Raw genomic sequence first — 119,032 nt, 5'->3', positions numbered from 1 at the left:
GGACCACACTATGGCACCCACTGGTGCCAGGCCAGCCAAGGTGGGTGCGATGCGATTAGTTGGGGGCCCAGCCATTGCCCCATGATCACCCCACAGAGGGAGGCCCAGACTACTGGCTGGCAGGGTGATCAATTGGGGGACTCCATGATGGTCCCAAAGAGGGAGGCCCAGGCCATCAACCCGCGGGCTGCGGTGGGTGGGTGGGGCCTCCCCCTGTGAGAGAAGCCTGGGTCCCGGGTGCCAGAGGGAAGCTGGTGCCAGCAGTAGGGGTTAGAGGGCGGGTGGCGGGGAAGGAAGGCCTACTTTTGCATGATTTTCGTGCATCAGGCCTCTAGTCAAATAATAATACTCTTACTTTATTGTAGATCTGGTTTCTGAGGTAGGGAGAGGCTGGTTGAATTAATTAAGAAAGTGTGGTTTTGAGAGGCTAGACTTTGCAAACTTAAATATGTTCTTATCTTAGAATAGTTTAGCTTTCAGAGGAACAGTTTCTTATATAAAGTTGGACATAGTTAAGTTAAAGTGTCCTATTAAAGAATGTATAGAAAATAATCTTCACTTTCAGTTATAGACGATTAGACTTGGCCAATAGTTTTTACAGGTAAAATTATATTATAATATATTCACAAATAACTAAATAAAGATTCTGGAGCAAAAAAAAAAAAAATAGAAGAAACTGGGAAATGTTGGGGAGCTAGAATACATTTTCTATAAGTATAGTTAAGAGAAAGCCTTTCCTCCCCACTAGTGTACAAAATTGACTACAATATTTGAAGCAAGGAAGAGTTATACTCCCAATTTCAAACATGCCATTTGAGAATGAGTCAGGACAATATGTATAACCTCAATTTTAAAATAATGATGAAGTTCAAAGTAAAAACCTTTCCTAAGTTTTACTAATTTCTCAGGCAAATTGACAGTTTGTCTCTTCGCACTCATGTAATAAAGTCTAAAAAAACTTATTAGATGATCTTTTGCCTGGGTGTTTAAAAAAATGTTTCTTCTTTTCATCTTGTGGCTAATGTTTTCCTATTATCAAGACTTTGCATGTTTTTAACACCCACCCAGCTCCATCACATTATTTTTTGGGGGTTTGAGGTCTGAGTGACAAGTACATTGATACAACTGAATCATCCTTCTGCAGGCCCGTCTTTGTTATCAGATTGGTTTTCAAGTAGATTTACATTTTAAAAGTGCATCCGTTGAACAAGATTAGTCTTTGCAAAATGTGACATTTATCCTAGCAATGGATGATAGAATTTTACACTTTAGACATGTGAACCAAACCAGATAGTAAGCTGACATGTTTTTAAGTAGTTCCTTTCTTTCTGGTTATCAGATTAAACCACCAAAATGAAGCTGAAAGGGTGTTATCATGAAAGTTAATTGGATTAGGGCCAAGTTTCTACCCTCCTAAGATGCCAGGATTTTCCTCCAACCAAGCCAAGTTAAGTCTTGCCTTAATATAATGGAGAATTCAGAAAAACTGACAACTGAGAGGTGAAGTAAAGAAGCAAACAGAAGTTGACGTTTTCTTGAATTTCTATGCTGAGCCTAAGAAGCATTCCAAAGAGGACCAAGTAAAATACAAGAAAAGTATAAAGTTGCTTTCTGTTGTTTTAGGAAAGATGGCATTAAATATACTGTTAAAGTATATTTCCTAATCATGATGCTCCATAACCATATGTTACTAACAAAACAAAGATCTGAAGTGTTATTACTGGGAAAAATGCTAACAACTTAAAAATTAAGAGTATTTTTTGAGGGATAGTTTGTGGACTTTCAAAAATCTAACAATTACATGATATAGCGTAGTGTGAACAACTCCAGACAGGTTTTATTAGCTTTTAAGGAAGTTGAGTCCTAGCTGGTTTTGCTCAGTGGATAGAGCATCAGCCTGCAGACCAGAGGGTTCTGGGTTCAATGCTGGTCAAGGATACATACCTCGGTTGCAGGCTCCTTTTGGCCCAGGCCCTGGTCAGGGCGTGTGCAGGCGGCAACCAATCGATGTGTTTCTCTCAGATCTATGTTTCTCTCTGTCTTTCCCTCTCCCTTCCACTTTCTCTAAAAATCAATGGGAAAACATCCTTGTGTGAGGATTTAAAAAAAGGAAGCTGAGTGAAGTATGGCTTCCCTTAAACAGCAGAGGATTTAGGCAGGGAGAGTAAAATTATTCAAGTTGAAATTTGACCAGAATGTGAGGATATTAGCACACCTTGCTCTTGACATACTGAGTAATCTTTAATTAATACAAATGTCTGAAGAGTTCAGATTTTATTTATTTTCCAGAAAAGTACTTCCTTTTGTTTGATGGAGAAATAACATTATAAAACAACAACAACAAAACATGTGTAGAGTCTGCAGGCCTTTTGGAAAGTTCTCTCCCTTAACTTCACACAAAATTCTCACATATGCACTGCTGGTGGGAATGCAGACTGGTGCAGCCACTATGGAAGGCAGTATGGAGGTTCCTCAAAAAATTGGAAATGGAACTCCCATTTGACCCTGTGATCCCACTTCTAGGAATATATCCCAAGAAACCAGAAACACCAATCAGAAAGGATATATGCACCCCGATGTTCATAGCAGCACAATTCACCATAGCTAAGATCTGGAAACAGCCTAAGTGCCCATCAGTAGATGAATGGATTAGAAAACTGTGGTACATCTACACGATGGAATACTATGCTGCTGTTAAAAAGAAGGAACTCCTACCATTTGCAACAGCATGGATGGAACTGGAGAGCATTATGCTAAGTGAAACAAGCCAGTCAATGAAGGAAAAATACCACATGATCTCACTCATTCATGGATAATTAAGACCATTACAAACTTTTGAACAATAATAAATACAGTGGCAGAGCTGCCTCAAACTGATTGTCGGACTGCAGTGGGAAGGCCAGGGAGGGTTGGGGGACAGGAGGGAGGGGAGTAAGAGATCAACCGAAGGACTTGTATGCACCCATATAACCATAACTAATGGACATAAGACACTGGGGGGTAAGGGAGGGCAGGGGCTTGTCAAGGGCAGGGGGGAAAAAAGGACACTTATGTAATACCCTTTGTAATACTTTAAGCGAAAAAAAAAAAAAAACCATAGAAAATCATGATGAAGAAAATGAAAAAAAAAAAAATTCTCACATATCTGTTTCCTTTCCTTCTCCCAAATTCTCACCTTCCTCCTCCTCCTCCCACACCACATATCTCATTGGCATATATTATGCAAAAATATATGGTCAAGGATTTAGCCCACATTCTGGTTTTCCCCACCTAAATTGCTGTCATATCAAAGTCACTGGTTGCCCAACCTACCTTCAGCACTGGGCATGTCTTAACAGTCATTAATACGGCATCATATGGACTTTCCGATTTTCCTTCTTTCCCTCTGGTATTTTAGAGCAAGCAAAAAGTGAGACAATGTTGTTCCCACATTCAGAACATATTAGAATACATATATCTGTTTTAATGTATGTACAGCTAAGTGTAAGTAAGTGATAACCTGTTGACAGTTAATTTAAAAGAAGAGAAAACAATAAAAATTTAAGAGGCAAATAATATTGGAAATTATCAATTTTTAGAAGTCACAATTTGGCCAACAAGGTCAATAGGAAGAGCCAAATATAGACTGATATCTATCTATCTATCTATCTATCTATCTATCTTGCTGGCCTTTATATTGGCCCCTCTTCTTTTTCTCTGCTCTGAACTCTTTATATAGAGATGTTGCCTTTTGTCTGGCTCTTTCTGAAAAAAGAACCTTTAGGGAGTGTACTGATGCTTAGGGAGGGAATATCCCAGTAGGTGATAAATGGGGAATTTACAAAGAATCTAGATCATTCTGAGCCATGGTAGACTGAATTCTGGAGTCCTTAATGTCAAAGAAAATTTCCAGTATTTAGGGAAACTAAATACAGTATTTCATTTAGCAGTATAAGCAATGACTAGAGAAAGCTTTGTCAAGAAGAAATGCATGTCTTTTTCTCAAGAAGATTCTTTTTAAAAATTTATCTTTATTGTTGGAAGTATTATAGATGTCCCCCTTTTGCTTCCTTTTAAGGAGAAACTTGGTTCAAGGGACTGTAATGTTATGAGTTCTGGTCTTGTCCAGGTTACTAATAGTGACTGTATGTTAGGGTTACTCATTTTACCCAAATTTGAAAGGACACATGAAAATATAAAGTAAACAAAGGAGGAGGAGATGTGCTAGAGGATATTCCCATTATAATGTTTTTTATATGATAGAATTATTGTTTTAATGATCAGTAAAATAAAGATAGCTAACATTTATTTAGCACCTGCCATATTTTAGGCATTGCAACATTTGCTTTAAAAGCATTGTTTTGTTTTGTTTTCAACACTCTATGAGGTAGTTTGGCATCTATTTAGTAAGTCAAATAGTTTACTCTAAAATGACTGACAAGTCTATAGATGAGACTTAATCGAAATCATTCATCTCAAACGTACTTTTATTGGTCTTTTCTTTTATTTTGTATTTTTTCTACCTTTAATATATTTAGCACTTTGGTACAAAAATTTTAACACTAAGGAAATGGCTGAAACTTAACTACATTATAAGAATTTTTGTGTCCTCAATTAGGAGGAGTCTCTAAAAAAATAAAAAATATTGCCTGGCTGTTGTGGCTCAGTGGTTGAGCATCTACCTATGAACCAGGAGGTCATAGTTAGATTCCCGGTCAGGACACATGGAGGGAATTATCCCAGGCTGAGGATTGATCTCTAGGCAGGGGTGTGCAGGAGGCAGCTAATCAATAATTATTTCTCATCATTGATGTTTCTCTCTCTCTCTCTCTCTCTCTCCCTCTCCCTTCCTCTCTGAAATCAATACAAATATATTTAAAAAATAAAATATATTTCAGAACTCATATTCTAATCTTAAGCATTTTTATTAAAAAGTATTGTTTGGCTCATAATAATTATTACTAAGGTCTTCATTAAGCACAACAGTATACTGGTAATACTATAGGCTCCTGTAGCTGCCTTTCATATACTGGTATTTCATACAATTAATGTCACTGGTTTTGCTAGTGTTCAGTTTTTAACAAGCTACATTGTAGACACTTAAAAATGCATGGTAAATGAACGATTTATCTTTGCTGCAGTTTGAGTGTTGTTCATTCTCTAGTAGTTATGGATGCTTGAGCAAGTAACTTGATTTCCAAGGACCTCAATTTCCTCAAATGTATATAGTAAGGATCTTAGACAAGATTATCTTTGTAGTACAGTGGGGCCTTGACTTAAGAGTTTAATTCGTTCCGTGACGGAGCTCGTCACTCAAATTACTCGTATGTCAAATCATAAAGTGAACGAGTGAGACACGTGATGCTGGGCTGATGTGGCGTTCACTGTGATGTTCGCTGCGCCAACTAGCGGTGGGGTATCTGAAGCTGGCTCGTAACCCGAATTTTAGCTTGCAACTCAAAGCAAAAACTTGGCCAAAAGACGGCTCATATCTCGAAAAACTCGTTAGTCGGGACACTCGTAAGTCAAGGCCCCACTGTATTTATTTACATATATATTTATTTATTTGTCCATCATTTCAAATCCTTTACTTCATTGTGTGATGATCACTACTTTTAAGACAATTCCAAGACTTTTTTCCTATATAAGTTCATTTTACAACATTCATTCCCTTAGTATTCTAACATATTTATTTTAAAAAACTATTTTGTACTTATAGAGTTAATACATGTGTTTCCTTGCCTTAAGACAAGGGTGGTGCTTTTAATTTTACCATGAAGCTTAAATCCACGTGAAAGGTGCATGTTGAAATAGTGTTGAAGATGCCAACAAATAAAAATTTAAAGGAGGTTTTCAAGAAATCTGAACTCACCCAAATGATAAATTTACCTGTTATTCCATGATATTAGGTACATAATAGATTTAAAAATGTTTCTTGAAAAAACTATACAAATGTGAGGGGAAACAGGCAAACTTACCATGAAATTAATCAGAGTAAGCATTAGGGTTCCTGACGTCCATGGGCTCCGTTCTGGGCTTTGGGAGAGGCCCTATTAGTTCATTCACATATTTATAAGTTCTTGTAAAATTTCAAAACTGAAATATTTAACCTAATTGGTTAAGACTGTTGTCTCTCTTCACTTTGACTTTCCCTACAACAGAGACTCTTAAAAAATCACCCAGCTTTCCCCCCCTCTTAATTCCTTTGCCTTTTCCATCTAGCCCCCCACCCTCCTTCACCTCTGACAGCTGTCAGTCTATTCTTTGTATCTATGAGTTTGTTTCTATTTTGTTTGTTAGTTTATTTTGTTAAGTAGATTCCACATGTAAGTGAAATCATATAGTACTTGTCTTTGGCGGGCTTATTTCAGGTGGCATAATACTCTCCAGGTCTATCCAGGCTGTTGCAAAGGGTAAGATTTCCTTCTTTTTTATTGCTGAGTAGTATTCAATTCTGTAAATCTACCACTGCTTTTTTATCCACTCATCTACTGATGGGTACTTGGGCTGCTTCCAAAGCTTGGCTATTATAAATAACGCTGTAATGAACATAGGGGTGCACATATTCTTTCAAATTAATCTTGTGGGTTTCTCCAGATATATTTCCAGAAGTGGGATCACTGGGTCATTAGGCAGTTCTATTTTTAATTTTTTGGAGAAGTAAAGGGCAGGAAGAGCATGGCTGGACTTGAAACCCTAAAAGTAGGAGTTATGCCATAGAGTAACTCAGGTAGGGTGGTGGAGTGGTGGAAGGTAAGATGGGAAATCAGGCAGGAGTGAGGTCACGATGGCCTCCTATGCCTTTCTAGGGGTTTGGACTTACTTCATTAGTAATGTGGTTCCATTGAAAGATTTTAAACTGCAACAACACGAACCTTTGAAAAGTGGTTCTTACAAAGAACTCCTGAACCATATTTATTTTATTATTATATTTCATAATAAAGTGCTTGACAGCCAAATAGCCCTGGATTGGTGGTTAAAAGGCTCTCCTGTGGAGGAAGATGGTTTTGCCCAGGCATTATTGCTTTGCTGGTATTTCCCAAGTAGTAGTCATATCTAAATATAAAACTCTTGACTTCTATTTTTTTTCTTCTCAAGAATCTTTCTGTTTTATGAAGTTCATGACCTTACCAGTGCCTTTCCAAGTTTTTGATATGTTCTGCATTCAGCTCTATAATGCTACACAGAAATTAAAAATCACCCACTGAATCTTCTTTGAAGATCCGGTTTCAGCTTCCTGAATACCTCCTTGTTTGTTCAGTTATGCTGTCATTGCTTCTGCCAAGCCTGGAGTCCTGGACAGCCCCAAGCCCCTTGGGAGCAAAGCTTTGTCTTGATAAAGGACCTGTTCACTGGCTCTTGCCAATTTTCACTCAGCTAAATTTCTGCCTTAAATAAAATAAAAATAAAGAAAGAAGAGGGGAAAATGAATAATATGTGAAGAAAGTCAAGGGAAATTCCATAGAGGAGGGTAAGAATATCATTAGGCCAAGACAGAGAGTTATAGAACTAATTTAAGTTATAGATCTTAATTTACATATGAGTTCTTGCGAGATATATGTGCTGCATGTATCTTCTTCTGGGCTGAAACTTGCCTTCATAATTTCTTAATGTTGTCTTTTGATGAATAGAAGTTCCTAATATTTTATTGAGATATAATTGACATATGACACTGTATTAGTTTTAGGTGTACAACATAAGGATTTGATATTTGTATGTATTGCAAAATGACCACCACAAAGTTACTGAAATATCCCTTATCTTCTAGCAGTTTTGCCACCACCATCCACACCATATATATTCTACTCACTTTCCCATAATTTATTACCTATGCCCAAGCCCCACTATCTCATCAATTCTTCATAAATTGACTGTTTCTTTGAAAGAGAGGTATAAGAGCTTTCGGCTCTGGTCACTTCTTCAGGTCTTCATTATATTGTGAAGGCTCCCATATACCAGTAAAACTTTAAACATGTATTCTTTTTTCCTGTTAACTTGTCTTATATCAGTTTATTTCTTAGACCCAGTCGGAGGCCTAAAGCAGGCAGAGAATTTTCCTTCCCTTATAGACCTGTTATGTACCAGCTACTGTTTTTACATCCATCATTTCATTTACTATTCACAAAATAGAAGACATATCTTCTTATATCCATTTTACAGATGAAAAAATTGAGCCCAAAGACATTAGCATACAGAAAGTGGCAGAAGAGGTACTGAAATCCAGGTTTGTGTGACTCCATAGCCATGGTACTATCCATCAAACCACAATACAAAACTTATAAGCACATCTCAAGAGCTCTAGGGGCACACAGTCAGCTTTTTCACTAGATTATCAGAAACCAAATTTGGAAATCAGTGAAGGCCTTGCTTCTGAAGCCTTATTTTGCTTGAGATGTAATCAAGGCTCTCAAATACTTAGAATTTTAAGGGAGTGCACTATTGATGAATCAGAGGCAAACTGTATAGTACCCCTAAGGCAGAAGTATTGTGTTTTCTTTTTCTTTATTGCTCCTGTAGTTTTGTTTGTGTAGTCAATTTATATAACTCATCTAGTTCATACCTTAGTGAGTTACACTAAAGTTTGTAATTAACAATTAGAATGGGCTGGAAGTTGCCATTTGTGTTTTATTTCATTAAATCCTCACCCAAGGAAATATTTTCTGATTGATTTTTAGAGAGTGGAAGGGAGGGAGGAGGGGGAGAGAGAGAGAGAGAGAGAGAGAGAGAGAGAGAGAGAGAGAGAAAGAAAGAGAGAAACATCGACCTGAGAGAGACACATTGATTAATTGCCTCCCACATGTGCCCCAACCTGGGCCTGTGATCTAACCTGAAACTGAGGTAAGTACCCTTGATTGGGAATCAAACCCTCAACCCTTCTGTCCATGGCCAATGCTCTAACCACATAGGTAAACCAGCCTGGGTGCTATTTGTATTTTAATACCATCTGAAAATTTAAAGCACCTCCTAAAGATTTGTGTGAACTCACATAGATAAATTTATTATTCACAATTTTATGAGTTATGTACTATTACTACCCCATCTATATATATAAAACCCTAATATGCAAATAGACCGAACGGCAGAACAACCAAACAACCAGTCACTATGACGTGCACTGACCACCAGGGGGCATGCATGGAACATGGCAGGCATTGGCAGCAGGCAGCAGAGCGTGGAACATGGCAGGCATTGGCTGCGGCAGGATGGTGGAGCAGGTGAGTGGGGGCACCAGACCAAGGTGGGGTGCTGGTCACTGTCATCAGGGCAAGCTTCTGGTGGTTACTAAAAATTCTTTGCTCCTGCACACCACGGTCCCGCCAGGCACTCGCACCTGCTGCTAGCACCTAGCACCTGCCCCTCAGTGCTGTCGGTGGATGCCAGCGGCGGCTGCTGGCCCTGATCAACCCTCAGAGCTTGTCCACCTACCCCTGCTCCTGAGGGGCGATTGGGGCTGGCAGCCGCCGCTCGCACCTGCTGCCAGTGCCAGGCCCACTTGCACCGCAGTCTGTGCCAGAGCTGCCGCTCGCACCCACTGCCAGTGCCAGAAGCCAGTCCCGATCGCTTGGTGCTGTCAGCGGGTGCAAGCGGCGGCTACCAGCCCTAATCGCCCCTCAGGGCTTCCCCACCTCCCCTGCTCCTGGGGAGTGATTGGGGCAGCAGCCGCCACTCCCACCTGCTGCTGACACAGGCCCCATCGCTCTGCACCATCAGCGGGTGTGAGCAGGGCCTGCGCCCTCAGCACGTGGGAGCAGTGGTGGGAGTGGGGCTGCTGGCAGGGGGCCAGGGGCCATGGTGGGAGAGGCCAGGGAGGGGCACGGAGGATGGGCCTGTGCCCACTGCAGCCTCGCAGCCCACAGTTCCTGTCAAGGTGCACGAATTCGTGCACTGGGCCCCTAGTTTTACTTATAAAGAAACAGACTGTAAGATAAAAATTATCTAAAAGTGTAAAATAACAAAGAAAACACTTAAACCATATAAAATTAGCAACTATTTTTGTGTAAAATTTTGTCTTAGAGCTACATTAAACCACAATGATAGTTCAGAACAAACATTTGGTAGTCAGACACATTCAAATGCATGTATAAATTACATTTCAAGTCACTTATGAATATGAATTGAATTTTTATTCTTATTTCTTTCTATTATGGATGATAAAAAGCTAAGCTTTTATTTCAAAAATTGGAGACTTATCTTTTATGTCTTTAAAGTATCACCATTTCAAAGACTCAAGCTAAAACTGAAGTGTAGTTTGTTCAGTAAGATAATGAGATTGTCTTTTACATAGCATCATTCACTTTGCATTCTAAGAAATGAGCACATTTAATTATAGGTTGTAGATTTATTCATCAACAACATGCAGCATTACCACAAGTGGCCCTAGATGTGTTATGTCTAAAAAGCTATACTTAATACTCTTAGCATGTTACACAGGGTTGTTTGTTAATGAGTGCTCAGAGAATCATGGAGATAATCCTTTATATGGCCAGATAATTGTTTACTAGAGGTATTCATGCAAGACTCATACACACGAAACCACATATTACAGGAAAGCCTGGTGACTTATTGTAGTCAGATTATCAATTTACAAAGAGCATTTCCACTCCCTCTAAAGCTTGGGTTAATTCTTAAAAGTATATACACAAGTTTGTTAGTGCTTATTATGGGCCTAACTAGTCCTCAAAGATGAGAGCTGTATAAGACAGAGTGCTGGCACTCAGTCAGCTTTTTCACTAGTTTATCAGAAACCAAATCTGGAAAACAATCTGGAACACGGGTGTAGGTCTCGGATACTTTCTAGTTACTGTTGGTCCAAATCAACAAATTGTGAGCAGTGGAATCCCGCCTCTTTGGAACTCCTGTCAGTCAACCTGCCTGTAGGCGGGGCCACGCCAAAAAGGACCCTCCCATCTGCGCGAATGCGCATGCGTTCCCTGTGAGGCCGTGACCCTGAGAGGTTGCCGGCGCGCGCTGTGCGCAGACAGGACGTCCGGCGTGCGCAGGCGCTCGGCGCAGAGGCCTGCCGGAAGCCAAAATGGCTTCTAGGTGTTCTCCGGGCCGCAGATGGCGTCTGATCAGTGTCTGAGCGGGTGTTTTGTAAGACGCTGTGGCGAACGCCCTCTTCGCCGCCATGGCCCGGCATCGGAATGTTCGAGGCTATAACTACGATGAAGGTAGGTGGCAAGCTTATGCCGCGATGTCACAGTCCCCGTGTCCGCCGGCATCCCCGCTGACTGGCATCCACTCGGATCTGTTTATTCCTCGACAGTGGTGCCAGCCTGGAATTCCGAGGAGGCTTCGTTGGAGAAGATCATAGGCCGTCTGCGTGCCAGAGAATGGCCTGGTTTTATGTCGTGATTCCTGCCCGTGGGGTTGAGCTTCTTCAGGGCAGGGGAGGTGCAGTGCCGCGTCGGACGGGAAGGACTTCGGTCAGGTCTGGCCGGCGGTGTTGACACGCGCGAGCGCCGCCGCCTCTCCCTCGCCCGGCGTCCTCCCAGCTCCGGCGCGCGCTGCCTGCTTCCAGCTCCTTTCCCGACTCCCCAGCCCCTTTCACAAATGCCCAGGAGTCAGAGAAAGATAAATATCACATGCTCTCACTCATTTGTGGATTATAATGAACAACATAAACCGATGAACAAAAACAGATGTAGAGACAGAGAAGCATCCATCAGATGCTCAAAACTCGGAGGGAAGGCAGGGGAGGGTGGGGGTGAGCGGGAGAGACCAACCAAAGGACTTGAATGCCTGCAGATAAGCATAAGCGATGGATGTGGACAGCAGGGGGTGAGGGTGAGGGCAGGATTGGGGGGATTAGGGGACATTATGGGGATAAGGACACATTTGTAATATCTTAATCAATAAAGGGAAAATAAATTTTAAAAAAAGGCAGAAAAAAAAAAATGCCCAGGAAACCTTGTTTATTTGTAACACACGGATTGACTGACTTAATGCTTACATTCAACTGTTTTGTTTTAACGGTGTTAACTTTTACATGGTAAATCTTTTTGTGTTTTCATACATATTTAGTGCAGAATCTGGCTTGAGCTAACTGATTATTTTCTACGAGTTTCAAATTAAATTGGAAACTTAGGGGACGGTAGAAAAGATAACCTATTAAAAAGACCCAAAGAATAAGTCGATTAGATGATGTTAGGTGTATACTTAATTCTTGGTTGAAATTCCCCATGTAAATGCATTTGGGAATGGGGAAAAAAACACCAGTAATAGAAGAAAGAAGGCTTCTAAAAGGACTTAGGGACTTAAAAAAATGAAATAAAATGTATATGAATGTTCTCTAGGAGTTTAAAAAAAGTTGGAATTCGTTTAGGATGAGCACAGCATCTCTGGGCAGTGGATAATTATGGGCCACGCCAAGCATAATACAAACAAATTAGAGACAAGTTGGACCGAGTGCAGAAGAGGCACGGAGACCCATTGCTGTGTAGAGTGCAGAGCATGTATGTGCTTGATATGTTGGTGGCTGTTTATGGTCAACACTCCCGGTTGGTTATTGTAGAGCCTCAGTCTGCCCCCCCCCCTCCCGTACCGGGGGCTGTGGAATGCTCCCAGCCGCATTGGGGGGCTGCAGCTCAGCCAGCCTGGCATATGCCAGTGTGTGCGAGGTTCCTGGAGTTCACCTCGGCATGGAGGCCGCCTTAAGCATTGCAGTGGAAATAAGTAATGGCCCCTTGACCACAGTTACCTAGACAGGACTTGAGCCTGGGAGGGATTTTTGCAGATATGCTATAAAAGACATGAATAGCCCTCATTACTTTGATAAAGTAATTTCTTTAATAATTTTTTTCTTTAATAAGTTTTACTTCCTCGGGCAGCATTCACTGTTTATTCTTCTCCAAGTGAATGCTTAGTGGACTGTTGTAAGCTTTGGGGGACCGATAGTAAAATGTTTGAGGGAGTCTAAAGGGGGAGATACGCAAGTCACAGAGGATTAAAGTGAGTATGAGATGCTGCAAAAAGTAATTTCCAAGGAAGCTGTGTAAATAAGAGCGCCTTGTTCAGAGTGTGTTGGAGGAGTGGAGTGTGATTTCCATGTGAAGGAAAGCTTCCGGGGGAAGTGCTGGGCCTGAGGGAGGGAGTGCCAAACTCCTGGCTTGGTTGTCAGGTTTCTTTGGAATAATTGATGACATCATAACCAAGCTATTCCTGTAGAATAGGAGGTTCACCCCCTTTTCCTTACAAAGTTCTACTCATTTTAAGGGTCCAGTATATTTCTCTTCTTCCCAGTTAAGCTTTCCTTTGTACTCTCAGAATAATAATTCTCAAAACGAATATAACTTCATTAAAGAGAGTTTATGCTCCAAAACCTATTGGTTCCCCTATTTAACTCTCACTTTGTTCTTCTCTGTAATTTGGATAGCACGTTACATGGCTGCCTTAGCTATTAATTTAAAAGTGCCAGGAAGACAAAGTCCATATTTGATATTTACTCCAGTATCCGCCACATTGCTTACATGAAGTAAATACTCCCAAAATTTTGTTGAGGAAAAGAACTGCCTTACAAAAATACCAGGAATGAATTCTCTTTGTCTTTCTATATTGTGGTACTTTTAGGGTCAATTTCAGTATTGAAAAACAATGAAAAAGATTCTTATTGTTTTTATATCTAAAAATATTTTTTGTGAATGGCTCTTCATTTATTTGCTAATAAGTTATTAACTCAGAATTGTGATCTAATTTATTGAATTACACATGTTAATCCAATAGTAGATTTATTTACTTTTTCTTTGCCATAAACAGTTGGCCTTAGTCTTAGAATAAGAGTTCCTGCTTCATGAATACCCTCAGAAACTAGCTAACTATCCTTTGGAACTGGCTTAAGTATTATATTCCTGGGATCTTTCTCTAGCCACCCCACTCCCAATTCAAGTCAAACACTTGCCATATGTGTTTTGTAATTGCCCATTTTTTGTCTTCTCTGTTTGATTTCAGGTTTGTGAAGATTTTGGGAATGTGCCTATTACTCACTCTTGTACCCCAAATGTCTCTAATAGTCCCTGACATCGTGTTAGTATTTGTTGAATGAATAAAATACATATTTATATTCTTTGTGGGTTTTTAGTTTTAAATTGCTTGGTTCATTTATAATAAAACACGTTTAAATTTAGTACCAAACATGTGCCAGGTAGTTGGCTAGACAGAGTCTTGCCCTGAAGAAGCTTATAATCTCGTGGAGTGAAACGGGTAAAGTGCTTTGAAGACTTTCAATTGGAGGAGTGTGCTAGGGAGTAAAAATGACGGGGGCGGGGGGGTGGTGGGGGGCTTGCTGCTTTTTACCCAGAGTGGTCAGGGAGGACATATGCAATTAGGTGACATTTGAATGGGAACCTTAACCAAGAGGAGGAAACAGCCTTAGGAAAATTTGGTTAAAAACATACTCTAGTCAGTAGAATGGCTTGGTTGAATGAATAAAATGCATATTTATATTCTTCAATAAGCCCGAGCAGAGTGATTTTGAGGGAGTTTAGGATAAGCTGGTTTTCATAGATTACCTCGTTCTACATGAAGAAAAATTGCTTTCTTGGTCTGATTGTATACCCTGTGCTTTGGGGACCGATAGTAAAATTAAAATTAGTTTAGGACGAGCACAACATCTCTATGCAGTGGACAATTATGAGCCATGCATAAACTTGTATGAAAAATAAATGCTTTGTTTTTAGAGAGCATTTGGTAAAAAAATGGGTGGTTTTCATTTTGGATATTTGGATATTTGTCAACTCTGGAAAGAATTTAAGTATGTGGTCTGTGGGATTATTACTTTTTGATCACATGAGGTGAAAAATTGGACCGAATTATCTTAAAAACTGAAGAACCATGTTTCTATCTAAAATAATAAAAGCATAATGTGCTAATTAGACCGGGCGTCATTTAGGGCGTCCTTCCGGACGAAGCTGGTGCCAGAGGGAAGTCCTGGTCCCGGGTGCCTGAGGGAAGCCAGTGCCAGCAGCCGGGAGAAGGAAGGCCTACTCTTGCATGAATTTTGTGCAGTGGGCCTCTAGTAAGTGTATAAATACAGAAAGTCAGTAAATACCTATTTTGTAGGTAAAATTTTTAGGAAAAGTGGACAATCCAAGTTCCTTTAATTTTGATGAACAATTTAATTTCTTTTGCAAAGAATCCAGATGCTTTCTTGTTAATAACTAAGAATATATAAAGAACTTGTAATGAATTTATCTCTTGTGTTTTTATTTTAGATTTTGAAGATGATGATCTCTATGGCCAGTCTGTAGAAGATGATTATTGTATTTCTCCATCAACAGGTGAATTTTAAAAATAATTTCATTTCATTATTTAAAAATGTTAAGTCAGTATTAGTGTTATTCTATGACTAGAGTGACTCCATAAGACTAATATTAAGTAATATTTAAAAAAGTAATTATATGTTAACTTTTAACGGTGAAAAAATAATTTCTTTACCTGTAAATAGAATTTAAAATTTTGATTCCATCACTTGGCTTTAATCAATTGGAAGAAAACTCTGAAAACTGGCTTTTCCAATGTTCTTTGCAACATGCAATTAAACTAAATTGTATTAAAATGGTAATCTTATCTAAAACTAAAACTTGTGAAGGTAGACAGCAGTTTGTTATATATTCTCAGGAATCTTTTGAATATTAGAAACAGTGATGTGTTATGCAACGAATTCCTCTGTACAGTATTTTAGTTTATCTACTGTTAATTTGGTAAGTAAATCAGATAAATGTAGTTCCAACTTCTGATGGAACCATAGATTGATTTAGAGTTCACATTCTACATCAGAGCTTCATCTTCTCTCTCATCTGCCAAAAGTTTTCTTTTTTGCCACTGTACAAAGAAAACATTCATGTGTTCCTTTCAGCAAAGACTGAACCTTTAATCCAGATTCTCCTCTCTCTAATTTCTCAAATAATACATCTGTCTTTAAATTTCTTTTTTTTAAATATATTTTTATTGATTTAAGAGAAGAAGGGAGGAGAGAGAGATAGAAACATCAGTGATGAGAAAGAATCATTGATCAGCTGCCTCCTGCAAACTACCTACTGGGGATGGAGCCTGCAATCTGGGCATGTGCCCTTGACCAGAATCAAACCCGGGACTCTTCAGTCCTCAGGCTGATGCTCTATCCACTGAGCCAAACGAGGTAGGGCTGTCTTCAAATTTCATTCTACTCTGCAAATAGTTAAAATGTCCTGCTAATTTTATTATTCCATAAAGGGGGTGTAATTAAATATAGTTAGGTACAGCATAAGTATAATTCATAAAATTCATTTTCCACAATTTTAAAGATTTAATGTGATTAACATTTTTATCAGTCTGCCTTTTCTTTAATACTATGGTCTGCTGAGCTGTCCTATAAACCCTTTACTTTCCTGAAAACCTGACCTGTCCTGTAAACCTGTACCACTTCATTCATTTATTCATAAATTGAATTTATTGGGTTACATTGATAAAATTATGTAGGTTTAAGGTGTACAATTCTATAATAAATCATCTGTAGTGTGTTCACCACTCAAAGACATGTCTCTTTTTTTTTAACGTGTGCAACGAACTCTGACACTCTAGCCACTGAGCCAAACCAGCTAGGGCGAAAAGTATCCTTCTAATACTAATCACTTTCCATGAAAAAATCCCTTGGAAAATATACCACTAAAAAATAAAAGTTTCTGATATGATATTGCTATTTTATACAGTCAGGTACTGCTTAACAACAGGGATACATTCTAAGAAATGCTCCTTAGGAGATTTCATCATATGAGAACATCAGAATGTACTTATACAAAAGTAAATGATATTGCCTGCTACACACCTAAGCTATATGGTATACCAATGACGTATTCGTGGTCTGTCATTGACTGAAACCTTGTTATGTGGTGCGTGACTGTGTTTTGAAAGTTAAAAAAACCTAAATCCACATGCTTTAGTTAAAAATACCAGTTTACTGGTAGTTAAAAATACAGAAGAAACTCAAAACCAATTATCTCTTACTTTGATAAAGTCAGTTGACTTCTTGGTGTGTACAAAAGTAACTCTCAAAGAGTCAGATTGTCCTGGATGTGAACCACAAACACGACACACTTCACGAGCTGTGAGAGACAAGGTAAATTCTGACCTCAAGAAAACTAGGCCAGCCCAGCCGGTGTGGCTCAGTGGTTGAGCGTCGACCCATGAACCAGGAAGTCGGTTCGATTCATGGTCAGGGCACATGCCTAGGTTGCAGGTTCAATCTCTAGCAGGGAGTGTGCAGGAGGCAACCGACCAATGATTCTCTCTCATCATTGATGTTTCTATCTCTCTCTTCTTCTCCCTTCCTCTCTGAAATCAATATATATAAAGAGCCCTAGCCAGTTTGGCTCAGTGGATAGAGCGTGGGCCGGTGGATTGAAGGGTCCCGGTTTTGATTCTGGTCAAGGGCATGTACCTCGGTTGCAGGCTCGATCCCCATGGGGGAGGCAACCAATCAATGTGTCTCTCTCACAACGATGTTTCTCTCTCTCTGTCTCTCCCACTCCCGCTTTCTCTAAAAAATCAATGGAAAAATATCCTTGGGTGAGGATTAAAAATAAATAAAACTAGGCCAATCTCAGAAAAACACTCTCAGAATGTCTAAAAACACTCTGAGAATGCCTAACCTTATGTGTTCATTACTCAAGATTAAGCATAATTTATCCAAATAAAACTAGATAAATAAATGTGTTAATCTGCAATATTAAAATGTTTTTCATTAGTCCCTCTAATGAAGCTTTTCACCCATGCAAGCCATACCCAACCAACTTACAAGTCCTGTATAAACCTTATGGCCTGTTATTGTCTCTGGAGCCTATTGGTCCTAAACAAATGGTTCTCAAAGAAAGTCTCAGAATACCCTGGAGGGTTTGTTAAAACAGTAGCTATTCCATCTGCAGAGTTTTTGACTCTGGGGTGGGGCCAACAATTACTTTTCTAACAAATTTTCAAGTCAAGTGGTACATGGACCACATCTTGAGAACACTGTCGAAAATATCCTCACCTCTTCCAGATCAGTATAATTATCTCCTAACTAATCTACCTGCATTTACTCATGTACTGTCTTCAATCCAGTCTCTACTATGTAGAAGAGATTTTTTTTAAATCTCCTATCTAATTATCATGCTACATCATCTTTCCAGCTTCATGAACATTCCATGCTCCTACTGCACTTACAATACAAATGATCAAGTCAGTGCTACCAGACATCACTGTCACCTAGACAATAGTGATAATGAATTGTAGGAGCCCAAAAGTATTATTCTTAATCTCTACAACATGTGGTCTTTTGAACCTCTGAATGAGCTTTAAAGAAATGCTGATTAAACCATCCCTCAGCTTCCAACCAGCCTTCTATACTCTATTTTGTGATGCTAAGTTTAAGTCTATGCAAAGTACATTTCTTCTTGGACAGCTGGCTCTCTTTTAGGAAGACTGGAAAGCTGTAGGAGGAAAACACGTGCTCCTTTCCTTTTTGCTTCTTATCCAGTCACTCCAGCAACAGTTCACCTTAAAGAAGCAGTCTGTTCCAGTAACATCAATTAATATCAGTTTGCAGTTTTCCAGAACTCCCAGAAACAACATTAACACGCCCCCCCCCCCCCCCCCCCCTACATCTTCAGACACTATGATCAGCCAGTTGGCTAGAATTGCCTCTTCAAAGGCTGATCCCAGCTTCACAGGCATTCTTCTGAGATACCAGTGCCAGCCATGCAGTGTTCCCCTCCTCAGAGGTCTGAGACGCAGCTCCACAGTACCTTCTCTGAACTTCAAAGGAAAAGTAATAAAGCAAACCCTGGGTTGCAGGTTCCATCCCCAGCCCCAGTTGGTTGGGGCATGTTTGGGAGGCATGCAATGGAAGTATCTCTCTCACATTGATCTTTTTTTTTTTCTCTTCTCTCATTCCCCCCCTAAAATAAATTTTTTAAAAAAGAGCTAGATGTATTTCAGAGTAACAAGAAAAAACAATGGCAGGAAGAATAGAAGTGCTAAGACAACTTTTAGAGGACTTATGGCTTTATAAATAAATGAGAATTCTGAAAAGTCACAAGAGACATATTTGGTCTAAAAGTGGCACAGGTTTAAATATGGGTGGGGGGAGGCAGGAAAGGGTAAAGGGAGAATAAATGGTGATGGAAAGAGACATGACCTCCTAGCTGGTTTGGCTCAGTGGATAGAGCATCTGCCACCGAAGGGTTCCGGGTTCGATTCCAGTCAAGGGCACATGCCTGGTTGCAGGCTCGATCTCCAGTGTGAAGTGTGCAGGAGGCATCAATGATTCACTCTATCATTGATGTTTCTATCTCTCTCTCCCTCTCCCTTCTATCTGAAGTCAATAAAAATATCTATAATAATAAAAGCGTAATATGCTAATTAGACTGGACAACCTTCCAGATGAAGCCGAGGCAGAGGCGGCCGCCACAGCAGGCAGGGGCTGAGGCAGAGGCAGCCGCTTGAGGGGATGGGGGCTGAGCCCCCTGCACGAATTTCGTGCATCGGGCCTCTAGTATCTATATAATAATCTATATAATAAAGAGCCAGGGTCCTAACGACCGAAGGCTCGAGCAGACTGGAAGTCAGTGCTGGGTTGCCATGGCTGCTGTTAGCGACCCGTCCCAGCACTGACTGCCTAGGGGGCTGCAGATCAGGCCCAGAGAGAGGCCTGCAGAGAGAGAGGCAGAGTCTGATCCATAGCCTCTGTGGCAGCTGTTGATCAGAACTTGCCTCTTTTTCTCTCCCAGCCTGGCCAACAGCCGCACCTCCATTTCTCTCCAGGCCTCCCCCTGGGCTACTGATCAGCCCCGCCTTTCTGATCAGGCCCCGTTGATAGGCCCAGAGACGCTGACTGGCATAGAAACTGACCAATCAGAACCAAATTGGCCAGCAGAGGAGGGCAGTTGGGGGTGAGATCAGGCCTGCAAGGGAGGGCAGTTAGGGGTGATCAGGCAGGCAGAGGCAGTTAGGGGTGATCAGGCAGGCAGGCAGGCAGAGGCAGTTAGGGGTGATCAGGCAGGCAGGCAGAGAGGTTAGGGACAATCAGGCAGGCAGGCAGGTGAGTGGTTAGGAGCCAGGGGTCCCCGATTGGAGTGGGTGCAGGCTGGGCTGAGGGAACTCCCCCCTCCGTGCACTAATTTCGTGCACCGGGCCTCTAGTGTGTGTGTGTGTGTGTGTGTGTGTGTGTGTGTATATATATATATATATATGTATTATACTTTTCTTAAAGAAGAGTTGTCACTGAAGAGATGATAATATTCTGGGTCTAATGAATTCTGGTAATTGAATAACTTTATCAATTAATAGGAATTTGTACAATTTATCAGCAAATGTATTTTTTTTTTTTTTAACTCTGCTAAGCACAATTTTCCTGATGAAAAGGTGATTTCTAAATGTTAAAGCTTTTTTTCCTTTTAGGCAGATTGGCTTTTTTTTTTTTTTATCCTCACCCTAGGATATGTGCATTGATTTTAGAGAAAGGGGAAGGTGGAGAGAGAGAGGGAGAGAGGGAAAGAGAGAGAAACATCCTGTGAGAGAAAACATTGATCGGTTGCCCTCCTTACATGCCTCTACCTGGGGATTATATACCCACAAACTTTCGGTATACAGTACGATGCTCCAACCAATTGAGCCACACCAGCCTGGGCAGGAGGTTTGACTATGATACTGAATATTGAGCACATATCAAAGAGCTGGAGATAGCTGAAAAAGCCTATATATAAAACTTTATTTTAACAGTTGTGAATTTTGTTTCAATTAATATAATTAGAAGTGTTAAAAGATAAACTGAGGCCCTGGCTATGTGGCACAGTGGTTGGAGCATTGGCCCGTACACCAAAAGATGTGGGTTTGATTCCCAGTCAGGGGCATATGGGAAGTAACCGATTGATGTTTCTCTCTCTCTCTCTTCCCCCCCTTCCTCTTCTTTCTAAAAATCAATACAAACATCCTTGGGTGAGGATTAAAAAAAAAAAAAGAAAAAATAAACTGAGACATATTAAGATTCTTAAGAGTTTATTTGAGCAAACAATTTAATTCAGGCAGCTCCAAACTGCAAGTGGTGAAGAGCTCTCCACTACAGAAGATAAGGGCAGTGTTTTTAGAGAAGACACAAAGTAAAGCAAGGAAGTTGTTTGCTTGTCTGTAGCTTAGGTGGTTACATTATCTGGGAAAGCCTAGTTTGGCTTTTGTGATTCGTTGTTCTTAATCCAGAGGCATTTACAGGAATTAACCCTGCCTTAGTTTTCTGTTTGCCACCAAGGCATTTGAGCCACCTCTGTCTAATGGCCTCCTTCTATGGTTACCTTAACAGTAGTGGTCCTTATTCAGTCCATTCCAACTCAAAACCTTTATTGAGCATCAATTAACATGTAAGAAAAAGCCTATTCCAATAAATTTACAAATTAGTGGTGTATAAGGCAGCCAGTTAAAAATCCTATTCAAACAACGTGCTACACAACAGTATGGTGGGTAGAGAAATAGTCCTGCCTGAAGAAGGAGTCTGGGAAGGCCTCTGGAAGAGGTGGGATTGGGACTGGTAAATACAGGAGTAAGAATGGCATACTAGATAGAAGAAACAACATGCTTAAGTAGTGGCTTCTAAGTGAGCTGTGTTTGGGAAGACTCACACGATAAATGCAATTGCGGTAGGAAAGAGGGCTAGAAAATAGGAGCCAAATTGTGGAAGGCAGTTTTTAATTTTAGGTGTGTGGTGTCATCTTATTAAAGGTTTTGATTTTAGGGGAGTAATGATGATGTAATACAAAGTCACTGACTACCGGTGAGGCAGATGCAAGGGGAGGCTGTGGAGGCTTGTAGGCTAGTGTTTCCTACCTTCCCTGATGATACCCATCAGCTGGGAGTGTTTTTAAAAATACAGATTCTCTGCCCCATTCCAGCACCACTGAATACAACTATTTCCAGGGGAAGAGACCTAGAAAGTCAAATCTTAAATGAATGCCTCACATGATTTTTATTTTAAGGTGACGGGAAACAATGTTAGGCGATTTTAAGAGTCAGGTTTTGAATTCTTTGAACTTTTATGTTTGTAAAAATACCTTATTTTAAAAAGTCACGGGTGTCCAATTTTTCAGAAAGCATTTAAATTTTTAGAAAGAAATAGCATTTTGTATTTGTCCCCTTTTTTGTCATTGCCTTTCTGTTTTTTTTTTTTTTTTTTTATTGTATTTGTTACCTTTTGGGTTCTCATTTCAACTTCAAATATTTGGACATTTTTTTCTCCCTCTAACTTCCCTCCTCCTTGCCTGTCTCCCCTGGAAACCCAGCCATTAATATTTCCACAACAATGGCCACAATGTAAGTTTCTGAGTTGATTTGTGTGTGGGTTTGGGGTAGAAAAAATAGCTTCTAGGAGGTAGAGTAGAAGCCCGGACATAGATAACTTCCTTTTCTTTGTCAATATTTCCTAAGTGAAAATTGTTGAGAGAAGTATATGACTTCTTGCCTCACTTAATTTTCAATTTCTCTTAGGTTTTTCTTCACAGTTCAGAGCTACGAGAGGAAGTTGAGCAAAGTTCATTTGTTACTTCTAGGCTAAACTGAATGGTTTATTGCAGCCAGGAGAGTAATTTATAAGTTACCAACCACAAAATGGCCCGTTTACTTTTTTTTAATACTAACACTTTTTATTAAATCTAAGAGGCCCTGGATTGTACCATTAAAAAAAAATGTACTACTTAAAAAAAAATCAGCCATCAGTCTTAACTCTTACATAATGCTAAGATGCCATGTGATTGAGACATTCCCTCATTCTGAGATTTTAATGTGAAAAAAAGTGGTCATCTTAGAGTATCAGTGAAGTAGGATGTTTCTTCTGCTGTTTTAGCCAGGCTGACTTTATAAAATAATGTTATATTCTCTTTGTACGAGAGGGGGGGAAATAGGGATATATATGCATTCTTGAAGAATGACCAACTTGTGGCCTTGAAAATTGTATGCTAAAAACAGCAGAACTTCTGGGAAAAAATAAGATCCTGAGAGACCACTCATCCATAAAGTACTAACAAAAACAGTAATCATCTTAATAAAAATTCTTGCACATTTTGAAGAGATACATTAACTTTCTCCCCCCCCCCCTTTTTTTTATTGATTTCAGAGAGGGAGGGAGGAAGGGAGAGGGAGTGAGATAGAAATGTTGTGAGAGAGATACATCAATCAGTTGCTTCCTATATGTGCCCCGACTAGGGATCGAACCTGCAACCTAGTTATGTGCCCTGATGGTATGAATTGAACCTGAGACCTTCCTGTTCACAGGACAACACTTCAACTAACTGAGCCATACCAGCCAGGGCTACATGAACTTTCTAATAAATATTCCAATAAACATAGGTCATTACATTAAAAAAAAATGGTGAGCCCTAGCTGGTTTGGCTCAATAGATAGAGCGTCGGCCTGTGGACTGAAGGGTCCCAGGTTTAATTCTGGTCAAGGGCACATGCCCAGGTTGCAGAGTGGATCACCAGTAGGGGGCGTGCTGGAGGCAGCCGGCCAATGATTCTCTCTCATCATTGATGTTTCTATCTCTCTCTCCCTCTTTGAAATCAATAAAAATATATTTTTTTAAAAAAGGTGAAAGCCTGATGGAAAAACGATGTTAAGAAAGAGTTAAAACTGATGAGTAATATTGCAGAGGCAAAATGCTTACAGATCTTAGCCAAGCAATAAGCACACACAAAGACAGGACACATGGCCAAATTGAGCCTAGAGGAAGCATGTGGGGCTATCTGGTATCACAAAAAAGTATAATTATAGTATAACTACAGGCCCGGTGGGATCCCTCAGCCTGGCCTGCAGGGATCGGGCCGAAACCGGCCTGGTGCTCACGGATTCGTCCAGGGTGTGTCTGGCCTATCTTGCACAGTCCCTATCAGCGGGACCCCAGCAGCAAGCTAACCTACTGGTCAGAGCGTCTGCCCCCTGGTGGTCAGTGCGTGTCATAGCGACTTGTGGGATGGTCGGACACTTAGCATATTAGGCTTTTATTATATAGGATAATCTATGGTTGGAATCGTGGACTTTGTACCTGTTGCCATTATGCAGTGATGCAAAACATTGGGGTACTGGGGGGAATCTCTCATAAACCAAAGCAACTTGAATAGTATACTTTAATTATTACCCAAATTATCATTTGGTATGAGCTAGTTTGGTTAAGGAAATGTGCATTATAGCAGAATAGATTGAATTCTCTCAAGTGCTCTGTATTTCTTTTATTCTCTTCTTCAGTTTTTCTGATGTTCTTATCTCCTTGTTATAACTGCCCCAGTCTTCAGTGATTACTTAATCCTCTCTGCTTCTGCAGCACATGTTATATGTACTACTCATTTAGCTTTTAAAATACGTCAATTCATTTTTCTTTTTTGCCTTCCTGCTAATCTATAAGGCCATCATTGATTTATACTACAAATAGGTAGCATTATGCCATGGCATTGTCATTATAGGTTTTACACATAAGCCATAGTATTATCTATTGTATTATCTATTGTATTACCTACCTTTCATAGGTAATGACTTTTTGAAAACATGCACAAAAGTCAAATGTGGGAATGCTAAGTAATAGACTTCCATGTCACATGCTCTTCCGGAAAGCTAAAGAATATAAAATCTTTAATAACCCCTTGCCTTTAGAATATTGTATTGATATTTCTATCCTTCTTCCCTTATTCTTTAATTTTATGAACAAAGTCTCCAAGAATTGAGCTCAGTGGGCATCTAGTCAAGGCAGAAGAGTCAACACTTTGGGCATGCATGATATTTTCTTTGCTCACTTGTATTTTGTATGTGATATTCAGGTATATATTGGCACTTTGATGTTTTGTCTTTCCTCCTTTTAATGAAATATATAATACCCATTTACATATTGAGTGATGACACTGTGCCAGTACTGCAGAGTAGCAGAGACTGAGGTCTGAAAGTCAAAGTTAGGAATATGATACTAGTATACAGTTATCAGTGTATGATTGAAAGTATGAGTTGTTCAAAAGTTAAGATCTATTATTTTGGTCAACTTTTGGGTTTAGGCAAATTAGCAATTCTTGGAAATTGAAGACCTAGTCTGTTTCTAATATTTTCATAATTATACAAATAAGCAAGTTTGATATGAGGCTTGGAATATTTATACCAAAGAAGAGAAAATTTTTTTTTTTTTTGAGAAAATTTTAAGGAAGATAGAGTAGTAGGCAAGGATGAGATATTAGGAAAGATAGTTTTTGAAAACTATAGAGAAAGTAAGCTCAGGGTAATGGTTTTGAAAATAGGAGGAAATAAAGAAGATGATTATAAGAGGCTAATGAGTAGCTAGTAAGGACATTTGAGAAGGATTTGGGGTATGATGTGTTTTGTCTTTGTTTTTATCCATTATTATAGAATGTAGATAAATGGCTATAGGTAGTAGATCAGAATCCTTAATTTTTGCTTTAACTTTTGTAAAAAAAGTTAATGAGAAATGACTTTACAAAAGCATTCTTCAATCATTTTATATTTTAGCTGCTCAGTTTATTTACTCACGACGTGACAAACCTGTTGAGCCTGTAGAAGAATATGATTATGAAGATCTGAAAGAATCCTCCAATTCTCTTTTGAACCATCAGCTAAGTGAATTTGATCAAGGTATAGTAAAAGTAGTCTGTGTTTTTTATCCGAAAGTGATTAATAACCAGTATACCAGAACGTGTTTTATTGTGATTGTTCATGATAGCGATTGTGGGTAGTAATGGTATAAATGTATCTTATATTTTGAAAGAATATACATTTTATTAAGTATATTTTGTTAGTGTATGGTTAACTGTATATTTGAAAATTGATTGTGTGGCTGTTACTTAGTAACTGGAATTTTTATTGAAATCTTCACCTGATCTTCTTAAGAGAGAAACTTCAGTGATTTGTTCTCTTTTAGTAATATTTATTATTTCATATGCTCTATGTAGAACTTATGATTAGATATTAGAAGTTCATTTCTTTACAAAACATTAGGTTCCAGAGGCTGTTTTTGTTGGGTTGTTTTTTAACACTACGGTGTCGGGTGAATTTCCCGCCAAAATATAAGATGGCGCGGGCAATTATTTAGGTTTCCCGCGCAAAATCAGAGTTAGTTTAAAATGCCTATATCTTTTGAAGTATGGGTTCGATTGAAATGAAATTTTCGGTTTCTTGTGTAAAAAATGAAAATTTATTCAATCACAGACATTTTTTTATCTATTCAGTACATAAATAATTCGATATATATAAACTAAATACGAAAAACCCAAAAAATACTTATTACCTAAAAATATACACATATTTTTAAAGTTTAAAATAAAATTTTCATAATAAATCAAAACAAATAGAAATTAATAGTTTTTTAGCGTATGATATTTTTCAAAACACGCCCCTTTATGTAGAGGTATATTGCAAAATTTGCACATGTAGCGTGTCTCACTGCGCAATTTATGAACGGAACATACGCGACACCTTCTCAAAATGTTTTTCTTTTTTCCACTTCCGACAATTGCCTGTAACGTATGCTTTCTCATGTCCATCGATAGCCTGCATGGTGGATCAGATGTAGGTGGTTTAGCCCGCATTCCAGAAGTAGACGGTACTGGTTGAAGGTCTGGAACAATGTCCATGTCCTCTGGAATATCATCCGTCAACCAGTGGATAGCTGTTTGTTTCAAAAACATTTTAAAACCCATTTTTCTTTGCCTCACTGATTTGTAAACTGCATAAGAATTAAATAATGCGCAATTTATCATATACATTGCCAACCTTTTTGTCCATTTGACCGTCCTCCGCAATATCGAATAATATGAAAGGTATTGGTCGGCCCGGTCAACACCTTTCATATGTCTATTGTAGTCAATGAGTGCATTCGGTTTGACAATTTTCTTTTTTGATGTTCTGTCAGTATTCTGACTTTCTTCCATCTCCGCAGAATGAATCGAAGAAATCAGGTATACAGGCTTTTTTGATTGCCACACTTGTAACAATATATCATTTTTCCTTATAAATTTTGTTTCACCTTTTTTCAAAGAAATTGTTTGAAAATCTTTAGGTATACCTCGATTTTTCCGGATTGTTCCACATATTCTGAATTTGTTTTTCATAAGTGCTTCACAATTTGCGACGCTATTATAATAATTGTCCATATATATATGGTACCACGAATCAGTGTATGGAGACACTACTGTTTGTATCGTTTCCAATAATCGCTTTCCTTCGCCGCAATAAATTTCCATGTTACAGATATATCCTGTATCACTTTCGCACAACAAACGAACCAATATTCCATATTTAACGATCTTGCCAGCATTATATACCCTAAAGAATAATCTTCCCCTCCAAGGTACGATCCCTTCATCTAGTGATAATTGCTGATGAGGTTTGTAAATATTTATAAATTTAGGCACAAAATAATCTAGTACTGGTCTCACTTTGCAAAGTCTATCTGATTCATTTACGATATCCGCATTATTATTGAAGTGCCAAGCTTTCCATATCTGTCGGAACCTGTCTCTCGTCATCGTTTTACCAAAATATGGCGTCTCCGTCCATGGCTCCGTGGTCCAATAGTCATCTCTTCTATCTTTGCGCACCTGTCCCATGAGAACAATTAACCCTAAAAACTTCTTCATCTCTTGAGGGGTTATATCTTTCCACTTTAGGCTTTTTTTTGAAAGTTTGAAATTATTCCTATTTTGATTATAATACCGGTTTGACTCCTCTACAAGAAATTCAAAAAAATCATCTCCGATAAATAATTTCACGGCATCTTCTATATTATTTATAACAGCATCTGTGTTTAATCCTTGATGCCCTAAAAAATCTTCTAAGACCGGTGGATTATCAACATGCGACCATTCTTCTCTCCCGCCTTCTATATCTGACTCTGAGTCAGAGCTGGAGCTCGAAATTCTTTGTCGCCTCAATGTCCTGGGACGCACCATTACTTCATCATCACTAGAATCTTCATCACTTGTACTCGCATTTTCAAGATCGCTATCACAAGAATAATTGGACAACTTGTCTGCACAAAACTCATCATCACTATAGTCTGAATGCTGCGACATTCTAGGTTAAAGCAAATAAAAATAATACTAACTGAAAATAGCGGTACTCCGATAGATATCTGATATAAAAAAATAATTATTATGCGAACACTTTGCGGAACGATTTTATTTTATTTGGTTAAAAAATTCTATATGAATGTCTTTATCACAATATATTTAAATATTTAAACACGTAATAATATTCACAAAACTCAAAACTAAAGACGTCCGGACACAAGAAGTATTTCTCAATAACTATTCTCTTTGCATGGTGAGATATCCAGGGATATCGGTTATAAAATGAGAAAACAATACATTGGTACCCTAACGGTATTGTACTCGACCAGCGCCATAAAGTGTTCTCTACTTACAAGGGATTTTTATGATACCTATTACCCCAACGGGTATGAAACAGTTCGCATACGCAGGTAGGTATCTTTGTGAACGGCAAACAAACAAATATTTGGTAATACGCAGTTACAATCGGCCCGAGTTTACACGTTTCCCGCACTCCACCGCAAATCTATATGAACCGAGTTAAGACGGCTCCCGCGGAGTACGCGCAATTCACGCGAGCCGACTTAACTCGTTTCCCGCAATCCAAGTGTTAAATTTTAAGTTCAAAGTAACACTATACAAGTGTCCTGATGGGTCATATCCATGTAAATCAAGTGTCAAGATAGAACTCATAAATGATAATGACATTGGTTCTGAATTTGCATCTTTAGAATTCTCTTAAACATTTTAACAAAGATATTTGTATTTAGGCTTTCCTCTATTATAAGTAAATTTTAAACATGACATTATTTCAAAGATATTACTCAAGCTCTCGATTGATGAACAGTGTAGCAGAACTAAGATGGCCAGGTTTAATAGTAAAACCGTCTGTTGGTAGTAAGCAAGGCTGAGCTGATTTGTTCTTTCTCTATGAATGTGAATTTGTTCTACAAATGTTTATAAATTGAAAATTGATAACAATTACTTTGAAAACAGAAAGGGGAAATGAAAGAATCTCAGAGCTGATCAGAAAAATGGACAGAAAGAACAAATATACAAATTTAGAAAGCAGAAAGGAAAACAGCAGATATAAAATAAAAATAAATTTATCAACTGCAAATACATTTAATAATCTGTATAAAAGTTTGTAGAAGAGCTGCTATACAAACTCTTTAATAGTATTTGTGTATGTATATATTTTTAGGTAAAGATACTTTTAAAAATATATTTTTCAATTGATTTTTTAGAGAGAGAAGAAGGGAGAGGGAGAGAAATATTGATGTGAGAGAAAAACATTGAATGGTTGCCTCCTGTAGCATCCCAACCAAGGATTGAATCTGAAACCTGGGTATTTGCCCTGACTAGGAATTGAACCGGCAACGTTTCAGTGCTCGGGACGATGCTCAACCAACTGAGCCACTTCAGCTAGGGCTGATTGTATATTTGAAGAAAGTGTTATAGTTGTCTTTGTGGGGTGAGAGGGTAGGAACAGAGTAGAAGTCTTATACTTTTTCTCCTGTGCTTCAGAATGATTAAGACGGTACGAAATTCAAAGTTTATTTGAGAATGGAAGTTAATCATTCCCATCTGACATATGTAATGGCATGATAATGATAATAATGATTGTGGCTATGCTTTACTAAATGTTTTCCAAGTACTATTCTAAATGTTGTTCAGGTATTATTGCATTCAATCTTCACAGCAACCTATGACATTTTAACATTAGGTTGTCTTGCCCATTTTTAAAGATTTTACTTGGTGAGAGAAAACTAAAGTTAGCCTAAAAGAAAACTTAAAGTAGTGGTAATTTAAGAAATTTTAAGAAATATACTTAGTGATTAACTGGGTTCATTAACAAGTTAGAAATATTTTCATACCTGCCTCTCCCTTGTACACATGTAAAACATCATCATCATTTAAAGTAGATATTAATGTATACAATTTACAGTTTTTTCAAGCATTAGTTATTGTTATTTAGGAGACATTTATTACAGTGATTTCTTAATGAAATTGTTCCTTTGATAGAGAAGATAGGTATGTTTGGATAAAAATATAATCATTATAAATAAGTTGTAGAGGAAAAAGGAGAATTGAACCATCCTACTATAATTTCAAATTCTTTCAGGTTTGAAGATTGAGGGTTCTTTCATGATACCATTTAGCCTAGCTTTTAATTATTGCTGTCTGTTCTAGCTCGTCTTTATTCATGCCTTGATCATATGAGAGAGGTATTTGGAGATGCTGTGCCAGATGACATATTGATTGAAGCAGTTCTGAAGAACAAGTTTGATGTGCAGAAGGCTTTGTCAGTGGTTCTGGAACAAGATAAAATGCAGAAATTGAAGGTCAAGAATGAAGGAGCAATATCTACAGGAAAGATAGCAAAAGGTATGCTTTTACTTGTTCTCTTTTAGTTGTTTTACAGTTAATGTTTTAAAAGAGGCTTTGATTTGTTTGAGCTGTTAAGGAAAATGGGCAGAAAAGTTTGCATGTTACGATAACTCATTTGTTTTTCTAGTTTGTGAAATTTTAAGCTGAGTGCTGTGTTCCCTCTGTCAAAGCCTTTTTTTTGCCTCTCTGCTCGCTTTCGTAACTAACAGGATATAGGGGAAATAAAGTCCTCTTAAAAACAAGACACTTGCCTTTTGGTAGTAACTTAGAGAGCTTTTAAATTACTCTTGTTTTTTAACTCTAATGGTTCAGGAGATGGAAATTAATAGCTCGACAATGTAAAAAAATCCCTTTATGCTTACAGTATTTATAAAAGCAATTTAGTTTTATTTAACCACTTAACTGCCATGATATTTTTAATTTAATTTAAAAAGGTCCGCTGCTTGCGTCTATAGATGCTTATCGTGTACAGATGGTTAAATATCATACATATCATAATTATACTACTCTTGCATTTATAGCCAGATGTTTAATTTTAAGTTTGTAGAGTTTGTGATTAAATTTGGAATTTAGTCAACATAAGAAGGGAACTGAGATACTTTTATAGTAACTGGTATGAGATCTGTCAGTAGGAACATGATGATTTGTTAATGGGTTGAATATTTACTAGTACTGTAAGCTGAGGACTAGATTTTTGCCACAACAAAGTTATATGTAGTCTGCTACCATTCAGTAAGGGTGGTTTTTGTTTTCTTTAAATTTTTTAAAAATTTTGTACTAAGTCTTTTAACTAACCAAATATGAAAATGAATACAAACTGTAATATGTCATCTATATCAATAGTTTATCCCAGATCGTTGTAGAATTTAAATTATAGGATGATGTTTGCTTGTTTTTAATACATTAAAAATACAGAAGATGAGCCTACTACTTTCCATTGGTTTTTAAGACATTTTGAGTTTGAGACATTCCTGACTATAATTTAAGTGTTAAAACCCTCACATTATAAAATCTATGGAAATTAGAACATTAATTAACTTGGTTCTTACTTGTATATGTCAATGAACAAAGTAGGAAGGTCACTTTAGATAGTTAAATGAAGGAAAAATTCTCTTATTGATTTTTAGAGTGTTCACTTTTTATTAAATAATGATCAATTATCACTTTATTCATGTCATAATCTAAGAAACATTTAGTAATTAATGCCTCATTTCATGTTTCCTTTTGGTTGCTGTGACTGTCTTCTGCATATGTGAACCTATTCATCTGAAAATTAATGGCTCTTGTAAGGTAAGGAGTCTTATTATCTAACTCTGAAGTTTCAGCTGATAATGTTCAAAGCTCTTGTCCTCAGTCTGCAAATCATTTGGATTGCAGTAGCAAACCATTTGATTTTTCTGATCCAGTAGCAAAATGTGGATTATATAATAATTCCTCAGTTGTACCAAGTCACTTTTTACTCCATAAAAAAAAGAAACTTGACAGGCCTAGAAGTGAAAAGAAACTAGAATCATGTAAGTTAACAAAAGAGCTGTCACTGGCAGAACTAATGGATGATATGCCAAGAGATTCTTTTAAAAGTCAGCCATCTGTCCGATTATCATCCACAGATAGTCTGGAAAGTCTACTTCCAAAGAATCTAGATGCCAATTTGTTAGGACCTCATGCATCTGAATCTGTTCCCAAAGATGATTCTGCTTTCAAAGGAATTCCAGATTTAAAATCCTTAATGATTAAGAACACGACACCGAATAACTATTTATTTATTCAAAATAATTCACTACCTGATTTGCAAAACATTCCAGTACTAAGCAGTTTAGAAAGTTTAAATAATCCTTTGCTCCCGACAAGCTCATTGGAAAATACGGCTCTTGATAATTCAGATGCTCATAAAATGACTGAAGTTGGAAACATTTCTTCAGTTGAACAAAGTGCGAAGAATTGTATTTTAAAAAATGACAATTTGCAGTTTTTCCAATGTGGAAGTCCATCCCTAGCTGAACTGTTTCAGGACCACAAAGAAAACAATCCAACCCAATGCTGTACTTTATCTGATCTTTGTAACCAGTCATCTGCCAGTTTGAGATCCTTTCCCCTATCACAACTAGCAAATCGGTGTATGTCTTCAACTGGAGTATCAGAATTAACAGGATCTCTGTCATCTTTGGCATTTCATAAAACTACTCCTACAAGAGACTTTGAGAATTTATCACTTTCTGATTTGATTGCAGAAACGATTGATATAGACAGTGCTCAGAATAAGAAAGATTCCTTTAAGCTCAGTTTATCTGAAATGAGGTCACCTGAAATAGATTCAAATATTGACCTTAGTATTCTTATAAAAACTTCAGATTTTGTTCCAAAACCTGTAGTAGACCAATCAATAGCTCCAACACCAGGAACTAAAGTTCTGAGTTCGAAGCTAGGGAAACATTCCATTTCCGCTAAGGATAGTAAGAAAAATAGTAAAGGCTCTGTGAGTAAGAAACCACCTTTTTCTCTGTCATGGACCAAGGCCCTTGCTGCTAGACCTTCAGCTTTTGCTTCAACACTATGTCTTCGTTACCCATTGAAAAGCTGCAAGCGACGCACCCTTGACCTTTATAAGACTTTTCTTTATAGTAGACAAGTTCAAGACATAAAGGACAAAGAAATAAGTCCTCTTATAGCAATAACACCATTTGACTTCAAATCAGCATCTCCTGATGACATTGTAAAAGCTAATCAGAAGAAAGTGTTCACTAGAGAATAGTCACGAAAGGAAAGCTTGATCACTGCTGGAGAGCGTTTCATTTTAAAGAGATTGAAAGTCTTTATAGGATGACTTTATAGTATGAATATAAGTTGTGATTTTTATATTAAAATTGTCTTACGTTGATAAGTTTAGTTGGTATGAATTTTTGCACTGAAATTTCATTTTTACTTTATCTTTTTAAAATGATAATTGGCTTATTTAAGTTGATAGCTTATACGGGGTGTATGTTTACAAATTGCATATGAAAACTTGATATTGTGAAATCAAACCTCAGATACAATATTTTTGTTTGAAGCATTGAACTTTTTTACAAGGAGACATTTTCTTTTATAAAATACTTTTGTGCTTTGTTCTTAAATAAAATGCTACCAATTAGGATTATTATAGTTTAGTGATGAAGGTTTTTCTTAATGTGGCATAGCATAGCTGAGTCAGAATTACATTTTAAAATATCAGTGGTATCATTCCAAGTTTCATTATTTTTCTGTAGGTGAAACTAAATTTTTTTATTAGAAAAATATTTAAATTCCTGACTTTTCAGAATACTGTGGAGGTTGTTGAAATACATTTTTGATGAAAATAAAATGAAAATTCTTTAAGGGACCATGTAAATATTGAAGTTGAATTAATACATAAAGTATTTTTATATATTTTCAAAACTATTTGTCCTAAATACATATTTCAAAATAAATATATAGAAAATTTTTAAGTATGTTTGTATGTTCTTTGAATAGATAATTTTATCAGATCTCTTTAACTTTTTTACCATAACTAATGAAATGTGGAGTTTTCCTCTTTGCTACTGATAGCTTTGCATGCTATCTAAGTTTCAGCAATGGCAGACCAAATAAGAGCTCTTCTGGACAGTAGAACAAGTATGTAATTCTTTCCTCAAAGCAGTTTTTTCACCTAGCAATCAGAATCACTGGGGGAATTTTTTCAGAACTTGGCTTCACTTGAGACGTGGTCAGCGCCTCTCTGAGGGATGGCATTTGGGAATGTATATTTTCAAAATAGTCCCTATGTGATTCTGATATGTTACTTCTGCTGAGGAACTACTGCCTTAGAGAAATAAATAAGTAGAATGAAAGGAATTACTAATGCTTAGAATAACATCTGACCAACTTGAATTCATAATTCATATTTACTAGTAATCAGGGATACCAAGGAAAATTGCTAAGTAGAAATTATTGTCTTTTACATAAGAGGATGCTGGTATTATAGTATTAATATTTCTTGAAGAAAAAAATAGTATTTAAAAATATCATGTCTTAATGAAAATGAAGTAAGTAGCTGACCTTTTACCAGGAAAAATATATTTTTCTCTGGCAGCTGCTTTTAATAATTTTTTTTTTGTATTTCTAGTTTCTATTTATTTGCATAATGGCATTCCAGTCTTTTTAACTATGTATGATGTTCTTATATTCACTGTTTTGGTGGGAACACGTAAGCCAACATTGTCTTTATAGTTCTTGACCAAACACTTTCTTGTGATGTCTTAAGGTTTTATTTTTAATTACATATTTCAGTGCACATCATGCTTTTTAGGAGATCATATAAATCATATTTTATGATTGATTTTAAAGTTTGAATTACTCCAGATGCTGATTTTGTAGTCTTGGACCTTGATCAAACATTTTTACAATTTTGAACTTTTAGTATATGACTCATCAACTGGATTTATGTATAGGCAGTCTTCAATTTTTTTTTTTTAATATATTCTATTGATTTTTTACAGAGAGGAAGGGAGAGAGACAGAGAGTCAGAAACATCGATGAGAGAGAAACATCGATCAGCTGCCTCCTGCACATCTCCCACTGGGGATGTGCCCGCAACCCAGGTACATGCCCTTGACCGGAATCGAACCCGGGACCCCTCTGTCTGCAGGCCGGCGCTCTATCCACTGAGCCAAACCGGTTTTGGCGGCAGTCTTCAATTTAGAAGTGAATTGTGTTCTAAGAGTTTGTTTGGAACTGACAATAATTCCTGATAGAGTTAGTTAGTGCTACATATGTGGTCCACTTTGCACATGAATCCACAAATACTTTTTTAACTCATATTGAGTTGAACTGTGTAGTAACCTTCTTTTAAATGAACCAATTTTCAAGTAGGAAATACAATAATTTTTTAAGTCACATAGATCTTACAATGTGAACGAAATGTCCCTTTGTTGGCTGATTAGGATTATAATTACCATTTATAAGATTATTTTAGGGGGAAAATTCTATATTACAGGGTGATAGGGAAGGTAAGGAATTTTTAATGTCTCCCTATTTTTTTTACTTGTCATGGCTACTAGTCTGTCAGGTGTGTCCATGGTATGCATTTGCCCTGTTGACTAGGTAAATGTCACTGTCTTGAGATTTAGAGAGTGGAACCAAGAAGACCCTCTGCCCTTCCCCTCTTGGCCGTTAGCCCTTGGAAAAGAGACAAGGGCCTGCTTGTTCATGGAGACACTGCTGGTGATAATGATTGCTCCCACTAAAGGCATGTTCTGCACCGACTGCTGTCTTGGTAGCTCAGGTGCAGGTATGCTAACTGTTTTTGTTTACTTTCCAGATCAAATATCAATTTTGAGGTGCAAAGTCATTTTTATTTGCATTATGATCAAGTACATTAATATTTTACTTTAGAAATAGAAATAATACTGTAATTACATTCTAAATGATATAAAATACAAAATACATTTAAAATGACCATTTTACTCTTAATTTCTTGTGTCTTTTAAAAGATCATAGATGTCCTGTACTATTGCATTCTAAAGTCTTTAGTTGGCTTTTTTTGTTATGGTTCTCACCATTGATTGCTAAGAACTAGTGTTTCATTTCCGCACAGAACATTTCGCTGAACTTCCTATTTTGTTTTATCTTTTTCTTTATTTCCTAGTAACGAAACTGGTATCTTAACCTCTTTTTCTCCGTTTGGCTTTAAATCCTCCTTTCTTGACCTTTCCTTCACCTTTTTTTTTTTAATCATATAAGTAGTAATAATGATTCTTAGTATTTAATTTTTAGTACTCAGTGGGAGGTCATGCAACTAATTGTCATGCCAAAGATAAAATTAATACAGTGCATTTCTGATTATTTACCTTTTAAATTGACCCTGAATCTCTGTGTGGTCCATTGCAAATAAACAAGTACACAATGTATATTCAGGAGGGTCTATGTATCAGTTTTCTGTTTCTTTTTTTTTTTTTTTTAATATATTTTATTGATTTTTTTTTACAGAGAAGAAGGGAGAGGGATAGAGAGTTAGAAACATCGATGAGAGAGAAACATCGACCAGCTGCCTCCTGCACGCCCCCCAATGGGGATTGTGCCCGCAACCAAGGTACATGCCCTTGACCGGAATCGAACCTGGGACCCTTGAGTCCGCAGGCCGATGCTCTATCCGCTGAGCCAAACCGGTTCGGCAGTTTTCTGTTTCTTGCTCACACAAGTATATATTTGGTTATAAAATCAGTTTTGTGGTACTTAGAAATTTTCTGTTACATAGATAAAGAAAGATAATGTTGACTAGATAGACATAGATATGAATATCTTTATTAGGTTTATTTTATAATTATATAAGGCTCAGTGTATATAGTTGTATATTGTAATTTTTAGTTTTTAGGGTATCAAAAGACTTGTCACTTTTTGAGTGTATGTGTACATTTTTGTAAAAGTTACATAGAAATAATGAAAATTCTGAGGTTTTCTTAAGTGTGAAAACATACCATAATTTATTGATTAGAATTTTTTATATAAGCTTAATATTTTAGAATGGTATTTTAATAATTTATGTTTCTGTAAACATATTAGAAAACAAACGGCCTTATTGTGCAGAATTTCTTGTAAGATATTCGTCATTTAGACTTCTTGCTTTCAAAAAGATAAAATTATATACATTTTTACTTTTTAAGACTTACATAGAAACACTATTATAGGTTATGGTGAATATGAGCAATGCACTTGTAAAGATGGCAGTAGAAGGTAAAAGAATTGATATAGTATACATTTCTGGTGTTGACATGCCTGGTTTATATTATATGACTTAAAGGAAAACATCATTTAGTTGTAGGAGATATACCAAGTTGAACAAAGATATGATTCTTAACTCTCAAAGGGTGGGGGATTTGAGTACTAAACACACAATTATATTTATTACAGTGTGGCATACATACATTACACTGTTCAAAGCTGACGTCTTTGCCTTCCTGGTCCAAGATGCTACCAGTTCCTCTGTTTCCTATCTTTATTGGTAGTCTTACCATCTTCCAGTTGTTTAGGCCAGAGATCTAGCTAAGATAATCCTTGATTTCTCTCCTTCATTTACTTCTTATAACTGATTACCAGTCCTATTCTTTCTGCTTTACAAATAAGTAAGTATATGTATGTACATATACAGTTGATTGTCATTTGTGTAGTTATATTTTGTAAAGTCATAAATTAGTGAACACTGAATGAAATGTGTGAATACTGAACCATTGCTCCTACAGGGTTAGGTTCCTGTGATTGTTCACAACATTTTTGTCAAACAATTTAATACATAATCTTATTTTATATATCTGTTTCAAGATACTTTATTTAATATATATTGTTTATATGTTATTGGTTCATTAACGTTGAACTCATAGCCAGTAACACTGTAACTCTTGCCTGACCAAAGCATATCTAACACACCTTGTATTCATCAGGCCCATCATAGCTGCCTTGATCTTGGGGACACTAAATAGTGCTTTAGCACTACTCTTGGAGGCCATTTTAAACAGCAAAATTACAAACTAAAATCACAATGCAAAAACGTAGCACTATCCAGTCATGAAAAGAATACTTATGTACAGTGTGAGAGCTGAAACAGGCACAGTGTTACCCTGTGCGACCTCAGCTGGGAAGGTCAAATATTCTGTTCCTTTGCACTTGTCTCTGAGTGACTGTGAAAGTGCCCCAGGTGACTGTAGGGTTACAAATAAATTTTAGGGAGTAGGTGAATTAGCAAATTTGGAATCTGTGAATAATGAAGATTTACTGTATGTTTTTCAACTCACTACTCTCTGTCCTTATTGCTGTATCTTCTCATAAAGCCCCTTAGCTTTGGACAAAGTTACTGAGACATTTAACTGGTTTCTTCTCAGTTTATTTCCGCCAAAACACTTATTGTACTTCCCAAAATATAGCTTTAATTTTCTATTCCCTTGTATAAATTTTTTAAATTATTTTATATGACCTTTAATGAACTGGTTTCTGTTTGTGTACACTCTACCCAAACCCACCTAAGAACACCTGAGTTTTCTCTGCTTTTCACCCTCTCTCTCCCACCATTATTTCTCTCCTCCTGACCAATTGCTCTTTAGGTTGTAATTTACATATCACTTTGCTCCCAATCTTGTGGTAGGGAAACCTTCATATGTGCCTGTGTTTCACTGTATTCCTTTTATACTTCCCCCATATAAGTAGTCCCTTTCCTTTGTAACCCTGCTTTATTGTTCATCATATCACTTATATCATCTGCCATTTTGTGTGTGTGTGTACAGTTGCTTTGTTTATTATGTCTCCCCACTGCAAGGATTTCATATTTTCTCTGCTGTATTCCCAGCTTAGAATATGTCCACATAAATGTAGGAAAGGATTTAAAGAAACGAGTCTCACCCCTATACAGTTTCACAGTCTTGTTCCCCATAGGAAGCTATAAACAAATCTGTAAGCAAATTATTTCTTTATTCTTCTAGAAACTTGACTTGCATATTATATATATACTAGCGGCCTGGTGCATGAAATTTGTTCACTATGGGGGGGGGGGGTGTTCCTCAGCCTGCCTGCCCCCTCTCATAGTCCAGGAGCCCTTAGGGGCAGAAGGCGACCCGGCAATCAGGGGAAGGTGACGCCCCCATCACAGCTCTACTACTGCCACTGCCAGCAGCGCAAGCATTGGCCGGCCCTGGTTACCTGAGCTTTGGGGGGCCCTGGGTGGCTGGGGGGCCTGAGGGGACTGGGGGACTCCGGAGGCAGGTGCACAGAGCGGCTGTGCCCGCCTTGCCGTGCGCCTGCTGCCCCAGAGGGCTGAGGGGCCTGGGCGCCGCCATCTTGTGGCTGTGGGTGCCGCCATCTTGGAGGGTGTGACAGTCAATTAGCATAGTCCCTCCTTATTGACTGTGGGCGATGCCATCTTTGTGATGGCGTGAGGGTCTATTAGCATATTCCCTCTTTATTATATAGGATGTGAACATATGTATATTTTTACATAAATGGGAGGATACCAGACACTTCTGTATCTGCATCATTTATAATTTTTTGCCAACCTGATAATTAGAAAAAAAATTTTCATTTATATATATTTCTTTAATGAGTGAGGCTGACTGCTTTATCATATACTTAACACTACGGTGTCGGGTGAATTTCCCGCCAAAATATAAGATGGCGGTTCGCATACGCAGGTAGGTATCTTTGTGAACGGCAAACAAACAAATATTTGGTAATACGCAGTTACAATCGGCCCGAGTTTACACGTTTCCCGCACTCCACCGCAAATCTATATGAACCGAGTTAAGACGGCTCCCGCGGAGTACGCGCAATTCACGCGAGCCGACTTAACTCGTTTCCCGCAATCCAAGTGTTAAATTATTTGTATTTCTTTTACTTGGAGCTATCTGTTCCTAATCTTTGCCCATTTTTCTGCTAGTTATATTTCATGACTTTTAGGAATGTGTGTATGTATTTTCTATATTTATATTTAATTTACGTATTTAAATAATAATTCATCTTTTGTGATATACATGGAAAATAACATTTTCTGATTGCCATTTTTCAAGGTCATTAGAAGACAAATTGTTAATTTTAATGTATTTGAATTTATCAATCTTTCATAGGTTTTTGTTTCAAAGTTCCACTCTACTTTAATTTTTAAAAAATTATTTGTGTCTTCTAATGTGTTTGACAAGTTCATTTTTTTGTTTTTAAAATATTTGAGCCTTTGATCCAGCTGTTTTTTCTCTCTTTATTTTTTTTTGTTAATCCTCACCCGAGGACATTTTTTCCTTGATTTTTTTTATAGTTTAAAGCACAGCTAAACATCTGTATGTATTTAGATTTTTCAAGCATACTATTTTTACAATAATGGATTAGAAGATTTACCTTAAACTAGACAATTACAGAATCAGATAACTTTTATTGACCACTTATTTTATAGTCATTTTACTAAATTAAAATTAGGAGGTCAATAACATTAAAAGGCACATACTCATATCAGAAAATACCTTTGAAAAAGCCATTTATTTACTCTTATGACATGCCATACATACAAAGGCATATTTATAGTGTCAAAAATAATTGCACAATGGGAGCAGGTAGAAGAGTTTCCCTTGATTTTTTAGGGAGAGAGGAAGGGATGGGGAGAGACCAAAAGAGAGAGACATTGATGTGAGAGAGACACATCATGATTGCCTGCTGTACTGGCCGTTCACGGCTGGCCGGGGTCGAGCCTGCAACCTAGGTATGTGTCTGTGACCTGAATTGAACCTAGGATCCTTTCAGTCTGCAGGCCGAAGCTCTATCTACTGAGGCAAACCTGCTAGAGCTCTCTTTATTTTTTTTTTTTTATAGATTTCCCGAGTTATTGTACATGGCTCTTCTTCCCATATGAGCTTTAGAAACAGCTTGTTGAGTTACTGAAAAAATCCAATTGTAATTTTTCTTGAGATGTTTAATGTTATCAAAATATTTTTGGAGAAAAAATATACTGTCTTCATAGATGCAAAAGGTTTTAGACATTACCCTGTTAAACAGGTTTTCTAGTATTGATTTAGTCTTGTAATATTGGAACAATCCTAATTGGTCATAATGGGTTATTCTTTCTATTTGATGAATCTTATTTGTTGATAAACTTTTTTTTTAACTTCCATGGCTAAAAGTCTTTTTTTAAAAAGGGTTTAGGCCATTGCTAGCAAATACAGACCTGTCTTGGGACACGGAGTGTACACCACCAGCAGTGTGGCTAGGTAGGAAAGACAAAACAATCATCCCCGAGTTTTGCAGCATTTTTAAACATCAAGTGGGGCAGGGGACAATATAAGTAGTTCTGAGAGGATTTACATTACGAGGGAGAGGGTAAAGCAGTGCTAATTCTGGGAAAGGCCCAGCAAAGTCCACAAGGAAGAAGTGTCCCCTCGCTCTGCTGTAATTTTAATTTAGAACATCTCAGAATTTTTTGTTATTGCTAATATTTTATTTAAGATTATTTTATCTACTTGTAAAATTAATTTATAGCTATGTGGGTTATTTGTGATTTTTTAAGTAGAACATGTAGAAAGTTTTTCTATATCCTTACATAACTTAAAGGGCATTGAATTTATTTCATTATAGGATTTATCCTCAATATTCTATGGTCAGTTTTGAAAATTTTAATTTTCTTAGAAAACCATACTCTTACACTTTGCTTTTCCTTTATTTCTCATAATTTTTATTAATATTTTCAGTTCTTAGATAAGGTATTTACCTTTATACCTTTTATACTATATTTAAACTTCTACTAACTGAATTATTAACTTTAAACAGCTATTTAATGAGTCCTGGCTTTAAAAGTTGAGCTCATCAGAGTTATACATTCTCATACTTGATCTCTTTTCTCCCTTTTTCTCCTGATATTTTGTCATTTATTTATTTATTGCCAAGATTATAGCATTTCCATTTTATTCTATACTCAAAATTTCTTTAGTTTTAAACCAACCATAGTTAACTTTAAAATTGATTGATTCTCATGATTAGGCTTCTATTTGTCTCTTGTTTGACATCTGGTTCAACCTCTCACCTTCTCCTCCCTTAAAATATACATGTTTGAAATATTCAAGTTGTTAAATATATGAAAATGATTCTGTGACCTATATTTTCAGGTCATAAACAGATCATAGTCTTTGGTCCATCTTCTGGAAGGATTTGCAGAAATTGCTGTACCATTTTCTATTATTGTATTGCTCCTACTCCTATTCTGCTGTTTCTAGGGTGGCTTTTATTTCTGTAGAAGTTCCCTCCTCTCCATATTTCTCATGAGCTCACTGGCTTACTTTTGAACTTTCCCTTTCTATTGTTTTGTTTTTATCTTTTATCATCTTTTCTTTTATCTCTTTCTCTCTCTTTGGGAGAAAAATAAGATAGAAACATAAAATAGGATAGAAGAATCGTTGCTTTGTCTCTTTAACTGGATATTTTTCCCCCTAGGATACTTGATTAGATTAAATCCTCCCTTCACCTTTGAAACTAGATTGATTTGAGAGCCTTGCTATTTCTCTCTACATATGTGATATGACAGACCTTTTCCCAAAGGTTTAGATGCTTAGATATAATGATTCCATTATCCATATCAACCAGATTTTTATCATGACAATCTACTGAAGATTATGGAAGGAAATTTCTTTTATTACTCATTTAAAGAAATTTTCAATATTTTTATATTTTAGAATAGAACTTAATACTTATATAAAAATTAACTTTTTATCATGATAGTAAATTGGAACTCTAATTTCTAAAATAATATATTAAATGTTGGTATGTCTTTTTTTTATATGTTTTTATTGGTTTCAGAGAGAGAAAGGGAGAGGGAGAGAGAGATAGAAACATCAATGATGAGAATCATTGATCGGCTGCCTCCTGCACACTCCCTACTGGGGATTGAGCCAGCAACCTGGGCATGTGCCCTGATCGGCAGTTGAACCGTGACCTCCTGGTTCATGGGTCACCCTTAACCACTGAACCACACCGGCCAGGCTGTTGGTATGTCTTCTTAACTTTGATAATATTTTGGTTCATTTTGTTAACATATATAATATTGAAAGTCACCAGTAGCAAATACAAGTAAGCTTAGAATGGCTTGTCGTATACTTTTGTGATACATTTATATGAATGGACTGCTAAACAATTGAATATTTAGGGAGTAAAATCATGGGACAATCTTGCAGTTTTCTGATGGTGTTTTCTTTGCCACCTTAAACCAACCAAGGGGTAAAATACTCCCCAAACTATAAAACTAGGTAACAGAGTCTTGTTATCCCACACAAAAAAACAGAGCTTGAAATACATGTATAGTATTGTTTGAAAGAAACATTCTTTGTGGAAAAATACTATACTATTCATGGTTTAAAATTTTAGAATTGGTCAATATAAGTTGAAAGAGAAATAGATTAGACAAAATGAACATTATTGTGAGAAGTGAGGTTTAACTCTTGATTGCTATTGAACCTTTTTCTAGTATTGGGTTTATTTGATTCTTTTAGAAAAGTAGTTTAAAATAAGTGAGCATTAAGAAAAAATAGTTACAGATATGGCAAAGGAAATCGTGTAATTTAAATTTAACATTTTATACAGTTTTTAAAATTGATATTTCCATGCCTCACAATAAATGTAGCCAATAAATTTCTATATTAATCAGACCATTAAGAGAATTGGTTATTTATTTTAGTGTTGGAGGTTTTGGAGAAATATACTTTAAGACTACTGCACAATTGATCTATTTTTGAAAAAGTTTGCCTTTACAATACTGGTATGCTCATACTGTTTAGAAAACTATTGTGCCTCATTTTCCTTTTCCTTTGAATTTCATCTGGTTTTCCCTTTAAGTAAGCTTCCATTCAGAAAATAAAGTTTAATTTTACATAATGAGGATATAGTTATTTGGTAGCATTATTTTGCTAGTTTTACAGTGTCAGCAGTCTTTTTAACTGATGTATTATATCTGTTTACTGCTATTTGAATATCTGTAAGATATTATTTATATCTAATACTCAAATGTTGATTCTCAAATTTTTGAGTCTTGATGGCAGGTTGTTCCCTGGAGAAGGAGCAAGAAATTAAAAATATGCAGCAGAGCTGTAAACACTTCCAACAAGATTATTTTTTTCTACTTGTTTATTGTTCTGTGTCTCTTTCTTTGATGTTACCTAAGTAACTAAATGGAAAGAGTAAGATTAGATTTTTAAGAGGAGATGTAACTTCTTTCTCCTTATCCTTATTCTGGAAATAAGTCCTTTTATTGTTAGTTTGAAAAGTCTATAATACAAAGAAGTTACATGAGATATTATGAATACTTCAAAATCTGTATGAACTTTTTAGTAATGTACTTACACATTTCATTTTACTAATGAACCCTCTTTTGTAGGCATATTTAACTACAATTTCTTATGTCTTTTAAATATATATTTTTTAGCTAAATTGGTGAAAAAATTTTAATCACTAATTTTGTGCAGGCAATTAAAATACTTTTATATGTACAGAAAACGAGAATCATTTGACTTGCTGCTTTAAAATTACGTGGGCTTTTGAAAGGAAGTGGTTTATTTGAGTAAAAAAAACTAGTTCAGAATGTTCTCAGATAAGTCTTAAGATTCTCTTTGTATATACACCTACACTGGAAAAACTGAAACACTAATTGCTTAATTTAAAAATAATTTGCTACAAACTCAAAACACCTTATCTTCATAATAGCCAGTACCATATATGAATTGCATGAATGTTAAGTGCAGAGTTTTCTTTTAATCTTAATTACGGTTTTTTTTGACATATAAATTATAATCAGATTACATCTGTTTGTATGTACTTTCTTTCTTTTTAAATGTATTTTTATTGATTGCAGGGAGGAAGGGAGAGGAGGAGAGCGATAGAAACATCAATGATGAGAGAGAATCATTGGTTGGCTGCCTCCTGCATGCCCCCCACTGGGGATAAGCCCAGGATCTCCTGGTTCATAGGTTGACACTCAGCCACTGAGCCACACTGGCTGAGTGTCAACCTATGAACCTTTCATATTTCATTCCAAGGCAATTAGCAATTATAAATCTTTTAAATATTTTTTTGAGTGCTTGGTATTTTAGTAAGGGATAGAAAGGAAGGAAGACAAAATTCAGTTTAGTCAGCATTTATTACATGTTCACTTTTTATCAGAAAATTTGTGGTAGCCATTGAGAACATAGATTTAAGTCACAGACTTTTCCCCTAGAGCAGTGGTTCTCAACCTGTGGGTCGTGACTCCTTTGGGGGTCGAACGACCCTTTCACAGGGGTCGCCTAAGACCATCGGAAAACACATATATAATTACATATTGTTTTTATGATTAATCACTATGCTTTAATTATGTTCAATTTGTAACAATGAAATTGGGGTCACCACAACATGAGGAACTGTATTAAAGGGTCTCGGCATTAGGAAGGTTGAGAACCACTGCCCTAGAGCTTCATAGTAGTCCTTCAGGGGCTAAGTCTGCTTCAAGAGCAGCACCTGATGTAGCCAGGGGTTTTCTCACTGAACATGTTACCTGTTTCTTTTTCTTGGCTACGTTTATAATATTCTGTGCCGGGAGCTGCTATCTCTCAAGGGAAGTGAATTAATAATGTTGAATGTAAACTGTGTATTAGGCTTTGTATATGTTTTATTTGGTCATTATGAGACTCTAAGGAAGATTGAAGAATTTGAGGCTCATATAAATAACTTGCCTTAATTCCACATGACATGAGGCAAATTGTAACTCAAACTGAGTTCTTTTGCACTCCAATGTCCTTTTCATTATATATTTCTTGCAACAAAATTTTATGTTATAATGATTTGACCTTGTTTGTTTTTTGTTAAGTATCTTAAACATAAATGCTGGTTTGTAAGGGAAACCAGCTTTATTATTAGTGAGATATTTAAAATCTACTTTGAAGTATTTTTTCAGCTAGTATTATTTAAGAGACTTTGACATTCTTAGAGAATGGGTATCATTTTCTAAATACTTGCACATTAATAGTCCTAAGAATTGCAGTCCTTTTCTAGGTTATTTACTTTTATTCAGTTTGTAGTCTTGATTCCTTACTTAAACAACAATTCTGTTCAATTTAAAATCCTGAGTAATTTATTTTTTATAGTTGCTAGCACAGTGCCATTTTAAGCAAGATTCAATAATTAATATATTTACATTTATTGAGTTTATGTTTGTTGAGTAAAAGTAGAAAATTCAAATAAGCCAGTGGAAGGAAAATATATAATTTCATTAGGCAGAATTAACTATTAGCACTTGATGCTTTTAAGAAATAATAGTTGGCCCTATTAATGAACACTTAACTACACACCAAATATTGTACTAAACTTTTATATCTGTTACCTCATTTAATATTCAAAATAATAATTTAGAATAAGGATTATTTTTATCCTAGTTTTACAATTGGAGACTGAAGCTCAAAAATGGCTAAACATCTTGCCAAAGGCTGCAAAATTAGCCAATGGGACCAACATTCAGAATAAGATGCTTCTGATATCAAAGCCCTCCTCTCTAATACTTTGTGTTTTTACACATAGAGAATATTATTATTTAAAAAAAAAAATGTGACCACACTTCACTTTTTAAATCTCTTTTAACGTAATCATGAGCTATAGACCTACTTACAATTTTTTTAAAAACTTGGTTAAATTTTATTTTTACTTGTGGTAAGATACACATATATTGTACTATGTTAACTCTTTTTAAGCATACAGTTTAGCAATCTTGTGTATATTCATATTGTGTAAGATGAAAAAGTTCTGAAGGGTAACTTCACAATACATACTTAAACACTTAAAAATGCCCATACCTTTTCATCTTAGACTTTTTCATCTTGCAAAACTGAAACTGTATACTCATTCAGCAACTCTCCATTTTCCCCTTTGCCAGCTCCTAGCAACCACCCATAGACCTTTTTTTTTGTATTACCAACTAGAGGCCCGGTGCACAGAATTCGTGCACTCTCGGGGGGGCTGTCCCTCAGCTTGGCCTGCGCCCTCTCACAGTCTGGGAGTCCTTGGGAGATGTCTGACTGACAGCTTAGGCCCGCTCCCTGCCCAATCCTGCCCAAATATTCTGAGCAGAGAGTGGGCCTAAGCTGGCAGTCGGATATCCTTAGCACTGTGGGGGAGGCAGGAGAGGTTCCCGCCACTGCCACTGCTCTTGCCAGGTGTGAGCCCTGCTTCTGGAAGTGCACTGACCACCAGGGGGCAGCTCCTACATTGAGCGTCTGCCCCCTGGTGGTCAGTGTGTGTCATAGTGACCGGTTGTTCCGCCATTTGGTTGATAGGCATATTACCCTTTAATATATAGGATAATTTTAGGTTTCATAGTACTGTATTCTGTTATCTCATTGAACCCAACACCTATTATAGGATCTTAAGTTTTTCAATTTATTATTTTAAAAAATACTTCAGTTGACATTTTGTACATTTGTGCATTTTTAAAATTATTTTATGAAAGATATTTCTACAATAGTATTGTTAGAAAAAAGGAATGGGCATTTTTAAGGGTTTTAGAATGCATTGTGAAGTTACCCTTCAGAAAGACTAGTAATTTACTTACAATTAATTGTTAATCATAATAATATTGATAGTCTTATGAAGGGTATTATATTCCACTGCAGGACTTTATAGTCCTACTGAAATTTTTTATTCATTAATAGAATAGATAGCAGTCAAAGATGGATTATGCAGTTTTGGGGAGCGGGAGGACTTGTGATGACGGTCATCAGTGTGTCCCTGGAAATTGTATCCATGCTGTTATAGGTTGGTAATGTCTAGAATACCATTTATGAGCAAATGGTACCTAACTTAGAATATTCTGGGAGCAGCAGAATAACCCATGTGATGCAGTTAGCACAGTGTGTGGCACATAGAAAATGATCAACAAATGATAACTGAACTTAATTCAAGAAGTATCCTTTTATTACCACCCAAGGAACAAGTGCTATTAAAAAGTGATTATATTAAAATCTAATGAACTGAGGTGCTTAAATGACTTCTACTGACTGTTTTGGGCTTTCAAAAAATCATCTATGATTTTATAAAAAATACCTTTGGGGATTACCTATCCTCATTCTTTGCTCTTAGCCATTTAAAAAATAAATTTTATTCTTATTGTTGATGTTTTATTTGCATATGTTTTATTTGGTCATTATGAGACTCTGAGGAAGATTGAAGAAACTGAGGCTCATATAAATAATTTGCTGAAAGTATTACAGATGTACCCTCCCCCACTTTAATCCTCTCCACCCTGCTCCCACCCCCTCTCCATGCCTTCCCCACACTATTGTCTATCCATGGGCTATGCATATATGCATATAAATTTATTGGCTAATCTCTTCTACCCCCCTTCCCTCTGAAATATGTCAGTCTGTTTCTCTTCTACCCCCCTTCCCTCTGAAATATGTCAGTCTGTTTCTCTTCTACCCCCCTTCCCTCTGAAATATGTCAGTCTGTTGCATGCTTCATTGTCTCTCAGTCTTTTAATATATCATGTGATAGTTGTCTTTCTCTGACTGGCTTATTTCATTTAGCATAATATTCTTCAAGTCCCTCCATGCTGTCTCAAAGAGTAAGAAATCCTTCTTTTTTACCGCTTCATAGTATTCCATTGTGTAAATAAATGTACCACCATTTTGAATCCATTATTAGCTGTTGAGCACTTGGGCTGTTTCCAGATCTTAGCTATTGTAAATAATACTGCTATGAACATAGGGGTGCATATATCCCATTTTTAACAGCCTGATGCGGATTCTTCTATGTTACAGATGTTAACCTTTTTTTAGTTATACTACAGGCCTGGTGCATGAAATTCATGCACAGGTAGGGTCCCTAAGCCTGGCCAGCGATCAAGGCCAATCGGGGCCTTCGGGCTGCCAGCCAGGGCCTTCCTTCGTTCTGTGCCACCCCCTGGTGGTTAGCGCACGTCATAGCTAGCAGTTGAACTCCCAGTCAGTCGAACTCCCGAGGGGATAGTTTGCATATTAGTTTTTTATTATGTAGGATGCATTGTAAATAACTTTTCCAAGTCTTTTTGTTTTCTTTGCTTAGACCTTTTTATATAGAAAAATTTAAAAACTTTATATCACTCTCATTTATAACTTACCAGATGAAATAAATAATAACAAATGCCAACCTCTAGGTTATAACTATCTTTGGGAAAAAATATATTCATTTTTACACTTAATACTTAATTCCTCAAAATTTATTTTTGTGTAGAGAACTGTTAAACTTTTTCAGATTTTCATTAGAATTTTAAAGATGCATCAGTTTGTATGCTGTGACAGGTAGTGTGTTATATAGTGGAAGAGGATGGTAGCTTTCAAATAAATCAATTGCATCTAACTCTATCATTTACTATCTGCATGATCTCGGTAAAATTGCTGAGACTTGGTTTCTTCAAAATGGCGGTAATGTCTACTTCAAAGTTATTTTTTTTATTTCAAAGTTTTATGATGACTAATCCCTTAACCAAGCATCTACCATATAGTAGTCCCTTAATAAAATGTTAGTTTCCCTTTCCTTCCTTTTACTAATTGCTTTAAAAATCATTTTAAATTATTAAATAATTAAATCAATTATTTCTGGATATTAAATAATATTGGGTATTATCAAGTCTTAAACCATTTAAGAATGACTCTTGGTCCCATATATGAATTCAACATGATGTCTAGAGATAGTGTGTGACTTATTCAAGTATGTTTAGGATTATTCAGGTACAGTAGTCTTTCCCTGTCTTTAAGCCCATGTTCTTTGAGAAATCCTGAAGGCAGAATTTAGAAAAGAAATTCAGAACTAGGTTGAGATAGGATTAGGTTGAATCTGTGTAGGCCTTTGTATGTATGCATGTGTGTGTATTTTATAGTCACTAAAATAACAGTGCAAATGACACCTAAATAATGAAACTATTAATGTAATTGAATACCCTTTTAGATTTGATTAATACAGTTTAGTTTTTGTTTATCATTTGTTGCTAGTTGGACTCCATCTTAAAATTTTCAACTTTCTTGTAAATTTTTTTTCTTATTTTAGCTCATGTGCATACTATGAGACTTTTATTTCTCTCCTGTACTTTTCCTCTGTTCAGTTCATTGTTTTTCTGAATTTTATGACTAGAATATGCTGATTCTCACTGTTAGTTTCCACTGGAATTTGGAAGAGCACAGGTACTTGTGTAGACTGCTAGGATTTATATTCCAGCTGAACCACTTAGCAATTTACTTAACACCCTGTATCACATTTTCCTCATTCGCAAAATTAGGATAATAATATTTTATTTTCTAGGGTAGTTGTGATATTAAATGAAGTATATATTAAGCCACTTTAGCATTTCTTGACACATAGTAGCTCATTAAATTTAGGTTATTTTGTATTGTTGAGATATTTCTCAAATATACATTCTTAGTTTTGCCCATAATAACATCATGCCTAATTTAAGACATGAAAGATTAACATCATTTGTGAGGGAGATGCTCAAGGGTAGATAATTGCAGGGATAGGGCTATAGATGAGATCTCTTAGGAAGAGTGTATAGTAAGTGAAACCGGAGGCCTAAGGAAGAATGGTAAGCAACATTGATATATTTGTGTAGTATTTTTTTTTTTTTTTAAGAAATTATCTAAGAGGGTTTATTAAAGCTTTCAGCATCCTCATAAAACAGTCCTGGTGTGGCAGGAAGAGGATATTGATGGATTGTCCATTATCAGCTGTGCGTGGGATCTCAAAAAAGAGCAGGGCGCTTGTTGCATCTTCAGGAGGGAAGAGCAGAGGTGCTTAATTACCTCAAAGCGCTATTATCCCAGCAGCATTTCTGTTATCACTATAAACACTTGAAATCTTTAGGATGAACTGCTCTGACTGCATAGTGGCAATTGGGCTGTAAAGGAACATTTAAAGCTGGCTCTGCTGCTGCGTTTGCACTTGACCCAAGGCCTCAGTGTTCCTGCCTAAAACCTTCCCATGGCATTCCTCCACACTAGAAATAACTTCCAACCCCCGCCTGCCACCCCTGCCTCACCCCACCTTCTTCTCTCTCACCACATCCCGCCAGACTGTGCTTTTTTGTTTCCCAAACAAAGCCAAGGATACTCTGCCCCATGAAGGTCACACCTTCTTTTTTCCAGAAAACCCTCTCTCTTTTTTTTATGTCCCCATCTCAACATTAGGCTGCTCATTTATGTCAAGTGACTATTTACTCTGGGCTCCCACAAACATCATGCTCCCACTTTCTGCCATCGTCATCCCATTGTTCTCTGAACTGGAAATGTACTCAGGCACTAGTCTGGCTCTGAACTTGATTCCCAGTCCTTCCTCCTTATTGCAAACCCAGATTTCCTTTTCAACATCTACCCTCTTTATTCCTTCTGCACTTTATCCTCCTCCCTCTTCCAAACTCTTACCTACCTACTGTGGATAGACTTTCTTGCTTTGTTGGGACTGCACCCTGCTTTGACTCTTTCAATAATGTTCAGACCACACTGTTTAGTCTCTTCGACAATGAAACCTCTTCACTCCACCTCTCACTTCCATCTTAGAAATTTTTCTAGACCCTGGGTAACTCCAAGGGTCAAATTGCCGTCGTCCCTGGTCTTCTTTTACCACCAAAAGTAAAATTTTCTTGTAAGAAAAATAAGTGGAAGTCAGCATTCTTCCCCACTAAATTCCTTTAGTTCTTGAGGTTCAATGGTTCTCCATCACATGTTACACAGCAAGTGGGCGTCTTTCACTCCTCAAAGACTTCTTACTCAGAGGTCCTCTCTTTCACAGCCGAGTTGAAGCAGAACTGAATTAAAGAATCTCTATTTGTGTAGTATTTTTTAAAGGGTTTGGATATATACAGTTTCTTTCAGTAAAATAAAAAGGCTTTGTTTTGTAGGCTGCTCTCTTTCTGGTCTAATAAAAATTTTATCTCAGTACTAAATATCTACAAATAAGATATAAATGGTTTCTCTTTTTCTTTAAGAAAAATTAATAGTAGCACAGTATTGCCTTTATTCCTAAACTCTTGAAGTAGCAAGAATTCCTATTGATATAAAATGGTCATAATATCATAATTAAAATATATTTCCTACATTATATTATAAATTGTGTATATACTACCTCAAGGTATATAATCCAGTCTAATATACAGGTTGAGGTTTGTTCATCCAAAGTTTATTAGTTTTAAAAAATTGCTGGCTCAGTTATAGTTATAGAACATTGAACCCTGATCCCAGTGAATCTTTCGGGGTACAAAGTTTTTTTCTTCTGTAGGAGATGGATGCCGCATGATGGATTTGATGAGGCAAATTATGCAATAAAGGATGTTTTAAGGTGAAAAGATAATTCATACTGAATAAATCACAGTGCAGCTGTAATTTCAAAGGAAGTGGTTTATTCACTATAGCCTGTTGATGTACTTTCTGAATGTACATGTGGTAACTAGAATTTAAATGTGTAGTCAGATTCAGTGAAATGATTTCATATTTGAAGTCATTTTTCACTGAAAATTTATCAATGATTTCTTGGAATTTTTGAGAATCTTTTCTTTGCATGTACCAGTATGTACTAGCATATTGAAATTTTTATAGGAATAATATGACTGATAGCAAAGAGTGAACTTAGTTAGAAAACTTGTTTTTTTCTTTTTCTAAATAACCTGAAATGTTTTTTTAGCCCAAGGTGTTTTGATCTGAATGACTTTAAATTGTGAATCTGTTTTACATTGAGTCTATTGTGAATTTATTTTGAATATTTCTCTTAATCGTATAAATATAAAAAAATTACTTCCTCCTTTTGAAATATTTCAAGTCACCTGTTAACTTAATATTTTTCTCAATATCAAGGTAATACATTCTTAATGTGGATAAAGGGGAAAATGTTACTCATAATTTTCTTATTCACAGACAACAGTCAGGTTTTGTCATTTCCTTCCAATGCATTTTTATTCTTTGTGTTATTAAGGTTTTTGCATGCAATTATATATACCATTTTGTAGCCTACGTTTTTCCTCTTTTTAGCTTACATCTATGTCTATTCATCTATCTGCCAATCTGCACACACATTTTAAAATGTGGAATCATTTTTTAGATCCCAGTTTGATTCACAGTTTACTTTTAAAACATTGATTAAGAAATTATAGAAGGCATTTTTTATTTAAAACAAAAAATAGTGTTCTGTACCAGTATTTTTACATCTTTATTTGTACTGTTTAAATCTGAAATTGCTTAATGCCACCAGGTAAAAAAGCTTACTTTTAAAAAATGTCCCTAGTAATATTTCTCATGTTTAGTTATGGATTTTATATTTAAAAACCCAAAACCTTGGTTGTTTTTTATTGGATTTAATATTATTTCTTCAAGAACAGTTTTCGTTAACTAATACCCTATTTGACAGGGGTGATAGTATTAAGTAGTCAAAAAAATATCTCTTGATGTCATTAGTGATTACTGATATATACTGGTATATGTATGGGGGAGAGATTCTCACTGAATAGGCTAAGTAGTTATCTTTAGAATAGGATTGTGAGGCCAGGAACCTTAACAGGTCATTTGAACTAGGTTCCTCATTTGTGGCAGATTTTCAAACATCTTTTTAGTTGTTAACTTAAAACCAGTCAATAAGTGGCAGATAGTTATAATTTGCAAAGAATGTTAAACTGGATTGGACAAGTTGTTTAACTTACAAGAACCTCACTTCATCTATAATAATTAGTTTTAGACAAGATAAGTCATTCTCAATCACTTTCTTTCTGTCCCAGGACCTCTGAGAAATTTGACACTTTCTTGACATCATCATTATCTGCCAGTGACAATGGTTTTCAAAGGGAAGAGGCAAAGATGTCTTTGTTATTTTTTTATTGTTATTTTTTGTCTTCGTTATTGATCCAACATCTGCCAAGCTGAGAATCACTGGCTTAGAGAATATATTACTTTTTATCATATATAATGTTATCAAATATTTGAGTGACTAATATGTACCAGGCATTGGATTGGATATTCTGGAAAATACCAAAAGTTTCCTTCTGGTGCTCATAGGTAGTGGAAGAGGTAAGGCACATTCTTTATATGGATGTTTTATAATATAGACGGAAATAACTTGCTATATGAGGATATACAATAAAGGTTTTTTAATCTCAAGTCATAACATTTTTGACTGGAGCTTTCATTTTCAAGAATTTGAGATTATGTGTGACCTAAAATTGATATAATTATGCTAGATGCATGCCTTATAACCTAAGTATCCCTTTCCCCACCTAAAATCAGCATAAGCAAAAAGTAAAAAGATAGTATCCAGGTTTTACCAGGAAAACTAGCCTAGCTGTCTGGTTTCCCATCAGAAATTAAAGTGTAGCAGCAATTTTTTCTTTGTTAAGCAGAGAATGATTTAACTGCTAGGCTCTCTAACTATGTATATTCTTAGGAGATTTTTGAAATGCAAATATTAAACCAAGTCATAATTAGTGATTTTATTAACTATTATCAGAAGTATCTGAAATCATGACTAGCCTCATCAAAATCACAAAATCATGATGCAGACAAAGCATTGACTTTTTAAAAATAGGACATTTATTTTTACTTTATTATTATTTTTTTTAATCCTCACCTGAGGATATTTTTCCATTGATTTTTAGAAAGTGGAAGGAAGGGGGAGAGACAGAGAGAAGGAAACATTGATGTGAGAGAGACACATCGATTGGTTGCAGAGTTTGGTCAGGGTCTGGGGATCGAGCCGGCAACCAGGGTTTGTGCCCTTGACTGAATCAAACTTGGGCCACTTCAGTCCACAGGCTGATGCTCTATCCACTGAGCCAAACTGACTAGGGCAAGCATTGACATTTTATAGAGATATTTGATTAAGTGGTTTTTATATACATTAGCTTCAAAATAAACCTGGTTCAGTTATATTGGGAAAATCCCTTCCATGAAGCTCTGAGGAGGTATAACCAGACACAGTGGAAAGGGGAGGGTGGGTGACTTGGAAGCAGCCTGAAGAAAACAAGAGCAAAATTTCCTGATTAGACATATGACCTTTAGAAATATACTTAATTTTTATCTGTAAAATAATGGGTTGAACCAAATGACCTCTTAAAAAAATAGCCTGCAAAATTGCATGATTGTATGAATCTCAGTTCAAGTAAGGACTACAAGGAATGTGAATACTTATTTTCTGCCTTCCTCTTAGTCAGAGTTCCTTCATTGGCTGCCTTCTCACCTTTCCTTTTTGGTAGGCCATCTCATCCATTCCCAAGTCTTAAGTTGCTTTACATGTTTTAATGATGCTCTCATTTCTTCTTCTCTGTAAACTTGATTATCAAGGTTTCTATCCAATTTCTGTTTGCCTTTGAAAGAATCTCAAACCCAATGTGTTTTATGTTCATATCTAATTTAGAGTCCTAGGAATTTAAATCCCATCTTTTTTTGCCTCCCTAATATTTAATTTATTAATGTCTGCCTCTCATGCCTGTCCCCTCTTATTCATTTTCTGTGCTCTTGTACTTGCTCAGCTGTAGTCATAGCATTTGTGGTCTGCAGATTTCCCTTATTTTACTTGTCTGTGTTTTCTTTAAATCTTGTCTACCTACATGTCCATCACATCTAGTTACCTGAAAATAGACACAATTACTCATCTTTATGTCTCCAGTGCCAAGAACATGTTACAATTTAACTTGAAAAATGGAAAGACCTGCGATAGTATCTAGGCACTGTTTTTTAAAAATATATTTTTACTGATTTCAGAGAGGAAGAGAGAGATAGAAATATCAATGATGAGAGAGAATCATTGATTGGCTGCCTCCTGCACGCCCCCTATTGGGGATCGAGCCAGCAACCAGGACATGTGCCCTTGATGGGAATTGAACCTGGGACCCTTCAGTCCACAGACCAATGCTCTTTCCACTGAGCAAAATCACCTAGGGCTTTAGGCACTGTTTAAAAAAATAAATAAATATTTAGTAGCAGTTACCACTTATTTGGGAAAAAGCATTTCCTCTGTGGACCTCTATAATTTTACATTACATAAAAGGACCATTCAAGAGGAGTAACATCCTGACCAACAGACTTCTCTTAGTTCTCCAGAATGTATTCTCTATTCGGTGATGACATAACCATCCCCTCTTCCTTCCTTGCTAGAGAAATCTGGGAACTGTCCTTTCTCTCACCTCCCTTCATATAGTAAGGCACCAAGTTACCGAGTAATTTCTTAGATATCCCTTTCCACATTATTCTTCGCTCAGTCCATAGCACTTCTTACATGTATTACTGTAACAATTTGCTGACTGCTCTGCCCTCAGTCTTGCCTCCACAATCCATTTTCCATCCTATGGTTAGAGTAAGTTTTAAAAGCACAGTATTCCAATGCTTAAATTCTTTTATGGCTCTTATATATCAAAATCAAGTGCCTAAATGTTGTCCATAGCTCTAAACTTACCCTTCTGTCTCACCACTTAATCTCTTTCCCTATGTCTCAGCCATGCTGACCCACTGGCAGTAGCAAGCATTATGTTGTGTTCCCTGATCCCATTTTCCTTATTTTTTCCTCCAAGTTCATTAGGAATATTTTGAAGAAAACCTGGCCTGATTTTTTAGTATGGGCGGGCTAGTCCTTTTTATGTGCACTCTCGTGCCTGCATTATAGCAGTTCACATGATAAGAATATGCTTGTATGGTACCTCTATGAGGCTTATGCTTGAGGATAATCACCACATCTTATTCTTTGGTCTGTTTATCCCATTACCTAGCACAGTGTCACATTGCTGGCATTCCCTCCTTTCCATCATGACTTAATATGTGATTGCCAGAGAGTGTCAAATGAGGAAAAGGAAGTTGGCATTTTGGTGATATCAGAGACCCACGAACTATGTTGCTTTCTGTCATGGAGGGAAGCATTGAGTACTTAAAATACACCAGGCATTGCTCTTAGCATTTTACATGTATTAACTCATTTAATTCTTTCAATATTAAGTAGGTTCTAGTATTGTTATTTTACACATGAGGAAACTGGGCACAGAGAGAAGTTAAATGATTCCCTTGAAGTCATAACTAGTAAGTGGCAGAGCCTGGATTCAACTCAGGCTGTCTGACTGCAGAATATATATCTTACCTACTTTACCAAACAGAGTAACTGGTGAACTGGCAGGTTATCGGGTCTCTCCTGAGGGACCATAAAGGTATGCAAGCAAATTTACATTTGCTTTATTTAGTGTTTTTGCCTCATAGGCTTGGTAAATCTTTGTGGAATGAATCCAGGAATGTTTCGTCATGCAATGCTGAAGTTGGCCTCTCTGATTCATGCATTACCAAGAAGCCTGGGCTTCCTCGTATTAATAATTCTCATGAAAATAATGGTAGGACATTGTCTGATAAGTAAGAGACAGAAAGCAGAGAGACGCCATATCCAACACTAAGGGCCCAAGGGCCTGACTTAAGTAGGTGGGAAAGGAAAAAATTGAGAAATATTTATGAGGGAAAAGTTAATATAAATAGTATTAATTGGATGTAGAGGTTTCAAAAGAAAAGGGAATCAGAAATCAGTGACAGGTTTTAAGCTTGGCTGGACGGGAAAAGACCAGAATTGGTCGTTTTGTTGACAAGAGGGTAAGTTTGGATGATGTATGTATTTGAGATGGTGAGGGTATGTAGGGTTTGTAATAGGTATTTAATTCTTTTGCTAATAACTCTTTGGAGCAGTAGCTCTCAACTGGAGGTGATTTTGCCCCACAAAGAGACATTTGGCTATATCCAGAGACATTTTTGGGATGCTGCTAAACATGTTGCAATGCAGAGGATAGCCCCGGACAACATAGAACTATCCTGCCCAAAATGTCAGTAGTTCCAAGGTTGAGAAATCCTACCCAAAGAATCCAAGAAGGGCAGGATAGACTTTACCATGATTTTTTTTTAACCTAGTAAAAATATATGTTCAAAGAGGTCACATTTATAATTCCCTTTTAGTTTTTTACCTTAATTTTTTTAGGAATTTATCAGAGCATTGACAGAGCTATCAGGAATTGATTTTGTTTGTACACTGTATTAAATACGTGGGTTGTGGAAATAGAGAAACCCAAAGGATGCAGTCCCTGCTGTCAAGGAGCCTGGGAGTCTAAACAAGGGGATTGATTACTTAACACAAAATACAAAATTGTTCAACCTGTGTGCTGCAAGAATTTTTAAAACATGCAGTACCTGACTAGTCAGGGGCACTGACCTCATTTCCTTTAGATTATCAAATAAAAAATGACAACAGCTAACACAATAGCCATCCAGTGTGAATGAATAAAAATTATACCTTTTTTTGGTGTGTCACAATTTCAGTAATTGATGTGTGCCATGAGATGAAAAAGGTTGAAATCGCTGCTTTAGAGCATTACTTTCAACCTTACTAGAACATTCTGAATATAAAGTTGTCATTGGATGATTGATTGGATCAACTTGGAACTCTGTTTCAAAACATGAACTTTCCAGCCCAGCTGGTTGATACAGTTGGTTGGAGCTTTTTCTCCTGTACACCAAAAAAAAAAGCAAAAGAAAAGGTTGTAGGTTCAATTCCTGGCCTGGGTGCATAAAGAAGGCAGCCTATCAATGTTTCTCTCTCTCACATCGATGTTTCTCTCTCACATCAATGTTTCTTTCTCTCTTCCTCTCTCTCTCTCTAAACCATGTATCTCAATAACATAGTCTCATGTGAGGATTAGAAAATAAAACATGAAATTTCTAGGGGATGTTTTCAGTATTATGTTGTAATCAGGATCATTGATGGGAAGTGTTTGGGTTGTGGTACACTAATTCGAAGTGTTATTGCTAAGTATGTTTTTACTTTATTCTAAGAAAAATCAAGAGAGAATACATTTCTAGAAGTATATAATACTTTTTAAATTTTATCACATTTCTCCCTACCAGTGGTATTCTAGGCTGAACTCTAGCCAACAGTGTCAGCGCTTTTCTCCAACCTCTTCCTTTGGCAACACTAGGTGCTAATAAAAAAGTAGAAAGAGCCTGACCGGTGTGACTCAGTGGTCATGGCACATGCCCGGGTTGCGAGCTTGATCCCCAATAGGGGGTGTGCAGGAAGCAGGCGATCAATGATTCTATCATTGATGTTTCTATCTCTCTCTCTCCCTCTCTCTTCCTCTCTGAAATCAATAAAAATATATTTTTTTTCAAAAGGAGAAATACTTTTACTATTCTTCCCTCCTTCTCTTGCCCTCCATGCCCCCTCTTCCACTACTTCCTCTTTTCAGTCCTCCCTTCCTCCTGGTCCTCCTCCTCCTCTCTCTCCCCCTTCCCCCCCCCCCCCCCAAACTCCCATTCCTATCTTCCCTTTTCTCTGCCACATCTTTCTTTGTTGTGTAGTTTGACCTGGTATATTGATTGCTCACTTTTTCTGAGTTTATTATTATTATTATTATTGGTCTGTAGGAGCTCTTTTATTATATTTCCCCACATACTTTATGTCCACTTGTGGTACCCTTAATCAGGGAGAAATTTTAAAATTTTATATAAGACTCATCAGTCTTACCTGAATTTATAAATATATTTTTACAATTCCTCTTTAAGCTCATATTTTTAATCAACAAGAAATTTATATGATATACCATGGACATAATAAAGCCTTTTCCTCAAGTGAATAGCCAATATTCCCAATACAATATTGGATAACTCATCCTTTTCCACTGATTTGAAACATCTCTGTATATACTGAATTTCTATTTATAAATGTATATAACACATTCCTATACATTCCTATATGTTTTTTCATATACTCAAGTATTATTGCTATGTATAACAAATAAAAATATATTCCTATTAATGGGTCCTTTTGCACTTTATTCTGATTCATCAAGTTACTCTTGTGCTATTACCATGTTAATTTACTTCAGTTTTATAGGAGGTCTTTTTGTGTTTTTTTTTTTGTTAATCCTCACCCGAGGATATTTTTCCATTGATTTTTAGGGAGAGTGGAAGAGAGAGGGAAAGACAGAGAGAAACATTGATATGAGACAAACACAGTGATTGGTTTGCCTCCTACATGAGCCCTGACCAGGGCTTGGGCCAGGGAGGAGCCTACAACCAAGGTACGTGCCCTTGACTGGAATCGAACCCAGGACCCTTTGGTCCACAAGCCGATGCTCTATCCATTGAGCAAAATTGGCTAGGGCTATTGGAGGTCTTGATATCTGGCAGTTCCCCTATCATGGTTCTTAATTTAAAATTTTATTGGTCATCCTCTCACATTTAATCTTCTAGATGAACTTCAACATCAACTTGGCTTATGTTCCCCCCAAATAGTCCCATTGATTGGATTTTGCACTTTTGGGTCTTTTTTTGTGTGTGTTGTCATGTACTCCTTAACCTTACTTGTATGACACTTAAATAAATTTAAGCACACACACACACACACACACACACACACAACTGGGTTCAAGTTTAGGTATGGTACACTTTTTGTGCTACTGTCAGTGCCTAGTTACATCTAACATTTGTTGACCCTGTCATCTGTAATCATTTTAAAAGGAGAAGTTAATGGTTGCAGCACTATTCAGTCAAACTAGAAATAATTACAGTAGACATGTACTGACCACAAACTTAAATTATTTTTGATTTAAGAGTTTTGTTTGAAGAATATTTTTTAAATTAATAGTTGAGTGCTTTCACATATATAATATTAGTTATGGCATCTTTGTGAGATAGACAATGTAATGTAGGTGGTGATATCCTCATTTTGCAGTGGGATAAACTTGGTCTCTGGAATCTTTGATGGTTAGGTCAGGGCTCAAGTTCTAGAATTTTCTGGTGACAGAGCCTTAGATTTTTAGCCATACTGGACTAATTAGAGTTGATTACTTTTCCCCTATTCTTTTATTTGTAGAATTTAAATAGCATCCTAGGACTGAAGCTTGGGGGATGCCTTATTAGCGGCTTGGGAAAGGTAAAGGAATTATAGAATGATGAGACAGAGTAGCATAATTTATGGAAAATTCACATGTAAGTTTCTATGGTTTTACCTAATCTTAATTTGCCCTTCCTCACTTCTAATTATCTTTCCTAATTTAATTTAGAATATTTAATATTACTTTTCTTTTATACTTTTTTACTTACTGGGTGAAAATAAATCTATGAAAGTTCTTTTTTTTTTTAAGCCTTTTATTCAAAGCCTCGATTTCATAGTCTTAGTATAAAAATTTAATGATCATTGCCCAGTCTTTTTCAGAATTTTTGCCCCAATGACACTTAAAAATGCCCTTTCTCATGTTATTTTTGTCTCCTCTTTATTTTTCAGGGTCAGGTTAAATCTCATTTCATTTAAGTCTCCCATAATCACTTAGGTACATACTTTGAATTTTCTTGCTTATTGTCTCTGTAACTCATCTCCAACTTTTATAAATGTCTCTCAATAGAGTAAATGCTCATTGATAATAGCCACCATTTGATTAATTTCTTTTTAAAAAAAATCTGGGTATGTCACAAGTTGTATACCCTTGGTATATCTGAAGTAGGAATAAAAACCTACCCTTGTGGTTGTTACGAAGGAAAAGAGCATGCAGAGCACCTGGCAGGAGAGCACATGAGAGTGTCTATAGCAAGTGCCAAGATCTCTAAATATTAGGAGGCAGCTGGTATTAAGTGTAAGAAGCAGGTAGAGGAGGTTATTGTCCAAAGAAGAGATCTAAGATAATTTGCAAAAGTGAAAGAGATCAATTCATGGTTTCAAAATTTAAACCACTAGGGAATAATCATTAAACCCTATTTATTGAGTGCTTGTTGTTGGCAGAGCACTGGGTGATGTTCTGTGGACTAGGTGAACATATCTATAAGGCAGTTCCTACCTTCAAAGAGTTAGTAGTCGAATGCCAAGTGTGCTTAAAGACCAAAGGGGTGAGTCTGAAGAGGGTAAATTGTGGATGTGCAAGCAGAGGTTTTCATTTAAGTTCAGCAAAAGTTTGAAATAAAAGGTTTAAGACTGACTCTTTAGTGGGTGGTATTCAGATCTATAATACTAGATGTTTTTCTTCTAAGAAAAGTCTTGCACTTAAATAACCACATATTTGAAATACTACACCTTTGTTTGATGTCCTGTAAGAATCACCAGAATGAAAAATAATATACTGCATCCTGAGAAATATTACAGGATCACATTATGATTTTTCTCTATGCTTAGTGACCTTTGATGTCATTTTATGACACACCTACTTTTTTTAAAAGTCAAAATTACACTATTCAATGTACTAAATGTGTAAGTGGATCAAGACATTTTCCTCATGCAAAATGATTGGAAGGTATTAAAATTAATCTTAATGGGGAGTGGGAACGTTTAGCCTGGATTGAGACATTTTTGCGCTTAATGATTCTTTCCCCCTATTCTTTTAACTGAGGCCAAAATCCACCGTGCCGTTTTCTTGTCTTAGTCAATTAGGATGTCCTCCCCCCACCCCTCATACACAAAACATCAGGATAATGCTTTCAGTTTCCTCTTTCCTAACCTTCACTCACCTTTCACTCCTCTCTACATTTGCTATAATCCTAGGAACTGTGTTTTTTATGAAAAGCAAATACCTCTATTATTCTCAATGTTTTTCTAGTATTTTTCTACTTCCTTGCCTTACTTCATTGATACCCTTTCAAACCTCTGGGTTTGGAAAGGCAGCTTTGTTCTTTTTGCTGCCTTTTCCAACATTGCTATTCCTTAATCCTTTTTATTTTTTTTTTTAAATCTCTGCTCCCTTAAAATTCCTGTCTTTTTGCCTGAATCAACCTTTCATTAGTCCTCACTGCCCTCATCTACTGGCCACTTTTTCTTATACACTGAAGACTTTGGCAGCAGGTTTACCGCTTTTCTCTCCACCCTCAACTCTTCACAACCATAGCTTGCTTGTGCATCACTTGGAAAAACCAGGTCTGACACCCTGGACCTTCAGTTCCTTGGCTATCTCACTTCCAGTGACCTTCATTTCTCATCAGCAATTCACTAATGCCCCCTCCTTCAGAATTGCTAGTTCACACATTTTATTCTGGCCACAACTGCCTGGTTGTGCTCATGTCTTACTTTCTCCCAGTGTATCAGTACTCTTATATTTTATCTTTTTAAATATAGTTTAGAGTTTATTATTTACTAGAGGCCCGATTCATGAAATTTGTGCACCCGCAGCCTCGGTGACCGCCTCTGCCCCAGCCCCTGCCGCCATAGCTTTATCCAGAAGGTCATCTGGAAGGATGTCTGGTCTAATTAGCATATTATGCTTTTATTATTATAGATAATTTCAACCCTCCCCCTTTTGCCAGTACCTTCAACTACCTTCTTTTTCTGCTCTCTTTTTGCACCTGTTGGGTAGAAACTTAACCCGGAATGAAGCATTTAATAATGTCCTGTCTGTGCCTGTTCCTGAGCTGAACATTGCTAGAGAAAGTCACAAAGGCAGATTGATTCCATCACAAATTCATTATTACAAGTCTTAAGTAGGCTCTCAATATTATCCAACAATTCTCCTAATTTTTTAATATTCAAATCATTCTCCTTTGTGCAACGATTGTTGAAAACTTGATTTGCTTCACCAGGCTTTTTACTTTCCTCATTCAACCTCAGTATCAGCAGGCAATTGGCTGCTTGCTATTTCTCCAGTGTCGCAGTTTCTGTAGTCTTATGTGGACCCTGATAGGACTCTTGTTGAAAATTATAAAGTTACATTCTAAGAATTCCATGAATTGTGTGTGTGTGTGTGTATTTAAAGGATCAAATATGCATTAAGTCTTAACTTTGATGTAGCTCATAATTTATCCTACTCCATGTTCTTAATTCACTTTTTCTACAGTGACCTTTCCCCCATATTTATAGATAGCAGATGTCTTACTAAGTTTATTATTGTGTGCAAGTAAAATAAATGCAGTGTTCAGCACAATTCAGCAGACTCTCAGCTTTCTCATCAGTTTATAGGTATCACAGGATTAAAAATAGTTTAGCCATCTGCTAACTGACCAAACAGTTTTAGTATTGTGAAAGGGTGTGGTGGGAGAGGGAGATAGAGGGTCTATGTGTATCGTCAGAACAAGGTGCAGTGCAGAAACCACCTCGTGACCTCTTAATACTGAAACTTTAGAGTCAATTCAAAATTAGGAAGAGATTTGGTGGAGGTTAAGCCCAACAAAAGCCTGATATAGGGGATTTTCCAGAATAGGGTGTCAGAAGAATTTTTTTCAGCTTTTTAATATTTCACTAAAATGTTTTAGAGAAAAGAATATGTGTTTATAAAGACATGAATTCTATGAAATGTGATTTTCATTATATATTTATTTAATATATATGTTTCTAGAAATGAACTTTTAATTAATTAAACTTCTGTATTTTACTCTTTAATTAGGAAAATCAGTAGATTCCCAGTCATCTCGAAGTGAATGTGATATTGTGCCAAAAGTTGCTAAAATGACTGTATCTGGAAAGAAGCAAACCATGGGATTTGAAGTGCCTGGGTAAGATTTATAACCCCCCCCCCCCCCCCCGCCTCCTTTTTTGAAATTAGTCTGTGTCCAGTTAGACTGTCAGAAAATGTATCATTAACATTGAGCTATCCACAATCTTCAGTATGTCATAGTACAGAAGAAGGGGATGAGAAATTAGACTTAATTCTGGACTTACCCATGTATGTAACATAATCTGTCTCACTATCAATTTCCTTATTTAAATTAAATTATTTATAGCTACTTTAAAAACGATTTTGTGAAATCTAACACTTTTGAGATAGGGACTCCTTGTGCCACTAGATGGCGTAGGTAAGTAGCATTTGGGAATTACTTGTAGGGGAGGGCAAAAGTAGGTTTACAGTTGCAATACAAATAAATAATGCAGTAATTAATAATATAAGAATAAACTCTATTTAACATACTCATAAATGGTTTTAGAGCTAGCTCTGGGCATTCAGGTAAATGTTTGCAAATTTTAGTCTAAATTTGATTTCACTTAATTTAGCCTGTTGGAATTCTTTACAGGATGGGAGCATTTTTCACATTAGTAAAATTTTGTCTGTGTAGTTCAAGATGAAACTAGTTTAAGCATTATAAAAAAATGAACACCAAAATTGGCTATTGAAGATTTTGCAAAGCACAATAAAATGGGAATGTATATGAGGTTTTTAACAAAGTTGTAGATATAACAATCTGTTTCTTTCCTGAAGTATAGGATTAAGTGTGGAGCATATAAAAATATCCCGAGAGGGAAACGTGACTTGCAATTTAACCTACTCTTTGTCCTAATTCTATTATTTATAGTCAATGATGGAAATGTAAGGTATATCATAGTCTGGCTGGTTAAGTCACATTCTTTATAGCTATCCACATGATAGCACTGCTGTAGTTTCTGTGGAGAATAGTCAAAGAGGCATCTTCGTTGTCAAGGAGAGAATATGTTAAGCTAGGTGGTCTTGTTTCTACTTTATGTATCTGAGCCTCTTGCTAGATTCTAAGCTTCTGAGAGTAGTAGATAACTTCCTCATTTCTATATCATCTTTTCAACATCAGTGCCTAGTATGTGTTGTCATTTTTAGTAAATCAATCAAGTACTTTTTGAATTAATGAATTGAGACTCCTTTGCCAAAAGTATTAAGAATATGTAGACACTTAGAGATAGCTTCCTTAAAGACAATTTGAGCAAAAGAGATTGTAAGTCCTCTCCCTTGTTAGAACAACAAGTTAGGGATAAAACTCCTTTTTTACTACTAATTTATCTCCAGGAACACATTTTGTGTCAGTCTTTTAAAAATGCCCCCTTTATGCCATCTGTTTTGATAGGATTATATGGCTAAGACTATGGGCTTAATTAGAATTTGAATTTCAGTTATTTTACAGGATGTTTTCTTCTTATAGTTTTGGTAGACTTTTTCTTCTGAGATCTTCCAAGTGTGTATTTGTGTGGTTTGGGTCTAGCTACTTATCATTTCTACCTTAACAGACTCTAACCACTTAGCAGAGGTCATTTTTGGTTTGCAAGTGTAAGAAAGATGAAGAGAGGACTTCTCTGCCCTTCTGACATTATAGGACATCTGTCAAGTTGGTTTTATCACTCTTTTCCTATCTCTGCTTTCTTTAGAGTAACTGCTGAAGAAAATGGTCATGGTTTCCACACACCTCAAAAAGGACACCCTAGTGAAGATACCAGCATGGCTTCTTCTGATGTTCTAGATTCTGTTTCTAAATCAGCTGTTCCATCCCACACCATTCAAGCATCAGAGGAGCAGAGTTCAACACAAACACCAGTGAGAAAGTCTGGCAAGCTGAGGCAGCAGATCGATGTCAAAGCAGAGCTGGAGAAGCGGCAAGGAGGGAAGCAACTCCTCAACTTAGTGGTCATTGGTAATGTCCTTTGCCCCACTTGACTGTCAGTCAACTCTGCCTCAGCCTCACAGCTTTCTAGTTGCAGCATGGGAACTTGTTCCACTCTGCGTCTCTCTATGGGTGTAATGGACATGAAGCAAGGGGGCATTGCATCATAATGCTTTCTAGTCACCCAGGGTGAAATAATGCCAACTTCCAAGGTCATTAGACTTCACTGTGACCTTTTCATTTGTGACCATTTTGAAAATGGCATGTCTTGTTGACAATTTTAATTTCCAAAAATCAGGGAAATTCCCTTTCTCTCTAAAAAGACATGCTCTTTTCCCTCTATTTAGTTGTTTTAAATATCATTTAATAAAAATTGGTATTTATTACTCTAAACACTGCTGTGAACTATTGAGTTCCATGTTCATGCAATGCCTCAATGTGAACAACATCTGGAAAATGTACCTAGTATTAATACTGAATCAATTTTCCTTAGGTCATGTTGATGCTGGGAAAAGTACTCTGATGGGCCATATGCTTTATCTTCTGGGTAATGTAAACAAAAGAACTATGCATAAGTATGAACAAGAGTCTAAAAAGGCTGGCAAAGCTTCGTTTGCATATGCATGGGTCTTGGATGAGACTGGAGAAGAAAGGGAAAGGTAGTCACTATATTTCAAAATTTTCAGTTTGAAATTATATTTTAATTAAGTATGTAAAATGTGTTGAATGTGTGTGAAACACCATTAAATATTTTAGACTATTTTTAGAAAAAAGATTTCAATTATTTGGGAGATATTTTTACTGTAGTTTTCATTACTACATACATAACGAATCTACATGTTTTTTACTCTTGCAACTTCTATGAGAATAATTTAAAAGAATGTTTATTAAAACTTTTTTAAAAAAGCAGTAAAAGTACTTAGCTAATTATTCAATGAGTGACATTTCTGTTGTTACTTCCCTAAGTATATGTCAAATTGCCTTGATTTTGAATTAAAATTATGAGTAAGACTTTTAATTTTATGTCAGATTATAAAGGAAAGGTAACTTTTTATAGTAAAATGTCTAGTAAATGCAAATGACCAGACTTAATTTACTTTTATACTTTTTGTACTGTGTTTCGTGAGACAAAAGTCAACAAGTGTCTAAACCTATCTCCTACCATATAGTTTTAATCGAGTCAGTTACTTCTGTATCTGTTACTGTGTTCAGTGCTAATATTGGGGAGATTCTAGCAGGAGAATGCAGCTAGAAATACTCAGTGTTTCTTTTGAAGCCTTTTTGGAATGGTGATATACTGTATATCATGTTAGAATTGTAGGGGTGGGGGAGTCAGGGGCACCTTTGTGAAGAAAGAAAGAGAACCTTAATAATTAAGTGAAATCGCAGATGTGTCAGCTGTCTCAAAATAATTACTCTAAAGACCTGAAGTCCTCTGAAAGTCCTGAATCAGCAATGGTTATTCTCTGTGCCTGTGTCTTCATTCTGAATGTGAATAGAGAATATATTTGGATTTTCATGCTTTTTAAAAATGTGTATTTTTTCTTGGAGTCTTGGATAGTCTACATTATAATATATAAGGTAATTCTCAATAGAGGGGATCTTAATATTCCTTAGCTTTCTTGATAAATAGGAATTTATGTTACAGTGTTTTTTTCTCTTATTAGGTGTCCCCTTTATTCTACATATAGTATCACATACTTGTTTTCCAACCTAGTAAGGAAAGTTAGTGGGACAGCTGCAAATTTTTAGAAAATTTATATCGGAAAACAGTGAAATTTATGTATGATATCAGAAGACTAAACAAATTTTTATCTACTAGTTTACTGTGCAGATTATTAAAGTATATGGGTTTTTTTGTTGTTGTTGTTTTTTTGCTGTGTTACACCTATTAAGTACATAAACAGATTGAGGACACTATAAGTTAGAATGGCTTGTGTGAATTTTCTTAAGTGAGTTGAGCTGGGAAGTAACATAATAATCTCATTCCTAGAGTAGTCAATGCTTGTAGTGGTTTTTAAAATAATACATCTGCTGGTTATCTGTCATATTTCTGCTGCTGCTAGTTCTCTATTATTCAGCATGATGCAATTTTTAGAATATCCCTTTATTCTGTAGCTAGGAGAAGCTTCCAGATACAGAAGGGGAGTTTTAACTCGACAGTTTATGTTCCTTAATAACATTTCAAAAATAATATGTGTTGCTTATCCCAGCATGTTAAATATTTGTAAATCCTCCATTCTAATTGTGTGTTGAACAGAAATTAGTAAAATGAGTGACATCTTTAGGCTTACAAATCCAGACCAGAGCTGAGTGAAGAGTATATGGTGGTCAAAGAAGTCTAGGGAGGATCTTGGAATAAGTCTCAGTTCATCACTAATCTAAAAGCAATTATTTGGGGATTGTTAAAGAGAATGAAGCATCATTTCAGAGGTTCAGATGGCCCATGGGTTCAGATTAACTTAGAATGATTTGAGTAAGGAGACCCACAGTTCCCTTACTGTTAGGGTGAACATGTATTTTATCATTATAGTTGTTGGGATACTAGGTAGTAAAAGAGGGTGTTCATTCATTACTCTGGATTATCCTGGGCAAAACAGATGAATAATTACCTAGTTCATTGCCCACCTGATTTCTCTTCTAAATTTCTAGAATGACTTAGTACCTTTGTAGACGCTCCCTGGACTTTCTTATAACCTGAACCTGTATTTGTGTGGCTATCAAGAGGCACTGTATTTGGTCTTTAAGAAGGATGAAATGGGATATGAAACAAACGACTCTTCATCTTTCTCAATTTTTTAAAAAATAGGGCCTCTCCTTTGATATCTCCTATTTTCTAATGTGTAACATACAGATGAAAGTTTCCTAACTTTGTTTCTATAATTAGTGAAGCATAAACATAAGAAGGTGAGGAAAACTACCCCCTGATAGTGGTCATTCTTCATTTTACCTTTTCTTCATTTTACTGTTCCCTTTTTTGGAGATGTCCACACATATCCTCCTTTGTTTCCAATCTACATTGCTTACCAAAAGAAAGAAAAAGAAAAATCTTTGCTGCATCCACAACTTTATTTTAAAGCTCTATGGGTATAATTCTTTTGCAGCAGAAATTCTAGCCCAAATTGATAGCTTAATTTCTCAAAGTAATAGGCTATATAATAAAATCCCCATTATTACTTAAGATTTTAGACTGTCATTTAACCTATATTATGAAATAATTTAATCCATTACACTGATTATTTATATAGTGCATTCTGACCATTTTTTTTTTCTTTAAGGGGAGTAACAATGGATGTTGGTATGACAAAGTTTGAGACCACAACCAAAGTTATAACATTAATGGATGCTCCAGGCCATAAGGATTTCATTCCAAATATGATTACGGGAGCGGCCCAGGTACCAGATATTTCCTTAACAATAGTGTACTACATGTATATAAAATTTCCTGATGCTGAGGTTATAATTCTAGGGTTATAACTTCTAAAATATTTTAAAACTTTAACTTTTAAAAAATTACAAAAAAATAGAGAAATATTTTTCGTTATCTCTTTATCAGTACTTTATAAAACTTGTTCTAATTTATTACAAAGAAACAAATGTGTAAAAGCTATGAATTTCTTTATAGTAAAAATAATGGTAAAAGTGCTTGATGAGATATACATTTCATTTATTAAAGTTGGAGTGACGATTTCAGCATCTGCCTTTTTGTTATATTTATATTCAAGTTCTATATATTTATTCAAAGTGAATTTATGCAGAAATAATGAAGCTTGGGAGTTTTCCCCCTATGGTTTATTTACATTCTTTATAGGGTTAATTTAAAAAACAGTTAGTTTGTAACTTACATGTAACACTGCACATATAGGACATTGATTTCTTTTATAACAGATGATTATTGGAAAATATGGAGAGTTCAAAAATTTGCCTGTGCCATCTGACAAAAGTGTGACTTCTGTTTTAATTTTGTTTAATTTTGTTCCTCCTTTACCTAGATATTTTAATAATTATATAGTCAAATATGAGAATTTTTAAATTTTTTATCATGATTCCCCTGCTGCATGCTGGTACTCTTTTAATTGAAAAATTGTAATCCATCTGTGTAATTCTTTTATTTGCTTTGGTGTTTGGTGTCAGGTTAGAATCTGCCTTTCAGATCTGACCAATACACAATTAGCTGAAAAATCTGCCCTTTGAATTAAAATTCTGTTACATTATTTCTAGTTTTGATTGTTTTTTCTTCCTTAGGCAGATGTAGCTGTCTTAGTTGTAGATGCCAGCAGGGGAGAGTTTGAAGCTGGATTTGAGACTGGGGGACAAACGCGAGAACATGGCCTCTTGGTTCGTTCTCTTGGAGTAACACAGCTTGCAGTTGCAGTCAATAAAATGGATCAGGTATGTAAAGGGTTTATGAGGATTTTAGATGCTAATTAAGATGTTATTCTGCCATATTGAGGACCTCAGATGTGACTAGTGTAAAAGTCCATTTGCCATTCTGAAAAAAGAAATTCATGATTCTGATATTAAATAAATGATATATGAGTAATTTTAAGCAAAAACATGTCTTTTTATCTTTAAAATGAAAATATCTTAAATTTGTTTTTAGTTATAAAGTAATACACATTTGTTTTAGTATACATATTTTTTATTATATGCCTTTTCAAAAACTTGACAATATTTTTGTGCATGTTTCCAAGTAATGATAAGTTTTGTATAAAGAGATTGTTTTTATACCTTTATTCTAGTTTATTTTAAAGATATAATTTATTCAAACAGTCCCACACTTATGAATATTTCTAGTTTTGTGTGTATTCGTGTGTGTTTAGAAATAGTTTATTCTGTGGAAATTTCTGGCTTAAGGGCATATAAATTTTTTTTTTTTTTTTATATTTTTATTGATTTTTTACAGAGAGGAAGGGAGAGAGATAGAGAGTTAGAAACATCGATGAGATAGAAACATCGACCAGCTGCCTCCTGCACATCCCCACTGGATTGGAGATGTGCCCGCAACCCAGGTACATGCCCTTGACCGGAATCGAACCTGGGACCTTTCAGTCCGCAGGCCGACGCTCTATCCACTGAGCCAAACCGGTTTTGGCAGGGCATATAAATTTTTAAGACTCACTGGACATGATTAGAACACCTTTCAGAGAAGTTCTAGTTGCTTCCTTTTGACATATGTCATAGTCACTTTCCCACATTTTATCAACACTGCTGATTTTAAAGGATTGTTTTCCAACTTGATAAATAAAACATGATATTTCTTTTCCTAACTTACTTTTTAGTATTTACAATAATATGTAAAGATACTTTGTATATTTATTGATCATTTATATTTTTTCTTTTGGAATTATTTATAAATTATTTTTGAATTTTTTTCTTATCAGTTTGTAAGCATTATTTATTAAAGATATTAATCTTTTATCTTGTCAGATATTTTTACCAATTTATTATTTTACTTCTCATTTTATTTGTGGTGTGCTTTTGACATATATTCAAATTTATAAATATTTCCTTTTAAGTATTTTCTTACCCTGGAATCAGATACTATTCACCTACATTTTTTACATAGTTTTTCTATGATACCATTATCACATATACCTTTTATCTCTTCTCAGTATTTTAGTATGAAAAATTTCAAATGTAAACAAAAGTTGAAAGAATTTTAAAGTAAGCACCTATATTATACCCATTACTATAGATTCTACTACTTGCTTGATCACATTTTTGTCTATCTTTCCCTGTATCTATCTTAATGCATTTCATTTTGATATGAATTTCCAAGTCACAGACATTGCTACCCTTACCTCTAAATACTACAGTATGCATAATGTTATCCAGAGTTCATATTACATATACATTTTTAGTCTGTTTGGCTTTGTTTTATTTCATCAGTTGGTCCAAGCACAGTTTAATAAATTATCCACTTTTCTCCCCAAATTTGAAATCACTTTTGACATATACAAAAATGTCTCTGTGTGTTGGAGTTTGTTTCTAGGCTTTCTGTTGTAGAAGCTACTTTTAGATCATATTAATAGTGAGATCTTATATTCTGAATTTTAATTTTAACCAGTTAACTGCCATGATATTTTGAATTTAGTTAAAAAAGGTCCGCTGCTTGCATCTATAGATGCTTATGGCAGTTAACTGATTAAAAGATTTCATATTTAATAGATTTTTATTTATTTTATAGTCTTGATTATTTACATTTTATTATATAAATTTAAATTTTATATATAGCCTGGTCTGAATCATAGTTTTAAACCTAAATTGGATCTTTATCAGGTTAATTGGCAACAAGAAAGATTTCAAGAGATTACTGGAAAACTTGGGCACTTTCTTAAGCAAGCAGGTTTTAAGGTATGATAATTTTAAATTTATTTATGTAGTTAATTTTCTTAAGTCTCATTTTATTATTATGAGAGAAAAAACTAATATGTTGATGTTCTTGTCTTGTTAAATGTCATGCATTCTTTTTGTTTTTATTTGCCCCAGGATCATGTATATATTACATTTTAGTTCTTTGGATTACTTCACCTTAAATTGCATATATTTTGTAAATTGGCTTGGATTTAATACAAGTAAAATACTTTTTCCCACCTATTCTATTAGGTGTATGGTTTAGGGCGTTTACAGAGAAAAGTGGAAAGCAGTAGAGAGGAATTTCTCCAGCAAAAATGTGAAATATGCCTATGTTACTAGGTAAAAATGCTTGCGTGTTTTGGGACATATTTGTAAATTTCACACAAAATCAAAAAAGTTGAAAATGTTGGAAGAGATCAGGATTGTAGTACTATGATTTCTATTACTTTTAAAAAAGTACATTGTTGTTGCTTTTGCCAACTTGGTGCAATTATGGTAATGGTGAACTTTTTAACTTTGTAGAAACAATGTTGTATTAAGTTTCATATATTCAATCTTTTTTAATAGGAAAGTGATGTTGCTTTTATCCCTACAAGTGGTCTCAGTGGTGAAAATCTAATCACTAGATCCCAGTCAAGTGAACTTACAAAATGGTATAAAGGACTATGTTTACTAGAACAAATTGGTAAGAATATTGCCTTGCTAATTTTGATGCAATATAAACTTGCTATTAATTATTGTTTAGAGTTCTTTATGGTAGACAGTGGTGTGTGTGCAAAAGCATAGGATTTGTAGTTAGAGGAACTACGTTACCAGGTTTGAAATCACATGCAATATTTAAACTAATGTTCACTTTTCCTTATTGAATTAATGAGGCTAATACCTACCCTACCCACCTCACAAACTGTTGTTGACATTAAATGATTTAATATGTGTAAAAACATTTTATAAACTACAAAGTATTATATGAATGACAGTCAATTTGCTATTAATTTTTATATTTAATAATTATTTTCTAAGAGAGATGGGGCTTTAATGGGATCTTAGGACATTAGTCAAAAATTACTTTTAAATTAAACCTAGCTTTTTTGCCATTTTTTCCAGATTCCTTCAAACCTCCTCAACGATCTATCGATAAGCCTTTTAGATTATGTGTATCTGATGTTTTCAAAGGTAAGTGCTACCTCTGCATTACTGTTGCAGTATGACCCCTGCCTTTCTGTTATCTCCTGCCCTCTTTTCTTGGACAAAATTATTATATTGTCTTTCAGATTCTCCCTTCTTTATGCCAATGTGAGGATCACTGCCAAATTTAAAGGGCACAGTACTAGTTACTTAACTCCCCTGCCCAGAAAAATCTTCAATTTACTCACTATTTCCCCATCTCATATTTATTTTTCAGGTATGAAAAAACTTTATCCTTTATCTTTTTAGCCTCATAGTTTTTTCTCACAGTAGATCCCCTTAGTTTCTGTATTCTTCTATCAAACTGGATTGTTCACTATTTCTTAACCACATTGGAGGGTCCCTGTTGCCACAATGCCTACCCATGGTTTGTTCTCTCTCTTTATTCATTTCCTATCTATCTGTAGGTGTTTGGATTCAATCAGGAGACACCTACTACATATAGGTAAAATGGGAAGTTCAGTATATTAGTAAAGGATTGTTAATGTGATAAAAGAGTGATATAAGATATAAGGAAACTCTGTGGTACCCTAGGGCTGAAGGAAAGTACCCAAACACAGAAGGGTACAGACATTGCTGGAGGAGGTGGTGTATTGAATACCTAAGAATACATCTCACTTAATGTGTAAGACCCTATCCTATATAATAAAAGCCTCATATGCTAAGTGTCTGGTCCGTCCGGTCGGCCATTCAACCAATCAAAGCGTAATATGCTAATGATATGCTAAGGCTGCTCAACTGCTCGCTATGATGTGCACTGACCACCAGGGGGCAGACGCTCAACATAGGAGCTGACCCCTGGTGGTCAGTGCGCTCCCATGGGGGGAGTGCTGCTCAGCTAGAAGCCGGGCTCACAGCTAGTGAGCACAGCAGCAGTAGCGGGAGCCTCTCCTGCCTCCGTGGCAGTGCTAAGGATGTCCAACTGTCATTAATCAGACATAAGGATGTCCGACTGTCATCAGTCAGACATCCCTCAAGGGCTCCTGGACTGCGAGAGGGCACAGGCCGGGCTGAGGTTCGTGCACTGGGCCTCTAGTATAGAAATATGTAAGATGGAAATGGAATAAACAATCTCATTTTTGAAGGATGTAACATATCTATATATTAGAAAAATCAATACAGTAAAAATGTCACTGTCCTTCATATCTTCATTATTCACAGAGCAGGCAGTAAAGTGGATTTGGAACTGAGAAGCAGTAAATTGATGACTGGCGAGTTCACCAAACACATCCTCTGAGGTGTTTCTCTGTGTTCTCTGCATCCTCTGTCATTGCATTTCTCATGCAGTAGTATAAGTGTCTGAGTGCTATTTCACTTAGGTTGTGAACTTCCTGAGGGCAAGGACTGTCTGTTCTCTATCTGCATCTGCAGGACCTGGTTCAGTGCCTGGCACCTAATACATGCTTAATAACTGTTTAATAGTGAATGAATGAAGGTTTCTAACAAAAATCATTTTAACCGTTTGTACGCCACAAGTATCGGTGAAAGTGGCGGACCTTTTTTAATTAAATTCAAAATATTGTGGCAGTTAACTGGTTAAAAAGCTGAAATTTATTATTGTTATTAGCTTCTAGCATTCTGGCAGTAGAAGAGTATATATGGTAATGCTTTCCAAATTACTGTTATCTATTTAAAATACAAGAGGTACTTAAGTTTCTTTTTTGATTAACAATGTTTGCTGACTCTATTTTTTCATCTCCTGTTCTGTCTTCAGGCTACTTCCTGGCTTCTGCCTACACTGCTCCCCTCAGTATGTTCCTACCAAATGATCGCTTGGTTGCCCAAGTCAATAACATGTTTCAGTTTTATTTTCCTTCCATCTTCCTTGAATTTGGTGTTACTTCTGAGACCAGTAGCCACATCTACCTTAAAACTTTTCTCCCTTGGTTTCTGTGACCCACTTTCTCCTGCTCTCTTTTCTATGTCTTTGACCTCTCTATGTCTTCTTTGTGCTCCTCTTCCTCTGTCTCTTAACTAGTGTTCTCTTGTGTCAGTCCTCTTACTCTACATGGTCCTTTTGTACAGACATGCATGAGTTCATCTGCCTCCAGTGTGTTGATGCTTCCCAGATCTGTATCTCCAACCTATCTGTTCACATTCTCTAGGTAAATGTACTACCTGCTCCTGGACATCCCCATAGGGAATGTGCTCCCAGGGCTCCATTCTCATGGAATTTGGTGTGATTGGTGCCTCCTAGAATGCGTCTTCTCCACATGTATGTCTTGTAGACACTTCAAATTCACCAAGGCTAAAATGCATCTTATTGTTTAACTTCCTGTCCCACAGTTAATGCATTATCATCTCAAATAACTCCCTTTTTGCCATTATCCCCCATTTACCTTACCACCCTAAGTCTGTTATACCTTCTTCCCAAATTCTTGAGTTTCTACAGTCAATGTGTGCATTTCAGTCAAACTTCCTTCCTCTCTGACATGAAAATGCCATCATGTCCCTTCTCTGTTCACAGTTCTTAACTGGCTCCCATTGCTTAACTGAGGATGAAATTCAAGCCCTAAATGTGATTTACAGGGCCCCTTTATCATCTGTCCCTTGCCTACCTCTGTTACCTCATGTCTTGCCTTTCCTCATTATTTCATGTGGTCCCTGCAAATTCCATATAAATGACACTGGGTCTTAGCACATCCCACATGCGGTTATAACTCTGTGCCTTTGCATATGAAGTTTCCTGGGTCAGTGGTGTTTTCTTGCTTCCCCTACCCATACACACAAGCTACCTGGTGATCTCCTGTTCCTTCTCCTTCTAAGTGCCCAGCTAAACTGTAATTGTTCCCCCTCAACATGGATTCTTCTGTGTAGCTTTTTCTGTTTCTAGGTGTTCATTATAAATAACATTTGTCTCTGGACAATGTAATTGTTTTTGTCTTTCTCTTCACTGGTGTAAACTCCTTATGGATAGGTGATTATATTTTCATCTCTTTATCCCCAGAGTGCCTGGTACTTAGTAAACATTCAATATATATTTGAAGAAGAAATGAATTTCCACTTTTTATAATATGAATATTTTTATTTGTAAGAAAATCAAGAGTAGAATGTGATTGCCATATTAGTCGATGTTAAAAATTCTGAGATGGACATTGATGTTCATTGAACTACAGTTGTGTATAACTACTAGGGAACCAAATAGAGCTAATAGCATTAATCATCAGATAACATTGCTATGTGAATCATTATAAGCTTTGGGTATGTTTTGCAGATCAAGGATCTGGATTTTGTGTAACTGGGAAAATTGAGGCTGGTTATATCCAAACTGGTGACCGACTACTAGCAATGCCTCCTAATGAAACCTGTACTGCAAAAGGTATTCCTCTGCAAAGTTCTTCTGCTAAACAACCCTTAAGTTGAGACAGCAGATTTTAAAAAAGTAGTGCAATTATTTACTCCAGAGTAAATAACCTCTTACTGAAATTGTAACTGACTGTCAAAATGATACTAACTGTTGAAGATAAAAATGTGAAAACATTAAACGATTTTTTTCTGTTGTGACTGTGTGTGTATATATGTACCTATAGCATTCTAACTGTGGTAGCATTTTTTTTTTTTTTTTGACGCTGATGTGAGAAGTCTGTTTAGGATTTAACCAGATGCAGAGACACCTGACAGATACATTTAAAATAGTATTCAGTAGTAGAAATTAAATCCAACCTAACTGGGCACTAAACAGTCAGTGGCAAAGCAGACTGCTGCAGTCTGCTGTTTTGAAATGTGTATTTTAGAATCACTATATGGTAACAGCTTTGATCATGTTTATACCAAAAAAAAAAATTATAGGAAGACCTAAGAAAATAAGATGTAAATGTAGAGAATCCTGATGTTGAAAAGAGAAATTAATTGTGAGCTAGTTTAAAGTACACCAATTATTGCTTTGTGTCTAGGTAATCGTGTTTAATCTACATTTAAAGATGAATAAGGGGATGAAAGATAAAATTATTTCCATTTTATTTTTTTCTTTCTGCTTGCTTAGGGATCATGAAAATTCTGTTTAGATAAACAATAATACATATACATTTTTTAAAAAGCTTGCAAGTTCAGATCTCTTGTTTTTTAAAATGGTCAAGAGCTACAATACTTTTGAAATACTGATTTATTTTAACAAGCTTTTTTTGAGAATAGGAAGTGTTTTTTTTTTAATAACCAATAAACATTAATTAAAACCATGTTTTTAAAATTATCCAGGGACCTTACAGTTTGACTACTTTGTGACAATTTGGTCACTTCTGAAAGTCCCACATTCTGTGCCTTACTCCTCCTTCCTGTCACTTCCCTTCCAGAAAAACTCTACCCATTTGTCTTTAATCCAGTGGTTCTTAAAGAGACACCATATCAGAAGCCCCTGGAGAGTATAGCACCCTCTCCTGAGAGCTGTGCTTCTACCCCAGCATGGAGGCTCTCCGTTCTCAATTTCTAACCCTGTTGCTTTGTTTCATTTATTTGGTTGTTTAATGCACACTTCTGTCTGAACACTTTAGGTCAGTGGTTCTCAATCTTGGCTGCACATTACAATCACCTGGGAATCTTTTTAAAATCCTGATTTCTGGGCCTCATCCTCCGGAAATTCTGTTTCTTTGTTATGGGGTGGGGCCACAACATTAGTAACAAAGAAACAGAATTTCCGGAGGATGAGGCCCAGAAATCAGGATTTTAAAAAGATTCCCAGGTGATTCTAATGTGCAGCCAAGGGTGAGAACCACTGCTTTAGGTGCTACTGTGGCTCATTACCCAGCTGTGTCCTAAAAGAGAGAAGTGACTAAATCTGCAACCAACAAGTGGAAATTCTTAATTATGTTTTTACCTTAATAACATTATCAAGTGCATGGAGTGTTGAAAAATAACTTTTTGTGTATAATGTCTGTCCAGTGAAGAAGGTCTTCAAGAAGATAGATATCATATATAGGACAGTGTAACACGTTTGGGGGCAGAAAATTAGATTATATATTATCTGTAGATATTTTATATTGTTAATTGAACTTCTGGTATGAATGCCCTTCGATCTTAAATTAAGGCAATCTCTAGTGTATGTTAAGTATGTAACTCCTGTCTTCAATGCCACATTTCATAGCAAAATCAGATATGTTCATTTAAATCTACATTTAAAAACTAAATTTAATTAGTTGAAAATTTAGCAAATATTCCTTAATATTAGAATTGCTAACAATTTTAGAATCAAGGACCTCTTTGATACCTTGATGAAAAGTATGTCTCTCTCCTCAGAGTAATTCAGATGTGCACATAATTGAAATTTTGAATAAAAGTGTAGGTTGTCCCAGAATCCTTAAAACTCTCCTTGAATTTTCAAAAAGTCTTAAAGAAACTCGCATAAGTGTATGCTACATAGGAAAAATGAGTATTTTCAGAAATATGAGGGTAAATTATAATTTACTGAAAACATGTCATTTAAGAACTATTCCACAGTTGTTGCCCTTCATACTGTCCTCATCACAAGACTAAAGTTCCAGTGGAAAGGAGCTTACCCCATAAACTTAACCCATGGAATCATAAAATATGATACTCCTTTTAAGTCTTTGAATAAGGCAGCTGAGGATTGCCCTTGTAGTTGTTCTCCAGGATAATCCCTAGGTAACAGAGGTATGTAGCAGCACCTGGGATCATTTTTAAGTTAAAATTTTTTACACTATTAATCTCTTTTTATATAACCAGTTATCACTGTGCATCTTTCTGTCTCTGGGCAGCCATTCTTTTGAGACAGGAATTAGTGAAAGGGTCTGCCAAGAGCACGTCTGACTGAGCAATGATGCCCATGGGCTCCTGGGAGAACACAGGTGGTGGTTTAGGTTGGTTGTCTAATTCAGCATAAACTGAAGACTGGACAGCTTCCCCAGTCCCATTTTTTATGTTACTAAAAGTAATTGGAGCTGTATTGTTATACCTACAGCCATTAATATAACAGAAATATTTGAATGGGGCCTGTTTAATTAATATACTCAGTTGTGTAAATGAGTTTAAAATTCTTGATTGAAAAAGCAGAAATGAGCCTTTTATGGACAAATACAAGTCACTTTATGTTTAGGGCGGTTTGCCAGAGGAGTCAGTGTAGAGGAAGTGCGTCTTCCTCACCACGCACAGTTACTCTTCTCACTCTCAACCCATTCATATTGAAAATGATGAGTAGTGACTGATGAGGCACAATCAGCCAAACTCGCTTGGTTGTTATGGTTCGATATTGAGGTGTTTCACTGTATTCTTTGGTTCTTACTAATTTCCAGGAATCACTCTGCATGATGAACCTGTCGATTGGGCAGCAGCAGGCGATCATGTTAGTCTTACGTTGGTTGGGATGGATATCATCAAAATTAAGTGAGTGAGAAAATGAATTTAATCAACCATTGTTTTAGATATAGGACCTCAAAACACATACATTTTGCATTTGACCAGTTCAAATGAGAGAATGAGTATTAATTCTGAATCTCATTTGGCCAAAACCAGGCACTGTGGAAGTATAAGGATGATAAGCAAACCTACTTAAAATTGAAATCAATACATGTCAGTTCATGTACTTCTTTGAGTGAAAGCTGTTCTGTGTGAAAATGATATAAGGTATAAAGCCAGACTTTGACCCAGAAGGGAATATTTAGAAAAAGACCCTGATTTGCTTGCTTGTTTTACTTAGTAAATGATTGTAGAGGTAATCCTATTGGATGTATGTTTATTTCTCTCCTTTTTTCTTGTTACAGTGTTGGCTGCATATTTTGTGGTCCCAAAGAACCCATTAAAGCTTGCACTCGATTCAGAGCCCGAATCCTCATCTTCAATATTGAAATTCCTATCACTAAAGGATTTCCTGTAAGTTTCAAAATGTTCAGTTGTTACTGTTTTTACAAATTGAAAGTCACTTTATCCTAAAAAGCATAATTCTTTTTACAAGTGATAGTGCTATGGTTATTTTCAGCTAACATCTTATTACTCTAATCCAGAAAAATATGAAATTAGAGTTTGAAAGTCATTTTATTTTACTTTTTATTTTGATCCTTGAGCCTGAATATTTTCAAAGAGGCATTGAGTAGATATTTCATAATCAATAGGATACAAACTAATGGTAATAATATAACTAATCTAGGGAAATTGGTAGATCCTTTTTCACTGTGTTCTAAAGGTTACCTGACTAATTGTAAATTGGGTTTTTCTAGGGGGTTTTTGTTTTAACATGCTTATTTGTAGTTTTTCTGATTATAAAAGTGATACATTGTTACGGAAAACTATGAAAAACACAAGAAAATAAACTTAGTAAGATTGTTCTATAATTGCATAATCCATAAATATACTTTATTCGCTTTACATTTCGGTGTGTTTTTCTGTGTATGTGCTGTCTACCCTTTGGTATTTATGGGTATATTCTGGGGTGCCTGCCATAGGGTAAACTTAATTGTGCTGAAGCAACACCTTGAGACTCTGCATGCTGTGAGTTTGGTTTGCCAGTTATCATTGACCAGCCTCATTTGAAACATACACCTTTATGGGAAGAGGGTGATTTTATGATATAATGTTACTTATCCAGAAAAGATACTGCTACTTGTAGATAGCATGAATTCCTTGTCGTATGTGTAATTTTTTTTCAGATATTCAGGGCCATACTCTGTTTATAGGTTGGTAACTTGTTTTTGCCACTTAACAAATGAGCATTTTTCCCATTAGACTTTTTTTTCTTGATCAGCTTATGTAGTACAGATTCTGCATGATAGCAAAAAAATGTTTCTCAGTGGAATTAAATGGCTTCCTTTTGAAAATATAAACAGTTCACCATTCGATGCATCTTTGCAATAAAAGTAAGACAGTAATAGTAATTGACCTTTAAACTTCATTTAAGTTAGTGATAGTACTTAAGGGGTTGAACATACATTTATTTAGCTAATTTAAATTCATTTTATACTTACACTATTTGAGTCATGTGCTTTGCTGATAATTCTTTGTAATTCTATGTAAATTTGATCATATAAAATGTTTATAAGATACTGTTTAAGTTTTTTATTTTTATAATTATAGTCCATTTCTCCCATGAGCTAAAAAAGGGAGTAGAAGCTTCTCTCCAAAAAAACAACAAAAAACCTGTTATAGTTGAAAATATTTAATTTTTAAATATTCAAAATGCATGTATTGATAATCAAGGAACTACAACTTAATTGCTATGTACAAATGGCACTAATTCTTAGAAAGCAGTATGTCCAGTGGAGAAGTTGGAGAGGTTGGTTACTGCATGTTTTTACTCACGCAGCAATAATTTTTGCCAATGGAGAGGTACAGAGGTCAACAGGTCAATAGTTACTTTGAATAGTAATACTGTTTTCCTGTCTACTGTAGTTTCTTAAAAATAAGTATGAATTGAAAGTTTTTCAGTGCTGCTTAATGAGATTGCTCTCACCTATATTGATTCACGAATGCAGGATGAAACGTGTTTCAGAAAAGCAGTCACGTTTTGTCATTGTTCACTTCCTGTGGGAAGAAACCTTTCAAAATAGAATTTTTAACCAAGAAAAGGCTTCCTAAGTAATTAAAATTTTACTATTTAGGGAATTATTTATTATTGCTACATAAATACAAGGTGATGCAAAAGTAGGTTTACAGTTGTGAGTGAAATACAGAGTTTATTCTTGTATTAACCATTTTTAAGTGTTTAGTGGCATAAAGTACATTCACATTTTTTTTTTTAAATATATTTTCTTGATTTTTCACAGAGAGGAAGGGAGAGAGATAGAGAGTTAGAAACATCGATGAGAGAGAAACATCGATCAGCTGCCTCCCTCACATCTCCCACTGGGGATGTGCCCGCAACCCAGGTACGTGCCCTTGACCGGAATCGAACCCGGGACCCTTCAGTCCGCAGGCCGATGCTCTATCCACTGAGCCAAACCGGTTTCGGCTACATTCACATTTTTATGTATTCATCATCACCATCCATTTCAAGACCCTTTTTATTATCCCAAACTGAAACTCCATACCCACTGAACATTAACTCCCCTTTCCTGCCCCCACCCCCTCGTAATCATTATTCCACTTTCTGTCTCTGAATTTGACTATTCTAGATACCTCATATAAATAGAATCAAATACTATTTGCCTTTTTGCACTTTGCTTATTTTACTTCACATGATGTTTTCACACTTCATATTATAGCATGTATCAAAATTTCAGTCATTTTTAAGGCTGAAAAATAATCCATTTTATGTAAATGCCACATTTTGTTTATTTATTCATCTTTTGATGGTGCCCTTAACTCTTACCTCCTTCTTTGGGAAGTAACCCTTCAATTTTCCTTTAAGAAATTTCCTTTTCTCATTGGCTTACTGTGCTACTTAATAGATTATGTAGCTCATTATAGTTTATAAAACACTAGGCAATTTAATTCTTTCAACCCCACATGAAGTACAGAATCCTAAACCTTATATGAAACTCTTTAGGCTTCTGTTTTCTGAATATGCAAACTATTTTACCCAGGAAATTTCAGAATAGAAGTGTCAGTGTTTCTTCAGGAAAATAGCATAAAATGGTACTTACAAGCCACTTAAACATTTGATAGCTTGGCCACTTCCTGGGTATTGGATTGTTTCACTAACCTAAGCTATAGACAGTGTACACTCAGTCCTTACTATTTGAATGGAGGACAGCCTAATTCTGACTCCAATTGACCCCAGCAAAAATTTGTCTCTGACACATGTCACCATAACCACATTAGGTTACTTACCCTTTTTGATATTAATTTTCTTATATATAAAACATGAACAATAATAGCTAATATGTAAGGCCATCAATTAACTGAATGTTTACCATTTTAAAGTGGCTAGGCCAGTGATGGCGAACCTTTTAAGCTCGGCGTGTCAGCATTTTGAAAAACCCTAACTTAACCCTGGTGCCGTGTCACATATAGAAATTTTTTGATATTTGCAACCATAGTAAAACAAAGACTTATATTTTTGATATTTATTTTATATATTTAAATGCCATTTAACAAAGATAAATCAACCAAAAAAATGCGTTCGCATGTCACTTCTGACACGCGTGTCATAGGTTCGCCATCACTGGGGTAGGCACTACTTTAAAATAGCATCTGATTTTCCTCATTTCAGTGATAAGGATCCTGAAGTTGGGCCGCTGGGGATAGAGTTGTTAAAGGACTTGTCACAAATTGTACAGCTGAAAAGTGTGGAGTTAAGATTTGAACTCAGATCTGTCTGACTTCAAAGCCAGTCTAAACTCCCCTATAATATTTTATTCTCATTATCCAACAATGAATATATTAATTCCTGCTTAATGTCACATGATTCCCCTTCCCTAATTTTCATGATGAAACAGTTCACATATGTTGAACACCTTTTGTACCAATCACTGTCTCTGATCCTATTTAATTCTCATCTCACCCTATAAGGAAGATTATGTAATTCACTAAAGTGTACAGAGTGACTGGTGGAGATGTTTGGACTGCCTCCCATGACCTTTTCCCCCTAGTAAGTTGGGGAGCAAGCTAATTAGAATGGTGAGACTTAGAGGAGGCAACTGGAAATGCTAAAAACCCCAGGCAATAGTGCTGCATTTAATATAATTAAATGTGAGCAAGTAATAGGCCAGAGATGCCGTGGTAAGTAGTTATTCAGTGTTACAATGTTTTGTTTTAGGTGCTGTTACACTACCAGACTGTCAGTGAGCCTGCTGTTATTAAACGATTGATTAGCGTCTTGAACAAAAGCACGGGTGAGGTTACCAAGAAGAAGCCTAAGTAAGTCTTTTAATGCATAAATAATAAACACAAGCAATTTAAGCAAATTTCTTATAGTTTAATTTTTTTGTGTAATATTTTTAGGGGTAGTAAGTGAACTCTCTTTTTACTTGTTCCAGAAATCATTTTTTATGGACTAGATTAAAACAGACACAAAAATAAATATTTGAGCTCCTCTATAGGTATGAATGCTAGATGTAATTTGTTCTGCATGGTGGTAATGGGGTGTGATTGTAAATAAAATGGAAATACAAATTTATATGTATGTATCAAGCAATGTAAAAGTAAAGGCATTTTTTAAAAAAAACAGTCCTACATACTAAAAGATGAACTTGAATTTTGCCTAGCCACTGGTTCCAAATTCCAGCTGAGTGTTCTTAACTTCCTTGTCTTCTCCTTACAGGGAGTCATTCCCTGTGCTAAGAACACCCAGGGAGAAAGCGAACCACACACACTGTAGCTCCTAATTTTTTCCACCTGGAAAGTATTTTCCTTCTGCTGTGTCCACCTGGAACCTTAGCTGAGCTCATCACGTTGGTCCGCTCTGCTTACTGTCAATATCTCGGCCTAGTTGTGGACCATTCCCCTTTGGCTGGGACAAGGCTAGCACTTTCAAAGGAAGTGCTTCCTGAGAAGCTTAAGTTTCTTACCCTAAATCAACTACAGGCTAACCACAGTTTGGCTTGGCTGCTTCAGCCTTGGGGTTTTCCTCCCTTCTTCTCTATGGGGAATCCCACCCAAAATCCCCTTTTTTCTGTCCTTGAGTGTTCCTCCTCATCTGCACCTGTGTAAGAGGTCAAAGGTGGTTAGTGGGTTAATGGGTTGGCTGCAAGTGGAAGAGAGAATCTTCACACTGCTCTAAACCATGCCTGTTTCTCCATTAGTTATAAAGGGCTTCTTATCTTTTAAAGATCCTTCTTTATCTTTAACCTCAGCCTTTAGCTTCTGGCATGAGTGTCTGCCGTAATGTGCTGAGAAATGTGCTAAGGACTAACACTTCTGGAGGACTGCTGTTTCATAGGCTCTGTCATGAATGCTTTCATATGTGTATATGCTCAGGAACCATATGAAGCAGGTACTATTATTTTCCCCATTTTTTAGATGAGGAAACTGAAGCTTAGAGAGGTTGTATCACATGTTCAAGGTCACAGAACTAGCAAATAGCAGAGCCAGGATTCTAACACAGTTGGTTGGTTCACATAAGTCATATCCTTTTTGACAGGAGCCAGGTTGTTTGACCCAGACCAGTGATTTGGAGAATTCTCAATCTGAAATTGGCTCATCAGATCTAATCCTGAATTCCCCGTCCTGCTATAAGCCCTAGCTCAGTGATAGTAGGTCTTAGTATATTCTCATGTTAGTTTTCCCTGTCATCTTATTTATAATTTAGTCCTTTCCTACTATTTAGCACCAATGCTGTTTGGCCTTTTCCTTTCTTTTCCACTAGACTCGATTGCTTTATATGGAATGGAATTGAACCTTCTAGAAACTAAGCGCAAATCATAAATGTATTGGATCTTCTCCTTCCTAAGAAATGAGTCTTTGGCCTGAAATTGTCTAAAACCAATATTTGGAAATTTTATAATACTTGTTTAGAAACCTGTTTAGCTTATTCTATCAGTCTGTCTCCAAACTAATTTTTCAGAAGATGAGTCTGTGATTGCTATTCTCTGTCTTTCTAGAGCAGATCAAAATTAAAATAGGAAACAATGTCAAAATGTCCCCTGTTGGGTTCTGCTTCTTGTAGTAAATAGGGTGTTGTGTCCATGCATTTTTTGGATTTTTGTTGGTTTGCTTATCTCTGTGAACCTGTTTATAATCAGACCCATGCCCCATCCCCTTCATTTCCTACAAACATCATATTATGGAAAAATCTTATGTGATTATGTCCTGAACCTTTGTTAAAGAACCGATTTCTATGTTGGCACTAGGAGATGACCCTCTCTAAAAAGATAACTTCGCCAAACCGGTTTGGCTCAGTGGATAGAGCGTCGGCCTGCGGACTCAAGGGTCCCGGGTTCGATTCCGGTCAAGGGCATGTACCTTGGTTGCGGGCACATCCCCACTGGGGGGCGTGCAGGAGGCAGCTGATCAATCTCTCTCATCGATGTTTCTAACTCTCTATCCCTCTCCCTTCTTCTCTGTAAAAAAATCAATAAAAAATATATTTTAAAAAAAAGATAACTTCAACACATAGTTTATTAATTAGAATTTTACTAGGGAAAACTTAGGGCATTGCATTCCTCTTTTAAAGTACAAGTGCCTCAATTTCTTGATTAGATCATTGAAACTCTGTTTCATTGAGGGAATGACAGGGAAGGCTTTGGTAGAGGGGGCTTTGAATATACTTTATGTTAGAGCAGTGATGGCGAGCCTTCTGAGCTCGGCGGGTCAGCATTTTGAAAAACCCTAACTTAACTCTGGTGCCGTGTCACATACAGAAATTTTTTGATATTTGCAACCATAGTACAACAAAGACTTATATTTTTGATATTTATTTTATATATTTAAATGCCATTTAACAAAGAAAAATCAACCAAAAAAATGAGTTCATGTGTCACCTCTGACACGCGTGTCATAGGTTCGCCATCACTGTGTTATAGCATTCTCCCAGGAATAGGTTTACATTTGAAAGATTGGTAAAATATACATAAGGAGAGAGAGAGAGAGAGAGAGAGACTGAGAAAGAAAGATGAACTAATATTTCTTAAAATATATGTATAGTCCAGCCAGCATGGCTCAGTGGTTGAGCGTCAACCTATGAACCAGGAGGTCACGGTTCAATTCCCGGTCCAGGCATATGCCCGGGTTGCAGGCTTCATCCCAATGTGGGGCGTGCAGGAGGCAGCGGATCAGTGATTCTATCTCATCATAGATGCTACTCTTGCTCTCTCCCTTCCTCTCTGAAATCAATACAAATATTAAGATATATATACAAACTAATCCAGGGGTCCTCAAACTTTTTAAACAGGGGGCCAGTTCACTGTCCCTCAGACCGTTGGAGGGCTGGACTATAGTTTAAAAAAAAAATATGAACAAATTCCTATGCACACTGCACATATCTTATTTTGAAGTAAAAAAACAAAATGGGAACAAATACAATATTTGTATTTGCATGTGGCCCGCGGGCCGTAGTTTGAGGACCCCTGAACTAATCTATAATTTCTGCTGTGATTTTTTTTTTCAACCCAGAAAAATTCAAAGGACACATTTTCATTTTAAGAAAAATTTGTTTTCTTTTTAAGTTTTGAAAGACTAAGTTTTTTTATATATATATCTAGATTATTTATTTATTTTTAATTTTAATTTTTTTTTTTGCTAAAAGTATTACAAAGGGTATTACATATGTGTCCTCCCCCCCCCCCCCCGCCTTTGACAATCCCCTGCCCTCCCTTACCCCCCAGTGTCTTATGTCCATTAGTTATGCTTATATGCATGCATACAAGTCCTTCGGTTGATCTCTTACTCCCCTCCCTCCTGCCCCCCAACCCTCTCTGGCCTTCCCACTGCAGTTTGACCATCAGTTTGAGGCAGCTCTGCCTCTGTATCTATTATTGTTCAAAAGTTTGTAATGGTCTTTATTATCCATGAATGAGTGAGATCATGTGGTATTTTTCCTTCATTGACTGGCTTATTTCACTTAACATAATGCTCTCCAGTTCCATCCATGCTGTTGCAAATGGTAAGAGTTCCTTCTTTTTTACAGCAGCGTAGTATTCCATCGTGTAGATGTACCACAGTTTTCTAATCCATTCATCTACTGATGGGCACTTAGGCTGTTTCCAGATCTTAGCTATGGTGAATTGTGCTGCTATGAACATATGGGTGCACATATCCAGAAAGACTGAGTTGATTTGTTGATTGAGTGTATATTTATTTTTCAGGTTGTTTATTACATTTATTCACCTCTATTGGATATTCATTTTTTCTTTTTTTTTCTTGATAGGTTGTTGACTAAAGGTCAGAATGCATTGGTAGAGCTACAGACACAAAGACCAGTGGCTCTTGAGCTATACAAAGACTTTAAGGAACTGGGGAGATTCATGTTACGCTACAGTGGTTCTACAGTAGCTGCTGGTGTAGTCACTGAGGTATTGTAAAGTGACCGGTTGTATGTCCATGGTTATGATGTCTTTTTCTACTTTTTAAGGGTGATTAATGAGATTTTATGGCTTAAGAGAAACACAGTTATGGTATTATAAAAAATTTTAAAATTCATATTAAAAATTTTTTTTTTAAATGGGAAGAAATGTTTGGTCTTGGAATTTCCTACAGTGAGACTTCCAAACTATGTCCTCCATCAGTAACATTGCTCAAAAAAGGAAATCCATTGAAAAGTCTGTGAGTATGCAGTCCAAATGATGAGAATACAGATTTTGAAAGTCAAATAAGTTGGGGGCAGTAATTTCATTAATAGAAGAGCCCACATTAACATTTTTTCTTTATATGACTGGCTTTCAGGACATTTGAAATGATTCATTCAAAAAGTTCAGTTACCATATTAGTAATGTTTCTGAAGCAAACCTGTTATATAATGTGAGGTGCAGCTGAGTTATGGAGAAAATAGCCAGAAATGAACCAGAAAATTTCAGTAATTTAAATTTTCTTCTACACTATCATGATCAATATAAGTCTTATGACTATCATATTTTAAGGGGGGAGATTTACTCATTTATATAATTATTTTCTGCATGAAACTTATTCAAGTCATTTAATTGTATGTATACTTTGAACAGAGGGCTTTAGGTTGTATCAAAATCCAGTTACACGTGTGTCATGTAAAAGACTCTGGAGTTAAACTGCCCAAGTGTCTGTTGCTGTTCCGCTGATTCCTAGCAGCATAAGCACAACATTTCTCCCTGGATTTATTCTTCTATAAAAATGGGTAATGGGCTCTGCCTCCCAGAGCTGTGGATGTGAAATGAAATGATTAGTGGAAAGACTCGGCACAGTAATTGACACATATAAAGCATTCCATAAATGCTATCTCATGTCATTGTCATCAACATCGCTTCTAATCTGCCAAAACACTCTTTATAAAAGCGCTTTCTAAAAATAAGATGCAGTCCCTTGTGGGAAATAATGGAGTGATTATAGTTAATCTTAGAAATAGCATGACTAGGGAAGGGAATAGTGGCAGGAAAAAGAAAAAAGATTCATCTTGATAAAATGATTTCACTGTCATTTGCCTTTTGTTTGTTCTTTTAATACGATTGATTGAATTTTAGCAAATATGTTTTTCTCCTTTACAGATAAAAGAATGATGGGTCAGAACTTCTCCAATGTTTCCAAATGCAAGGACTTAACTAAGCTGTGTTTTTAAAGAATCCAGTCATTCAATTAAAGGAACAATGTGCAATTGGTATTTTTTTTAAAAAAGAGAGAAAATTAAAGCTATAATCAGCAGCAAAGAAGTATTGATTATCACTCCTGCAAAAATTTCAAGTTGCCAAACCAGCTTTCCCTTTGAAATGTTAGTGAATGGATTTACTTTACTAAGATTTATGGAAACTATCTGAAATACGTATTAAAAGAATTGAATCATCATGAAATGAACTCAACTTCCAGCCAAACTACGGAATGTTTACAGTTTCCTTTTGGTTTTCAAACTGTACTGCATACATTTTGGAAAAATAACTAAATTGGGTGGTTGAGGTAGTTAATATTTGACCAGTGCAAATTTTTTTTGTTGTTAACTCTAAGGAAAGATTTACTGAAGGTTATAATCTTAAAGGTATTTTGTGTTGAGCATAAGAATATTCTTCCTCCAACAAGTAAACTTTTGAAAGATTAGGTTGGAATTAGTGGAAACTCTTCTTTGTTATCCAAACTATTATTTAAGGTGTAAAGCCAACTAATAAAATGTCTTAGTTTGAGCATAACAGCAAAATGTGTTTTGTTTCTTAAATGTATATGAGATTCTTTACCACTGTCACTAAATATGACTGGGGTTTTATGGGATCTTTTTTCTTTTCCTTTTGAAAAAAGTATGTTTTTATTGATTTTAGAGAGCGAGGAAGCAGCCAGGGAGAGAGAGAGAAACATCAGTGTGAGAAGGAAACATCGATCTGCTGCCTCCTGCACGCACCCTCCCATGGATCAAGCCTGCAACCTGGGCATGTGCCCTGACTGGGAATCGAACCAGCAACCCTTTGGTACATAGGACAGTGCTCAGCTAACTGAGCTACACTGGCCAGGGTTTACGGGATTTTTTTCACCTATGAGTTTCCCAACTCTTCACATGAATTCTTGCTTTTTATCTTAATAACAGATCAAATTTAGTCTCATCCTTTTTTAACCATAACGTCACTTTATTTTTCCCGTTCTCATTTTTAGAACTACATACATGATAATTTTATCTTTATCTAGCATGCCTTATGGACTGTAAGTCCTTGTAAGAGTCATGTTTTTATTTTTATTTTAAATATATTTTATTGATTTCAGAGAGGAAGGGAGAGGGAGAGAAAGATAGAAACATCAACAATGAGAGGGAATCATTGGTTGGCTGCCTCCTGCACACCCTACACCGGGGATCCAGCCCACAACCTAGGCATGTGCCCTGATCGGAATTGTGACCACCTGGTTCATAAGCCAAGAGTCAAGTTTTTCTTAAAGTGTCAACAATAAACTTCAAGGCATATTTACATAACAAGTGTTGTTGGGCTGCCTCCTGGGTAGGGGTTGCTTTTGGGTAGATTTTATCCGCAGCTGAGCCTGGAGTTCTGATTTAATGGACCACATAACTTTTAAAGTTGGGGAATGGTGTGATCAGGCTAACCATCTACAACAGCATTTTTTCTTCTTAATTGAAGAATATCATTCATGATAAAGTGCACAGAGCATAAATGTGCTGCTTGGTGAGTGATCACCAAGTGAAAACACCCATATAATAAATACATTTCTTTATTAAGAAGTAGTTGTGTACTTGTCACTTTAGAGTGAACTTGCTAAGGTAAGAAAGTGTTTTATTTACTTACTAGAGGCCCAGTGCACAAAAATTTGTGCACTCGGGGGGGCCCTGAGCCCGGCCTGTGCTATCTTACAGTCTGGGACCCCTTAGGGGACGTCCACTTGCCAGCCGGGAGCAGGCCTAAGCTGCAGTAGGACATCCTTAGCGTTGCTGAGGAGGCAGGAGTCTTCCGCCACCAAAGTTGTGCTGGCAGCTGGCAGCCTGGCTTGTGGCTGAGCAGAGCTCCCCCTCTGGGAGCGCACTGACCACCAGGGGGCAGCTCCTGCATTGATTAGGTGCTGTCAGAAAGTGGGAGAAATTTTGCAATTGGGTATTGATTTTTATCTAGCACAGAGAAATGGAGCAAGGTAAAGCAGCAGCAGTTGCACAGGTTAGCCACAAGAGGGGGTTGCCCAGGCATTTTTGTGGTTTGCACAGTGACTGTTGGTCATTCTTACTTCATCAAGTTCACAGTGACCTCATCTGACATAGGAGATCTGGGAGCTGTTCATGTTCAGCAGAACACCGTGGCCTCGCTGCAAGTGCCAGGCCAGCTTTTAGTTCCCAGATGCTCCTTTTTCTCTCTCACATTGAAAGCCCTGAAATGTGCAGAAGTAAATTAAGAGTATAAAACAAAATAATGAAATGAATCAATGAAATTATACCTCAAATATGGGGACTTAAAGTAGTGGAAGAGTAAGCATTACATTTAGATTTTCTCTTAAAAGGATAGACTCACACTGCAAAGCTACTGATATGCTATTTACCAAAGATACGCCTAACATAAAATAAGAGATTGCAAGAAAAAAAGGGCACAAATGTATCAGAAGTAAAAGTTACTACCATGAGGTGGGTGTCTACCATGTGCCAGGCAATTTTCACACAGTAGTTCAGATAATATGACATTTTTGTAATTACTATATGGGGCAGGCATTATTAACCTCAATCTTTAGATAAGAAGACTAAAGTTGAATAAAAACAAATCAATTACAGAGCCATGATTTGAATTTGTATTGAAGCCTGACTGGAAGGCATGCCCATTACACTGCATTGTCTCTCTAGAAACCAGGAATAACATTAACACTGGACTAAGAATTTAAAGGAAGCAAACAAACAAAAAGCCTTAACTGTGATAAAGAGAACCATTCCATATCGATGAGAGGCACAACCACGGGTACAAAAATGAAACAAGTACCAAATAGCATCAAAATGCATAACGGAAATTTACTAGGAATAAAAAAATTAGGATATAAATAAAATTATCAAGGGATTCTCAACAGCCCTGCTTCATCGATCATGGAAACAAAAGGTCACAAAGGACTTGAGTAACATAATAAAGTAGAAAGATTGAGCATATATTCAAAAAGTTGGCAATTGTAAGTCAGGTTTCCTTCAAGAATTTGATAATGAAGTAAACACTACTCTTGGAGAGTTATACTTTCAGGGCAACTCAATGGCTCAGACCATAGGTGTGGAGTTATTGTTCAGCTTTAGGATGTCTTAGATAGGTTAAGCTCCCTTTCCTGTATTACAGATACTGGAATTATTGATTACATAGTATAAAATAGCTGAGTGAAATATTTAAATCTTTAATATTTAAATATAAGGTGGAAATGCGAATAAGCAAGAATAGACTATAAAAATGACCAGACAAGTTTAAAGTCAACCAAATATATCTCCTAAAAATGAAAAATATAATAATTGAAATGAAAAACTGGTACTGTATTTAGATAAACAAATTAGATGCCACTAAAAAAAGAATCAGTGACAAATATATAATGCAATGTATTTACACAAATATATGTGTGTATATGTATATTATATAAAGTGGAATCAGAGTATAGCCTTAAATATTATCAACATATATTAAATAAATTAACTAAACATTTAACTAAACAAAACCTAGAAAAGATACAAAACAACTATCCTCCTGGAGGGTGTGTGTGTGTGTGTCCACAGCTTATTTTTTTCTGTTGGGTTGTTCATTTCTCTTACCATTTTGTAGAAATTGTTACAGACACCATGGATAGGAATTTCTTTCAATGTTTTTATTTTATTTTATTTTTTATTGTTTAAAGTATTACAAATAATAGAACATATGTCTCCTTTTTCCCCTATTGACTTCCCCCTGGCCTTGCCCCCCTAGTGTCTGTACCCATTGGTTATGCTTATATGCATACATACAAGTCATTTGGTTGATCTCTTACCCACCCCCACCCCCCACCCCTCCCCTGCCTGCTCAAAGTCAGTAATCATCCGAAAGACGCAAATCAAAACGACAGTGAGGTACCATCTCACACCTGTTAGAATGGCTATCATCAACAAATCAACAAATAACAAGTGCTGGCGAGGATGTGGAGAAAAGGGAACCCTCTTGTACTGCTGGTGGGAATGCAGACTGGTGCAGCCATTGTGAAAAAAAAAAACAGTACGGCATTTCCTCAAAAAACTAAAAATGGAGCTCCCATTTGACCCAGTGATCCCACTTCTAGGAATATATCCCAAGAAAACAGAAACACCAATCAGAAAGGATATATGCACCCCTATGTTCATAGCAGCAGAATTTACAATAGCTAAGATTTGGAAACAGCCTAAGTGCCCATCAGCAGATGAGTGGATTAGAAAACTGCTACATCTACACAATGGAATACTATGCTGCTGTAAAAAAGAAGGAATTGTTACCATTTGCAACAGCATGGATGGAACTGGAGAGCATTATGCTAAGTGAAATAAGCTAGTCAGAGAAAGATAAACATCACATGATCTCATTTGTGGAATATAATGAACATCATAAACTGATGAACAAAAATAGATAAAAAGAAAAAGAAGCATCGAACAGGAATTTCTTGTATGTTATATGTACAATTCAGACAGAGTTTTGGTTTGTATCTTCCTCTCTATGGCCACCTGGAAGATGGGCACTGCCTCTGCAGCCCTGGTGTCCGGATGGAGAGGAAGTGTAGAGAGAAGGCATCCAGGGTACAGAAGCCAGCCCATGAGCAATGGAAAAGAAAGAGAGTCTGTCCTTTTCTTTTTTTTTTTGATAGGAATTTTTTATTATTATTTATTTTACTTTATTTTTCTCTCACCATTTATCCCCTTTATGCCCTCTTCCACCCCACCCCCACAATTACTTCACTGTTGTCCATGTCCATGAGTTCTTTCTTTTTTTTTCTTTTTTTTCCACTCCCTCCATGCCTCCTGCCCCCTCTGCCCTACCCCCCATCCTTACCAGAGATGTCTGCCTGCTCTCAGTCACCTCTGCAGGGTGAGGGCAGAGTAGTAGTGAGGAAACAGCCCATGGTTTAGTGACAAAAAGATTAAAGTTCATTCTTGACCAACTTTGTATTCAGTCTTGGACACATTAACCTCTCTGAAACTCAGTGTCTTCTACAAAGTTGGGGAGGTAATGACATTCACTTTATAGAAGGTTGCTGTGTGGAATAAATGAGTAAGTTCCTGTGAAGGCCTTGCATCAGGGCCTAGCACTCCGTCAGCGTTTGAGCCATGTGTAGCTTATAGTGTGAGCCCAATGCTATGATACACACAGACGCCTTTTGAGAATTTTAAAGGACCATGAACACATAAGCTGATATTAATTTAACATTGTTATCCACTTCTCACCATGTACTGGAAGTCTGTGAAGTATTTGATAACTCCCTTCACTCAGAGTCTGGAGACTGGAATACTGTCTGAGAGCGCCGGTCACCTCCCCCTTCCCTGATTGGCAGATGAAGACCTGGCTGGAAGGGCGGGGGCTTGGAGGATGGGCCAGAGGATGGGCAAGACAGGAGGAGGAGACTAGCTCAGCAGTGAGGGAAAGCAGTGGGGTAACCTGGCTGAACAACTGTCAAGGGGAAAGGCAGGAGTTTCCTCACTATGGCTGGAAGAAAGACACTTCTGGTGCTGGAAAACTTCATAGGCGGAAAATTCTTACCTTGTAACTCATATATAGACTCTTACGATCCATCCACAGGAGAGGTGTACTGCAGGGTGCCAGACAGTGGAAAAGAAGAGGTGAGTGTGTTCACTTAGGAAAGACTGAGATGGTCTGAACAGGTCGGTGAATTATGTGTAAATTCATTTCTAGAAGCAAAAGGCTGAAATGATCTTAATTATGTTGGTGAATTATGTGTAACTTCACTTTCTAGAAGTAAAAGACTGAAATGGTCTTAATATGTCAGTGAATTATGTGTAACTGATTTTCTAGAAGCAAAAGGTGTGGGGTGGGGTGTGGGGGGGTGGGAAAAGGTTAAACTTTAGCAGAAGGCAGACTTTAGTTCTAGAAAGATTTACTTTGTAACTGGACATGTATGGTACATGGAGCAAATCTCAGGTTAATTATGTTAGAAGCAAATCATTAATCTAGGCCAGTGGTCGGCAAACTGCGGCTCGCGAGCCACATGCAGCTCTTTGGCCCCTTGAGTGTGGCTCTTCCACAAAATACTGACTTCTGCGCATGGGCCACAAAGTTTCAATCACACTGTAAGTGTGCGCCTGCACGTGGTATTTTGTGGAAGAGCCACACTCAAGGGGCCAAAGAGCCGCATGTGGCTCTCGAGCCACAGTTTGCCGACCACTGATCTAGGCCAACTAAGACACAGACACAAGTCTCAGGCATTCCTAAATAGGGGTCTAGTAAAAAGTATTGTTTGAAAGAATTGTCAGTATTACGTGCTCCCTTTCTCTACCGAGTGTTGCTTAAACTTGCCAGTATATCCATGGCTTTCTAAAAAGCGTGCTACTTTACTAAAACACAAAATTAGAAAACCCAGGCATTTATTTTAGACTAGGGGCCCAGTGCATGAATTCGTGCACCTTGAAAGGAACTGTGGGCAACCAGGCTGTGGTGGGCACAGGGTTGGGTCTCAGCCCATCCTCCACGCCCCCCCCCCCCCACCACCCCGGCCCCTCCTGCCACAGCCCCTGGTCCCCTCTCTCCTGGCAGCCCTGCTCCTGCCACCGCATCTCCCATGCACTGACAGTGGTGCTGGCCCCGCTCGCACCCGCTGAGGGTGCGGAGCAATTAAGGCCCATGCCAGCAGTGGGTGCGAGTGGCGGCTGCTGCCCCGATCGCCCCTCATGAGCAGGGGGAGGTGGATCATGGCAGGCAGCTGCCCACCGCACCCACTGATGGTGCTGCGTGATTGAGATCGGCGCCAAGCACCAGCAGCGGGTGTGAGTGGCAGCTCCAGCACTGGCTGTGTGTGTGAGCAGGACCGGCGCCAGCAGCAGGTGCGAGAGCGCTGGGTTGGACTGTGACACGCTGGAGCAAAGAATTTTCAGGAACCACCAGAGGCTCACCCTAATGACAGCAACCGGTGCCCTGCCATGGTCTGGCGCCCCTGCTCACCTGCTCCACCATCCCACCGTGGCCAATGCCTGCCATGTTCTGCACATACCCCCTGGTGGTCAGCACACGTCATAGCAACCGGTTGTTCGGTTGTTCGGTTGTTCTGGTTGCTCCGCCATTCTATTTGCATATTAGCCTTTTATTATATAGAATTATCCTCTAATATTTCTTCAAAATATCTAGTAAAATAAAACTGACCATTTCAATGGTGAAATTAAAAATCAAATTTCCTTTTTATTTTTAGAGTTAAATTTAACAGCGTCCTTTTTCTTACTCAAGAGCTTTGTGTTACACACATTAACATTTTTAGTGATGTAGAATTAATTTTATTGGAAGAATTTTATAAAATATTCGAAATATATTTCATCAGTTATTGCACTGAGATGTAAATATATCTGGGGTGATAAATGTGGCTGATGTATGTATACTCATCTAATGCCTAGTGGATGCTAAATTATTTATTTTTATTTTATTTGTTTCCATCACCATTTATCCCCCATAAATTTATTTTTTAAGGTACAAAGAACTAGATTATTTAAAGATAATGGTAACCTTAATATGTAGTATTATATGCAAGGTTTTTGAAAGAACTAGCTATTATTTTTCTATTGTTAATAATATTTTAAATCTGTCTTGCATTAAAAAGAACCTTATCTTGTGGATTAAAGTTTGAAAATATTGACTAATGCTGGTTAAACTGTACCCACACTTTTGTTTGCTTCTAATGACCTTGGATAGATGTGGGAAATTCATCCTTGTTTTCTCCAATCCTCCTCATCTTAGCATGTTTTCCAAAGGGAAGTTAAAAATGAAAGATATGACAAATTCAGTTGAAATATTTTTTGCTGCTAATGCTCATGCATTTTCAAGTTATGGCTGTACCTACTAGTAGAGGATCAAATATTTTGGATTTCCTAGCAATCTACCATGCAAATATTCTATTTAATCCCATAAATACTTCCCCCCACCCCCCACGCCCACCCCCCTGGTTTGAAATATATGGTCACCATGCAAACTACATGCCCAACTTCCCAAAAGTCACTCACAGAAAGAGCAGCTGGTGCTGCTCACAGTGGTTCCCATTTATTCAGTTTTTGAGATACACTTTGCATCCACTAAGCCCCTTAGTATACATTGTCCCAAATAGGAGTCATAACCTACAAACTGGACTCTGTCATCACCCATATTTTACAGAGCACAGTATGCTAACACTCTCATCTCTGCTGTTTGGGCTTCGACAGTGGTCTCTCTGTCGAAGAGAGAGACCTTATAGCATTGCAGTCAGAAGCACAGACTGGAGTCAGACAGCCTGGCTTAGAAGATGAGATGCACCATTTAGTATCTATGGTCTTGACCTTGAGTTGAACCTCCTTTTGCCTCCGTCTCCTTATCTATGAATTGGGGATAATCATATCTACTTCACAGTGGTGTTCTGAGAATTAAACAGACTGACTTATGTAAAACTCTTAGTGTCTGGCATATATTAAAGCTTTCTAAGTATTAGCTTTTGCTAATATTGTATACTAGAGGCCCGGTGCATGAAATTCATGCATGGGGTTGGGGGGTCCCTTAGCCTGGCCTGCACCCCCTCCAATCAGGGACCCCTCAGGGGATGTCTGACTGCCTCTCACAATCCAGGACTGCTGGCTCCTAACCACTTGCCTGTCTGCCTGATCACCCCTAACTGCTCCCCTACCAGCCTGATTGCCCCTAACCACCACTGCCTCGCCCTGCACCCAGGACCCAGGATTCCCTCCTCTAGCTGGTCACAGGCACCTGGGACCCAGGCTGGCTTTGTCCGGGCTGGCCACAGCCACAGGGGACCATGAGTGGGTGGCTTGTGCCTCTCCTGGGCCGCAGGCATAGCCACTGGTGCCCGGGACCGCAGGACAGGTGGCTTGTCCCTTTCCTGGGCCACAGCCTGGCTGGTCCCCATTCCTCTCTCCCCAGCGTTGAGTGTCTGAGCCAGTACGGCATGATGGCATGAGGGCGTGGTGACCATTTGCATATTAGCTCTTTATTATATAGGATAGTAGATGAGTATGCATTCTATATTAAATGGACACAAGCATGTGGCATTAAACAATTTAGAAAACATTACTGGAACTGAGTTTTCTGCTTCTCAAAAAGATTAGAGTTTTATATTGACAGCTGTAGGAAGATTAGAATTTTACATTACTGTATGAATGAACTCTCCTCTTGTTGCCTTGGCAACAGGGTGTCCATGAGCCTGCATCTGTGGTGGAGATCACTAAGGCCCACATGTCTCCCTTCATCCTGTCTGCAGGTCCATATTAGAGATTCAGTTTTTGAGGTGAAACCATCATCTTTCCAGACATTTCTAATTAAGGCTAGAATCATTTTATACTTTACCTCAGCTCATCTGAAAGTGACTTTGTTCACATAAAGAAAACAGGAGAAAAGTGAGATCAGGTTTTCGGTAAGAGGGCCTAAGTGCCAGTGGTGGAATTGTCAGGTCATGTGATACAAGAAATAAGCTGTGGCATTGGGAAGCCTGTGAAGAGGATTCTGGGGCTGAGCCTGTGGGTCCAGTGGCGGGGAAGGCTAGGATCTATACTAATAATAGAAAAATATGCAAATTGTAGGGGGCGCCGTCACAGTAACAGTAACAGTAACAACCAGCAGGCTGCATGGGGTGACCAGGCCAGAGGGGGGAGGGAAGGGCAGTTAGGGGCGACCAGGCTGGCGGGGTGGGAGGCAATTGAGGGCAACTAGGCTGGCAGAAGGGGCAGTTAGGGGCAATCAGGCTGGCAGGCAGAGGCAGTTAGGGGTGATCAGGTAGGCAGGTGAGCAGTTAGGAGCCAGTGGTCCCAGATTATAAGAGGGATGTCCAGCTTAGGGATGTCCCTAAGATCGGGCCTAAACCGGCAGCTGGACATCCCCTGAGGGGTCTTGGATTGGAGAGAGTGTAGGCTGGGCTGAGGGGACCCCCCACTCCCAGGCACGAATTTCATGCACCAGGACTCTAGTTATAAATGTTTGTCATGCATGTGAAAGAGGAGAGGGCAACACAATCTATGGATTTGCTATCTTAGACATTGCCTATGAGAGGAGGAAGGCAGCAGGTGGCCTGAAAATTTATTCTTCCTTGCACATACCTTCCCACACACTATTTCCTTTTGGATTTAGCTCTAAAACTGGATCCCCAAGCTCTCTGTTCAACTACAGATACCCTTCTCTCCTAAAGAGGCCTCTTCCACTGGGCAGAGACAGGCAGGGAGCAAGGAGCAGGGCCGGTTGTTATGCCATAGCAGGCCGGCTCGTGGTCTTGGCAGCCACGAAGATCTGGGTTTGAATCCTGACTCTGCCAATTATTGGCTGTGTGACCGCCGGCAAGTTACTTGAGCTCTCTGTGCTTCAGTGTTTTTCATCTAAATGGGCAAAGCAAATCTCATGTTGCAGAATTTTAGACGGGGTTAAATGAAATAATTTGTGTAATAGTACTTAGCAGATTTCCTTATATATAAAAATTAGTCAAAAAATTACCAATATGACTGGTCATTCCAAATGGGGTGACAGTGATTTCAAACAAAATTTTAGACTTTATCAGATATGTCCGAGCTGGATTAAGAGTTTAGAGATTCTGTGCTTCTCAACTAAGTTTCCCCTCTCATACGATGTTTTAAAAAGTCTATATTTTGAAATGACCGAAAATGTGCATCTGTTAAAATTCAGTGGCTTCTTCCTAATGATCTGATTGCCACATTCTGGATACGGTGCTCGAAATGGAGCATTTTTCTTTGTTTTTGTGGTGCCCCTGCTTTGCTGGTCACATCGGCAGCACCTTGTGGGTAAATCAGCACCGGGAATATTCGGAATCAGGCAGGAAATAATCCTGGCGCGTATGGGTTCTGGATTCCTGCGATCCCTGAGAGCAACAACAGTCGCAAGGCTTAAGGCGACCCTCTCCCGTTTGCTCCTCAAAGGTCGAGGCTGCGGTGGAGGCTGCCAGAGCCGCCTTCCCCGGCTGGTCGGCCAGGAGCCCGCAGGAGCGCTCGCAGGTGCTGCACCGCCTGGCGGACCTGCTGGAACAGTCCCTGGAGGAGCTGGCTCAGGCCGAATCCAAGGACCAAGGTGAGCGCGGGCGCATCTGCAGGGCGGTCTCTGCCGGGCCTTTCCCTCTTCCGCCCTCGCGCTAGCAGAGCCGGGGGTGGAGGGCAGCTGTCTCTTACTAAATGCTTCATGGAGAGTGCAACCTATTCCTCAGAGGCTGGACAACGATTCTTCCTGAACTGTCATCGCCGGAACTGGGCCCGCTCTTCACCTTACCCCTCCCGGGACCATCAGGCCGCAGGCGCCCGGGCTTCTCCTGGCGGAGGAAGGGGGTGGGAAGCAAAACCACCCAAGGCCTCTGAGGGTCTCGTGGCCAAAGCGAGTCCCGGCGGAACCCAACCAAGTTCAAGGGGCAGGGAAATAAATACACTCTGTTTGGTGGAAGGAACTGCAAACACGCCTGTCAAAGGGCATGGGTCTGGGGAGGGAGGAAGCACCAGGGTTGATCACGTGTCTTCCACCAATTCCAAGAGGCGAACTATGAAGCAAAGGTCATTTGAAGAGCAGTTCACAGTCCAGTTACTTAGAAAGCCATCTGAGATACCACTCTCCCACTTCCAACACGATTGTCCCAATTTTTTACCTGCTTCCCAGAAGTCGGGGTAATGGGGTAAGTGCCTGTAGATCTTTGCAATGCTATCTACTGGGAAAGTCAATGGTGTAAAATCACGTGCGCGCTGTAGACCAGCCTGCAGTTGGGGAGCAGCCTGTCTCCAAGGCCTTAGGAAGAAAACGTTTCCTGCTGGAGCTCCCGGCACCGCAGTGTCCCCGCATCTCTAAGGGAAACGAAGCAACGCTCCAGGCAAGCGTAGGTTTCTGGTTTGTTCAACCAGGAGCTAGGATGCCTGTGGGGCACGTGTCGGGCGATCAAGTGCCCCACAGCTGCAGCGCCAGGGGTTTCCTTCCGTGGTTCTGCCACGTGCCCATCTCAATGACCCCTCCCCGTGTCGGGGGGACATTTAATATACATCACGTGTTTATCCACGTGGTTTTTGTAATATGCAAAGACAGCTATCTTTACACCCACGATTCCAACTCCCTCTTTGTGACATGTACAAAGCTTGCCATTTTGAAAGAGCTGGTGCGGGTGAAGTGTTAGCATCTGGCAAATTGATGATGACAGCTCTGAACTGTTCAGTCCACAAAGCAAAGATCATTCGACTCAATTTATTTCCCCCCACCTCACCTTATAACCTCCTATCTAATTATTTCACGGTTTTATTAAACCATGACTAATGCTTTGTATATTTAGTGAATGTCTGTCCCAGGCTAGTAGGAATGGAGGCTACTGCAGTGTGAGCGGGGTATGTGAGTGATACTGTCTCCACTGTCCCTGTGAAATACACCGACTGTGCTTTCTGTTGCTGACTTTTTACAGGGAAAACCATTACCCTGGCAAGAACCATGGACATTCCCCGGTCTGTACAGAACTTTCGGTTCTTCGCCTCCTCCATCCTGCACCACACCTCGGAGTGCACCCAGATGGACCACATGGGCTGTCTGCACTATACCGTGCGGGCCCCTGTGGGGATCGGTAGGTGCTCTTCCAGGAAAGCCTGGACCACAATTGCACAGAGAGCAGCTCAGTCAGTTCCATAGAATTGATCTAAAGGGACAGACTAAGGCAAAGGAAAGGCTTCTTCTACTGTGACTGAAATACAATTTTGGCCTTAAAAATCGATTTCTGGTTTATTTTCTTTGTGGGAAATTCTCTACTTATTCCTGGAAGATTGTTCTTGGGAAATCACAGGTAAAAGAATGAGGCTGAGAGGAAATTCACAAAGGAGGATTTTTTTCCCCCCTTGTAACAAAAAAAGTCTATTTCCAGAAAGTAGATTAAGAGCATGGCTTCTGGGTGTGTGTGTGGCAAGTTACATAACATGTGTGTGCAGCAGTATTCTTATCTGAAAAACTGAAAGAACAGTTTGATTTTATCTTTATATATTTTATATGAATTAAATAAATTAGTAAGTGTAGAACATTCAGAACAGTGCCAGGTACATGGTAAATAAGCTTTGGCTGAATTATCTACTTTCCTCATTCATTTCTTTGCTTCCTGCCCTTTGAAGACCCCTAAATATCTGCAATGACTAAAAATGTCCACTAGATGTCACTATTTCATCTGAGAAAAACCCCACTGTTCATATTTTACCAGCTGTTTTATGACAGGATGAAAGAATATGTTAAAAGGAAAGAAAATGGGACATCTTACCAATTTGATTATTTGAAACCTTTGGAAATGGTATTTTCAAGGTATTATGAAAAATTCAGAATCCTCCTAAGAAGTATGCTAATACATTATGCTGCAACAATATTATCTCCTAAAACAAAGAGTTTTCAATGGGAAATGTAATAACATAAACTATGTTTATATACTTTTATAGCACAGATTTGAAGGCAGATTATAAATCAGGTGACTTCGTTTTTATTTTTGCTTGTTTCATGGTTGGGAGGCTGGGCAGTTTCATACAATCACATGAAGATACATTCCAGTTGTTGGTTCTGTTACTTAAAGAGAAAACCTATCTGATCAGGATACAGGTGAGAATGTAGAGAAACTTTAAAAAAAAATACATTTTATTGAATTTTTACAGAGAGGAAGGGAGAGGGATAGAGAGTTAGAAACATCGATGAGAGAGAAACATCGATCAGTTGCCTCCTGCACACTCCCCACTGGGGATGTGCCCGCAACCAAGGTACATGCCCTTGACCGGAATCGAACCTGGGACCCTTGTGTCCGCAGGCTGACGCTCTATCCACTGAGCCAAACTGGCCAGGGCTTAGAGAAACATTTTAATGCAAAAATCCTCTGGCGATCTATGATAGATTTCATAACCTCAGAACCTCTTTGCTCTTATTTTATAAATAATTCTAAAAAGCTTGAATTTTATGTCTCCATCCAATAAACTCTGAAGAAATGGTAGCTGGACAGTTTAATGATGAGGAGGGAGAGATTTAGATAGATGTAAAGATGAGTCCATAAATCTCAAAACTCATCACATTATGGAACTGTTTAGCCCTAAAATTTATACAACTGTTGTTCATTAATATAATTGTAAGTTATCAAGAAAAGACTGAACTGTATCGATTTATAGTTTTCCAAGGCACAGTTGTTGGTAATACATTTTAGAACGATTTCTGGGAAGTTGGCTACAGATAAGCAAAGTTGGGGGTTTTAGGAGCTTGGGTTCCATGCAGCGTGAAGGAGAACCCAGTGGGTGGGGCGGTCTGCCCTGAGGGGCATGTCATTGTTGGCACTGCTTCTGCTCTCGGTTAGCTGGTCTGATCAGTCCCTGGAATTTGCCACTCTACTTGCTGACCTGGAAGATCGCTCCGGCGATTGCTGCCGGCAACACTGTGGTCGCCAAGCCCAGCGAGCTGACTTCCGTGACTGCGTGGATGATGTGCAAACTCCTGGACAAAGCAGGTAATCCGGTGTCAGAGTCTGAGGGAGGATTGGCTTGGGGGCTGCCCATTGTGTAGCTTTAGGCCCCTTAGGGTCACTGACATTTGAAAAGTTATTTTGGATAGAAACCTACTAAACAGCAAAACAGATTCCACTGACGTCATTGGTTTTTGCCTCCCTGTTCCTTTTCTGAGAAATTCCCTTCATCCGTGGGGCTTGCTCACAGGGCTTCCTCTATTCAACCCTTGAACGTGCCACTGCAGGACAGTTCCTCCCTGCAGGCTCAGCTGGCAGCAAAGGGCACATGATAGGAAGACAAGGACAGGCTTCGAGAGCCCCAGGGAGCCAGTTACCAGCCTGCTCCAGGGACTGTGCTTGAGAGTCAATTTAAAACTGATGTTGGAACCACAAGTTAATCTTGATGAAGATAAGAGTACTACTAGGCACTTCTCTGGTTTGTATAGCTATAGCATACCTGCTAGAAACAGCCCATTTTCAAGAGATTTGAAATACATCCCTCTGTTTCCCCTGCATTGGGAATCACTACTCAGGCGCTGATATAACCTGGCTTCGTGTCCCCTTTTGGCTAATATTTCAATGACCACATTCAGGGTGGGTTTCTGGTTTAGTTTTGGGGTGGTCAGCCTAACACTGCACCGGGGTTGGAAGGTAGCAGTCAGGAGAGCCCGTCTTGTACCCCACAAGAAGGCCCCTCGCTGTCAGGTCCCTCCGCTCGTGTTTCCATGGCCTGGGTAGGAATGAGGGGTGGGTGGCAGGGAGGGGCTGCCTTCTGGCTCTCTTGGTCTCTGCTGTGCGTGCTTCCTTCAAGGCTCAGCTGTGTTCACGGAGTGGATGTTTGGAAAGAGCCCATCTGTCTCTCCTGGATGTCTTTTCTCTTGAAGCAAAAACGTACACATTGGCTCCCAGGAAAGTTGAGTCAGTTCTTTAAGATTTAGATGACGGGCTAAACCATCCCTGTTTAGGGAAGAGCACTGGGCCTATGACCTTGCTCAGCTGCCCATTCCCCTTGTATCCTACCGAGGAATGAGGCCTCCCAGCCTAGGCCTTTGGGATCACGTCTGTGGATGCCCTAGGCCTCTGGAGCGGGTGTGATGTGAATGTGCCTGACTCTCTCGTGTTCCAGAATGTGCCATCCTTCCCTTACACAGGGATCAGGTTCTCATCCCCTTCTTTACAAAATAGAGTCCACCTTCTCATGCCCCCTCTTGCCAACGGTGGGGCACTTGTTCTTGTTTTCCTCCCATCAGCCACAGGGAGGACTTCTCCCCCAAGCATCTTCTTTGCCCCAACCCAGGGCCCAGCTGCTGTCACATGGTGCCTGGCTTTGGGCCTCTCCTCTCCGGTCAGAGATATATGATCCAGAAAACTGACTTCTATGCTAGATTTCAACATGTGCACATTGAGTGTAGAGGAGCTCACCTGAATGGGGCCTCAGTTGTGGCCTCAAGGTGATTGGGCTAAGGCTGTGGCTCTATGTGAAGATGTTTTGGATGATAATGAATCATCAATGTAACATTATTATTTATACTTTAAAAGCATATCCTTGAAGTGAATGTTCTAATCCAAAAAATTATGTTTCTGTCGGGAGAATGTCTAACCTGGAGCAAGGGAAAAATACTAGGAGCTGGAAGCAGTTCAAAATCCTCATACACTGGAGACTTCTGTCCCTGATGTACTTCAAGCCTGAAGAAACAGAGGGAACAAACTCAGCTGCCTCCAGGCAAACCCTAAGGGCCCCCAGGACACAACACAATGGCACACAGATTTTCTCTCTGAACACTTGAAGTCAAGGGCCATTTTTAATTCGGATAATGTACATTTAGATAAGCATCCATTTACTTAACAATTATCTCCTAACAATGCTGCCTCCCTAATAGAAGTCTTGGGGGATCTAAAGAAGGTAAATCCCTTACAGCAATGACTGACCCGCAGTAAGCACCTAGTAAATGAGAATCAGCACTTAATGGTATTAATCCTATGTGGCAAACTAGGCTGTGTGCAGGAGGTACATACGATGGAGAGCAAGACACAAGTACTATTCTGCCCTTAGCTAGTGTACCTCCTAGTGGTGGGTAGGTAATAAACAGGTAAACATAAGTAAATTCATGCAGACATAGGGCAGTAGGATCTCATGATAGAAAAGACTGGACTGGGGCTTCTAATTTTGGGTGTTCTTGGTACTTTAGGTCAGACCTAGATTATAGTGATTCATTTATATCATGGGGCTCAGGAGCTTCAACTCAAAACTTACCTTCCTGGGGTGGGGAGAGCCGCCTTCACTCCCCTGGCCCTGGTGTCTTCCCTGGATTTTGCAGCACTCGCACTCCCCTCTACGTGACATTTTCACACTGCATTGTGACTCCTGGATGTCAGCTTAGAGCAGGGATCTTCTCCCTCACAGGGCTTGACCTACCTGAGGAATCTCTACATCCTCAGCCTCGGAGGCCTAGTCAGTTTTATGGGATGAATTATGTAGAATGTTGTACCCTGCATTTTCTGGGGCAAAGCATCTGGAGAAATTCCGCCTAGGGTGTATGCTAGGCAGAGGTGATACTGTAGTTTTTGCTTTACTATTAAACTAGAGATAGCCATGAATTCACTCCCACCTATTGGACTTTCAAGGAGAATCTCCATGTAACCTCAAGTCCTCAACATACTGAGAATACTTACTGTAACTGATACTGTTTCCCATCCAGGTGTTCCACCAGGTGTGGTAAATATTGTGTTCGGAACAGGGCCCAGGGTAGGCGAGGCCTTGGTGTCCCATCCAGAGGTGCCCCTCATCTCCTTCACTGGGAGCCAGCCCACAGCCGAGCGGATCACACAGCTGAGTGCTCCCCACTGCAAGAGGCTCTCCCTGGAGCTGGGGGGCAAGAACCCTGCCATCATCTTTGAGGATGCCAACCTGGAGGAGTGTGTTCCAACCACGGTCAGGTCCAGCTTTGCCAACCAGGCATGTCTCTGGGTTTTGGTTTGCTTGTTTGCTTGTTTGTTGGTTGGTTTTGAACTCTGCTGCCCCGTCAAGTAGGATCTGTTTCATCGCAATGCACAGCCAGGAGTGAGTAGGTCGATCCAGTGCTATATCCGTGAAAGGAGAACTGGTACTTTGCATTATTGCGTTGACCATCTGTTCAATCTTAGTGTCAATCTGTAGCCTTGTAGAGTCACAGCTTCTGTTCAGCACGTCCCTTTTCTTGAGTTACACCACTTTTATCAGGGAGCAGCCATGGGCAAAATGATTGGTTTTTGCTACTCCAAGCTTATCCATACTGGTATTCACCTAGTTCCCCAGACTCTTCTTGCTGTCTAGATGCCTTACCTCCAGTAAACCTTTTTCTCCTCCCGGAAGTCTCCCAAATGCATTCTCATCTTTAGAAATCAATACTAGAACCGGTCTGGAGCTGGTTTCTTACCTTAAAGTCACAGGTGAGTTTCAGGGCAACTTTGCATCTCCTGACACCATGTAGCAGATATTTTCCCGGGGTCCATAGTTCTCATCAGGGTCTTCAAGGCCATAGCATCCCAGAGGGTGAGGAACACAGGATCAGATATCCTACACTGTAGGCTTCATGGAGAGGGCAACTGTGCCTGCTTCTGTGTGACATATCAGCTTCAACACCCAGAATAGTCCCTAGGATGGAGCATAAATAGTGAACGATTTTCTCCAAAGCTGTGTTTTAAATTTTTAAAAATAAAAAACAAAGACTTAAGCCAAAGAATTAGAACTTCCATAGAAGGAAAGATGAGTGGAATGAGATATATTTTTATTCAACCTAACTTGAATAATTTGCATAATCTTTTGAACCTTCACTTCTTTACCAGTAAATTATGGAAATTACAACAATTATGCCTTCCAATAGGGTTTTTGTGAAAAAAATTCTGTATAATGACTGTTTTCATGATCATTATAATTGTAATTAATTCTCTCACAGAAATTCCTAGAGAAAGTGACTTAGAAATATATATATATATATTGCTCAGAGTGCAGCCTGATCTGTCCATGAAGGAGTGTGTCCTGCAGTCTTGTCATTTTCCTCATGTGTATTTCTTGGCAGGGTGAAATCTGCCTCTGTACCAGCAGGATCTTTGTCCAGAAGAGCATCTATAGTGAATTTTTAAAGAGGTTTCTAGAAGCTACCAGACTATGGAAAGTAGGCATTCCCTCCGACCCGTCGGCCAGCATGGGAGCTCTGATAAGTAAAGCTCATTTGGAGAAAGTAAGTAAATCTCTGCCATGTATGTCACTGGAGAGAAGCTCAGTGCAAGGCATAGCACACGCCCATGCTTTGGAATATTGTTAATTACTACCTTATTTTTAAGCAGTTATGACCTGTGGGAAATTTTCTCTAGATACAGAGTCTAAAAATGTTGGCTATGAATGAGCAAATGTAGTGCAGATTTAAAACAGCATCTGTGTGAAATGAATGCACTTGAGAAATCAGCATGGAGATACCACCAGAAGAGTGAGAAAGGCAATTTTCAAAGCATAAAGGTAAAAATTTCCAAGTAACTGTTCCCAGTGGAGAGGGTGCTGCCTCTGGCTTACAGAAGATAGGATTTTGTAATTTCCAGAACACACAGTCCAAATTATGTGGTTTTTAGTTAGTGGAGTGACTAGTGGTGGCCTACATGGGAGAAGCCATTGATGGTGTATGGGTGGTTTATGGGATTTTGATTTCTAAAGTCATTTTAATTTATTACCTGATGTGACTCTACCCAAAATAAGTCATAGATTTTGGTGCTGAAGGCTCTTGTCTTCAGCTGCAGTAACTAAGGCCCACCAAGGAAAATGTGCCTCCATCATCAGTCACTAAGGGGCAAAGCCGTTACTTAAGTTTGTAGAAGTCTGTGGCACTGCACTGATTTGGCAGACATAGCACATTTTAACGTTGACCTTCACAATATTGTGAAGCACAGAGGCTCATAGGTGGGCAGGTAATGGCGCTTGATGGTCTCTTCTTCTTTTTTTTTCTCAGTGAAATAGGAAGCAGGTGACAGGGAGAGAAGGTGTTGGGGGTTTCAGGAGAGAGGAGAAGGTATGGAATAATCTTGCAGATCAGGAGAGAGAATGGACTTTGAGATGATTGTGTTGTCAGCAGGCAGCTCCAAGGGCTCACTGAGGCTTGTGGTCACTTATTTAAAGTGAGGCTAACCAGCATGGCTGTTTTCTTCCAGTCGAATTCGCCTGCAAGATTACAGGTGCCTAGGCAGCAGTCCCCAGAGTGCCCATGGGGCCTATAGTTGTGGATGTTGCCCCCTCGTGGCATGAGGAATCACCAGGTGCATGAGGCTTCTTTGTCCTCTTTTGTCCGGCTGTTCTGGACACCCGGCCTCCGTGCCTGCCCACCCACACATGCAAATAACTGTGCAAAACAAGCTAAGCATGCTCTGAACGCTTCCTATGGAGCAGAAGTTAACGTCCAGAAGCATTTTTGCAGTAGGCTCAGGAGCTTGGTGCAGTCTGAAGTCCCCTTTGCAATTCACCACTCACCTGAAGTTTAAAGTTCTCTATATAGGAAATCAACAGAGAGACTTTCTTTTCTATCATAGGCCATAATTTACCCAATAAAGGGAGATATATCAGTGAGGGAAATAAAAGTATTTGATTTTCCTGTGGGCTTTAACATAATACTTTTTAAAATATATTTTTATTTATTTCAGAGGGGAAGAAAAAGGGAGTGGGAGGTAGAAACATCCATGATGAGAGAGAAACATTGATTGGCTGCCTCCTGCAATCCCCTCACTGGGGATCGAGCCCGCAACCCGGGCACATGCCCTGACTGGGAGTCGAACTGTGACCTCCTGGTTCATAGGTTGACACTCAACCACTGAACCACACCGGCTGGTCATAACATGATATGTCTGATGCTCAGCATGACCCTACTTGCCCACAGTGGCCTTTTCTTTAGGCTGCCTCATGGTTCTTCTGAGCTCCACCCAAGGCCCTCTTGTAGGCATCTCTGCTCTCTGACAACAAACAGCTTCAGCCATATGAGTTGCTCTTCCCCACATGGGCAATAGGCCTTCTTCAAAGCCAGCATCAGACCCTGTGGGTGCTCATTAGATGTCCCAGGATGCCGCTGGCAATCAAGAGGAGGCAACTTAAAACCTGGTTGTGCTGAGCTCACACGCTGTCCTTTTAAGAGGATCTTGTATCCATGCTGATACTTCCAGATTAGCCAAGTTACTTTTAAACCTTGCTTTAGTATCATGGTTATTTGATAACCTGGCTGTGATGTATCTTGTTATGTATGGTCATACCTCATCTTGTTCACAGTCAAGCTTGAGTCTTTAAAGTGACCCAGGAGTCTGTCACCCATTACCACTGTCCCTATTACCTCTGTCACCCTTCCCCTCCCTCATTCTACTGCTGCACACTCACCTCCCGATTCTTCCTGGAAAATATCAGGCCACTCCTTCTTGCCCTTTGCTCTTGCTGCCCATGCCCCATGAAATGTTCTTCCTGCAGAGATTTACTTGGCTTTCTCCTTAGATCAAATGTTACCTTCTTTCTGAGTTAGAGCTTGCCTGTTCACCCTATATAAAGTCACACCTACCAGAACTTCCTCATTCTCTTTGCAGCTTTATTTTTCTCTGTGACTCTTACTACCACCTGACATATAATGTATATTATTTATTCCTTTATTGACTATTTTTACTTGACTAGAGTGCAAGCTCCATGATCAGTTTCATTCACTGCTCGATCCTTACATCCCAAAAAAGTGCCTGGAAAATAATAGGTGCATATTATTGTTGGACAAATGTTTGAATTAACACTACATCTTGTGTATTAGTTATACCCCCAAACTGGAGGATTCCATTTTCCTTGAACACTTGAACACAAGCATCTGGTATCACTGATCATTAAATCACAATAACAATAAAAAATCCATATAAACACACACAAGCCTTTGAGATTTTGCTTCAGACTCTCCTCTAACTCTTCATCTTTTCATTGGTTATTTCAGCTTATGTCACAGGCAACTTTAGAATTTAATTCTAGTTTCTTAAAAATCTTTGGAAAAATATTGGTGTTCAACACCTCATTATTATACAAATTCAACTTCTTATCTGTCAACTAAGAATTTCAAGAATATGATCAGCTTATTTTCTAAATTCATTAGAGATTTTTACAGACTTACTACAAATAGACAAGTGGACTGTTTTCTGTAGGTCCACATCCCCCCTCCCCTCCCCCAATGTTCTTGCTTTCTCAAGAACCAACTTATAAAAAGGTACCACAATTTTTTGATTATAATACATTTTAGTTGAAAACAACATATTTCTCCAAATTATCAAACTTTTGTTACATTTTGTTTTTGGTGATTCCCAGTAATTTTAATTACCCCTAACATGAACATAGAGAATTTAGCAAGTTGTAGTATCAAAATATTTTAGTATACAATTTTCAAAAAAATTTCTAGAGTAAAATACACACCTTAAACTTTATGTATTTGAGTGACTCCACAGAGAAGACCTTAAATTACCTTCTTTTCAGTATGTTGGTGGTTGGGGCCCAATGATAGTGATCCTCACGCACGGGGTGTCCTGGTGGATCCTGAGGACTTACATGCTGCAGACTGAGAATGTATCAGGGGCAGGTGGGAGCTGAGGCCTCCTTTAGCATGTGCGTGTCCCCTTAGCACCTGTGCCCAGACAGGAGGAGTGCACCTCCTGCAGGTCTGGGTAACCCCAACCCCAGGCCCATCTCCTTCTACCTCAGCCCAGCTCCCCATGTGAGTTTCACCAAGCGAGCTAGTTCTCCTCTGAGTCCAGGCTAAGATACAAAGGGAGAGCCTGGTTTCCCCTCATTTCCTCCTCCTGGCCTTTTCAGATTGTGACTTTTCAGTTCAGTCTGCCAAACCACCTGGGATCAGGAGACAGGGGACATCTTTCTTTTCTTTTTTTTTTTTAAAATATATTTTATTGATTTTTTACAGAGAGGAAGGGAGAGGGATAGAGAGCCAGAAACATAGATGAGAGAGAAACATCGAATCAGCTGCCTCCTGAACGCCCCCCACCGGAGATGCGCCCGCAACCCAGGCACATGCCCTTGACCAGAATTGAACCCGGGACCCTTCAGTCCGCAGGTGGACACTCTATCCGCTGAGCCAAACCAGCCAGGGCAACATCTTTCCTTGCCTTTCGCCAGAAAGCTTTGGGGGCTGTGTGCCAAGGAAGGTCTATCTGCCGTCTTTGCATTCCTCATCTCCTCTTCTGCACTATGTCTATATCTTCTCCAAATCTAAATAGTCCTGCAGAGTCTGGGGTCTTTGTGTCCATCCTACCTCTGTGCGATTGTCATAATAGAATGGTGATGCAGTGACAGAAGAATCCAAGTAGAATGTGTAAAGGTTGTGTTGTAATGGCAAAGGGCTCAGAAACTCACAGAGACAGAGCATGCTCCTAAGTGGACATGCCATTTCCCAGGTTCCTAGTAGCTGCAGGGGATGCAAAGTAAATTGCGATGATTCTGTCCTCAAGGAATGAAGGAAAATCTCCCTTGCCTATTTCAGACAGTTGCTTTTTCTTTCTATTTTTACCCTCCATAATCCTCCCCTACTTGTCTGTCTGGAGAATCTGGCTGTCTGCCTGCCTTCCCATTGATGCATGTAGCTAGTGAGAGATAATTCTCGAGTGTTTACAGGGAGGCTGGAGGAAGCCCAGAGCATGTTCACAGATGCATCTCCCAGTAGGACCAGGCTATGAGGCCCACTCTTAAAGTTTCCAATCTCCTTTGGCAGCTAAGCAAACTGACACACAGAGGGGGGACACCTCTGAAGTCTCTTAGCTAGTAAGTGTCAGATCATGCATTCATTGTCATCTTCATCAACAGCAATGACCACTGCTGGCATTCAAGAGACTTACTGTCCCCAGACATTATGCTAAATATTTTACATATTTTATTTAATCCCATGAATAGGTGGCAGTGTTAATCTTATTTTCAGATGATGAAACTGAGACACAGAGCATTTAAAACCCCTTAGCTAGTGGGCAATATGAGCACAGTTGGGCTCCCAAGTCCACTCTTCTCTATGCTCTGATTTTACATGCAAAGCTAGTAAGTACTAACAATTCTCCACTCAAGAAAAGTTTTGTAATAATAACTCATTACATTCCATAGCATATTACCAGTTCCAAGGTTGTGTTTTTTTTTTTTTTCAGATTTTACTGAAAATCTCAGTTCCTGAGCTGCTAGTATAGATGTCATTCTATCATCCCTCTAGAAAATAAATTCAGTTTAGTATGAGTCACCTTATGCATTAAATATTTTGATAAATCCAAAATTTGAAACTAACACCTCTCTTCATATTTGGTTATCCCAAGAGCTTCTAAGAGATAATCCTGTAATCCCATTAGACATGACAATGTGAAGCCAGAACACTCCTTGTACATGGCATTGTGACATATTTCCTGGCACTGCCTCCAGAATGTGCCACCGGAGACCCTGGCCTGGACTTCTTTCATTCACCCCAGAAGCAGCCTTTGACATCTTTTCATTAATGTGGGTGGGTTGTTTCAAAAGGAGCAAGAGAGGAGGGGGAAGAGAAGTCCAAACCTATTTTAGTCTCTACCCACAAACTGGCCTAGGGGTTTTCTGGGAAGGCTTTGAGATCATCGTGCCAGCTGGGGGAGGAGGTGTAGCAGAAGGGAGGATAAATTGAACCAAATGTTCTGTTTTTAAAACGTGTTTGACGTATGGCTTATTAAGTGTTCTACAAATTGAAGCAACAAATAATAAGATAACAGTACCTTTTTTATTTTTACATGGCAAATATATAGCTCTATTTTGAATATAGTTCTACAGTGGAGTTCTAATTCAATACTTGGACAGAATCCTCAGATGATAAATGATAAATGATAAATGGAACCCAAAATGCCCCTTCAAAATTGACCCTGCCTTTGATGTACTAGTTGACTCTTGTTCTGTACTTTAAATTTTGGGAATTATTTTTATATTTCTCCTATGCTTATAATACCGCTCAGAGGCAGAATCATATATCATTGTGACTTAAACATTTCCATATATAAATGTATATATCATTATTATAAGTCTACAACCATTATTAATAAATATCTGTCATCTCTAAGTCACTGGGTTAGCTTATTACATAACTTATTTTCCATTATAGTTACCTAGATATATTTCTGAATATAATCAGTAATTAGACTAGAAATTAGAAATTATTTGTTCCGGAAGCTCAGATATTGGAAGGATATCCTGGCCTTTAATTAAATCTTGTACACCATTCCACTTCACACTTTCTACAATGGGCATGGCCCCTCAAAAAATGATAAAATATTCTTTTTGTGTATTTAATTACTGAATATGGCTGAATGTGAATTCTAGTGTTCCTGTTTATTAGTTTTATGAAATGCGTACCCTTTCTGAGGCTCAATGACATCATCAGCAAGTAGAGGATAACAATACATTGCCAACAGACTTTTGAGAGGATATATGAAAAGCACTCATCTAACTGGCACTTAGACATTAAGTAAATGACTCTCTCCTTTTCCGTATGAGGACCGAATGCCCAAGTGATGAGCACTTGTGCTCCTCAGGCTCAGCAGCTGAGTGATAAGATAATCGACCTTAGATTTCTCGGTAATGACCTCATACATCTTTCCTAGATGATTTCAAAATACTGAATTTTTTGTTACTTTGTGTGAAGGTAAGATGTTACTAATCATGGTTTTCACCCACCCAGGTCCGAAGTTACATCAAGAAAGCTCGTGCTGAAGGGGCCCAGATTCTGTGCGGTGAGGGAGTGGACAAGTTGAGTCTTCCCCCCAGGAATCAGGGAGGCTATTTTATGCTTCCCACCGTGATAACTGACATTAAGGACGAGTCCTGCTGCATGAAGGAAGAGATATTTGGTCCTGTGACGTGTGTTGTCCCCTTTGATAGTGAAGAGGAAGTGATTAAAAGAGCCAATAGTGTCAAATATGGGCTGGCAGCGACTGTGTGGTCTAGCAACGTGGGGCGTGTCCACCGGGTGGCTAAGAAGCTGCAGTCAGGCTTGGTCTGGACCAATTGCTGGCTCATCAGGGAGCTGAACCTTCCTTTCGGGGGGATGAAGAGCTCTGGAGTAGGTAGAGAAGGAGCCAAGGACTCTTATGAATTCTTCACGGAAGTCAAAACCATCACCATTAAACACTGACCTTGCCAGCGGAGAAGTTGTGATGGTCAATGCCTGGCTACAGACAATCAGTGGTGCAATTTGGTGAATGGAAATAGTGGCAGAAATTCCAGCCAGGGCTTGACTCAGCTGAAGGTTATCTCTAGCTTATCTTCAGTAGTTAGTATTTTTACCTGCGTGGTGAAGAGATGCTGTTTATTTTAAAGGTGAAGAAAAACAATGTAATACTTCTGCTTGGGGAGACACAAAAAGGAAGCCAAAGAATTGTCCTCCTATGTTGTGTGTTCATAGCATTTAAAAAATCATTTTGATTCGATTCTTGGAAATTCACAGATAATCAGATTTTTTTTCCCCATTTGCAAGTGAGTAGTTAAAAGAAAGCTACAAAGCCAAAGAGAAACAAATCACCACAATTTCCTACCTTTAGGGAGATTGTCAAGATGCTCTCCCACCCATCAGCCAGCAGCATGGCTAATTGTTAATTGACTGTACTTCATTATGCAAGGGGACCGTGAATGTCAATGATAGACACAGCATGGGATTTGTCAGAGAAGGAACATATGGTATCTCCCAATAAATATATCTGCATAAGCACAAAGAAAAATCACATAACTATTACTTTTGGAGAAAACTTAGGACAAGAAGAAATTGATCCATTCCTACTATGGTGTTTAATCACTTCCAATTCTTAGTGTGTGTACCTAATGAGACTTAACAATTTACTAATCCTAACAGAAGCAATAAATGTTAAGCAATTTCAGTAACCAGTATGGCACATATCTTCTTTTTGAATTGTTCTTTATTCCTCCATATCCCCATCCTCTTAGGAGTGTGGCCTTATACTAAGTAATAAAGGTATTTCTAGTGCTTTTTTTTCTAGATCCTCTGGTGATCAAGGAGAAACTTGTTTTGAGCACCTCCTATGTGCCAGGCACTGTGCTGTGAGGTTTATAGAGCTTAAAATAGCATGCTCAAGATTACACAAAAGGTATGGGCAGAGGTAGGTCTGACTCCAACGCCAGGGCTCTGACTCCAACGCCATGCTCTCTGACCACTTGTCTTGAATTGTGTTCCAGAAGCAGCCAAGTACTATAGTTCATAGAACATCACGGTGTGTCTCCCTTCCTTGTCTCCTCCTGCTTTGTCTCTTCCCTCTTCACCTCCAGCACAGTCCTTTCCATACTGCCTGAAACAGTCCGACTTCCCGACAGGACAGGAATCACTGATGGCCAAGCAGGTGTTCATCCCCTCTGAGTCTCCTTTCACAGCACAGTGCCTGGCACATAGGAGGTGCTCAAAACGAGTTTCGGGAATGGAACCAGGTCTTCTTGGAGCTCTAGGATATTTATTGGATGGTATATAGGGGAGCTGGTAGGGGGGACACATTGATCTTTATAATTTTGCATAGGTTTTGGATATGTTGGCTCATTCACAAATGCTGAAAAATATAAATCCCCTTGAAGTCAAGTGATGGTGTCAGATCATACCTGGTTCCCAAGGTCTATCTTCCTTCCCCCTCCCTTTCCCACCTCCCATCTTTCCTGGCTGAGACTTCTTGACCTTGATTCATTAAGACTAAGGCCAATTCTGAGTATCGGTTGGAGGAATTTCAGCAGCTCCAGTCTCTAAGAATCTTCATCTTCATTCTTTTTTTGTTTTGTTTTGTTAATCCTCATTCGAGGATATTTTTCCATTGATTTTTAGGGAGATCGGAAGAGAGAGGGAAAGACAGAGAGAAATATCAATGTGAGAAAAACACATCAACTGGTTGCCTCCTGCACAAGCCCTGACCAGGGCCTGGGCCAGGGAGGAGCCTGCAACCAAGGTATGTGCCCTTGACCGGAATCGAACCCGGGACCCTTTGGTCAGCAGGCTGACGCTCTATCCACTGAGTCGAACTGGCTAGGGTTCATCTTCTTTCTTGTCATTGGTCTGGTCAATCTCATCCTTACTTCTCAGACCTAAGCATATCTTGATTTCAAATTCTGGCAACTGAACCTCTTTGCTCCCTATGCCTGGAAGCCCATCTCCCACACTTGTTTTCTGCCTACAAGCATTTCTCTCTAGGACTTGGAGCCAGCCCAGCGGTTGTCACTTCTCATCTGGGCTCTGGATCCTGCCTTATGAAGGGGCTTGCTTCTCCTGACAGACATTCTGGATACCATTCCCCGCTTCTGAGTCTCTTTGGACCTTCAGAAGCTACTTCTGGGCTCACAAGGCAGTCTGATTAACACAGATTTGACTAAATGCTGTTCTCCCCATGCCAACATTATCCCAGTCCTCAGTCATTAGCAGCAGTGGCTATTATGTCTTAGCATCCCATTTGGCCTGTCCTCCTTTTTTCTAGCCCATCCAACTGGGTATCATTCCAAGACCCTACCTGTCCCAGGCCATCCCACTGTCTCAAGCCCCACATCAGCTCAAGGTGCCATTTAGGTCTGTGCCCATCCCAGGACAGAGTCCCTCTGGAGAAGTGCCTCCCAGCTGTGGGGCTGCCAGAGCACCTGCCATGCTGTGCTCAGAACTGAAATGAAGAAAATCTGGGTTGTGGTGGTAATCACAAGAGTTTCAATTATATTTGTGAAGTTTTATTTCTAAGCTGGATGGTGTTTACTATACTATTTTTTTTAAGTAGGAAATACTTACATAATATGGTGGGTTTTTTTGGTTAAAAAATTAGTGATCATCCAGCCAGCATGGCTCAGTAGTTGAGCCTCACTCTATGAACCAGGAGGTCACGGTTGGATTCCTGGGTTTCACCTGCCTGGGTTGCACAAGCCCAGGTGCGGAATGGATCCCCAGTGTGGGGTGTTCAAGGAGGAAGCAAATCAACAATTTTCTCTCATCATTGATGTTTCTATCTCTCTCTTTCCCTCTCCCTTCCTCTCTGAAATCAATAAAAAATATACTTAAAAAAGTGATGATTAATGAAGGATCATCAAATATTTGGTAAAAGAGAAATACCAAAATGTGTGAACAAGCAACTAACCATGGGACAAACAGGTAAAAGAAAGAAGAAAGGCATTAAACACTGAATTACTCCTCAGAGAGATTTGAGGGGACGGTGTGTCCATATAGAAGAGTAGACTACTAAGAAAGGAGCAAGAAGGAACATGAAAGAGCCCTTGAAATATTAAACATTGGTTCTCCAAATGATTTTTAAAAATCAATAGACTTGAATCATTGATATGGCTGAAAACTAAATAAGTAATAGAGAAGATCAAATTGAGAAAATAGCTCAGAACTTAGAGAATGACAGAAAGGAAAACTATCAGAAAGAAGTTGAGATGGAGGATAGATATAGAAAGCTATTAATCCAAGATGACAGAACAGAGATGAAGAATCAAGTAAATAAGGAAAGATAATTTGCCTGAACTAAAAAAATATTTTCAAATGGAAAATATTCACCATGTACCAAGAACTATTCTGTTGAAATAAAAACAAAATCCTAGTATAAAGCTTGTGGAGAGAATTAACAGAATACCTGAAAAAAAGTGTCATCACTCTTTGCATTAATAGTATTGGTGTTAGAAGACAGTGGAGCAAGACTTTAAAATTCTCAGAGAAAATTATTTTGAACCTAAATTTACAACCAGCAACCTGTTAC

General features: G+C 38.0%; 2 protein-coding genes across 7 annotated transcripts; both read left to right on the top strand.

Annotated features, from left to right (window-relative positions):
• Positions 1 to 10,917: 10,917 nt before the first annotated feature.
• HBS1L (HBS1 like translational GTPase) lies at positions 10,918 to 90,363 on the top strand. Of its 6 annotated transcripts, none has more exons than XM_070417733.1 (18): positions 10,968 to 11,150; positions 15,189 to 15,254; positions 25,474 to 25,596; positions 30,204 to 30,398; positions 64,255 to 64,351; positions 65,964 to 66,226; positions 66,690 to 66,855; positions 69,475 to 69,592; positions 70,442 to 70,588; positions 72,479 to 72,553; positions 73,124 to 73,241; positions 73,661 to 73,729; positions 76,956 to 77,060; positions 79,984 to 80,074; positions 80,452 to 80,560; positions 84,381 to 84,481; positions 88,428 to 88,572; positions 89,734 to 90,363. In XM_070417733.1, the coding sequence occupies exons 1-18, from the start codon at positions 11,108 to 11,110 to the stop codon at positions 89,743 to 89,745; spliced, it is 2,043 nt and encodes a 680-aa protein (XP_070273834.1). In that variant the 5' UTR covers positions 10,968 to 11,107; the 3' UTR covers positions 89,746 to 90,363. The 6 variants fall into 6 exon arrangements, with proteins under 6 accessions (XP_070273835.1, XP_070273834.1, XP_070273833.1 ...); XM_070417732.1 differs by having other exon boundaries at positions 10,969 to 11,150; positions 64,243 to 64,351; XM_070417735.1 differs by lacking the exon at positions 30,204 to 30,398 and having other exon boundaries at positions 10,970 to 11,150; positions 64,243 to 64,351.
• Positions 90,364 to 95,258: 4,895 nt separating this feature from the next.
• ALDH8A1 (aldehyde dehydrogenase 8 family member A1) lies at positions 95,259 to 116,187 on the top strand. Its single transcript, XM_070419260.1, has 7 exons — positions 95,259 to 95,447; positions 100,731 to 100,878; positions 102,236 to 102,391; positions 104,135 to 104,284; positions 106,981 to 107,237; positions 108,340 to 108,501; positions 114,994 to 116,187. The coding sequence occupies exons 1-7, from the start codon at positions 95,310 to 95,312 to the stop codon at positions 115,444 to 115,446; spliced, it is 1,464 nt and encodes a 487-aa protein (XP_070275361.1). The 5' UTR covers positions 95,259 to 95,309; the 3' UTR covers positions 115,447 to 116,187.
• The last annotated feature ends 2,845 nt before the right edge of the window (positions 116,188 to 119,032 follow it).

The sequence above is a fragment of the Myotis yumanensis genome, unplaced genomic scaffold, assembly GCF_028538775.1.
Source record: "Myotis yumanensis isolate MYYU_CA2020_CCGP unplaced genomic scaffold, mMyoYum1.0.hap1 SCAF_6, whole genome shotgun sequence".
Classification (NCBI taxonomy): domain Eukaryota; kingdom Metazoa; phylum Chordata; class Mammalia; order Chiroptera; family Vespertilionidae; genus Myotis; species Myotis yumanensis.
The sequence above is the reverse complement of the archived record's forward strand: the minus strand, read 5'-3'. Positions and strand labels throughout refer to the sequence as shown.

Bases quoted from the DNA above. Each gene is read 5' to 3' on its own strand.
- HBS1L (XM_070417732.1), top strand. From the start codon at position 11,108: ATGGCCCGGCATCGGAATGTTCGAGGCTATAACTACGATGAAG. The intron at 64,352-65,963 runs GTAAGATTTATA...TGCTTTCTTTAG, and splicing joins ATGGGATTTGAAGTGCCTGG to AGTAACTGCTGAAGAAAATG. The intron at 72,554-73,123 runs GTATGATAATTT...CTTTTTTAATAG, and splicing joins TTAAGCAAGCAGGTTTTAAG to GAAAGTGATGTTGCTTTTAT.
- ALDH8A1 (XM_070419260.1), top strand. From the start codon at position 95,310: ATGGCTGGAAGAAAGACACTTCTGGTGCTGGAAAACTTCATAGGCGGA. The intron at 95,448-100,730 runs GTGAGTGTGTTC...TGCTCCTCAAAG, and splicing joins CAGACAGTGGAAAAGAAGAG to GTCGAGGCTGCGGTGGAGGC. The intron at 108,502-114,993 runs GTAAGTAAATCT...TCACCCACCCAG, and splicing joins GTAAAGCTCATTTGGAGAAA to GTCCGAAGTTACATCAAGAA.